The sequence below is a fragment of the Dermacentor andersoni genome, chromosome 1, assembly GCF_023375885.2.
Source record: "Dermacentor andersoni chromosome 1, qqDerAnde1_hic_scaffold, whole genome shotgun sequence".
NCBI classification, from domain to species: Eukaryota; Metazoa; Arthropoda; class Arachnida; order Ixodida; family Ixodidae; genus Dermacentor; species Dermacentor andersoni.
Window position 1 is genome coordinate 92,935,918 of NC_092814.1, and position 113,670 is coordinate 93,049,587.

The following is a 113,670-nucleotide window of genomic DNA, read 5'->3' on the forward strand; positions in this document are numbered from 1 at the left end:
TTCTATTCGATTTAAATTTTTCTTGCATGGAAAAAAAAACTCCTTGGCTTACTGCATTGCGACAACTGCACCCAGTGGCCGTGCATAGTATCTTGTGAAGATGCAGCGTGTGTATTGTGTTCTGTGTTTGCAGTTTGCCCCAAGGTCAGTCATGTTGCAGTTACAAATTCCCTTGTGTGAAGGCACCTTATACAACTGCCTAGGAGGGTGTCCGTGCAGTGCTTTGTTTCAGCGTCGGCAGCCAAACTATGATGAGCGCACCATGTTATCCCTCATACCTCGTCAGAAACGTGCTCTCGGAAGATCGCACCACAGTATGTCCTCACCCCTCTTGGGCTGATGGGCTGGAGTTTTGAATGCACTGTGGCAGAACTAGTTAGCGGGCAACAAAGTTGGCTAGCTTGTACAGAAAAGACGCCACCCTGTAGAGCAACACGTACAGGTCTTGCTTGTTTTGTGTGTTGTTTTGTGTTCTGTACATAGTTCATGCACTTGAAAAGTGTTTGATATGCCCATACGATGTTGTGCGTCGTCGCCGCCATTATTGTTGCATGGTGAATTGTCATGTGGGTCATGGACCTGACAGGCTGGAGTTTTAGAACATATTGTGCTGTGATTTGGGGGTGAGCGACAAAATTGGCTGGGTAGTACACAAGTCGCTGAACAGCTGGCCTCGCTTTCTTTGTGTGTTCAAGCTTCATTATTTTATTTTGGTGTTCAGTTACCAGAAAGGCACATCTGTTTATTGAAAGTAGCCTGTGGATCATTTCTTCGAGAGTTGCAAAAAGCTGAAGCAAAAATGCAGAATTGCAGTAAACTCTCTGAAACTGCAGATGGTGTTTTTAAAATATTTATTTTTAGTTAGAAAATTGCCATGCTCAAGAAATTATAGGACATAAAGGGATTTCTGATGGTGAAGTGGCCCACGTAATTAAACAAAAGTACATGCAGCGGTTCAAACCGTTTCAGAACCTTCCACCTTCTACATGTTAGAGAACAGATTTTTGATTGACTGATGTGATAAAAACAAGTCAGATACAGCATGAAGTTAGGGGACTGTACATAAAAAGTGGTGTTTAGACATACAATGTCAGATTATGTATGTGTTGCTGTAAACAAAGTAATAATGACAATTATGGAAAAAGAACGATATGTAGCAGCAATATAGTTTCATTTGTTGCCATTATTCATTTGTTTGCCATAGTAGGATACAACTTATAAAAACAGCAGTTGGCAACCAAGGTACACAGACCATGCGGGGTTGTGTTACTCAGCTAAACAATCACAGAAGCAAACGAAGTCGTCGTCATGTGACATTTTCAAAATGGCGTCATACTTGACACCTCCGGAGCGTCTGCTGTTCTTAACAAGTCTTTTCATTGGTGGAGGCGCTAAGGTGTGCAACAGGCATGGACAAAGTGTATGGAGTCTGAGCATGTCATTCTTCAAAAGACCATGGTACAGTTCATTTCACTGCCGAGTCCGTTTTACTCATGGAACTTCAATGCCAACTGAAGTGAAACTTGACAGGAAAAAGTTGCAGCGAAGCAAGCATTTTATTTCAGTTCATTAAAGAATTAGGCTTTCACCATTCCACTATAATAGACGAGTAAAACGTATAAAATTACGTGCTTTTTTTGTGTGTGGTTACCGCCTTATTTAGGAAACAGGGAAAGTTTGAAGTACGAACTATTTGCAGCTTTGCAGAGGAACAGTGGCTGGCGGTTATGAGGGCGTGGGTGGGGCTTCGTGGTACTAACACATAGGTGTTCTGTGCTAATGCTAGCAAAGCGCTTTGCTTCCTTGGCAAAGGAAGGCTTCTTAAAATGCCTCCCATGAATGAACTTCTCCAGAATTCTCACCGTAGCGCAGTTCAGACGAGCAGATATTCCGTGGCACCTTGCATTCACCAGCAGGGCTTTGCGTTTTGTACTACCCAAAACTGATTAACGCAGCATAGAGGGCTCTGTTGGCCTACGTTTCCGCAGCGCCGCCTGGACTGCACTTTACGTCCAATACGCCTTACACTCTTAGGCAAAAGGTACACCCTTTGGGGTGTATATTTGCCACACTCTAAAAATAGTTGCACCCTTTGGGGTGTATATTTGTCCCACAACAATAATCGTCATCTGTCTTGCCCGCGTTTCCTTTCTTTAACGCTGCGAGCCCGGTACTTCCCAGTCACGAACGGCACGCGCGTTATCAGTGTGACGCAGCATTCTCGACAGGAAAGTAGCGAGCGCCGAGTTTTCAAGAAAGGAAACGCAAGCAAGGCAGATGACGATTATTGTTGTGGGACAAATATACACCCCAAAGGGTGCAAATTGTTTTTAGAGTGCACACAACAATAATCGTCATCTGCCTTCCATGCATTTCCTTTTCTGAAAACGCCGTGCCGCTACTTTCCTGTCGGGAATGCTATGTCATGCTGATAACGCGCATGCCGTTCGTTACTGGAAAGTACCGGGCTCGCAGCGTTAAAGAAAGGAAACGCATCAAGGCAGATGATGATTATCGTTGTGTGGCAGATATACACCCCAAAGGGTGCAAACATTTTTTAGAGTGTACCATGCCCTATACCTAGGGGCACATGTGAACGCTTCTAACGCTACCTGCGTTGACATGTGCGCGTTGAATCAAGTTTGGCGCACTCAAGGCTTGTTTAAGCAAAAATAATGTCACAACGGCAGCGACTCTGTAAGCTCATAGATCTCTGCATTAAGTTTGGCGAACACCATGATATAGTGGCTTGTTTGAGTGGCCCTAATATCATACACTCTTAAACAAACGTACACCTCTTTGGGTGTATATTTGCCACACAACGATAGTCGTCATCTGTCTTGCTTGCGTTTCCTTCCTTGAAAACGCTGCGCTCGCTACTTTCCTGTCGAGAATGCTTTGTCATGCTGATAACGGGCATGCGGTTCGTGACTTGGAAGTACCGGGCTCGCAGCATTATAGAAAGGAAATGCGGACAAGACAGGCAAATACACACTCCAAAGGGTGCAAACTTTTCTTAGAGTGTACACTCTAACAACAGCTGCACCCTTTGGAGTGTATATTTGCCACACAACGATAATCGTCATCTGTCTTGCACGCATTTCCTTTCTTGAAAACGCCGCGCCCGCTACTTTCCTGTCGGGAATGATATGTCATGCTGATAATGCGCATGCCGTTCGTTACTGGCAAGTACACTCTCAAAGTTGCACTTTTTGGGGTGTATCTCTGCAACACAACGATAATCGTCATCTGCCTTGCTTGCGTTTCCTTTTTTGAAAACGCCGCGCCCGCTACTTTCCTGTCGGGAATGCTATGTCATGCTGATAACGCGCATGCCTTTCGTTACTGGAAAGTACCGGGCTCGCCGCGTTAAAGAAAGGAAATGCGAACAAGACAGATGACGATTATCGTTGTGTGGCAGCTAGATGTACACAACAAAGGGTGCAAACTTTTTTTACACTCTTAGGCAAAGTTACACCCTTTGGAGTGTATCTCTGCCACACAACGATAATCGTCATCTGCCTTGCTTGCGTTTCCTTTCTTGAAAACGCCGCGCCCGCTACTTTCCTGTTGGGAATGCTATGTCATGCTGATAACGCGCATGCCGTTCGATCGTTACTGTAAAGTACCGGCACAGGTACCGGGCTCGCCGCGTTAAAGAACGGAAATGCGGACAAGACAGATGACGATTATCGTTGTGCACTCTAAAAACAGTTGCACCCTTTGGGGTGTATATTTGTCCCACAACAATAATCGTCATCTGTCTTGCCCGCGTTTCCTTTCTTTAACGCTGCGAGCCCGGTACTTCCCAGTCACGAACGGCATGCGCGTTATCAGTGTGACGCAGCATTCTCGACAGGAAAGTAGCCAGCGCCGAGTTTTCAAGAAAGGAAACGCAAGCAAGGCAGATGACGATTATCGTTGTGGGACAAATATACACCCCAAAGGGTGCAAACTGTTTTTAGAGTGTGTGGCAAAAGGGTGTAATCTTGATTAAGAGTGCAGAGTGTTGGTTATATGAACTCTATGCCTAATACACGCAGCAAAAATAACGTCTTCAGATCGGGGTGCTGCACTCTAAGAACAGATTACACCCTTTGGCGTGCCCCTTCTGCCACACAACAATAATCGTCATCTGCCTTGATGCGTTTCCTTTCTTTATCGCTGCGAGCCCGGAACTTTCCGGTAACGAACGGCACGCGCGTTATCAGAAGGGGCACTCCAAAGGGTGTAAACTGTTCTATGCTGATAACGCGCGTGCCGTTCTTTACTGGAAAGTTCCGGGCTCGCAGCGATAAAGAAAGGAAACGCATCAAGGGAGATGACGATTATCGTTGTGTGGCAGAAGGGGCACGCCAAAGGGTGTAAACTGTTCTTAGAGTGTAGCAGTGCGATAACAGTGCACTGAAATCAGAGCTGTTTGACCATGAAAGATGTTTTTCAAGTGCCCGCGAAAAATAATATTTACTAATTTATCATCTGTAACAATTGAACAATGTTGGTTTATGCAATGCAACATGTTTATAAATCTTCACAATGTTTACATTTGTCTTTTATGAACATGTGACGACGCAAACAAAGCAGTCGCATCCACGGTGGTTCAAATCGCTAACACAGTAGATTGGCAACACTGTTGCCGTTTTGTTTTTGTTTATGTTGCTAAGGCCTGATGCAGCGGCGCGCGAGGAGCTGCGGTTTCCGTGCTCCGAGTGTGGAGAGCCTTCTATGTGGAGCAGACTAAAACAGCACGGTAACCTGTACGTTAGGTTACTCGTGAAATAATTTTCCAAGATGTAGTGCTTCAGCTGTGTGAATTTTGTGTCTGGTTAATCTAGTCGAACTTGAGTGGGAGGATCCACGAGCGTTCGCGAGAACTTTTGGTGATGCCAGTGACCAAGCCGGACGCAAAGACTAATCAAAATTCAAGGACCGTTGGCCCACCAAGTCGTCAAAAGCTTTTGGAAGAGACATCTGTTCTTTTTAAACGTATCGCCGGAGCGTTGTTTGAGCCCTGCTTACTGGTTTGTTCACAAAAGTGCCATTGGCAGTGATGGCCTCGTCTGTGCATCAAAACGGCAGCGTACCTGTTGCCTTGTCGTGCTTGCCCGAGATTGAACAAATCATTCGGAAGTTGGAACATGGCACGCCACTTATCAAGTTCTACCAGAAGGGTCGGCCTGAAAAGAGGACTTTCTCGATCAAGCTGGAAACCCGGCAGGTCATTTGGTGGCGGCCAGTCACCGGGCGCACAGTGGAAGAAGGAGCGGGTTAGCAATACATATATATAGATATATATACATATTTCATTTCAGCATTTGCCCATCATCCGGTCACTTTTCCCCTCCCCACTCCCCTTTCATCAGAACTAAGGGGTGCCGTTTTGGTTGCGCTACACAGTTTCTAAATGATTGACACCGGAGTCTAGCGAGACTACGCAGAGGGCCGTTTTAACATTGTTTCGGAAGTCGTTGTTTTTGGGGCTAGTCGGTGTGACTCCTAACGTCGTTTGTCTTTGATTTTTTTGCCTGTTAAAAAAAAAGAAAAAATATATTGTTGCAAGAGTCTTGTCACTAAGCTATGCAACTGCAAAATGCATGTATATTTTCTTCTTTTTTCTATCGCTAATTGATGAGTGTGTTAAACAGCGCGTTTTTGCAACCGAATCACATAGGAATGATATTGCCCAACTTAATACAGTTCGAACAATTACCAAATGCTAACTCGATTTCTTAAATAATTCATTTTCAAATGCTATGCTGGGTGTATTTATCTTATGATGGGTTTTTTATTTAAATGAAAATGATTCCATTTGCCAAAGCAACGAAAGAACAGCTGAGTGCGACATGACTGTTCCGTTCACATGGCTGATAATGTACTTGCCAATTACAGAATTGTTTCGGGTCCCTATGCATATAAAGCTTTAAATGCTAAAGAATGAGCCATTTGCAGAAATATACTGTGCATGAGCATGAAAGGTATTTTCCACCCAAAGTTGCTTAAGGCGGCTGATTTTGCCTCACAGATACAGGATCGACATGTGTCTTCGTGTTACTGGTTTAGGATGAACTGTGAACGTCTTAGCGAATTTTATTGTAAATCACGTCATCAATACTCACCCGAAGATAACACCTTTGTCTGGAACACGTAGCTTTTATTTTATAAGAACCCTAGTATTTACATAAGCAAAGCAAAAGCACTTGACCTGTGCAAGCACTCAAACTTAATTTGCCGAGAAGCTGTTGAATTTAGGCCTCGTTTTCCAACCAAATTTTGTAGTACTGCCGCTGCACGTAAAAGGACGCGCACCATTCTGCAAGTCGTCCATTTACAGCACAAAGCACACAAATATGAAGCATCACAAAAAAGAAAGCATATGTTGAGACACTGTAATCTGTATCAAATTGTGAAGCAGTTGAGAGAAGAAAGTCTTTATGCCTGCAAATGTTACATTGCAGAAGTAAACTTTGCTATTGATGTCACTGGGAAAAGGCGGTGGTAATTTCATTTGCTATAAAACATGCATAAACTCTGACTAGTTGGCATCATAAATGCATATTCATTTTGTTAAGCTGGAGGCAGTAAGTAAAACAAAAATGCTGACTGAGGCAGAGTTAAAGAGTAAAGTTTGCAGGACATTATACACAAGATCCATTGTATAACAGTTCTCGGATAGACTGTTCAAAACTTATAACATTCCAATTTCCCGTGAACTCCATAAGAGGCGCGTAGATAAATGCCTAACAGAAAAAAAATGTGCACTGGCCGTGTACATAAGACATGTGAGAAATAACTATTACAAACAACCCAACTTAAATGCCATCATTACAGATTGAGTTGAGACCTTCATTGCAGTATAGACCCAGCTACATGAATGTTCTTGAAAGTAAAAATGTTTTGCGTGTAGTCACAATATTTGAGAAAATACAAAAATATCTTTGTTCACTTAACACATGCTTAGCACATGCAGCACTATAGTTGCAAACAGCTGTTCTCTGCAATGAGTGAGAAGAATTAGAACAACCCGGGGACTCAACTTGTAGTAACAACCGTATGAAGCCAAAGGCAATGAAACTAAATGTGATGCAAATGAGGTTTAAGAAAATTTTTTAGGGCTGTAGAGAAAGTTCTCCATTCCGCTTTAAATTTCATTTTTCGTTATTAAGAATACAAATTGAAAACTCATAATTAATTCTTCATTAATAAAAAAGAACCTTATTTCCCCCATGCTTTCCTTGAATTCATTGTTTGTTGGCTTCATATGATTGTTTGCTGGCTTAGGCTTCAGTATGTTCCCTCTGGTGCAATTCATAGTTTGTTGCTTATAGCTTTCTGCTTTAAACACTATCAAATTTTGCTTAAGAGAAAGTTTGTGAAGGCCACTTTTTTGTCTTAAATGAGCAATGGAAGACATTAAAACAAAAGCAATGGGCACGCTATCGTGTGAATGATACCACAGAAGACAACTTTGCTTGATTGCCCCTAGGTAATATTTGCACAAGAAGTCTTGTCCACTGTGACAGTGTCCGTGTCATAGTGTATGCTTTTGAAGAACATGCTGTTGTAATAGCCACATGAAGCCAAGCGAAGCAGACGCAAACAGTTTTTTTATTGTAATTACAGATAGTTATGAATGAGATTTAAATTTGCTGGCTCGGCCCCTACTGGCAGCGAGTTGTCCACTTTCATTTCTTTTTTCTTTTTCTGAAGAATGTGAAGCTAATCACAAATCTAGCCTGCATTTACATTTATTTATAAATTCAATAAAGAAAAAGGCAACTAATTTCCTTTATGCTGTCCTTGGCTACAGTGTCTGTTTGCTTCATATAGTTGTTATTGTCTGGTTCTTCAGTTCCCCTGATCCTTCGAGCTTAGTGCTGTACTTTTGGAGCATATGCTTTTGGTTGACCCTATCATGATTTGGTAGTGGGTTAAGGCTTCTTTGCTTCAACTTTCCTTTTCATTAATTCCCATGACAATGTAGGTTCTTTGAAATAATAAGATTAAGAACAAGATGTTCATAATTTCAAAGAGTGGCTACTTGATTAAATCAGGGAGTTAAATTGCAAAATATTTAATTTGTTGTTTGAAAATTTTATGTGCATGCTTTTACTAATTAAGAATGAATAGCACACAAATTTGTACATTTAAATTGTTCACTAACTGAACACTAAATGTTTAAAATTTTTATTTTCTGAAAATAAAAATCGTGATGGGTCCATCTGGATTTCAGTTGACCTGCGAGAAGTCAAGGAAATTCGTCTGGGACGAAACTCAAAGATATTTGACCGGTGGCCAGAAGATGCTAGAAGATGGGACCCTGCCCAGTGCTTTGTTATATTTTATGGCAGTGCCTTTCGCCTCAAGACATTGTCTTGTGTCGGTAAGCAATGTGTAGCTAGATGCCTTATGGGCACACAGTACTCGTAGCTTGTTAACATTGCATGTAATCTTGCAGAGCATGCTACTGTTAGAGCAGGATGTTGATCGTTATAGCATTTTTGCCAGCTATCTGTTCATCTAATATGCAGCCATACCCATGGCTTTGCTGGTTACTGCTTATGTTTTGATACTTTCCTATACTTAGTGCCATTTGAAACCCAAGCTAGTTTTTCTACATTTGTTGTCTCCTTCCAGCTTATTGTCCTGCTTTAACCCTTTTGGCGCTGGGTGTTTTTCTGCAGTACAACAAACTTGACTTTTCTCTAAATGACACATTGCCAAGCTTTAAATTTAAATGTTATTTATTGGCAATAGGTTGCCGAGTGTTTTGCAAAGTTTTGAATCTCAAAATGTAAACAAAAATAAGATATACACTAATAAATTATTTTAATTAGGATAATTTGTGTTATTTGGGCAACATAGCCTCTTTATCACTGTCATTATCTCGTGAAGACACCTTTTATTCAGCATCAAAGTCCTCTGAATCAGAGTTCATAAGAAGTTTTGAATTTCTGCAATGTTCAAAAAACATGCAGGCTTTTTGTGTTGGTCCGCCATTTTGGAAAACGAGAGAGGCATGAGCAACACCGACAGTCAATACACAAATAATACTCAGAAGGCTTGATTAAGTCGGGGAGCTTTGCTGCACCATCTGTCAAAGAAAAACAACACCTTAACATTTTAGTTTAACTTCTGAGTAAATGGCACAGCCAGTGTACGGATGTTTCCCGTCCATGAATTGTACATGTCCGGGGGTGTCTGAGCGGCCCAACGAGTATACTCAGGCATGGCATTTATATGAGTTAACATATGCGTTGTTTGCATATTCAGAAACATAATATTAATTATTCCTTTCTCTTGATAGGTTGGTTAGAACTGGTAATAATGGAGAGGTGCAACTTGGGCTAGTTGGTACGACATTTGGTCATAGTGGCCATGTTTAACGTATCAAAAGGTAGACAACATGCTTGTGTCAAATCGCTATAGGACTTAAACAGGAAAAATTCAGAGGACTTGTGCAAGCTTGCAGGATAATAACTCAATTTTCAGTCAAGCAATGTTAAAGACGAACAGGCCCTGGAACCTGGTACAGTCCTTTTAGCCTTAGAGGGGTTTCCCAGCAAAGCGGCATTTCCGGTTTCTGTGAAACTTTCTCACAGCCCTCATGCATTCTCCTCACCATGTCTGTGTGCCATGCTGAGCCACAGCTGTTGCACAGGTGGCATTTAACACACAGCTGCCTACAATTAGTGCTCTGAAATTAACACTTGGAAACCTATTGTAGCATAGAGTGTGTCTTATGTAAGTGTGCAAAGTTTGAAGCATAAGTGCAGAATTCCTTGCTTACAGAAGAAATTCTGCAATTTATTGCACTACTTGAAGGAGTATCTTAAAAGCCCTGATGCCAGTTTGGAAACCTTCTATGGTGCCCGCATTGCATTTACAACTTTGAGAGTTTTCCCAGCATGTTCCTCTCAACACATGCATTGTTCCTATGAAGTTTCATCTTGTTATAACTTGTAGTTAGTAAACAGCAAATGTTTAAGTCCCCTGACAAGCATCTAGAAGGACCCTAGACAGCACAAGAGCAGTTCGGGCTTGTTGGTACAGTTGGCATCAAAAGTTTACAGACCATGGGATTGTGGTTGAGCATTTTATATTCTTGAAGGGTCCGAGAAAAGCTGAATATTTCCACAGCCTGGTATTCATATTTCCAGTCTGTACTAGCATATTCAAACAACATGACGCTATATGGTTTTACTGGCTATGGTCACATACTGCTGGGAAATCTAGCATTTTCTGAGATACCATGGTTCATAAACATTTGGCGCCAACTGTACGTGACAAAATAAATATCAGCAGTTCTAAGCAGGTGAGGACGAGAAAGGGGACACAGAAAAACACAAACTCTTGACAAATGTTTGTTTGAAAAACTGCACACAGGGAGTGTATGTATGTCTGTATATTTGTGTGTGCGTGCATGCATAATTTACCACCGTGCATGCATTTCAGACAAGTCATGATGCCACCCTAGGATCTCAATGTAGACTTTTTATGCGGCTACTTCCTCCTTGTTATCAAGGAAAAATGAACTTGAATTGAAATTAAAGTTAGTGTGAAACACAAATTCTTGTCTGACCTACACACTGTCTGGTGAAATTATGCATAAAGATATAGTAGTGAGCGAAAAAGATATAATTTGCATTTTGGGTCCCCTGAACTCAACTGCTCAAAAAGTTGGCACTGCGTTATGCCAGACTGCCACCCTAGGACAATAGCTTCTTGAACACTCACTGGCATGTTGTGTTATTTGCACTGTATAGCCCACTCATCGTGCGCACAACTTGTGTATTTCAAGAATGTATCACAAGGAAATCGTGTACATAAGCCAGTATGTGAATATATGTGTGTGCTTCTGAGATAAATTTTAATAACTGGTTAGCATAGTGAAAGGCTTGGCATGCTATTGAAGGTGTTGCAACACTCAGAGAAGGAGAGAAAAGAAGAAAAAATCACACACACATCCATTCACACACAAGCTCAAAAATGTAGGCAATAGTGAGAAGCACGATATGAAAGAAGTGGCAAGTGGAGCTTTATGGTACCGTCATAAACTAACTGTAATCCCGGTCTGTCTCTTTGGCTGCAGCAGTGCACACTTTTTTTGACATCGAAAAAACCACAGCAACTAATAGCTTTGAAATGCAGGTAATTATTTTAAACAAAAATATATTTTGTTCGTTACTGTACTCTGAGCAGTTTCTCAAATGAAGTTTTGTTGAAAGCTTATGCTCATGTCACGTACATTCCCTTCCTTGTTCTCATCTGTTTAGTGCCACTAACAATTAGTTTCCAATTAACACAAGTATCATAATTTTCTATAGTGCTCCCAAATTGCCTGCAACTTTGACTTTTCTCCTGTATGTTCCTTACAAGGCATACTTTAGTTCTACCAAGTTTCCTCTTGATGCGTGCCGTAATTCTGAAGCTATGTGCTCCTGAGAGCTCCAAAGCACAATTACCAAAACTAATTTCCCACAGTGTGTCTAGTCAGCCCACACACTTTCAACTTTGCTAATCCGTCACCCTTGACATGGCCAGCACCCCCTTGGAATTTAATTGAGCTAGCTCGAATGGTTCTTTCAGGGAATTTTTGTCAACATTAGGAGTGGACATAAGTGGATCCACTGAACCTAGTTGAAATAAGAGCTTCCCAGTATAATCTGGTAGTCTTGGTCCATAGGTCATTACAGAAATATCATATAATCAGCATCTGTATTGTACATGTCTATGACAATATATAAAATTATGTTCTCTTCTATTTTTGCATCAGATCAGAGATTTTGTTAATTCTTTGTTGGGTAGATAAGGTGCTCGCAGTTTCCTCATCATTGTTTTAATCATGAGACAACCTGTCTTTTTATAACACAGCTACATCAGCCAAGGATTGTGAACAGTGGATCAATGGGATTAGGCACTTGGTCTCTGATACCTTGTCTGCATCCTATCCACTTCAAGTTGAGCGATGGCTACGTAAGGAATTTTACGGCATGCAGAACCCACGAAATGTGTAAGTTTGCTATCATAATATGAATATGTCGTCTATCTTTGTAGATAGTGGCATAAATGTATGCAAACTTGCAAGGAAGAACTCTGTGCATGTTAAACCAGGTTATATCTCTTTATTCCTGTATTTCCTGCGTTGTTTCTCCATCAGGATGTATATTGTCAAGTCTGACACTTACCATGTTTAAGATACAGTATAGTTCAGACATCACTGATAGTCTGGTTTGCCCTGTCTAGCCCTAGTAAAGAAATATTGTACCTTGTTGCACTTTGCATATTTGTTGTTTTTATGCATACCAGGTAGGCATACTGTTGATGCAACGCCTTTGCTTTCAGGTGAAAACATAATATCCATGGATTTCCACCCCTTAGCAATATGTACCAGAAATGCACTGAGCCTATTCTTCCAACCTCAAAAAAAAAAAAAAAAATGGAAACAAGAACAAGAAACCTTTATTATTGATTAATTTTGTGTGAAGCTGCTTAGATGACACTTTGAAAAATGGCAAGCAGTTTTCATCTTTTGATTGTTCAAAGCAGCTACTATTTCTTTCATAATTCCATGGCTGTGCCATTTTTTTATCTTTCTCTCTCCTGCTATTTTTAAGATTTTCTTATTGCAGATATGTATTTTATTTCTATTTTGGTGCTCTGTGTTGATGCTGTGCCTAGTTATAGCATTCCTAAGGAAACATTTGAATCATTTTATGGTTGATGGCAAGCCAGCCAGGAAGCATTGTACTTTGGCTAAAAAAAGAGAAATATGTTCTTGTGAAGCATTAGTTACATCATTTGTCTTGTGAACTTTTCAGGATAACCCTGAAAGATCTTAAAGCCTTCTTCCCGAAAGTAAATTGTAAGCTATCCACAAACAAATTGAAAGAGTACTTTCAAGTAAGTATTTTTCTGGCTTTTTTGGCAATAGTTGTAAGGGTTCAGAGCTGGCTATTCAGCTTTATGTGTAGCTTGTCTTGTTGATCTATTTTTCCCAAGACTCTTCTGTATTTCATGCATGCCCACATTTGAAGATCGTTCTGCACTAAAATATAGCAAACAAACACTAATATTTTGCACTTAATAAATTTCAGGAGGTCGATACCAACAGGGCTGGTGAAATTGGCTTCGAAGGTTTTGCATCCCTGTATCATAATTTGATGCATGATGAGAAGGTAAGCTGGCCAAACATATTCTATGTTTCTGTTAGCTTGTAGAGCAAAATTTATGTCTAATGAAAGCCCACTTAGATGTCTTGAAAGCAAAAAGAAAATGGAGGCATACATCCTGGGTATGTAGTAACACAAAAAAGATTGACGTACGAGATGATGACACAAGGGCCTTTTAGGTAGTAATTAAAATTTTAGGATTCAGAGTCACATGTGCACCATGGATGAGCGATATGCAAACATATCATTCTCACCCTTAACATGTTTTATGAAGAGAAGTGCTGTTGTCTAAATTCTGCCTATAGAGATGGCATCTTTGTGAGTTTGTGTTTAAGGGGGGATGTGGGGTTCAAAGGTCAACTCTTGAACTGACATTTCAATTTTAACAAAATTTGGCAGGAGGCTTTGTCTTGTCGTGAGAACATGTAGTAAATTTGATTACCCTAACACAAATGGAAAAAAAAGTTTTGCATGTCCCATTGAGCAAATAAGTGTGTTGCCTTAGGAAACCTAGCAGTTAAAAAATTATAATGTTAGCTGCCCCTATTCTGTGATCACAGGATAGGGGCAGCTGCTTGCAATTGTATGCCTTCTGTAGAAGGTGCATCACTTGAACATTAAGCTTGTTTTTTTTGTGTTACTGTGATCCTGAAATCGATACTTTTTTCTTGGTAAGAACAATTTGGAAGTTCAAGATGTCCATAGTCTTGTTCCTCACAAATTTTATGCCTAGAAACAATCTTACAGTTTTTGCTTTTGCAGTTTTGAAACTATCGTTTTCCTAAAAGTGCAAATTGGCCCAAAAGTCCAAACTGAGAAGAATCAATTTAACTCTCAAAGCATACCAGAATACATGCAACTGCCCATTGTAAAAAGTCTCATTTTATTTTTATTCTATTGCGCAGATAATAATCAAATTTGGTGAGGAGTGTCTTTACATGCTTAGAAATCCAAAATAAACAAAATTTAAAAATGCATGCTTCTGGTGAAAATCGTGATCTTAGCCTCGTGTCTGGGGGCATATTTGTTAGTTGAACTTAAAGGCGGGCGAATGCTAAATATTCTTGAAACTGAATGAAAATACATGAAAACTGTTTTAGGTGTGTATGTCATTTGTGCATATATTAACATATTTTTGTGCTATTGATTTAAAACTTTAGTAAGCCTTTTGCAGTGGGATGCTATGTCTGTCAAGCCATTTATGAGATTTAGTTAACTTCTAATGTTTTATTGGTCAAGTCAAGGAACTAAGTGTCCACTGAATTATTAAATTTCCATTTATTCTTTTGTCTGACTTTTTTAATGTACCTTTTGAGAACCTGCGACTTACATTTACAGTGTCTTGTTTTTCCTGAAAGGAGCACAGCACAGGATTCATGTGGTGTAAGATGCTTTCACCTTTCAGAGCTTTAATATGTGGTTGATTGTGGTGACCTTTCTGCTACATACATACAGTTGACTCTTGTTACAACGGACCCTGATAATCCGACAAAAAATGTCAGTTTTACCCGAAGCCTGTAATATCCAAAACGCCTCACTTCCAAAACTTTGGTGGCGATGTGTAACAAAGTTATTGCCAAGAGTGGGTGACGAACGTCTAAAGTAACAAACAAACAAAAAAGTAGCAGTTTCCCCCGAGGGGCGAAGCATAGATTGCGATAGAAAATTAGTAGACAGCTATGCGAAGTAAGGATAGTAGTTTTATCGGCCATATAAATTTGTAAACGTTCGCTTACTAACTAAATTAACAAGCATGGTGTCACGCACGTACAGAGAAGCAAGAACACATCTCGCTCGATGACCATGAAAAGTTGCTGTCATAACGTAGGAGTGAAGAAGCGCGGTAGCAGCAGCGAGCAAATTGACCTTCGTGCTGTCTCTCGCTTCAGTGCAAATTAAACGTCTAAAGCACTGCGCATACGAAGCTACCGGCACTGGGCGCACATTGTCCACATCGCAGATCGCTTTCAAGATATGGCGCCCGCGCGGCCGTGCACCAGCCGCCGGAGTAAAACCGCCCCCTCTCTCTCACCTCCCCTCCCCCGTGCCTCACTCGTGAAAGAAGACAGTGCGCTGCCACCCCACCTTCCTCCCTCGCACGCGCAATATTGAGCCATGATTGTCAGCTGACCCTCCCAAGTCAGTTGTCAGCCCATGTAGACATGGCAAAAGTTCATTTTATACACCCGGTTTTGACAAAAATTGCCACTAATTTCGTCTGCTGTAGCTGATAGTTCATTGTAGCGCGGTCTGTTAAAAACTAACTTCGTTGCATTAATAAGATAGGTAGAGCAAACTAAGGTTGAAATATGGTCCGTTATATCCAAAAGTCTGTTGTACGCGGGTCCGTTCTAACAAGCGCAGACTGTAATAGGGAAGACATGCAGGAACTTTGACAAATTTAAACTCACCTTCATTCACAAACCAGTGAAATTGGAGAGAGAGCTCTGTTTTGGCCTTTGCACTCCTTGAAGTGCGAAACTGCACCATTTATAGGCAACCAACAGTAAGAGCACTGCAAGTGCAGAGATGTGGTACTTTGGGAATGTGATTGCAGAGCTTGTTTGGGGCTTCTGGGCAGAACCCAATAAAATGACATGCATTCTGGCAAATTTTCATTGAAATTAGGCTAGATAATTGGCCACACCTATTTCAGCAACAGGCCTGGCAAATATTGTGCCATTTGACACGTCAAAAAGTAAAAATCCGTTGATGGCTGGCACTCTACTGTTGCAAGATATACTGTGTAAACCTCAGCTTCCATTTCCCAGCATGTTTAAGTAGTATCATATACTCCCAGACTGCCTCTAAAGAACTCAGCAGTCCAGCAGAACTGTGTAAATGGATATATTATGAAATGGTTGTCGTTAAGGACCGACTTTCTTTGTGATGCTAAAATTTGAAAAGTACTTCTTGGCAGGAATGAGTGGAAAATGTGTCCTAGATTCTTGTAGAATGGTTTGATAGTCAGTAATTGCATTAGTACCTCTTTCTGTGCCCCCTTTGTTGGGATGTTAACCTCTAAGTACTTTTGTAGTATTAATGCCAGATAGTGATAACATTGTTGAAGCATTCTTCTATGTTCCTGGCACTTTCTTCATTTTTCAGCTGTTCACGGATTTCTTCAAACCATATGCTGATGAAAACGGGAAAGTCACCGTAAAGGCTTTCCAAAAGTTTCTCATTCAGGACCAGAAGGTAAATAAACTAGCCATGTTAAGTTTCTTGTACATCAATTGGCTACTTGTTGACAAGCAGCACTTCACACTGTGTAATGTTGTAGAACATGATCCTTGTGTCCACTGAAAAACAGCACACAGAGATTAAGGTTCTTAAAAACTGTACACATTTGGAGTTATTGTTAAAGAGCCCTTGATGGGGGGGCAGCTGATTAAAGCTTGTTTTTTAAAGGTATTTCTGAGTTACTCTCAGCCATTACTTGAAGATGTCTCTACCAACCGTGGCCATCTAGCTGACCATTGTAAAAGAGTTGGTTGCATGGTACTGTTTGACAAGAATATGCTTTTGCTTAGTTCCATCATCAGCACAAAAAGAGAAATTTTTGAAATTTATTGCAAGCGGGAAAGGAATTGCTATACTTCCTAGTGCAGTTGTGCAGAAATGAGCTTGTGAGTCCATAGGACCTCAATGTTTTCAACCCCCTCTCTCACTTATCACCTTTTATTTTGCTCTTTAATTTTTCCTTTTTTGACCCATATAATTTAAATTTTTTGTACATGTGTGTGCATCTATGTGTGCGTGCATGCATGTGTGTGAGTGCACGTGCATATGACAGAGAGAACTTGGAGGTGGTAGTTTGTACTTAGCCCATCATGTACTGTCTTCTTCTGTACTATGCAGAGCAGCATATTTGTTTTCAGCAGCCAACAAGGCCAAACATATGCTCTGTGTAAATATTGACAAGTTTTACAATAAAGCCAGAGCATTTTTATTTTTTTGACAAATCACCATTTTTGTAATACTTGTACAGATAAAATTCCTTATAAATAATTTGTGCTCTTAGTATGATTGTTGTGTTAACTATGCAAGCTTTGTAAAAGAAAAAAAAATGGAGCAGTACAGCATCTTAATAAATGTGCTGTAAATGGCTTTTGCTTGAAGATACGACATGTTTCATGAGGTTGAAAGCCGGCTGAATGTTTGAGAAGCTCTTGTGTCAGTTACAGAAGTCTTAATCATTTATTGAATGATACCAGGGGTTTCTAAATTAGGGTGTCAGGGTTAGAGTTTCTAGTTTCTGTGAATGTTCTGATTGATGTGAATCCTTTCTGCTCCCTTTTTAATTCAATGTGCTTCTTGATTTTTAGCAATATAATATTGTGTTGCTATTTCAGTTTTGCAAAGCCTTTACATATAGCATGTAGACTTGGGCAGCATTTGGGACTAAGGCCAACGTGCAAGCGCTATGCAACATGTATTTTTATGGTATAATTGCCAGATCAGCACATAGCTGACAGCTGCATGGCTTGCATTTCGTTTGTGCTCGTGAGGACATACAGGAATACACAATCGTGAATAGGTGTGAGCTTATGTGAGCTGACATTGACAACTGAATTTGACGCTGCAGTGACTAAATCTAGCAGTCTTTGGATAGACACCCATGACCGACAAACATGGAAAAAAAATAGAGAGAGGGAGCTTTGCATGGGGAAAGAGTAACAACTGTTCGAAATTTTGTTAGCATTTCCAACTGGGCATCTTTCCAAATAATTAAATAAAAAGAAGCAGAAAGCACACACCACACCATTTTGTTATACTGAGGTTTCTGAAACTTAAAATGACTGAAATTTGAATAACATTTTAAGCATGTTTTAAGCATTCTGGGCAACAGAAATGTTATGGTAGCTTGTAAAAATATTTGCGCCTTTAAAGCACAGAAACCTCAGTATAGCAAGATGATGTACTGTGTGCTTTCATGATGTGCTGTGTGCTCTCTGTTTCTTTTTATTTAATTACTTGGAAAGATCCCTAGCAGAATTTTAAGGTCAGGGGTTGTAGTGTAGATACATCGCTTTTAGAGACAGTTGGTTAATTGTGCGACCTTATTTTCATTATGACACCTCGCTAGATTTATGCAGTGTGCATGTCAGTGCACTTGGGAACTATGTGATGTGAAAATATACTGCAGATGGGAGCTGTTCCATTCCTTATATCAACAAAAGTGATCAATTGAGAATATGACCCATGACCAAGGGGCTGGGTGGCAGTGATAAACTGCCAATAAATGGTATGATAAGGTACTATGTCAAAGCATGACCGTGTGCTTTAGCCTTATTTTTAGAGCCAGTGTGTGTGAAAGCTTTAATCTTCCTGTGCATTGCAGTGCATTTGCTAAAGGTGCTTTTTGCATGATTTCTTTCCCTCAGGACACAGTGTTCGAGGATGAAAGGGTAGCAAGCAAGTTTATGCGCGACTATCTGCAGGACCCTCTGCGGGATGCCCAGGAGCCATATTTCACTGTGCCCGAGGTTTGTCAAGTGCTTTACGCAAAAGCTCAAGAAATATTCATGAGCTGCAGATAATACGCTTAGAATGAGCAGTTTTCACATTTATATCTTTATTAAAATTAATCAGGATTAATTCCTTGGCAACTGCCAAACTGGAAACTGCCTTTTCATTTCTGTGAAAAATGGCCATGATAGTGCTTTTATAGTTGTTAAAAGAGGAAAGAAAAGGTTTCATGTGGACTTTGAAATTACTTCCTTTGGAAATTGCACTGGAGCCACACGCAGCTCACAGCGCCACAGGCACAAGTCTTAAAAATGAATGATGCGAGTTTATTTTTATTGTTCCAGTTCCTAGATTATTTATTTTCCAAGCAGAATGAGTTGTGGGACAGCCAGCACAACCAAGTCAATCAAGATATGACACGACCACTAACCCACTATTGGGTAGCATCTTCACATAACACGTAAGATTCATGTTTCTTTTGTGCATTTGCTTTTCTTCTCAGGCACAAGTTGATTGCTGTGAATTAATTGTACCTGCTGAAACTTTTTTCCCAGGTACCTTACGGGAGACCAAGTGAAGAGTGAGTCCTCTGTTGAAGCTTATGCAAGGTGCCTTGCAATGAGTTGCCGCTGCATTGAGTGTGAGTAGTAGCACTATTCATGCTGTTCTAGTATGTTAAAAAAGTTCTTGTACATCTGCATTATGTTCTTTTTTTAAGTCTATTCTGCTCTCAGCTCTTATTCTGAGTGAGATTCATATCAGACATTGCAAAATTGCATGGTGCTAAGAATGGCAGAAAGTTTGGTTCGCTGTCTCCCAGAAAAAATCTGTGTTGGTTGTTGTGGCAGAGCGGATAAACGTATTTATTCAATTCGATTCAGTTCAGTATAAATTAGTGCTAGCAGTTGAATATGTAATAAAATAATGCACCGGCGATTACGATACTTCCTGATGAGAAATTTGAGCACAGCTCTATACGTGTTTCGCGATACAGTCTATGCTCATTACAATGGACCCGTGTACAACAGAATTTTGGATATAATGGACCCTATTTCAGGCTTAGTTTGTTCTACCTATTTTATTAACAAAGTTCACTTTTAACGGACCACACTACAATGGACTATCGGCTACAGCAGATGAAGTTAGTGGCAATTTTTGTCAAAATCGGGTGTATAAAACGGAATTTTGTCGTGTCAACACAGGCTGGCAGCTGACTTGCGAGGGTCAGCCAACTATTGCGGCTTAATATCTTGTGCGCGAAGGAGGGAGGAAAGTGGGGCGGAAGCGTGCCGTCTTTCGCGCGCGAGGCACAGTGGGGAGACGAGGGAAAGAGGGGGGGTGGTTCTACTCCGGTGCCTGCTGTTGATGGCGCGGCCGCGTGGGCACCTTATCTTGAAAGCGATCTGTGATGTAGACAAAGTACGCGCCTGCGCGGGCGCCGCATCTTGAAAGCGATCTGCGGTGTGGACAAAGTGCACTCAGTGCCAGTAGCTTCGTATGTGCTGTGCTTTCGATGTTTAGTTCCCTGCGTGCCGCAGAAAGAACTTTAATTTCAAACCAAATGACATTTGCCCTTCTCGCGGGCGCCGCACTCCCAGGCGGAGAGTCGACATACATCGTGCAAGCGCGCCTACGTACATGGCAGTGCTGTGACGTCGCTCAGTGACACGTGACTTTGAGAATTATTTAAGGCAACAGCAGGTATTTGTTTGATTTGTTGCTTCATTAGATGAACTAAAGTTTAGATAAATAATAAAACCTGTCTGCGTGTCTTTGTTTTACTTCGTACCGTAGCAAGAGAGATGTACTTCTGTTTCATCTGCTTGTTCCCGTGTCGTGCAGTCGCGCGTTCAGAGAGAGAAACTATGTCATTTTATACCGTGTTCCAGCGTGCAATCATGCTCTGTGATCCGCTTGCGCCTGCATCAGTGTTCGTGTAGCACTGACTTATACTGCTAGTCAGGTGTTCTTGTGCGCAGCGCACAAAATCATGCACTGTGCGAAACGAGACAAACGCAACGGCTTACCTGCGAGACCATCAGCGGTAGCACACCACGCAGAAAAAAAAAAGTGAGAGAAACAAAAAGGCAGGGCCCGTGACGTAGGCATCATGCGATCCTCCAACTCCGTTATGGGAGAACGCAGGGAAGGAATTTCGCTTGTGGAGGCTAAATGGGGGCAAGTGGAGAGACTGTCTGTGTTGGCGGTGACGCTCAGCTCCTGAAATCACGGGTTTGCGGCACTGAAATATTGCTACCTTGGCTATTAATGAAATGAATCAATCTGAAAAATTCTTGCAGTAGAATGCTCCCTAGAGGGCATGTAACAACTTCCAGCGTATAACCAAAATTTGCTATGTGGCCCGGTGAGGGGCCCTTTAAGGTGCAAACCAGAGTAGAGAATTGCAAAATCTGAAGAAGTACAAAACCAAACAAACAAGCATTTTGTTCTTGTGTGCCACATAAAAAATATAAAAGCACGGAAAGCTTTGGAAAGAGCAAGCAATACTAACATTAACCCTTTACCTCCTGTAGATAAGTTAAGCTCGTCCACAGATTTTGCACACCTGCTACTGTGGACGAGTTTAGCTTGTCCATTGTAAAGAATGCTAATTTATCTTATCAGAGGCAATCTGAGCATTCCCACGCCTCTAGTCCTGTTTTTTTGGTCACAGATAGCATTGCAAAAACTTGAAATATCAGCAGAAGCATTTTTAAAGTTTGGCAACAAGAGAAATGGCAGCGTCATTATTGAGTACCACATGTAGTAACTGAAACTTTCCGTAAAGAAAGTGCCGAAATCGAGAAATCAATGAGGTTCCCTCTGGGCTTTGGAGAAGTTAGCCCAGAGGCCAAAAGTAACAGAGATATTATGAGCTTCTCAATTCAAGCTCTGAATCCTCCGATACAATGACATCTTGCAAGGTATACAACAGATGCATATTGATGTAAACAATTCACCACCTTCGCATCCTTGTGGCAACCTTCAACATTATCTTGTACCAATAAAGGCAGGCATAGGAATCACTTAAACGTTAATTTCTGCCTAGACATTGTTCAAGCTTGGGTTTCTGGAAATCTTCGACATGAGAGGCGTGCCAAAAGGGGAAGACAGTCTCACGATCTCACTACATGCTTTGTCACCTGTAACATTCCAAGATACCTCTCTGTGACACCTAAATGCCAGAAACCTGCAAGGCACTGTGTTGTGTGCTCCAAAAGGTCAAAGACGAGAGCAAGAGGAACCTAACTCGAACTTGGTTTGAAGACTGCAGAGTGGCACTCTGTGCAATTACTCCGTTTTGGGGTGTACCACACTAAGTGACACTTTCCTGCATCACTAATTGTAATCTCGAGTGGCAGTTGGGTGCATTACAACACTCGGAGGACATGGAAATTGTGTTTTTGATGTTAATTTTTTTTTCTATTTCCTTGCCGCTCGAAAAACAACTTCAAACAGTGCCGTGAAGCCACCAACTTTCTTCCTCACCTAAGTAAATTTTATGTGTGTTCTCCAAATAAACGCATTGTTCTGAATGTATTTCTGGCATTTATTTGGTGTACCGATTCTATCAAGCATGTTTAAAAATCGTTATTTTGTGAACGTTTTGCTCTAAAATAATTTGTAATGTTAAGGGCTAAAGAGCAACCAAAACTATCAATTACATTCGAGTGGTTTTTGAAAACAAATCCTTCTTGTGCAAGTCAGCTTGTAATTTTAAATTATGTTACTTAGATCTAAATGTTCTAGTTTTATAGCAAGATCTGAAGAAAAAAAATATTGTCTATATAATTTTGACCTTTTAATGAAAGCATATGTAGGTTTTAAGTTCTAACACAATGTGTTTTGTATAGTGGATTGCTGGGATGGACCAGACGGCATGCCTTATGTGTATCATGGCCACACCTTGACAACAAAAATCAGGTTCATTGATGTCATCAAGACAATCAAAGACCATGCATTTGTTGCATCTGAGTAAGTGTGACTTGTTTCCTTTCTAAGTGAACAGTGCACTGCTAGTATTGCTGCACCTGAATGTGCTCATGCAGCTGAAATTGCATGAGCACATTAACATAGCAGGCACACGTGCTCACATATGCACACACACACAGGGTCTTTTAGAAAACTTGTTCTAAGCCTTTAAAAAATCATGATTATGCTGCACAAATGCAACCAACTCTGCACAAATGCAACCAACTCACTATATTTTTTATTATGAGCTTAAGTGATTAATTAAAAAAAATTTATTAACCGATTGCGTAGAAACCTAGGTTGGCTCATATAGCATGCAGTAGAACCCCGTTGACGCATTTCTGAGGCGACCATGAAAAAATAATGCATGATCTGGGAATCCGTAACATCCGATCACACTTGCAGCACTAGAAATTAAACAGAATACTACTCCTACTCAAAACTTAATTTGAAGTTCAATAAAAGCAAATAAAGTATTTAAAACCCTCTAAGTAAATCTCGTCACTGCCTGGCGATTAGATCATTAACAACTTTTGTGAGCTGCAGTAGCCGTGAATAACACCAAGTGAAGCTTGACTTCCATCTGACGCTTCGATCGAATCATAGACATTAACAGCTCCTGTTTGAGCACTCACAGCCCTTTTTTGGTTTTTGTACACCTGTGTATCGAAGCAATCGCGCAAGGTATGTCACAGGCCCCGAAATCATCTGCGAATGTGGGTGTGAGGTGACCGCTTGTGCTTTTATACACCTCATCTTTGCTTTCAACACAGCGATGGCGATCCTACTGCACTGCACGGCAGGTGCTGTGAAGTCACTGTTTTCAGTGGCGACATACAGCGGTCAGTGTATATGCCAATGGCGGATGATGCCATATCAGTGGTGTGCTGTCCCAGTTTCTGGACGTAAGAACCGGGAAGGGAAAATTTAACAAACAAGAAGGTGTGACTGTGAAGAAGGTCTGACGAATACACATGACCCTATGGGAACTAAACTGCACTGGTGTATTGAAGAGCTGGGAAAACATTACAAACAGGGAATATCAATGATGTTCTACGGTGGTTCAGATTTTGGAACACCAATAGTTCACTGCAGCACAAGGAAAAGAAGTACACACCCATAGCACTATGTGTGTGTGTGTCTCCTTCTGTTCCTCATGCTTCATCGAAATGCTGGTGTTCCAGAATCTGAAATAATCAACATCTAATCTATTCATCTAAACAAAAACCTTCAATGGGAAAGTTGTAGAAATATTGAGAAATATCGAAGTGATTTCTTTCTGCAAAGATAGCTGCTGTGGTTTTAATTTTTCTGGGGCTCCAAAGAAAGTGTGCTTGATATAAAAATATACCCTATGACTAGGCACTTGCGTGTCCTACATTTGTACCATCTCATGGCTATGGAATTAATTATTTGTGTTGCGCACCGGTCAAACTTATGATTAGGATCCAAGCAAAAATTATAATTGAGGGTAGATGGCCATGACCATTGTTTCACATGTATTGCCACCAACTGCCATAACCCTTTGCCCTTTATGCAGTCTGTTAACATAAAAGACACTGACATGGCTTCAAAAGTTATGTGCCATTTATCGCAATATCTCCAATGGCTTCATTTGCTCTGTCACTTCAGCAGGTGAGATATATTGACAAAAGCGAAGACCATTCTCTTCATCCAACTTCATTGTTTATGGCCTGTTCATACATTCTGTCTACTTGCAGCATTTTTCACTTGTTTAAAGCATGTTTGAGGGCATTGATGTTGCCGCATGCAAACACCTCAGATTTTGCGGGCTTTCTATTGAGCCTGAAAAAAATAAAACCACAAGAAAATTATATGGATATTTCTCAGCACATTCTCCAACTTCTCCATTGAAAAATTTGCATTTAAATCAAATAATTAAAAGTTTGTGCTTTAGTTTTTGTTAATAAATGATATAAGCTAAGTATAAGAAATACTGTGAGTTGCTTTAGGCGGCAGTGAACAATACTAAATTGGTTGCATTCACATAGCAAACAACTGGTTTATTTAAAGTTTGGCGCAAGTTAACTGAAACACCCTGTATATGCATGTGCATGTGTGGGCATGCATGCATTGTGTGTTTGTGTGAGAGAGAATAGTGGTGCTCTAAGGTGTGACTTTCTGGTAATTCAGGGAGATACAATGGCCACCTGATATTATTTTATATAAACAACTTTAAAAGATTTTACATTTGCTGCTACTTTGTTTTTGTTTAAACTTTGCAATAAAATCAAATATTTTAGTCCATATCATTCAATCAAACACTCGGCACCATTGTTTGCCTGGTTAGTCCAGACTTTAAGTTGCCACGAGGCTGCAAAACCAATTCACATCTCTGAAGTAGCAAACTTCCTGGACAGCAAGGAGTTCATATGATGGCAGTTTTTTTCCCCCCCTCTTGACAAACCAGGCAACCAAAGTGGTCAGGTATTTTATTGGAACAGTGCAGACCAGAAAATGTGATCTTATTGCAAAATTTGAGCGAAGCAGTGGTAAATGCAAAATATTTTCAAGTCATCAGAATAAATGTGCAAATCACTGTACGAAGCACAATAAATATATCGTTCCAGCTGATATTATTTGCATGCGTAACAGGTATGGTCAATGTGGTCCTGCTTCTCTTTCTTGCTCTTCTTGCACTAAAAAATGTTCATGTATAAAACACATAAATGGGGCTCTTTTAGTAATCTCTCTGTGTGTTTCATGAATGTTGTTGATTGTACAAAAGCAGTGCTCAAAAGGCATGTTGCTTCTTTCATGTGTGTGTGTAAATCGAGCTTCGTGCAATGGTTGTAGTGAAAGTAGTTGAGAATATTGATACTGGACATGAGTGCAAGTTCAAATTACGGTGGTTTGTTAGATGCATATCTATGCATACGTACATTTGTGTTTGTTGTATTGTAGCAGGGTGTTATCACAGTGGCTTATAAAATGCAGTCTAATTATCAGAAATTCAAAAAGCAATTATCTGTCCAGTGTATATACCCAGTATTCTTGCAACATGTATCATTTCTTGTCTTTAGGTACCCAGTAATTTTGTCTATTGAGAACCACTGCACCTTACCACAACAAAGAAAAATGGCCAACTTGTTTCAGGAGGTGTTTGGAGGTAAGCAGAATGTTATTATTATAAATCTCTCAGCTGCCATCTCTCTCTCTCTCTCTCTCTCTCTGTCTTAGTCTTTGCTTACTTTCTCCTTAACAAGAAGCTTTGCCAGTGCTGGCAAAACTACACTTTTTAACTCTGTTTAAGTGCTTACAAAATTTATTGAGATATATATGTAGTTGGAATTCTATGAAATAAAATTACAAATGGTGGTCCAGTAACTAGTTTACTACACTGCCCGGAAAAAATGAAACGGCGTGGTGCACTTGTGCATGGCTATCACTGGTAGGTTCAGACTGGAGATAACTTGTGTTTTAATTATTAGTGTATGTAGCTGCCTTTTTTTGTAACATTTACATTTGAGCTCGGTTCCGAGCCATAAGTGTACCTCTACAACAGCAAAACACATTGACAAAAAGTGTTGCACCTTTGCGTGTACGTGTTTGTGTGTGTGTACAGTGCTCACGGAATGAAACGCGTCAATTTAGGGCTAAGTAATGCGCATACTTTCGTTTCAACCGGCTGCAGTTCATGTCACATTGACGTAATTCTGGCACGTACACTTACATCGGAGTCCTCGTCAACTTTGGTGACCAAATTCCTAGCGACATGACATGGTGCTCTCGCGTACTTTGCACACATGTAGGGTTCTACTAAATGCTCCGTGTCCCATTTCATTCCGTGAGCACTGTACATGTGTAAGCATGTGTGCATGCATTCTATCTTTTTTCAGTCTTGTGACCTAGCAACACACTTTATTTTGTCAGTTATCATTCCACTCTTATGTTATCTAAAATTTTCTTCTAAACTTCAGAGATGCTGCTGACTCAGCCAGTAGAACGAGATGGTGTAAAAATGCCATCTCCTGAGCAGCTCAAGTGGAAAATTATCATCAAGGTAAGAATTTTTACGTTGCAAAGATAGTTGCAAAACAGGTTTAATTGTTAGCTTGCCAGTTTCATAGACATTTAAATTTCACTTTTAACTTCTTATTTTTTATTTAGCACAAAAAACTTCCTGAAGGAACAGAAGACAGAGTCATTGTTAACAGAGTTGATGAAGGTACGTAGCAGTTCATGGTACCCTCTGTTGTCTTTGCTCAGTCTCATGTATGATAAGTGTATGTGCTTATATTTCATTCGTACACTTTAAAACAATTTGAACAGGTGGCCAAGAAACCGATGTCAGCAATGCTGTGAAAAATGGCATCCTTTATCTTGAGGATCCAGTTGATAAGGTAAGTGGGTGGCAATCACAAGATGGCTTACCTTTAAGTACACTGTACACTTTATTGACAGACTTTTTCTAACTACTGAGTTGGTGTCAGATCACGAAAGACGAGCAGGTTTCTGTTGAGCAAGTGAGCTTTTCTAAACTCCAGGAGGCTGTGGGCATTTGCAAGGACAAGGTTACAGAGTTTTAAAACAGAAGAAGGAAAGTGTACTCTCTTGCACAGTTTTGTTAATATTTAAAGCAGGCAGAATATGACAATACACGATGTTGGTGTGGTTCTTCTTTATTCTGAAGAGAGAGCACTGGTTGTGAACCTGACTTGGAAATAACTCTGGCCACAACTCATGTATTTCAAGTCATAGTGAGTGTGATAGTACATATATAAGTACAAGGCACACATGTACTCTTCGGAATTTATAATAGCGAAACCATAAAAAATTGACACATTTGTATTCCAAATACATTATTGTAGTGCAATGAAGCAGTTAAGCCAAAATACAGTTGATGCTTATAATAAGGAATATATACACATGAAAATGGCAGTAAGTGCTAACAAAGTGCTTTAAGCTGATGAGACCTGTAGTGAGTTTGTGTGCATATTTGCATAGTGTATGGAAGGTCATATACAATATGGTTTATAGCTCATTCGTTACCGAGGAAGTGCATCTGGCAGCACTAACTTTCAGTGGTACTATAGAGGAGATATAATTAGCATTGGCATAGCGAGAAATGTCGTTCGGGGGGGGGGCTCACATTGCAGCTCGACCTCCTCCTTATAGAGTTTATAGAGTGATCCAATATATGAAGAATAACTGAATTGCCATTGCCAAAGATGCTGCAAACGAATTCTTGAACGCTACGCACTGTCAAGACAAGTAAAATATGTATTTTTTTCATAAAAGAATACACTCGTATGTCCCAAAAGTTGTGTCCGAAATAACTGATATCAATGCTTCCATGTTTTTGTCCATTTAATAAGTCACTAAAATATCACACGACCTTGAGAACTATATCAGTTCGAAAACAGCAAAGCAGTGCATGCCGCTGATATGAAAAATGTAAAGGCCATGAAATGAACAAATTGAGGACAAATGTTTTAATTAAACTTTGTCAGTCAAGAACCTTGTTTACATTTTTGTACATATGCAACGGCCAGTGAAAATTTTCAATAACGCTGTTATTTGTTCCAATGTGTTGCTCAGCAGCAGCTGTCACTGGTCGTGTATTGGGAGTAATTGTACCGAAATTATAGTCGCAGCAGAGAGCACATATAAAAAGCAAGAGTTCTGCAACATATACAAGAGCGAGTCAAATGAAAGTGAACCAATGCGAATATATGACAAACGGGGCATTTTATTTAATAGTAGTCTCCATGAGCATTTAGACATTTGTCCCACTGACTAACGAGTCGCGCAATTCCTGTCTCATAGAACTCCAAGGGTTGCTGCTTCAAAAAGTCTGTAACTGACTCTTTCACTTCACCGTCCGACACAAATCTGGTTCCCTTGAGCTGTTTCTTCAATTGCCCTAAAATGAAGAAGTCGCAAGGCGACAGGTCTGGGCTGTATGGCGGATGTTGCAGCGATTTCCACTTGAACTTTGCCAGTTTTGTATTAACCACATCAGCGACGTGCGCACAGGCATTGTCATGGAGCAACATGACCCAATTCATCAATTTTCCACGTCGTTTGTTCTTGATTGCGACACGCAGCCGATCCGGCGTTTCACAATGTTGGAAACGATTGATAGTCTCTCCAGGTTTAGCAAATTCTATCAGTAATGGCCCCTGACGACCGAAAAAAAATTCAACAACACCTTTCCAGCGTAAATGATGGCCTTTGCTTTCTTTGGGAGTGGTCAATTCGAATGTTTCCACTGTAGGCTTTGCTATCGTGTTTCAGGCTCGTAGTAGTGGCACCATGATTCGTTCTCGGTCACAATTGCAGACAAGAAGTCATCACCCTCATTGTGATACCGGATCAGATGAGCCAAGGCAGCGCCGAACTTATCCGTTTTCTGGCGGTGGCTCAAAATCTTGGGCATCTGTTGCGCACACAAGAGCCGATAACCGAGATGTTAATGAATAATGGTGTGAACCGAACCGTGTCTGATGTGCACACGCTCTGTCAGTTCATCGATGCTTATCCTCCATTCTTGTCTAATCAGCTCATCAACCTTTGCAATTGCGTTAGGGGTGATAGCACGGTGGCTTTGACGCGGTCTTGGATCATCTTTACAACTTTCACGTCCTTGATTGAACCGTTTCCGCCAACGCTTCACAGTGGCCAATGAAATGCAATGTTCAACGTACACGGCAGCCACACGGTGACTAATTTCTTTCTAGGAAACGCCTTCAGCTGTCAAAAACCTCATGACACCACGCTGTTCAACTTTTGGAGCGTTCATTATGTGACGCAACCATGTTCAACCCAGTGTATGAGCGCATTAAAGGACATTTATCCTCACACCTGCATGTCACTTTTGTAAATGAGAGATGCCTGTGTGCTACGCGTATGCCTTGCAGATAATGAACCGAACCATTATTGCGCGGGGTTGGTTGGCTCACTTTCATTTGACTCGCCCACGCACATTAGAATTGCGAAGATACAATGGAATATACAAATGCGGAGATACAGCTTGATATAGGGCAAAAAAAAAAAATGTCTCTCGAAACAAAGTTCACTGCACGTATACACAAAACCTCACAATAAGATATTTAAAAATATAACGTATAAGTCTCCAATAAGTCTACATATCTAAGAAAAGTCATGGTATATAATCCGTCAAACAAGGCAAATAAACATGTTGCGCAATCACAGATTCACAGACCACAGAATCCTAAGGCCCACCCCACTCCCTCCACTCCCCCTGACGCATCGCGCGTGAAAGAAGGCAGCATGCTTCCTCCCCACTTTTCTCCCTTGCACACACAAGACTGAGCCACCGTCGTCGAGGGCGACGACGACGGCAGGAATGCGCCTGGATAGTCCGCATTATTGCTATCGCCATAATATAATAAGAGTATCCAGCAACTGAAATGTTAAGCGGCTCATCACTTCGCACAAGAAAAAAAAGTTACAAAATCGAACTTTCACAATGCGACAATTCGCTGCTCTGCAACAATCTTTTTTTTTTCTTCTGTGCGGTGGGGGCACCGAAATGAAAAAAAAAATGAAGGAAAGCATGTTGGCCACAATTGAATGCCTACTTTGGGCACCTAATGTGGCTACCGAAGGAATATCGAAGAAAAAGTGAGACGCTTGGTCCACAGAGAAACATACGCATAGTGCTTGGTTTCCTACACCAGCGAGACAAGACTTACCAAAAAGGTTGCGCTCAAGCGAACGCGTTGCAATCTGTCGAGCCCCAACAGTAATGGCGGCGAGCGACAATTGTTTCCTTTTCTCGTATGCTAGCCAGAAGGCGTCCAAAACTCTGCCAGGCGAAAATCCACTCGCCCAGAGAAAAACGGGGCAACACGAGAAAAACACATGCTCTCTGGCTGGCTCTGGCAGCCTGCGGGTAGCGAGAACACAAAAATTTAAGAGGCTCAATGTGTCCTCGCGAATAAAAGTCAAAGTATAAAAATAAATAAGAACATAGTTACCTTTGTTGGCTTTAGTGTCTTGACATGGATGCTTTGGCGTAGGTGAAAAAACTGTTGATATTTTTTTCTGTGACATGACAGCACAAATGAACCACCACAACGCTTAGTCTCATCGGACCTCACTGCGTGCTTTGTCAACTTGTCTGATAGTGTGTTGATTTGGCTTGTCTCGTATGTTTCGATGTACGACTTTAGAAACGTCAATGCACCTTTGGCGCCAAATGTTTATAACAATATTAAACCCACAATGTTCTGGAATTGGAAATCTAAAGCATGACTTTAGAAATGTCAATGCAACTTTCGCATCAAAAGTTTATGAGAACTTTATACCCATAACGTTACGGAATAGAAATCTATGCACTCCGTAGATTCTGCGGCCTCGGCGAGATGCCACGACGAGCCCGCTCGCCATCAAAACGCCCTTGAAACTTTGTGCTCAGATGGGGCTCCTTGGTGTTATGTGACTCCAGGTGCACATGGGCGTTGCCGCAAAATCCAGTCCGAGTTCGCAATCACACGACCTTTGTGTGACATCTCAGCACGACCATGTGCTGAGATGTCTTTTTGAGCATAAAAGAGACATTCTGGACAAAATTCAGAATGATTTCCAGCGCCGGGGGTTGTTTTGGTCAATGGTGCACGGACAGCATGAAAACATTTCGGGGGGGCGGGGGGGGGGGGGCTGAAGCCCCATAAGCAGCCTCCCTTCCCCCCCGGCTACACCCCTGATAATTACGGATTGTATTTTTCAGTATCTATTCCTTAAAACTTCGGCAGCCATTTATTGGCACTCGTATTGCTCATTAAGTTCTGCGCTTATCGGCAGAAATTTTTTTTTACAGTACTGCATTTTCGACCCTTTGAATAACTGTTCACACTTACTTATATTGGGAAGAAAACATTAAAATGGGAAAGCTTTTTTGTTGATAAAGGCTATGAGGCCAAGTAATTAAGAAAATTAAACGTGGAATGGCCACACAGGTCTGTACATGCCGTGTATCATCACATGCGCTTGGGTTGGGCAAGTGGTACGTCTATTTTAAGAACTCCTTCACACTAACCCACGAAAAAAGATGGGGCCCCCACAAATTCCTGGAATCTTACACTCTATCCGCAATGGTCAGATTGCTTGTGCCTCTTGAAATTGGCTTTCTGGCCATATCCTCACCCTGTTTTGGTTCACAAGTTGGCATGCAATTATGACGGCTCCTGCTTGGAAGGCATCACTTCTTACCCTATTACCACATCCCCTTTGCTTTTCCACAGCCAGACGCATAAGCTGATGAGGATATGCAAGAAGAGTGGGATGGAATGGACTTGTATACGCACAAAGCTTTCTTATTCAATCACCATTGCCATGACTAGGTTGGCAAGGCCCCCAGTATCCAGGCGAGGCTTGGGCAAAATTCGAGCGACCCTGGAGAAAGAAAAAAACCTGGTATTCCAGGCACCCCACTCTCACCCCCACATACCGCCAAGCAAAAGCACCCAACCCACTTGGGAAGGTCCGGTCGCATTGTTTGGAGCCACTGTGATAAGCCATGATAAATTCCTAAATTCAGCACTTTTCAGTTTAAACTGAATTCCTAAAATTGGGATCTGCAGGTAGCTTTCGGCATTTATTGGTAAAAACAGAAAACTACAATTCTTTAATTGCAGTGGAATCTTTAATTCCACTGCGGGAATTTAAGGTGCAGTACTCGTACATATTGTTTACTAAATAATGCTGTGTGCATGATATTAAACCTCATTTGGTGATAGGTAAGCGAAGTCAGCAATATGGTAAATAGCCTTCTTTTGTATTGTAGAAATCTTTTTTAGATAGTATATGTATGGTAATGGTTACCCAAACTACACTGCAGTAATTCATATGAGGTACAGACAATGACTTATATATTTGAAGTTTAATATGTGTCAGTAGGAATGATCCACAGTGTGACAGTACTCCAGAGGCAGCCAACACTGATTAAAGTGCAGAAAAGGCAATTGACATTTGTGCATTGAGGAATTTTAGTTATGTAGTCCGTTTGTGAAGATTGACGGTTTTATCTTACCCCATTAACCTTCATCTGCATTGGAGCTGTTCCTACAGCTTCAACTTATGTGTGTACAGCAGATTTTATTCTTTAGTTATTGTTTTTTGTCATATGTGAATGCAATTTCTTGCTTTGGCTTTGGCGTTTCAGGAGTGGCGGGCACATTTCTTCATGTTGACACAAAACCGAATGTACTATGCTGAAGAACAGCAAATGCAGGATGACGAGGAGGAAGGAGATGGTACAGAGCTGCAACAGCAGCGAGAGGTAGGTTTTGAGGCACACATTGGTTGCACTGCACTATGAAATGTGGTACAGAGTGCTCTTGACATCTCATATTGCAGAACAGGGAAGACCATTGATGAAATTGCTGCTGAGCAGCTTCTTTCTTTTAAATGAGCCCTGCAGCACTTTTTAACATTTTAAATAAGCTTGCTTAGTCACCAGAGAATGCTGTCACAATCTCTGAACTTAATAGTGTTCCTGTAATCATGTCAAAAAGTTCACAGGTCTTTTTGATCTGCTCTTGGTCATCACGTGGCAATATGTGCCTGCCAAGTTCCTGTTTAGTGTAATTAACCTTTTGACCTGCTCTTGCTCATTACGTGGCAATGTGTGCCTGCTAAGTTCCGGTTTAATGTAATATTTTCTGCTACTCTAATTACTCCATTGGTACTACATCTGTTTCTATTGTCAGTGTTTGATGGCAGCTAGGGCTCTTTGGGCAGTATTAGAATTGGGTAAGTGTGGGAGGTTGTAATTGAATTATAATCTTTGGAAATCAACAAACTCCTTGTATGCTTGTGGGTACAAGGAATTTAAGGCACTTTCATCTATTAATATTGTTTGGTAAGTCTCTTAGTTCTGCTTTGTGTATGTTGTAGAATGATTGTAGATAGAATAGATGTCTCATTAACTAAGCAGCTCTGGTCGCTAGAATTTAACTGATAATGTGTTCAACTACATGACGAACTAAAAAAGACGGAAATATTCAGTAGTTGTATCTGATTTCATTGTAAAGACTTTGTCACTCATGTGTCGAGTGTAGACGAGGTGAACTTTGAAGCATGTTTATGCTGGCTACTGCAGGCCATCGGTTCATGCCAGCTTTCTCCTGGGCATGCACTGTGAAATAGAAAGGATGCTACTGCCTGTACCTCTCACTTTTCCCGGTTGAAAATTTCACCTGGTTCAACAGATTGTAAGATTGCAGAACAAAGGAGTGTCTTGTCAATACATTTGGCTTATTGCCTACTGCAGCTGTTGTGTCTACAACATAATAAGGAGCACTAACAGTAGTGGCACTCCCATAGGGTGGCACATGCTCAGGAGCAAGCTGTCCTGAACAAAAAGGCTGTGGTAAATAACTTAAACACACATTGCAATTCACTGCCCCCCCTGCTGGGTGATGGGTGGTGGTGGCTGCATTTGCAGTCATAAAAAGTTGCTGACATAATTTGCAATTGCATGCTGCTTCATGGTTTTGCATGACACCTTTTCTATCTTGGGTTAGGGTGTGCCCAATGAAGAGCTGCACTTTGGGGAGAAGTGGTTCCATGGTAAGCTGGCAGGAGGCCGGCTCAAAGCCCAAGAGTTGTTGCAGCAGCATGCTCACCTGGGGGATGGGACCTTCCTGGTGCGGGAGAGTGACACCTTTGTCGGCGACTATTCACTCTCTTTCTGGTCAGTCACACCGCCACTTCCTCATGACAAGGACTAAGTTTGTCTGGGTGCCTTAACAGCAGCATATAAACACTGCAGAGTTCTACATATTTTCACTTTTGTGAGAAACTCTAACTACATTGTTAACATTCATTTTGTGTCATGCATCATAAGTAATTAAATATCTCACATTGGGGCACGCGTCGCGGTAGCTTAGCGGCTATGGTGTCGCATTGCTAAGCAAGAGGTCTCTGGATCAAATCCAGGCCACCGCAGCCGCATTTCAATAAAGGCAAAATGCAAAAATGTCCGTGTCTCGTGCATTGGGGGCTCACTAAAGATCCCCTGGTGGTCAAAATTAATGCGGAGTGCCCCACCATAGCGTGCCTCATAATCAAATCGTGGTTTTGGCGCATATTAGTTTATAAACTGTATAGTGGAATGTAGTTCCTCAACTTTTGTGCACTTACTTTTAGTCAACAGATGCATGTATATTGGTAACTGCTAAAGTCAGCTTCTGTGCAGTGCAGTATCTAATTTACTTTTAATTTTTTGCAGGCGCCAGGGCAAGGTGAACCACTGCAGAATAAAGTCCAAACAAGAACGAGGCCAAACCAAGTACTACTTGATTGACACAGTGGCATTTGACACCCTGTACAGCCTCATCAGCCACTACCAAACGCACCCACTGCGTAGCCAGGAGTTCTACATGTACCTAAATGAGCCTGTACCCCAGCCCAACAAGCATGAGGGAAAGGAGTGTGTAGCCTCGCCCATGTCTTCTTTCCATTATGATGATCTATGTTATTTGTTTAGCTGAGGGCATAAGCTTAAAAAAAAAAATGACAGAGTTGAAGCAAAGGTTCTTAATTTATGCAGTGCACAGTAGTAAAGTACACTTTATAGTATCTGTGCATGGTGTACACACTGGTGGCACTGACTTTTTCTGGTTTTGTAATCAATTGTTATTGGTACATTTTTGTATTCAAGAGCACATGCATAAATTCTATTGAACTTGGTGAATTCCATTGAGTTGAGAGTGTGCCATTAATGCTTAACGTGTCACCTACATCTATTGGAACATACAAAGAGGGTCGGTTCGGTGTCCTTTATTTTTTTTTATCCATTGCAGGTTATTATTTACCAGTTAAAACCAAGTGTCTGCTGTTTCCCGTGCACTTTCCTTTAACATGTAGCTTTTCTGTTTGCAGATGGTACCATGCGAACATGACACGTACTCATGCAGAAGAACTGCTGAAACGAGTGAAGTATGATGGTACATTTCTTGTGCGGCCAAGTGAAAAAGAAGACAACTGCTTTGCTATATCCTTTAGGTACAGTTTAAAACTTCCTGCTAAATGATGTGGAGAGGGGGTTTTGGCCTTACTAATAGTATTATGTTCCTGATAAAATTAGTCATAGCCATCTGGACAGATCTATGCTGGAGTGGAAAGCATTCTAATTAGCTGGAACAGCTACATGTACTTTGCTGTATGCTGCAATAGTACAATTTTAAAATTTGATAACATTTATTGTGTTTGTATTTCAGCTACCTCACACTCACTTTTTGCCAGAAATCTTTGCGTCTCATTGTTAATGACGCAAAAAAATCTTTCCACAAATATGACTTCAGATGGAGATATGTTGACTGCTGACTTTAGTGTCAGGGCTGGTAGTTGGTAGCCTCAGCGAGCACACGTATCAGAGGCAGTATTAAGCCTGACTGAAATATAATTTGCACTGTTCATATGGTGTTCTGTTATGTGATAATAGGGCTTGTCATATTAGAAGATGAAAAATGTGCTGTCACAACCTATTGAAATATGGACAGCAGAGCATGTGGCCTTTTGTTCGTTGCACTGCGACCCACTGAATAAGCAATGAGTGCTACTAGATTTGTGACTAACACTGACGTTACCTAGACCATAACCCTGTGACTTTACCTAGACCATAACTCTGTGAATCGGCATCTTTTACTGTGTTGTCACTGTGCTGTGTCCTAGCCACACAGTTCATGCCACTGCTATCTCAGCTGATGTGTCCATCAATTGTGCACACACACAGTGCTTCTTGGTGCAGTTACTTTTGTGGTGTATCAGTTCCGTTGTGTGTGAACGCACCTGCAGCATTTTTTTCTCTCGTTATTTGTAGTTTTGCTGCCACATCAGCATTGATAGCCTACGAGTTTGTCAGTGTTTTGGGGAAACCTTGATTAGAGTGCACACTTACACATTACTGAAGCCAAATTCTGAAGGTATTTTAGTTCATATCTTTTGCAGCATGTCCTAGAAGTTCATGAAAGGAAATTAAATTTTTCTTGACAAAGGCCATGTGCCTGTTGTGGCAGTTGGCCTGCTTAGAACAATTTTACAGTACTGCAAGTGTATTATTAAGGTGTCACTTTTTTTTAATGGATGCTAGCATGTTAGCAGGGCCAGAATTGTGAGAGAGAGGTTCAGGTTCAAAGTGCACACTTCAGAACTGCAATCCCAACAGCACCGATAGGTGCCACTTATGGATGTATCAAAGACATGCATAGGCCGATATAGTAGAGCTGAAAATTTGACACCTGTACACGAGTAGTTCACAGTGAGAATGTTACTTAAAAAGGGGACAGTCAAAGGACAGGAAAGTTTACTTATCAGTAGGCTGCATTATGTGTGCTCAAAGCTGTGCGCTGTGGTTCTCACATTTCAGTGAGTCATGACAGGTCACATCGTGGGCTTATCTTGTTATCATATGAGGCAGATAATTTAGTCGGTGTAGTAGTTGAAAACGGGGCACTGTTACCTGTGATAATATAGATGAAGACGTGGAATGAAATGTGTGTTTATAATATGCAGTGTAAAAAAAAGAAAGTTTGCTTACATATATATTCTGGTATATGGTAGGAGGTCACAAATAGATCTGTATGTAGGCAGGCTGAATCAAAACATAGACAGTGGCAACAGTGAGTGAGCTTATGTGCTAAACCAGCAACAAATTTCAAGGAGTCAGCTGTGAATGTAAATGAAGGAATCCCACACAAATTTCTTAATTGTGTGTGATCTGCCATGCTTATAGTTTTGTGTGGTGTTCAAGACGAGTGAACAGTGATGCTTGGCAACAAGCCTCCTGACATTTATATGCTGCATCCCTGACAATGATGCGATTGCATCCACATACGATGTGTGTATATGTCCCACGTGTATCTCCTGAAATTTGGCTGTCTACAGAACTGTAGGGAAACTGTGTAGCTTATATGGATTGCATCCACATATGTGGTGTCGAAACTTCTGAATGCTGCCGCCGTTTGAGCCTCTCTTGGCTATTAAAGCATTAACACTGCAGACTTCTTTGTGTATAAAAACTTCTCTTAGAAGACTGTCACTCTTTTACTGTAACCCCTGTAAGTGTCGTGCCTGAGTATATTCATCTGGCCACCAATGCACATCCCTGGCCATGCCAGAGTTCATTTGTAAACATGAAATATCCATTGACTGGTGGGCCATCTACTCAGAAGTGAGTAAAACATTTTATGGTAGGGTTTGTTTTCGTGCGACAGATTGTGCGACAAAGCTTATTAAATTGTGTTGCTCGTATCTTGTTTATGACATTGCAGACTGATGCAAAAATTCTGCATGTTTCTTGAATGATGCAGAAATTAAGAACATTTTATTAGCTCTGATTTGGAGGACTTAGTTTATTAGAGATACCTTCAAGGGACACTGACAGCGATGAAAAGGCGATGGTGCCCAAGGAACACTAATCATTATTGATTAGCATGACTTAATTTTTGTTAGAATTTTCAGATTTAAACATTTGTAAGATGTTTGGCAACATATCGCCAATGAATTTGAATTTAGAGCCTGCCAGTGTGTTACTTAGTCGAAAATTGAATTTGTTGCACTTTGGAAAAACATGTGGTAACCAAAGGGGTAACAGCAATACTATCAATGAACATGAACAGTGATAAAAAAGTGACTTGTCTGAACATGCACTTTGGCGTACTTTGTTTCTTTACTTATGCCAAAACAGAACAGGAAAGTTACTTTATGTTAAAATGTAATGACTTCTCTCATTTACTGTAAATGTATCGGTGTATTATTCTTTTAATCCTCAACACAGTCTGGTACCACCAGCAAATGGAAATAGTGCTAGTTCAAGTGAAGCTGAGGTATCATTCCAAAGAAATTGTGCTGAAAAGCAAATGCAAATATATGTGCAGGAACAGGAAATACAGACTTGCTGGCTAGTTGATGCAACATGATTATTACAAAGGTGTTGCATGACATGGACAGCACACTGATGAAACTGAAGTGACAAACATATTGTGATAATTTCCATGTGAAAATTTGCAGTAGGTCCACCACCATTGCATTAGTGAACAGGCACAGTCATGCATGACTAGAGCACAAGAAACTTGCCATCTTCCTTTAGGATCACAAGAAAAAAGCAAGGCTAAAACTGCCATTATTAATACACTAGCAAGTGATATAACATGCCATACTGCACATGAAGTACAGCTGCAAAAGGACAGAAATAGCAAAAGGGATACAGAACTAAATGTAAACATCCACATAAGTGAAAGCAAAATGCTGTCACCAAGCAGAAATCAATCTGTCATGTCTCTCTTATTGCTGTACTACCAGCGTCTGCATCAGATTTTTTTTTTTTTACAGCTTGCCTCACCATGCCCTTGCATTATACATATAATCGTACATTTTACAGCACTGTGTACTTCCAAATGCACTGGCCATTTGTTTCTTGTACTCCCATGCTCCCAGAGTGCTACGTTTTCAGCTTCATTCTTTTTTTTTTTTTTCTGAGCAGCATTTGATTAGAATGGCCTTCAACACCATGTTGCATCTATCAATTGTCTGCCAACATTTTTTTTTTTATTATTTATTTATTTAATACATACTGCAGACACGAAGTCCATGTAGAGTGGATAAAATACAATACTAGGTCACAAGAAGTAAAACAATTATGTCAATACAACAAAATGCTGCAACAATACAGCAATAATGCTGATACAAAAGGTAAACAATCGTGATACAAGTTTCATAAAGGCAAGTCATGTTTTCTGTGAGATAACGTATGAATCAGTTTTTGAAAATGTATCCTTGTCAATTGTGTAGTGCCCTCAGCACAGGGTTCTTTTTTTTTTTTTTAATTTTTTTTTAGGGAATAAGCTGGACTGAACTATTGAAAAATGACAGTTTCTGGCCTGGCAAATGGCACTACATCAGGGGTCAACTTATATCAATTTCCATCCTGTGTATATTGACCTTCCTTCCCTTTGTCGGTTTACTTTATCATCAATAGAACTTGCTCTTGGCCTAGTTGGTTCTTGTAGACTGACATAGTTGCCGCAAAACTCACACACAAAAAGGCAAAAGTGTTGTAGCATGTGTGTTTCTTTTGCCTTTTGTGTGCGTGCTTTTTGTGGCAATTATGTCACTACTATGTCATCACTGAAACAATTTTATTACTTACTGGGTTAACAGCTAGAAGCCTTTCAACGTATTTGCAAGTGCATTTTACATGTATAAGTAGTACATGTATGTGTTTTCTGATATGTCCAACCCTCTCACTTCCTTCTTGTAAGAGCCATGCAGGGAACAAATTTCAAAGGTTGGTCTTATTGTTTTCACAACCACTGGTTTGTTCTTTTTTCAGGGCAGAGAATAAGTTGAAGCATTGTCGTATCAAGCAAGAAGGCCGCCTTTTTGTCATCGGTACAGCCCAGTTTGAAAGCCTTGTTGAGCTTGTGAATTACTATGAGAAACACCCACTGTATCGTAAAGTCAAGCTCAAGTACCCTGTGAATGAAGATATTATTCGGAGAATTGGAACGGTATGGCTCAGTTCTGTTCTGCTGAAAGACATTGTGAAAGCTCCTGCAGTCCATGTCCAGCTAGTTAACAATATTTAAAACTGCTGTAATCACAGTGGTCACCCTCAGCAGCAAAGTATATAGGTTTCTTAACTGGGGATTCACTTGACTGGTTGTACCTTGTCATACTTAAAGGCCTACTTCAACAAAATTTTGGGCCATGTAGAAAGCTTAGTTTCAGGTAGTGTAGATATAGAGCACCCTCTGTGCAAGATGTTAGGTTTGAAATACAAGTGGATGCATCACAAAAAGCTTGCAAAAAAATAGTTTTTGATACCAAAAATGACAAAAAAATTCTGCTATTACTGCACACTAGAAATGATGCATTACCCAAAACATTAAGAACTAGCGCGGTACCTGCGCATGGCTTCCAAGATAAGAAAACACCCATGGCACACAGAAAATCTCTGGGGCCGTGGTCTGGGATTTGTGTCATATCCACTAACCACCAGGCACCTACATCGTCTGTTTGGGTGCTACAGTAAAACTCTTGCTTGGGCTAGTTGGTTCATGCTTGAAGTAGGTAAAGGCAAGGCGCATAAGACCAGGACTTAGGCGCCCGTCTTGTCGTTTGTGTTCTTCTTCCTAAGTCCTGGTCTTATGCGCCTTGCCTTTACCTACTTGGGTGCTACCTTAATGGCTGTTAAGACAATTACATGATTACCATCCCTGCAGCTGTGCCAAGATTGCTTCAGTAGTATATACTACTCATTTAAAATGAATTTAGTAAAAAATGAAATATTGTTGCAGTTGGCCTTTGAACAAGACTTAAAACTAACATTGCAGTGAATGCACAGTTAGTAATACATGTTCTTGCGTACCTCACTTTCACTCCATGTCGCAGTCGAACGTCGTTATAACAATATGACATCCGACACAACAATTCCTTCACTGTATTCTATACTCATTATAAGCATATATTCGTTGCCCCTGATATTGGAGAAAACATTTTTCATTTGCTTCATTATATCTGATAATTCGGTATCTCTGTATTTGTTATATCAAGGTTCTACTGTACTTGACAATTTAAGAGTTGAAACCAGGTATAACTTAAAAGCTGTAAGGATATTGAATTTGTTGCTATTTTTTGACATGATTGCTGTGGTAATGTGGTTAGCCATTCTCTCTTCATAAAAATAACAGAATCATTGAAGTACTATGGCATAATACATCAAAGTAATACAACAATGATTCATCCTCATTGAACCATGAGTGGCACAAATAATAGTTGAACAGCATAGCATTTTTTTTATAGCTTCATGCTTGGTGTCTGGCAGTATTGTCTAGATTATGTGGCCCTTTCAAATCAGCTGTACTTGCTTGATTATAGTTCTCTTAAAGCATGCCTTTCCTTTCTTTGCACCTTCTCTCTTAAGGCATTGTCTTATCCAATTAGTTCATGTCCCCTTAAAAGCTGTCCAAAAGATCTGTTGCTGAGGCAGATGCAATGAAAGGGGGGGGGGGGGAGACATTAGTCCAAAAGTTCATCAAAGAAACCAAAACATAGAAAAGATGCCTGTTTATAGCCAGTATTTTAATGAAGCGCTCACAGAGTAGCAGAAACATGAATGCTACACACAGGACTTCTTCCTTTAAGTTCTCCTCTCCTCCTTTGAGAAAGTGTGAAATAAATTGGGATGTAGGAAAACATTTTGTGCGCTGTTAATTTAACTGGCTATGTGCTGTGTTAAGCAAATGACCTTGTAGAAAGCCAGAAACTAAAGCTTGGTTGCCTTGTTTATTGCATGTGTCTAGTCTTTGGCCCTGCTACTGTCTGCACAGTGAATGTTCATGCTTGCTTGTCCACTGATTACCTGCCTGTTACCCAGCCTTATATTAATTAAACAGTGCTGTCTACACTTGTGTATTACCTTTTTTGCAGCTGTCTGTATGTATACTTTTGCAGGTTAACTTTATACTTTATGCGCCTTTGTTTATAATTATTAATAATTCTTGAACGTTCTTTTTTTTTCTCTTCGTGTATGAGAAGACTGAATGGTGACATGCAGTTTTGTCTTGTTCCAGGACACTGATGATAATCCGCTAGAGGTCGGAGGACCCGCAGGTACCTACATGGATCCAGACAGCTTTTCAGGAGCCTTTCGTGCGACAGTGAAGGCCCTGTATGACTACAGGGCACAGCGGGAAGATGAACTCTCATTTTGCAAGCATGCCATCATCACCAATGTAGTGCGTCTAGAAGGAGGATGGTGGCGCGGCAATTATGGCGGAAAGCGGCAGCACTGGTTTCCTGCAAACTTTGTGGAGGTGCTTGAAACACAGGATGCATCTGACGATGGGGTGAGCTTGGGTGACCTGATGCACCCAGTATAGATTTTGTGTGATTAAAATTAAGGAAGCACTACAAATGCAGCTGTCATAAATTTTTTACCATGCAGGCTGACTTACAAACGTACATACATGTGCAGTGGTTGGACATTGGTGATTGAATAGGCTCATAAGCATTTTGCTACAATTTGACTTGCCTGCTCCAGGCTGCTCCCACTCAAGTGCTATTTGAGCCAACTGCACAAAAATGCGATATTTTTGCATTTTCATGGTAATGCAATGTTTTCATAGGATTATGCGAATACTCAACTATACAAATCGATTTGTAAACATTTGAATAATCCAGTTAGCAACTCGATTATCTACTACTTCATTTTTCACATAGACGGTGAAATACACAGCCGTGGTCGATGCATTTCACGCAGCCTTTCCAGTGTGCTCAGTTTGTATCAGGGCAAAAAAAATTAAATTCTGGGGTTTTACGTGGCGAAACCACAATCTGATTATGAGGCACGCCTGTCTTGGTACAAGGTTCATCCAGGTCAACTCCAGTCGAAACAATTCCTGTACACGATGCCTACAAAGGGAACAGCAACAAAAGCAGAACCTATGTGTGAAGCGTGTGCGAAGATATACGACTGCTTAGCCACTGGAAAGCTCACAGATCTTATTCATTACACATGATCACACACTTTTTTTCACACACATGTTCACTCACACAAAGTTATTCAGTAAAGTAATGTTTACAACTTTATACGGCCGATAGAACTACTATCCTTACTTCACATAGCTGTCTACTTACTAATTTGCTATTGTAATCTATGCTTTGCCTTTTGGACGAAACTTCAGCTTTTCTTTGTTTGTTTGTTTTTTACTTTGGATGTTCGTTACTCACTCTTTGCAATAATGTTCGTTACACATCGCGACCAAAGTTTCGGAAGTGACGCGTTTCGGATATTATGGACTTCGGATAAAACGGACATCTTTTGTCGGATTATCAGGGTCTGTTGTAACGAGAGTCGACTGCATTATTGAGAATGCTCTCGTGATCACGAAATCATCCAATAGCATTGGTGGGCGAGCTGCTTTCAACGGTGCTGCATGATGATATTGTGGAAGCGAGAGCAAGCAATTTTTCGCCGTGTTTGACAGGAGATTGTAAATTCCCTGCTGCATGCAGTGCAGTAATATTTGGCTCACGTGTTCACAGCAGCCTCTGTGAATGATCGGCATAGTTTTCTTACTACGTCCAAAAATTGTTTCAGGGCCCCTTTAAGCACACAAATTAATTCTACATTCACTTGCAGTAGTTGCCAGCTGGTCGCCTGAAGACCCAAACGGCGCTTAAACAGTTGTCAAAAACCCATAAGTGTGATCTCGGAACCGATTGCCAATTAGCCACTCGTATGAACATATTAGCAGCAACTGTTCTGCGACCGCAGCTTGCAGCCCGTATCACATCGGCCAATGGCCAATTTTTGTCATGGCACACTGCCTCGGTTGTTAGGCCTAATCAGTATGCTCTGAAAGTCTATCCAGGTATCGGCAACTAAAGTTAGTTTTATGCCAAATCGACTAGTATCTATTTCCAGAGGCCCCACGGCACACAGAAAGCCGACAAACTGTCTTGGAACGAAAGCGAGTGTGCGGGATGGTATGAACGTTGTTCTTGAATGCCATCGCCATTATTGTGACACACCATACGGAGGCATCTCCTTCTTGACATCATCCATAGACCCATGTAGTCTCTCGTCAAGCTTCCAGCATTGTTGCTGCATGTAATGTGCATTTTCTGTAGTGTGGTAAAGCATACCAAAGCAGATCTGTCATTTGGAATGCATATAAGACATTTGCCGTCACTTTTTGTCTTATGCCTGAGGGCGCAAATTGTTCTAACATATTTATGCAGACGAGTTACTACAAATGATTGAGGACCTTAACAGAGAGAGTGTAAGAGTGGGATTGAAGATTAATATGCAGAAACAAAGATAATGATGAATAACCGGGCAGAGGAACAAGAGTTCAGGATCACCAGTCAGCCTCTAGAGTCTGTGAAGGAGTACGTTTACCTAGGTCAATTAATCACAGGGAACATTGATCATGAAAAGGAAGTTCATAGAAGAATAAAAATGGGTTGGATCGCATACGGCAGACATTGTCAGCTCCTGACTGGAAGCTTACCATTATCATTGAAAAGGAAGGTGTACAATCAGTACATTTGACCAGTGCTGACATATGGGGCAGAGACTTGGAGACTGACAAAGAAGCTTGAGAACAAGTTAAAGACCGCGCAAAGAGCGACGGAACGAAGATTACTAGGCATAACATTAAGAGACAGAAAGAGCGGTTTGGATCAAAGAGCAAACAGGTATAGTCAGTATTCTAATTGACATCAAGAGAAAAAAAAATGGAGCTGGGCAGGTCATGTAATGCGTCGATTAGATAACCATTGGACCATTAGGGTTACAGAATGGGTACCAAGAGAAGGGAAACGCAGTCAAGGACGGCAGAATAAGACTAGGTTGGGCAATGAAATTAGGAAATTCACGGGCGCTAGTTGGAATCGGTTGGCTCAGGACAGGGTTAATTGGAGATCGCAGGGAGAGGCCTTCGTCCTGCAGTGGACACAAAACAGACTGCTGCTGCTGCTGATGATGATGATGATGATAATTTGTAATTTTATGTCCGTCTTACAACCAGGCGCATATCTTTGTTCTCATTAACCTACAAAGGTTTATTTCATTGTTTACAAAATTAGGTTCCTTGCCTATTGAAATCATTTGCAACATACCGTGCGTGGTATAATGTCTACAGGAAGACAAGCTTCATTGGTTGCTGCTGGCTTTGTGTCTTGCATAACTGTCGAGCAGCGCTTACTGATTGCACAGTTATAGCAAGCTGAACCAAATGGCTACAGATTACTGCTCTACTACTGCAAGAGTTCCAAAGTGATCAATTTTTTTGCTCCTTAACTGCTCCACAACTACATTTCCTTCCGCTCCAAAATTGCTCCAAATACTAAACTTGCTGGACATCACTATAAGTGTATTCTGAATGTTTTGATCATTTCATGCCTGTCTACAATGTCCTTTCTTTTCTTTTCTTTTTTTGTTCACTTTCTAGTCTGGAGATGCAATGCCCTTAGGTACATTGCAGAAAGGAAGCATTGACATTGCTGGGTGTACAGTAGGTAAGTACCTTGCGTTGGGGACTGCTGTGGTTGTGGAGTTGTGTCAACACTTTTGTTCCTTTGAGATGTTGGCTACCATTATTTCCATGTTCAGAACCCGCCGTGGTTGCTCAGTGGCTATGGTGTTGGGCTGCTGAGCACGAGGTCGCGGGATCGAATCCCGGCCACGGCGGCCGCATTTCGATGGGGGCGAAATGCGAAAACACCTGTGTATTTAGATTTAGGTGCACGTTAAAGAACCCGGTGGTCGAAATTTCCGGAGTCCTCCACTACGGCGTGCCTCATAATCAGAAAGTGGTTTTGGCACGTAAAACCCCATAATTTTTATTTTTTTTCCATGTCCAGTAAATTGGTGTATAAGTTGCAGCCGTGTATAGATGTGTCTTTTTAATATACAATGGCAGAGTGAAAGGCTGTGCACAACAGAAGACATCTTAAATGTTGATTTAGAGGCTTTGTGCCGCTTTGCGGCCGTACTTGTTCCAGTACACCGAAGTGCACACTGGACAATCTGTGGACCGGATAAACAATGGTGCAGGTGGTTATTGAAAGTACACTTTAAGCAATGTGAAATTGCATCAATCTTCATGAGCTCTCATTGTTTTCATAAAGTGCTTTAGGAGCTGGTGACCAAAAGACACGAGTCAAACAGCCTGAAATTCAAGGGGAAAAAACTTAGTTATACAGTGGAAAATATAATAAGTTTAAGCAGTTGATTAACGGTATAGAAAGAAAGAAAAAAGCATAACATACCGGCATGTAAATAAATGCTGTGAAGTGCAATTGGCAGATGCCTATGCTGAAGCCACAGTAACTCAAAAACTCCTCAAAGGAACACTAAAGGCAATTAATAAGTGAAGCTAAAATGATACGTTAGTGCTCAACGACATCTAAGGCATCAATATTATCGTGAGCAGAGCATTTGTAATCAACAAATTGAGGTAAATGCAGGGCATGATTTAAAGACTCCCCCGGGACATTCAAGTACCAGCCCGATGATGAATGCACTCCTCATTATAATTCTGTCACTATAGTACTCAACCAAGCATAATAAAAAGAATCGTATTGCATTATAAGATGAAAGAAAATGCTAATGGTCAAGTTTTATTTGATTTTTAGAAAAAGGAGCTCTTTGATGTCACACTTAACAAAAATGCAGGCGGTTTCATTCTCTGCACTCTGTGCCACCTGCACTTTCGCATTTCAGTAGTTTCATTATTGCATAGTGCTGCGCTGGTTTCGTTGGCTCGCAAAACTCGCACAAACCGCAAGTAGAAGAGAATGCCACATCTATGTGATGTCATGTGATTCCCGAATGGTCCACGCCACTTGACCAAGAGCAGCAGCACCGGTGAATCCGATGCTGCCTTGACTCGATTTCTTCAAGGCCACGCATTTGTGTTTTGCGCAAAAAGCTGTAAGACCGTCTGTTGGGCGTCGTTTTACTCGTCAACAGAAGTACTAAAGGGCAGTGATGGCCTAGGCAATGTCACCACTCCCTGCTTGGGGTATGCAGACCCTTTGGATGCAATTTTCTCATAAACTAAGTCTTTTCTTGGTACGAAACAAGCGCTGTGAGGTTTCTGGAATGGTATTTTAACAATTCATGTCGACTTGGTATTTGCCTTTAGTGCCTCTCGAAGGGGAGATGCTGCTCGAAAAGCTTTTCTTGAGTATTTGTACTAGAGATTTGAAAATACACCCAATTATACAGCTTTTCAAGCAGATTATAAATATTTAATTTGTTTTTCTCTTGCTGCTATAATTCTTGACTTACATTCTACACGATGACAAAATATAGTGATTTTGTTGACAGCTTTTGTCTATTAAGTTTTCACAAAAATCTTCTCACAAATTTTTGTCACAACATCATGAAAATAACCTTGTATTCTTATAATTGTCTTATGCTAACAAAATCTGGCATACATACTTTTGAAGATAATTTGAATTCTGATATCTACTTGAAATTGCAGTATCTCCCACCAGTAGTTGCAAAAGTATGAGGTTATAATTCAGGGAATTGTGAAAAAAAGCAGTCAGTTGAAATGTCCAAATTTTTTTGCATAGTTCCAGTAATTGTACTTTGTCTGGCTAGATATTGGCACTCTGCGATCTACAAAGAGCTAAATAAGCTACAGCACGATGCTTTTTGTGAAATTTTAGTAGATAAAAAGTGGTTGCAATGATTACTATATTTTGCCATTGTGTATCACATAACTCAAAAACTATGACAGCCACACAAGACATAATGACATATTTAAAATGTGCGTGAAAACCTCTGTAATTGGCTGAATTTTCAAACCTTTAGTACTAATAATAAAATTATCACAGTTTCGCCATAAGGGCAAAACATTGAATGTGATAGCAACATGCTAGGATATTACGCAAAGTGTAAGGCTTGTAGCTGTAGTGACAATATCAATTGAAGTAAGGTGACTAAATAACAGCGAGCTGTTCTGCTAGGGGTGCTCTGTTTGAATCCTGCCATGTCACAATTTCATTTCTGTTTATTTATTAAAGTCAATGTCTTTCTTAGCGACTTTACCACCACTTTTTCGTATCAGGTAAGTTTCAAACCTCTTGCCTAGGCTGATCCCAAAGGTAGTGCACAGCCGCACCATTAAAATTACGTCATACTCAGGTTTGAGCTCTGTTATTGTTTTGCACTTTTAAAATCTAAGTCTGAGAAGATGTAAGATAAAAGGCATGTGCTGCCGGTGTTCTGTTTCATAACATTTGTCTCTGGGCTGCCATTCTTAAAATTCTGTGTTTTGTTTCATCACATTTGTTTGTGGGCTGCCATTCTTAAAATTCTGAGGAATCATTTTGTCAAGAATGTAGGACTTGGTATGAGCAACCTTAGTGACAAAAAAAAAAAAAAGTTATGGGGTTTCACAGTAAAAGCTCATTAATTCGAATTCCGCGGGAATGCTATGAAAATTCGAATTATACAAAATTCGAACTAATGAAAGTCAGAGAAAAAAATCGCTCGGTTAACGCGCGCACACGCTGCGTCACGTTGGCGTGAACGTCTATACTTCGAAGCACTGGCGCAGCCAAGGTAACCGGACGCGGCCAGCACGGTCCGACGCGCCCGATGTCGAGATGGCTCTTGCTCCATCCGCGCGTTCGTCGCGCTGACTGGGGCGGAGAAAAAAAAAATGTCGCAGACTCGCGCGAAAATCGAAGCATCGATTGCAATAGAAAATTAGTAGATAGCTATACGAAGTAAAGATAATAGTTTTATCGGCCGTATAAACTTGTAAGCATTCGCTTACTAAATAAATTAACAAGCACTGTGTCACGCGCGCACAGGTAAGCATGAACGCATCTCGCTCGATGACCGCGGAAACTCGCTGAAAAACGCTGGAGTAAGGACACGCAGCACTAGCAGCGAGCGACTTGGCGTTCGTACAGCTCTCGCTTCAACGCGAACAAAACGTAAAAAGCACATCGCATATGAAGCTACCAGCACTACGTGCACTCTGCAAACATCGCAGATCGCTTTGAAGATGAGGCCCACGCGGGCGCGCACATTGGCCACGTCGCAGATCGCTTTCAAGATGCGGCGCCCGCATGGCCGCGCCGTAAGCAGCAGCCGCCGAAGATCGTCCTCCCGTCCCTCCCTCGCCTCACCCTCATGCCTCGCGTGCGACAAGAGAGGGCGCGCTCTGCCCCACCTTCCCCTCTCGCACACGCGAGATTGAGCCGCATTCGCTGGCTCACCCTCACTTGCTTGTACACAAAGAACACGGCGCGCGGCGACGGTGTTATCGTCCTTGCCGCTGATCGTAAAAGCAAAGCTGCGCGGCGACGCCAGCGTGCTCCCCATCCACGATGATGCGGAGTTCGAATTATCGGTGGTGGTGCGGATTTCAGTGTGAATAAGCGGGATGTGTTACATATTGCTTTCAATACATTGTTGGACGGACCGCGGTGACTAATTCGAATTATCCGAAATTTCGAATTAACGAGTAGTGAATTAACGAGCTTTTACTGTACATGCCAAAACCACGACCTGATTATGAGGCACGCTGTAGTGGGGGACTCCGCAATCAGTTGGACCACCCGAGGTCCTTTAACGTGCACCTAAATTTCAGTACACAGGTGTTTTCGCATCTCGCCTCCATCAAAATGCGGCCTCTGTGGCCGGGATTTGATCCCGCAACCTCGTGCTTAGCAGCCCAACATCATAGCCACTAAGCGACCACTGCAGTTAACGTTAGTAATAGAATGGTGTGGCCATATAACCTTTATATACCATGTGTCACATAGCATACATATACCTAAATATAAACGGAACCTCACAGCAACACTAATGACGGCAAAAATTCGCTTGGAGTGTCTATATAATTGCTATCGCAATAATATATACGGAACCTCACAGCGACAACAACAGCAAAAATTTCCTTGGAGTGTCCATTGTTGTAATAAATAAAAGTTTTTCTGAGAAGCATCTCCCCTTAACTGCTGCTGTCACATGCGTGAAGGACCGCATCATATACCTTATATACTCGAATAAGGACCGCACCACCTACTTGGCAGCCTCCCCCCCCCCAAAAGAAAAAAAAGTTGAAATACAAGAATTCAAAGACTGAAGAGAGCATCGCAGCTTGTGTGCATGCTCTTGGATTGCATGTGTGTGCCGTGCACGGTCTTCGGACAGTGTTGTGAAAAGCTTTGGTGCCGAAGTCATATGTAATGCCATGAAGGGCACTGAGGACGACTGTATCCATTAGTGTGCTATTGAACTGAATCTGAGCAGCGGTGACTGCGACAGTAGTGAGGACTATACGGGGTGCACAAAGTATTTTAGGACACGACTTCGAATCGCCATAAAACATTAACATTCTTGTTCCATCTATCTAGGCACTTAACATCGTCCACACCAATCGCTCGGTCACCTATCTAGCACATTTATTCCAGGGTATCGGCGTTCAGTCTGACATTGGAGATGAAACAGTACATTCCACTAGTCGCCTTGCATGCCGACCACAGCGACTTGGAGATCACCACCTTCTTAAATGTCGCAAATTGGTTTTTTTTTTTTTTTTTTTTTTTTGGGTGAGACAAGAGTTCGTGGCCAATTCTCATCTGTGACAAAGACATTTAAGCTCTGTCAGGGGTTAGATGTCATTCAGACGGTTAAATTTCTCTAGCGGTTGGAGGTCACGATGACTGAGAACCCTGAAAAGCCCATTATGGCCACTGCCGATCAGCTTCACATGGTAGAATAAAAAATCAAGCTTCCTTTCCTCGATTTTATTAGGTGCCACTCCTAAGTTATGGATTTGCATGCACACACAGTTCCTTTGCCACCCAAGAACATCTGGTTGCAAACTTCAGTGACCACGTCACCCTCAATATGGCGTCCTAGCTCCAAATATCTAAGCCTGCACGCCGCTATGTATGATGGGTATCACTGAGAGAAAGACTAACAAACAGCCACACAACGATAAAAACTTGCTAAAGCCTGCTGTTGTGAAAGCACTGCCCAACATCAACATGCACTATGTGATCTGAGTGTATAGGCACTATCGAACTCGAATCCAATCAATAATTTCATTATAGTCTTATAAAAAAAGCAGCAAAAGGAACGCTAAAAAAAATACTTGAAATGAGTTTACGGAATCTTGTCTGAAATGTTGATGCTATTACTGAAGTCATCATTATGTCCTCAAATACCTCATGCACCCGGCACCAGATGCGTGATGTGCTCGCCTGAACAAATATATATGCATTATGAAAACAGCAGCCCTCGCTTCTTTTTTTTTTTTTTTTTTTTTTTTTTTTTTTTTTTTTTTTGCACAATGAAATCAAGATTATTACACACGGTTAGAAAAATCTGACCACAGTGGCCTACCCCGTGTAAGAGCCGCACCTGGGGAAGATTGCAAAAAAAAGTACAGCTCTTATGTGAGTATATACAGTATATTCTTAAGGCACTGTGTCATCTATATACTGTATGCAAGCTAATAATTCTTAGCCCTTTTATGTGTTCTTCTTTGTACACTCATGTAGACAATTTATGATTTGTAATATGTATAGTCTAGGCATCAAATTTGTAACTTTTATGAAAAATAGAAGAGAAAACAAAAACAATTTACAAATTGGTAGCTTGGTACCACATACCAAAGGCTGTAACTTTTTGACATTCTTATCCAGGGCAAGATCCTCTACTGATCTTTGTGTCAAGATGGCCCTAGAAAATAAAATCGACAAATGCAACTCGTTGCTGGCAATTTAAAATAGGTAATGGAATGTGCATGTGAGTCAGACTTCATAAACGTTATTGTGCAAAATTTGTACGGGTAAGGCTTGGCTTACCTCCACTTGGCAGCACGACGACAGCTCCCCAATGCGGTGCAGAGAAGGCTCCAGAGTCAGATTGTCAACAAAAATGTGCTTTAATGAAAAATACACCACAGCATGCAGTCATGGCTTATATGCAAAGGCTCTCACAAGACTCATTGAATATGTGTGACCACTGTGCTAGGCTGACAGGGTAACAGTTTACTGGGCTCAGACTGGGCCCCCCAAAGCCCACTGTCTTGAAAACTTAGTGTTAAAACTTAAAACATGTTGCCTGCATAGGGCTCACTTTTACTGCCATAGCATTTTCCTCTCATCTCGTTAAATTTAGTGTCCCAAAATTAATGTCAGAATTTCTCATTTTAGTGAAATCGCTAACAGAAGGTCATTTACAGTGAATGAGAAACATAGTGACTAGGGAGGGTAAATTTTTGTCTTCTAGTTTAATACCTGCTGCTACTACAGCATTTTGATATGGTATCTGTAAGTATTCATAGGAAACAAAGACATCACTCTCGTACCTCATGTGAAACATAAATGAACCATATTCTTGTAGTTGGAAATAGTACATTAATGTTTTCATCTTGATATGCTTTGTAGTTTATGAAGTGTGGCATGCCCTGCTTATTTTTGTCATTCTTGTTGACTGTTGGGCTTGGCTTTCATGTGGTGCACTGAATTCATGCACTGCAAAATTATCTTGCCTTGAAATGGACAAACAGCTTAGCTTCTCTTAACCCTTTGAGGGTCGACTTTTTTTTTGCCATATGCGACCACCCAGGGTCGATTTTTTTTTTTTATTGCAGATTCCAATTTTTCTTAGGGACTTATTTCGAAAAAAATTTACCGTAATTTTTCTAGGGTGACCGTAAAGTGAGAAAAAAATATTTTGCGTTGGTATATATGTACTCTTCATTCATGAATAACAACAATAAAAAAGGAAATAAGCTTATCAGAATTAAAAATGTTATGCATTTTTATGCACATAGTTCAAGGCTTTGAAGATCCGCACACGAGAATATTTCGCAAGTCTCAAATGTTTCTGCTCTTACACCAATACGTACGTCCATAGCGTAATTGAACTGCGTAGGTGCGCGCACTCAAGAAAACTGTTTGGTTGTGTGCCCATCAAAAAAAGCAACACATGTGACAAACTTCCGTTAATCTTCATCTTATCACCAACCAGCTAGGGCAATTAGTTTTCGCGAGTCTTAAAAAAAAAAAAAGAAAAGAAAAGGAAACGCATGCACGGCGACATCCTTCCTATGCGCACCCCTGTGAGCACTAAACGAGCGAGAAACAAGCGGTCGCCCTTTGAGCAATTAGTAACGAGATAGCCATCATTTTTGCAAGTGCAAAAAGCCGAAACCACCCGTGAAACAAAATCCAAACGGCCGCCCGCACGCGCGCGCTCGCCAATGCGCGGACGGTAGTATATTGACGGGCGGTGGCAAACTAGCGTTAAAACAAACCATGCAACAAAAACCTAGAGAGGAAGGCGTGCGAAAAAAATTCCCTGTATCCCCACATAGTGGCAGCACATGACGAAAAAGAAAAAGTTAGGAAATTGGCACGCTTTTTAAACGTACAGGCGGCACCATAAATATACGGCATCGACCATTTTCGGACTTGTTCGCGGCGCCATATATTTACGTCATTGACCGTAAAAGGCTTAATGGGTGTTTGTTTCACTTTTCAGATATTCTACAGAGTTGGCCAGGCAGGGGACGAGAATGGGTGTTCCGCATTGTGTCACCGACCCAACTAATGCCCATTGAGATAGCTGCTCCTTCCAGGGAAGAGATGCAAGATTGGGTGCTCAAGATTCGAGAGACTGCTCAGTCTGCCAACGACATGGTCAGCGCCATCAAGCATACAATCCCCCATTCCTTTCATGCACTAAGCACTGCATGGCTTTAGTGTATCATTTTGTGTTATTATTATTATTATTATTATTATTGCAATAATTCATGGAATTATTACATGCACAGATGTGCTAGCTTCTCTTTCACTACAGGTTCCGCAAAAGATTACCAGGGAACATAGACCCTTCCACATTCCTGCCTCTTTCAGCAGGTGCATGCCTCTCCACAGAATGCAAAGCCTATATAACTCTCATTTCCTCCATCTTGGTGTCTTTCAAAACGTGTTGTCTTCTTTCTGTTCCAAGCTTTGCACTTCAGCTTTCTTTTTAGTTACACTCCACTCCTGTCTTCTCATGGTTTCTCTATCCTTCCATATGTGTGTAATATATAATGCGTGTAATTTTGTTATTGCTTGATTGCTGCTCTTTATGCACCTATTTATCCTGAGCTTTTTTTTTTTGTTTTTTATTCAATTTTTTATCCTGTAACTTCTGGTGTAATTGCTTTACCATTTTATCTTTATCTTTTATTTTATTTTGTTCTCTATGTGCCCAGTATTTAGACCTTTGGTTGTTCCTGGGCACACAAAATAATGTTTGATCAATTATATTTAAGTGGAGAAAAATTGTAAAGTGTGCCTCTTTAGGGCTGGCTACTCAAGGTGGAGATAGCTGACCTAAGCACTTGGCCGAATTGTGTAATGCATATAGAAAAATATATATATCTTGCTCATGTTTATTCATTTTTGTACAGATCCAGCAAAGAAGGGAAATGGAGCGAAGCTTGAGGCTTGCTAAGGAATTATCCAATCTCATAATCTACTGCAGATCTGTGCAGTTCTGTCCTGAAAGTAAGTAAGATAGGTGTGTCATTTACAATGCTATGTTAAAATTAACAATCTTAGTAGTTTGGTTGATTCATCATTCCACTTTTTCTCCTCTATTAGGGATTGGGAACTTCACAGAAATGTCATCATTTCCAGAAACGAAAGTTGAGAAATGGATGAGTCCTCAGCACTGCTCTTTCTTCCTCAAATATCCTTTCTATTGAACAGTTGTGCTGTGCTGTGTGCCTGTAATAAAAGGAAGCTTTAGCTCGGGCGCAACTCCGACGCAGCCTATTCAAATATATGTAAAATGCAGAAACACTTTTCTGAGATAACCCCTGGACCGATTTTAATTAAATTTGTTTCATTTGAGAGAGAAAGGTAAATTCTAGTGACTGTTGGAAGAATAATTTCTATTTAGGGCCTGAATTTTGTTAAAGGAATTTTCAAAAAACTTGAAAGTTCGAAAAAATAGAAGCACGAAGCTTACAAATTAATAGCTCTGCGTCAAGAACATATATAGCAGTTCTGTAAACGGCAACCATTAGATAATTCAAAGCAGACAAATTCAATATGTCAATTTATATCTTATGTGAATTCGTTACATTGTTTAGAAGGGTTCTGCAAAAGCTGTATTTCCATATTACTAAATTTCTTTAGATTCATGTATAAAATATCAATTTTCTCCGCTTTAGATGTACTATTAGATGCAATTCACATAATTGTGATATCATCATTTTTCATTGCCGAGTTACAGAGTTGTAAACTTAGTAGCTTTGTTTTCTGAAAATTTGCGATTTTTGTCAATTTTGATTAAAAATTGATTACCTAAATCAAAAATTTTAAACCAACAGTCATTAGTTTTGAAGTGTTTCTTTTAAATGCAACAAACCTCGTCGAATTTGGTGCAGTGGTTGCCAAGAAAAACGAATTCTCCTTTTACATGTGTTTAGATAAAAGCACCTGAGCTAACACTTCCTCTTAAGTTACCCTGTTTTTCTTGATATATTGAACATTTCTGCAATCTGAAACTTTGCAGCAGCAGACCATATTTATTTATTTATTTATTTATTTATTTATTTATTTATTTATTTATTTATTTATTTGTACATACTGCAGCCTCATAGGAGAACTATTGCAGGAGTGGGTTAATACAGTGGTGAAAAAAAAAAAAATTGAAATCAATAATGACTCTTACAGCATTTGCAACTGTATTTGTATGGCAGTCAAAGAACTGGAAAATCATTTTCTTCTGTTCTTAGAAGCAGTGAAACAGTGAAATGCGTACACATAAAGCATAAACTAAACTTAATTTAAGCAGTTACACATGCTGGTTTTCATAGAGAGCACTTTCTAATTCGCTTATCGGGAGTGAACAAAGGCAGCCAGGTAAGGAATTCCATACATTTATAGTGCGGGCAAAGAAGCTCTACTTAAAAGTATTTGTACACACATAGAAAAGGTGAAGATTAAGCTCGTGGAAGCTACTCATGCAAGAAGGCTTGGTGAAAGATATACAAGCTCTGTTTGAAGTATGATAGGACATGTTAATTACGTTGTGCAAAAATTTTAATGATTCCACATCACGACGTACTGAAAGTAATGTTAGTTTCAGCATAGGGAGGCCAGATGAGGGTGAAAAATAGCAGTCATACCGGTGAAAAATGAAGCGGACAGCTTTTTCTGAACTGCTTCTAGTTTGATTATGTTATTTTAGTTATGGGGTGACCCACTGTGGCAGCATAATTGATAACGAGGCGAACAAGAGTTTTATACATTAAGAGTTTAGTTGCCTTCGGAGCCTCTGCATAGTATGACGTAGGTATTCAAGTTGTTTTAGGGCCTTTGAACATGTTTAGTCAATGTGTGTAGTGCGTGAGAGATTGTGAGTAAATGTTACGCCAAGGTATTTATATTGTCGAACTCTGGTAAAAAATGATCCAGTCATGGAATATGTTGCAATTACAGGTGCCGCTCTTTTCGTGTAGGACAAAACAACCATTCTTTACAAATTAATGTTCATTTTCCATTTTTCACACCAAGCACTGAAAGAGACAAAGGAATCGTTCAATCGCTTATAACTAGTCGCAGAGTCAATCACGTCGTATAAGACGCAATCATCAGCATAAAGATGAATGCTGGAAGAAACATTTTTTTGGAGGTCATTGACATAAATTAAAAACAGTAAAGGACCCAGGACTGATCCTTGAGGAACCTCAGAGCCTACTTCAAGGATGGATGACCTTGCAGAACTAAAGTCGACGTATTGGGACCGGTTAGAAAGGAAACTGGCAATCCAATCGAACAGACGGGAATATTTTAGTTCTGCATTTAATTTTTACAAAAGGTGAGAATGAAGTAATGAATACAAAGTTTTAGGGGGAAAATCAATGGAGATTGCGTCAATCTGTGTACCGAGATATAATTAATAAGAAATGTCATGGGTGAAGTCAGTTAACTGTGTGATAGTACTAAAACCACATCTAAAGCCATGCTGAACATTAGTTAGAATGTTGTTAGACTAAAAAAAATTTATTATGTGTTTATAAATAAAATGTTCCACCATTTTGCACGTGTGGGAAGCTAAAGATATTAGTCTGTAATCCGTTACGTCAGTCTTTATAACCTGTTTTATACAAGGGTATTTCTCTTGCAAGTTTCCACGATGAAGGAACGATTCCTGTTTCTAGAGACTTGCTGAATAGAATTTCAAGGTAGCGTGATGTCTATTGTGAATAGCGAAGTTAAAAACGAGTTCGGAATACTATCAGAGCCACTGGACTTTTTTGTGTCTGAATTTAAAATCAAATTAAGTATGCCATTGACACTAACTGTAATGTCAGAAATAGAAAAATCTGAATCATTATCAAAGGCAGGGTAGACATGAGAATCGGTTGCGTACACAGAACGGAACCATTCATTGAATGCATTGGAGATGAGCTTAGCATCATTTACACTTTCATCAGTGATAGTAAATGAAGATGAAGAATTAGTAGCAGGCATGTCAGAACGCCAGAACTTCGGAGGATTATTAGCAATCCTGGAAGCTCGACATGAAAGAAAAATCTTTGGCCATATTCATTTTCAAGTTTAGTTCCTCTTTGGCAGATGTGAATCTAGCAGTGGCATCATAGTCATTACAGTGTTTTGAATGTCTCGGTCTTCTAACATGGCGTGATAATTGCAAAATTTCTCTAGCCATTCAAGGGATGGCACGATTTTTTTTCTTACTTTTTAATGGAACAAAGCGTTGAATACACAGCTCTGTAATGTTTTCAAATTGGCGAACTAGTGTATTCACGTCACAATCTTTAGTGAGTATGCAAAGTGATTTGAAACCTTCTGATAAAACTTCAAGAATAGATGTGTCGTCAGAGTGAATAAAGTAGAAAAATGTTTGAATTTCGGCATGCGGTTTACAGATTGTGCAGTTTAGCGATATAAACACTGCCTTGTGATCTGAAATTCCGTCAGTAATTTCATGCTCGGACAGCTTGTCAACAAAGTTTGAACTAATAAACTCCAGGTCAAAAAGTGCCTTCTGTCTTGTTGCGCCATCAACTACTTGTGTAAGCCCAAAAGATAAAGAAAAGTTAATTAGATCGCTACCTAAAGAACTGCAATATGTTCAACTTCCTTAAAAGTAATTCTAAATGCACTCCTTCAAATCAAGGAAATCAACACTTCAAATGTTTGACCTCTTCTAGAGCATGCAGCTTCCATATGCAATCCACACACTGATAAGTTTGTCAACAAGCCCTAATCCATTCATAGCTGATCTGTACATTTTGTTACTAAATCATACCAGAAAGCATCGGTGTCACTGCCATAAGAATGCATTGTCATGGGAACTCCTTAAAAGCTACCACACATTTTTTCGATTGTTACTGTTAAACTAAATAGCATATGAAAAGACAGATATAAATCAACAAATTAGGCATGTAAGGCCCTCTGGGCTGTACTTTTCGGCGATAAGGTAGCCTCGCCACCTGCGGGGTTATCTGACTAAGCTATGTCGAATGCTCGGTTGCAATAGTCAGAAGTTCAATCCTCCTTTTTTTTTTTTTTAATCTGTTGATGGTGTGCCTGGCTTTGACCTCCTCCAGTGCACTACATCTGCAGGCTTGGAGTGACGCCTGTAACCGGCAAAGGATGCCGAGAGCGAGTGGGGCTATACTAATCCAGGTACAACCAAATTAGGAAAGCCCACTAAGCTTCAACAAAGACACTCCCTCACCAGAAGAGGAATTGGCCTCCCTGGCCAATTCAGCCACTAACTCCCAAATGACTCATTCGATCAACCAATGGCCCTCAGTCCCCAGCGGCTGCGGAGCACCTGACCGAGGCGGCGGTCACACCTGTAACGCAGCAGAGGGTGCTAAGAATCTCTGGACCCGGACAGGCCACCAATGGAAATTGACCCTGTCAGCCTTTAATACCCGAGCTCTGTCGAGTTGGGCTAGCTTAGCAGGACTCTTTGAGGAACTATCAGACATTGTTTGAGATATCATTGGCCTAAGTGAGGTTAGAAGAACTGGTGAGGCTTATACAGTGCTGACTAACGGCCATGTCCTCTGCTATAGAGGTCTCCCAGATAAGAAGCAATATGGGGTAGGATGGCAACATTGACAAATTCTACAGCGTTAATGAGAGGGTAGCAGTAGTCGTAATCAAACTTAATAAGAGGTATAAATTAAAGATAGTATAAGCCTATGCTCCAACATCCAGTCACGATAATGATAAAGTAGATCAGTTTTATGAAGATGTTGAATTAGCGATGAAGAAAGTGCAAACTTAGTTTACTGTAGTAACGGGCGACTTCAATGCAAAAGGGGGGAAAAACAGGCTAGTGAACAAGCAATTGGCAACTACGACATCGATTCTAGGAATGCTAGAGCAGAGATGCTGGTAGAATTCGCTGAAAGGAATAAGCTGAGAATAATGAACACCTTTTTCAGGCAGCGTAGCAACAGAAAGTGGACCTGGAAAAGCCCTAATAGTGAAACAAGAAGTGAAATTGATTTTGTACTTTCTGCCGATCCCAGCATAGTGCAGGATGTAGAAGTGATAGGTAGGGTAAAGTGCAGTGATCATAAGTTAGTGAGAGCTAGGATCCACCTCAATTTGAAAGAGAGAAAGAGTAAAATTGGTCAAGAAGAAACAGGTCAACCTAGAGGCAGTAAAAGTAAAAGCAGACAAATTCAGGCTGGTACTTGCAAACAAATATGCAGCCTTAGAACAGAGAGATAATGATGATGACATAGAGGTAATGAATGAAACTAACTAGGCTGGCTTCTGAGGCAGCAATTGAAGTGGGAGGCATGGCATCAAGGCAACCAGTAGGCAAGCTCTCCCAAGTAACAAAGGACCTAATAAAGAAACGACAAAGAATGAAAGTGTCCAACTCAAGAGATAAGATAGAATTCGCGGAACTGTCAAAACTGATCAAGGCGAAGATAAATGATATTCGAAACTATAACGTGAGAAAGACAAGAAGCTATAAAAAAGGGACGCAGCCTGAAATCAGTGAGAAGGAAACTTGGCATAGGACAAACCAAGATGTATGTGCTAAAAGATAAGCAGGGTAATATCATCAGCAATCTTGAAGATATAGTAAAAGCAGTGGAAGAATTCTATACTGACCCAGAGGAGTCAGGATACATCAATTAGAAACAGTAATGAACAGGATACAGAAACTCCTCCTATAACTAGCGATGTGGTCGAAAGGGCCTTGCAAGACATGAAACGAGGAAGAGCAGCAGGAGAAGATGGAATAACAGTCGATTTAATCAAAAATGGAGGAGACATAATGCTTGGAAAACTGGCGGCTCTTTATACGAAGTGTCTGTCGACTGCAAGGGTCCCAGAAAACTGGAAGACTGCAAACATTACACTAATCCACAAAAAGGGAGACGTTAGAGTTGAAAAATTATAGGCCCATTAGCTTACTCCCAGTATTATATAAAATATTCACCAAGATAATTTGCAATAGAATAAGGGCAACACTGGACTTCTGTCAACCAAGGGAACAGGCAGGTTCCAGGAAGGGATACTCTACAGTGGATCACATCCATGTCATCAATCAGGCAAGCGAGAAATCCGCAGAGTACAATCAGCCTCTCTATATGGCTTTCATATATTACGAAAAGGCATTTGATTCAGCAGAGGTGCCAGCAGTCATTGAGGCATTGCGTAATCAAGGAGTACAGACTGCTTACGTAAATACCTTGGAAAATATCTACAGAGATTCCGCAGCCACCCTAATTCTACGCAAGAAAAGTAGGAAGATACCTATAAGGAAAGGAGTCAGACAAGGAGACACAATTTCTCCAATGCTGTTCACTGCATGCTTGGAAGAAATAGTCAAGCTATTAAAATGGGAAGGTTTGGGAGTAGGGATCGACGGCGAATACCTCGGCAACCTTTGGTTTGCCGATGACATTGTTCTATTCAGCAACACTGCAGATGAGTTACAACAAATGATCGAGGACCTTGACAGAGAGAGTGTAAGAGTGGGATTGAAGATTAATATGCAGAAGACAAAGATAATGATGAATAAATGGGGAAGGGAACAAGAGTGCAGGATCGCCAGTCAGCCTGTAGAGTCTGTGAAGGAGTACGTTTACCTAGGTCAATTAATCACAGGGAGCATTGATCATGAAAAGGAAATTCATAGAAGAATAAAAATGGGTTGGATCGCATACGGCAGACATTGTCAGCTCCTGACTGGAAGCTTACCATTATCATTGAAATGGAAGGTGTACGATCAGTACATTTGACCAGTGCTGACATATGGGGCAGAGACTTGGAGACTGACAAAGAAGCTTGAGAACAAGTTAAAGACCGCGCAAAGAGCGATGGAACGAAGATTGCTAGGCATAACATTAAGAGACAGAAAGAGCGGTTTGGATCAAAGAGCAAACAGGTATAGTCAGTATTCTAATTGACATTAAGAGAAAAAAATGGCGCTGGACAGGTCATGTAATGCACAGGTTAGGTAACCATTAGGGTTACAGAATGGGTACCAGAGAAGGGAAGCGCAGTAGAGGACGGCAGAAGACTAGGTGGTGTGATGAAATTAGGAAATTTGTGGGTGCTAGTTGGAATCGGTTGGCGCAAGACAGGGGTAATTGGAGATCGCAGGAAGAGGCCTTTGTCCTGCAGTGGACATAACATAGGCTGATGATGATGATGAATGCATATGACTTACCACCCCTTGTGTCATAACAAAGCAGTCATAGTTGGAAGTTATGTGAATTCCAGTTTTTCACATCTGTTATTAAATTTCTTCCCTCACTGTATAACCAAATGGAATACACTGCCTGAAGCCGTCATTTTGATATCTGATATGTTTTTCGCAGCATTTAGAGATCGCACATAGCACTCGGGAAAATGAAATTGCTAGCAGAACGATCCTTGCGATGACCTTTTTTGTTTTGTCTTTCTGGCTGTCAGCAGTGTTAATACTGTGTTAATATTGTGATGTGTTAAATTTTTTTTGTTGTATCATGCACTGTATTGTTGTTCGTGTGCTGTTTACATGTTTTACGTGGAAGAATCATGTACTCCCTAACCTAATGCTCAATGCACGAATGTAGTTCCATCATTGAATAATAAATACGGTTGACTTCCTTTAATTCGATCCCGATGGGACCAATGAAGCGGTTCAAGTTAAACAAAAGACAGAAAAAAACACCCAAACACGCAGTTAATCACTTGGCAGTATTTGCCTTTATAGTTAGCTTCTCCACAACACAGACGTGTTATGCGGGGAAACGTGCCAAGCAGAAAATGTTGTCACTGTTTTGAGACATAGCATTTGTTCTTCAACGCACTCGCCCCATCTCCAGTTGCAGTATGAGCTCTGAGATGTCTATTAAGTTTACTGGCTGGCCTTCAGAGTTTTAGATAGACCCGTGCTCTTTTGTTGGTCCTAAGTGTCCCCTTGACTTTCTAAATGTTTCGTCTTACCGCCTTCCTTTCTGCCCCAAAGACAGATGGTTTTTCTCCCAGTCTCGGTGCACGGCACGTGCGTGCATAATTAAGGAACGCATACTATGCCCTGTTAACGGTTTCATGTACGAGACATGAATGGTGGGCGAAACGAGGGCTCAAAGTGTCATAGAAACGTCGGAAACAGCTCTGAATGGCTGCCAGCATGCTTATATAGCGTCTCGGTGCCCGTACTGGGACCGGAGACGGCGTGTGCATGCGTGTATAATAGGTGAGGCGTAAACTCGTAAAGGCTCACGGGACGTGTCATCTGCTCGGCCCTTTCGGTTCAACAGATGATGGTTCCAGTGCACGATTCTCCATTCACGGGGCCGGTCATGCTTGCTCTCTGTGCACTTTCATAGCAAAGTATCACCCATGCTGCTAATTTCCAGGGCCTGTGGTGGTCGCATCGATGACTGACCACAGAATCTGAGCACAGGCAGTCACTTAAGATAACTTTCTTAGCCGATTGATTTAACATTTAAATTAGCCATGGGTGCTGTCGCAGTTTTGTGTTTATCTTGAATGATGAGTCGCACTTGTTCTCACGCCGCTTATGTTCGGGTCAAGGACGTCCGTGATTTTGTAACATTTTAATTGTGAATTATCAAATTTGTGCTAGAGCCAATTGTATACACTTACGTGCCCACCTGTCGTAGCCACTCATAAATAGCATTGTACAAGTGCACACAGCGGCTAAGAACCTTGTCTTTCCCTAAGAAAAATACCTTCCACTCGCTTGGCTTTTCGAACTTTTATATTGCTGCTAAAGTAGATGCTTGGGCAAGTTGGTACAACTTGGAATTTTATGTCATCTTACAGCTAACCTTTAAACGTTTTGCATCATTTACATATGAATCATACATGTGTTGCCTTGTAAAATAACTTGCTGTCCACGTTACTGATAATATTTCCTGGAACATGGGTAATAAGAAGACGTTAACCACACGGTAGGCATGGTTTAACCTTGTTTTAACATAGTATCTCTTTCTCCAACTTAACCAAAACATTTGTTATAAATGTCTCTAAGGTGTTCAAAGCTGCAGTATACCACTGGTGTTTGGGACACTTTGTGATATTGATATTTGTGTGAGATATGGAGTGTGAGGCATACTAGAAGTGTTCGTCGACTGCACTTGGCTTTCCCGCACGCTTGAGTCTGTCTTAATGTGCTTTCAACGTCTCTATAAGGAAAACACTACAGCTTTGTGATCATTAGCCTAGTGTTTCTCGCCTCATGTGCCTTTCACATAGCATACGAGAAAAATTATGGTCTACATCTTTTCAATCCTCCCAGTACACCTAGGTCATCTTGCACGGAACACCAAATTAAGGTCGCTATACCATATAAGGTGCTCGCCTAAATGGTGTTCCAAGACACTTGTGCCAAGAAAAGGCTTGGATTGGAACCGCTTATCAGCCTATAGTGCCTCCACTACTAAACCATGCATGTTTGAATCAGCCTAGTGAAATTCAGATGAACTAAGTTAAAAAAATTGATGTCGTTGGCACGAACGGAATTCACTTAACAAGAAATTCCAACTCCTTATTCAGTATAAGCACAAAATTGTGACGGCACGCATAGCTAATTCACATGTTCGACCGATTCAGTTAAAAAAAAAATTATTTGAAATGATTGCCTATGCTCAAATTTCGTGGTCAGTCATCGATGTGACCATCAAAGGCTATAGAAGCTATCAGCATGGGCGACGCCTTGTCATGAAGGTGCAGGAAGAGCAAGCGCGACCGGCATCACAAATGGAGAATTGTGTGCCGGAACCATCAGCTGTTAAAACGGAAGTGCCGAGCAGATGACATGTCCCATGAGCCTTTACAAGTTTATGCCTCACCTGTTAAGGAATGCATACTATGTCCCGTGACAGTAACCCCTTTCCATTCTTGGTATGCTTCCCCACATAATGTGGCTGTATAGCGGCGAAGCTAATAAAGTTCGAATTATTCGGTGAACGCCAATTTTGAGATCGAAATAACGGGTGTTTGGGCCCATAGAAATGTATGGGTGCCTGCCGGGACCTTCGGTCGGGTTCAAATTAACCAAAAATCTAATTAATGGTAGTCTGCTATAAATAAATAAGCAATGAAACTAGCTTTGACGTACATTACTAATTGCCCTTAATGATGATCCACATACCACCGACTGCAGTTTAGCCGTGTATATCCAAAGGGCAGCCGCATTGACTCCTCAAACTACGATCCCGTGCACTTGTGGAACTGTGGCTGTCAAATGGTGGCTCTCAATTACCAGACGCCAGGTGAGTTGCGTTTATAAAAGCCTCAATATTCTGGGCTGATATAATGTAAGGATTCATTTTAATTCTATTCCTTTCTTATCATCCACTGTTCATGGCCAGTCAATCCCGGTGATAGGTTGGGCAGTGTGCCACTCAGACCACCGACAAAATGCAAAAAGGAATAGCATTGGAATAGACTCATTGCATTATCCCAGCCCTGCCCTGCATAGAATGGCTTTATTATGCACACTGCTGTAGTGAATTGCTCTCTGGGCCTACTTCTGTCACCTTTGCCCTTCGCCTGTCATATTTTGTTGACGTCTGTTGACCTTCACATTACTATTATCTATTATTTATTTTATTTATTTGCTGGCAAAAGTAGCCACTTTGCATCATTGTGTAACAGGTACTTCATCATTTAGGTAAACTTTAGAATAGATTTAGCATAAACGGTGAGAAGGCCCTGAGCAGTGGGGTTCTTTTGTAGGAGAGAGTCATGGTAAACTGGTCCGGTTCGGACAGATCCCCCCCCCCCCCCCCGCCTTTCTTTTATTAAGCACTTTCCAAGGTATTGCTGACTATTGCCTTCATTTGGCTTTTCTGCCAATCTCATTGGTTTTCCCATTTTTGTTAACATTATGAGTGACAGGGTGCTAACATTTTTGTAGTGGCATGGCTAATTAAAACTGTGTATCCTCTGTAATCAGTGCTTTGCATGCATTTACTTAGTCATATGTATAGGAAAGCAGTCGTTCAAGTCTGGAATTGTGCCTTTCAGACCGACCAATGCAACTTAACCAAGGCCGGTTCTTGCAGAATGGGCGGTGAGTAACCCTCAATTATGCAGTGATATTCCGAAATAGTGTGCACCTTTATTTAAATGCTTATTTCAAGTCCATTGCATTTTTGTAAACCAACAGATGTACCAATTTTCCATTCATTTCATGAACTTAGAGCTATCTTTCCATTTAGGGTGCCTGTTCACACTCGGACAAGTGAACATCAAGCACACAGTGTGCAGTAGATATTTTTTCTTGTTATTTATTCATGAATGTACATATTATATATTAAACCAACTCATTCTAGTTCTTATCTTGAGTCACAAAGAAGTGCTGTACTGCTTGATGCCATAGAGTCTGATGTTGTTCTGTGTCAAAGTATTGAGAAAAAAGACTAGCCTTTCAGTGTTTATAAGCAGTTAAGAGACTATCTTAAACACTCCAAGTGTGTATAGCATGAACAGATGAAGACATAGTAATGGACGAGATGGGACAGAGTGCTGTCCTGTCTCATTCCTTACTGTCTCTTCGTCTGATCACTTCGTACGTGCTTCGAATGTTGCATCAACTAGTCCAAAGAAACATGTTATCTTAAACAGTATCATTTGAAAGTTCAAGAAAGGGACTTCTCAGGAAAACCTGCCGTGTTGGCATAGTGGCTATGGCGTTGCACTGCTAAACACGAGGGCACGGGTTCAAACCCTGGCCGCGACGGCCACATTTCGATGGGGGTGAAATGCAAAAGCGCCTGTGAGCCGTGCATGTGGTGCAAGTGTGGTAGTCATTGGGTGCAACCCCAGGTGGTCAAAATTAATCCGGAGTCCACCACTACAGCATGCCTCATAATCACATTGTGGTTTTAGGACATGAAACCCCAGAATTTTAATTACTTAACTTCTGAGAAAAATAATTTCTAAAGTTATATATCCATTACGTTTAGTAGACAAAAAAAAAAGGGATGGAATAGGGAGGAAGTGAAAGCAACAAACGACTGATCTACTGAAAGTACTAATTCTTTGCCAACACATACTACTATATGGTCTCTCACGTCATGCTTTTAAAGTAAAATCGTTTTGTACTGTAAAAGTTGAGTAAATTGAAGGACAAATTTATGGTGCTTTATAGGCACAGTGTAAAATTGGGCCTGCCGCAGTGGTTCAATGGCTTCGATGCTCTGCTGCTACGGGCAAGGTTGTGGGTTCAATTCCTGGCCGCTGTGGCCACATTAAAATGGCGGCAGGATGTAAAAATTATTGCGCACCACACCATGGGTGCACTTTAAAGGGCTTTAGGTGGCCAGAATAATCCAATGCCCTCCTCTACTGCAGCTCTAATGGCCTCTGCATTGTTTTGTGATGTTAAGCCTCATGAATCAGTGAATGTAACATTGAACAAGGAGAGGAAAATAAGATTCTTCTGAAGCTTTAAGGTTGGAAGTTAATGTTCACGTTTTGTGCTCTGTAATAAACGTCCCCACTTAATAAAAACACTCTTAGAGCTAACTGAAACCAGAGTAACTGTAACTGAAACTAAATGTAGCTGAAAGAGCCATTACTGGGGATATGTTAGCCATCTATAAAAAGAAGGGTATCTTTGCAAAGAGAGAGAGAGACAAAGAGAGGCCTGATCTTTTTCTGTTACAAAACCTGAACATTTTACCAGTGTTCATTCATCCGTTCTTCCTTTTTTCCTTCAAAGGTGTGGATATGTACTTCGACCTGATTTCATGCATGATGATGGTTTTGACCCGTATGACAGGACTACGCTGAAGTCTGTTCACCCAGTCACGCTGTCAATCAGGGTAACTTTGTTTCCTAGCACCTATTTTGTCGAGGTTGTTCACTGCATATCTGCAGGCACTGCGTATGTCCTCCATGTTCAACCAGAATCTTTCAGATATTACAGATTTTCTTTAGCAGTTAACGAAACCATATTTGCTAAGTGAAAAACAAAGCCTGACTCTTAGTGATCAACTGTGAAATGTCATGAAACCATCACAGCAGCAGCTGCAGTGTCTGCAAGACACCCTAAAGTAACGTTCACGTGACACTGAAATAAGAGCACACTGAATTTTTCTTTTAGGATGTCTGAAACTAGAACACTAAAAAAATTGAAGAAGCACTTCAGTATGAACAAAGCATGAAAGTAGCAAAGGGGAAAGAGCACCTACAGATACCTTAATTTTACTGTAGCCAAATTTAGTCATGGTTAAAAGCTTTGTTCAAGTTACATTAAATTGCCACAGTTTGAGTTCATGTGAGAAAAGTACAGAGTTCTGTGTAGGTGTCATTCTTTTTTAATGCATATGAACAATGTATTCTGCAAGCACTCACCTGTTAGGCCTAAACTTGGAAGTCCTAAAAGAAAATTGAGGGCAGGGCAGTAAGCACTCATAAGGGACACTGGTAGGTGTACCTTCAAATGATAGATTAAAATGTGAACAAAATTTGGTAATGGCCTAGCTGAAATTAAGGATGGGATGGACTTGGAAAATATAGTACATGATGTGCACAATGTGTAAAACTAGTGGGTTGTTTGAGCCACAGAATGGACACCATGAAAGGTAACATTTGTATACTAGAAAGTAAAGTGATGATGCAAAATTAATCTATAGTAGATGCATACTGTCAATAACTAGATAATAACAGGAAGGGTGAAATGGTTAAAAAAAATATTGTGTACAAAGTCAATAATGGCATTTCGTAACAGAAGAAATGCAGTATTGAGGTCCGCATGAAGAGAAATATTTCAGGCAAACTTCTGAAATGACACAATGGTCAATGCTGTAACATACTGAAGAGAACAAAGGCTGAGTTGGGGGAGACAATATAAAACAGTCACTGAATTATCTGCTGCAAGGCATGCAAGTCATTCACGAGCATCAAAAGAGAAACTACTTCATATGCATCACTGGTAATACTGTAGTAAGATATGGTATAAAAAACACTAAGGAACTCACAGCAAAAGAATAACATTATGTTCATGATTGCAAGGCAAGCATATCGCTCCCAACAAATGATGCGCAGAGTTGGGTTGTTCCATTTTCTTATTGCCTAAGGAAAAAAAGTGTATTTGAACTCATCTATATGAAATGGGTAAGAAAAGTAAGTGTGGGAGTGTTTTTTGCACATGAACCTTGATATGAATTTCATGATACAGTATAACAAGAAGTTTCTGTCTTTAATTGCTTATGTAGTGACTGGTACGTGACTTTTAGATGTGCTAGCTTCGCCTAATTGTTGAGAATAAGTATTTAAGCCTTCTTCAGTAATTCTATAGGGGAGTGTCTTAGCTTTGTGGTGAGTGTTGTAATTGCAGAATATGCGTAATTGGAGGACTTTGTTCTTTGTCTTGCAGTGGATCTAGTAAGGCTGATGATCATGTGCTCTTTATTCAGCTCTACCTGTCAGTCATGGATTTCAAGTTTACATAGAGAATCAGAATCTATTGTTAGAAGTTGGGTCACGTTACAAGTGTTAAGTATGCAGAAGGACGTCCCATAGTCAGACTGCCGAAACCTCCTGTACAAGAACAGTTCTGATAGTTAACATCTTAAAGCAACAGTAGCATATAATAAGGCAGTATACAAGCAACAGGAAACGAACGTTAAGAGAGTAAAATACAGAATTGATTACAAATAATAACAAGGTTTAACATATCTCATGTTAGCAAGAAAAGTTGTATGAGAAGAAAATACTAGTAGTTTATTTGCAAGAACAATTTTATTTACATGAAGAGTATATAACATATGCCAGATGTAATGGCTAGGCAAAAATGGCATCATGTCATGTTGGTACAAGTTGATTACGAAGATGAGCTCAGTCCAAGATAGGGACAGTGATGGTAGGAGAAACACAAATATGGTATGTTTTTCGAACTAATATTGTAAAAACAATCTAATATGTATACCATGTATAATATATAAGAGCACAGCATGTCTGTTGTTCAATTCAATTCAGTTCAATTTATTTCTGCACTTCATACATCAGAAATGCGGGGAACAGGGACAAAAACCTTTGTCAATTGACAAGCTTGACGGGATCCCTGCACCCTTCCAAATACTTGCTAATAATTGGTAGTTATATTTGATACATTTAGTGCGGTACTAGTCAGTGGAGTCTGTTTAATGAAACAATAAGTTTATGTGTGCTATAATTTATTTTTCTGTGTTGAATGTGCTCCAGGTCATTGCAGCACGTCACCTCATGAAATCAGGACGAGGCATTGTCAGCCCATTTGTGGAAGTGGAGATTGTTGGAGCAGATTATGACAGCTGTAAATACAAAACTGGAACAATGCGTAAGATATGGAATGCTTCATTATTTTTAGAGTGACATCATGAAACGTCTACTCATAGAAGTTCACTAAGGGACAGTTTGTGAGATTGGTGATTTGGCCTTGTATTGCCTGACTTTTACCAGAATTTTTTTTTACCCTAAAGCCAAGCAGAAAGTACAAAAATACAGTCAAATCCTCTCACATAATAGTTTGCATTTCATATGTTTCATTAAGAAGTTGTTTAAGAGCATATTTTGATGAACAGTGTGTATAGAAACTGTACTGGAAGATAATGTTGTATATGCCTTATGTTGATTTTCTTTTACCTGTCACAACATACTGCAGTGTCATCCTGCTTCTGCCTCAGTTGCACAGAAAATGCCATCCATGTTAACCTTGACACTTGTTGCAAATTCACGAGAGTACCATGACCCCTGTTCCCGCCCCGTTCTCTCTCTTATCTCATTTTATTCTTATTTGAAGGATTTGCCACAGGGCATGCTGAGGAAAAAAACACCTACACTGTACTGTGTTTTACAGTAGTTTGACCTTCAAAACTGTTATTAAAATTGTGCTCATGACTGTGCTAGAGGCTCTTTGCTACTGAGCAGATGACACGCTGACACAAATGGACATATAATACAAGGATGTGTTATGTTTTCATGGTGAATGCTTCTAATTGCTCCCTCTTCACTGCCACATTATTGTGAGAAATGTGATGTTCTGAAAACAGTGTCTCATGCATGAATGATGATTGGCTGGAATTCATTGAATTTGATCGATGTGTCTTCTGTTTTATAAAACTGTGTGTTCAGTTATTATGTTCAAAGTACAGTACTTTGTTTTTATTGGTATAGTGGGTCCTAGGTTGCTTTGCTTTTCTGGCACTGCTAAATAAACTGTTCCTTCTCTCTTTGTTCTTTTAAATTTTTTTTTCAGCGGATAACGGTTTAAATCCTGTATGGAATGAGGTGTTCATGTTTGACATCTGCAATGCCAGCGTAGCACTTCTACGCTTTGTAGTGCAAGACGAGGACATGTTTGGTGACCCCAATTTTCTTGGTCAGGTCACTTACCCTGTATGCTGCCTAAGAACAGGTAAGTGGGTGTACTAAAGTCCCATATTTCAATCAAAGTATTGTGTGCTGTTTTATTTCTTGAGCTTTGTTATCAGCTAGTCACTGTCGCAGCGGCATTCAATGGTTGTCTTTATACAGCATAAATTTGCATAATTAGGTCTGTGTTCAGCTTTGTATCACAGTATACATAGTATCTAGCCAGAATTCTCAACATTTGTTGAGCTCGAGTGGCTAGGCATGCACAGCGCATGCTGCAATAATAAAACCCAAAAATTGTTTATGCATGCTGTTTTACACTGTGTGTTGTGCAGCTTAATTTGTTTTGGTGAGAAGTTTTTTCTGCTGTTTAAAGGTTTCTTCAAGCAGGTTATCCACTCTGTGTGTTTCACCACGAAATGCACGGAGTGGATAGGCCAAATTGTCCTAATTATCTGTGTTAAATAATTTGCTTCTGGGCACTGTATGGAACACATCCCATAAGTAGCCATGCACCTTGTTAAACATACAGCAGTAAATAGTAACACAGACCACATGAAAACTGCGGTGTTAAATTCCTTCACTGCCAGTGACTACACTGGCATTTAGCTTCTTAACTTACCCCCACCTATATGGCGCAGTAGGCCCTGGCCTGGCCTCCTTTGCATTGAGCTAGGGTAAGAGTAATAGGGAAGTCAGTGTGCGTGGAGGTATGAGTTTGAAATGTGAAGAGCAGAGCTAAGTAGCATTGTAATATGTGAGCATGCAGTGGGCTGCAAGCCATTCAAGTTTACTGGCACGCATTTCACCATGTTGCATAATAAAAAAGAAATGACAATAGGTAAATTAAGTACATTATACTGACAATAGTACAAACTCTGATAACTAAAATTTGAGTTAATTTAGGCAAATTTCAAGGTTTCAGTGTGTCTGCTGTATTTTCGATGTACCTTAAAGCAACTTAATTTTTAAAAAATTGATATAAGAGAACTTTCATGAGGTACAAATTGTCTAAACATGCCCACTTTTAATACTCAGGCTGCTGTGTATCTTTATAGGCACAAGTATGAAGTGACGTCACTGTTACAGTTGCTGCAAAAGCAACCCGATTGTGCATGTATTTGTTTGTGTACCTATTCTGGTTGTACATCCATTTGAACATGACCATGCGTGCATATCTGTATATCTGTCTATAATTCTGCTATATGTAGTTATTTAATCTGTTTTGCATAATTCAGACAAAAATCTGGCATGGAAGTTTGAATTGACATGAATGAACTGTAATGTGCTGACTTAAGCAGTGTCTAATTGACTGACAGGATTGAACGTACTTACTGGTTTAATAGTTTCCTGTGCTTATGCATACCTCTGTTTCATTAAATTTTTTTGCTGTAGCTTTTTTTTTCCAGCTACTCATCTACAGTGAACTTTTGGTTATCAGAATGTCACTCTTTTGAGCGTGCATTGCTATCGTATATGAGTTCTGTGCTTTTTACACTTGTCATATCTCTCTCCCTTCTGATGCACTACTTCCAGAAACAAAATTCAGCCTCACCAAGCCAGTGGATTTATTGTTATTGATGCTGTAAACAAGTTAGGACTACTTAGTGTATATATAAAAGCGCATTAAGGAAGCAGGGCGCAGTCTACGGTGTGCTACATTTTATTGACGATATGTAACGTAGAACTAATTTCCCAAAAGTTCTCAACATTGGCTGGCCATCTGTTCTTGAAATTAATAGGTTTACAAAGTTCATGGTAGAGCACTGCATGAGCTGAAAAATTCGGCCCGGGCTCGCTAGAGAAACTTAGTCAATACATGCCTTAAAACTGTCATGGCTGCTGCAGTGTGTTTTAAGACATTACAGTAAAACTACATGCAGTGACAATATAACACTGCAAACAGATTTTTCTCAAAAAACGTGTACAGCTAGCCTGGAAAGGCTGACAGAAGCAAAACCTGGGTTAAATATTTCTGGCAATGTATTTTATTGTACACAAGTGTATACACTTTATGTTGTAAACTTCAAGAACTATACACACTAGTGAAATACGTGTCAGTTTTGTCAGAAGGCAAAGCATTTGACAGTGATAACGAAGTTTAGCGTTGCGCACTAGCTCTTCGCCCACTACTTTAACAATAAGCGACATAGCACCTGTAGAAGCCAGAATGCTGCCCTTGCTACGGCGGAGCTGATTAGGTGGAGCATGAGGGTCATTCTTTTTGTTACACTGTGTGGAACACAATGGCCATATCCTGTGTGAGGGTGACTGCTTCGATGCTGTTGCATCTAAACGCAGCTCCCCATTCACGGGCTATGCATGTGCATCGATACCGTGACAGCACACTTGCGGTGGTGCGAGCAACTCTTCGGTATTCTAATTGCTGTCCCAATAAAATGGATCTTGTAAATAGTTCTTAAAATCTTAAAAATGACATAGTTAGAATAAAATAATTGTATCGAGAGTAATGAAACAGTGCAATCACAAAAATCGGTAGCAGCCAGAGCGTATCGAGAGTGTTGTGTAGTATAATTTTTCCTTTTGCAAGAACAAAGTGTGTTATTTAGCAACAAAGCAACAAAAATAATTAGAAAACGTTTTACACAAGAAAATCAAACAAAAAAATAATTAGAACTCTTCTTTATTTTGTTTATTAAAGTTATTAACAGCCAGTTTTCCCAACATGTCGCATTAGCTTTACACAGAATACCTTGGATCGAGGCAGAGTGCACACGTGTTCGGAGGCCCAACCTATAGGCTCACCTGGCCCAGGCCCAAATTGTTCAGGCCCGAGCCTAGCCTGGGCCTGCCAAAAATTGCTTTACCCAGCCCAGGTGCTGGGCCCATGCAGTGCTCTAGTTTATGGCTTCCAAAATTTTTTTGAAGATTGTTATTGTGAAGTGCAAATATAACTTGGATATAGCAAATGGGGGTCATGACAAAAAAAAAAAAAATTCTGATAGCTTTTAATTGCACTACAAATTCATAATTCCGTGAGTTGTTCCATGCAGTTGTTTGTATATAAAATTGTACTTTTCTGTCACTCACTTACTGTATTGATGTGGTGATAAAAAAATGGTAATGAACATTTCGAACAATGAAAAATAAAGTTTGAAATAGCTAGTCAGCTCTGCTGTCTGAATCATCTGTTTCTACAGGTTACCGCAGCATTCCATTAAAGAATGAGTACAGTGAAGAGCTTGAGCTGGCATCTTTACTGGTGCATCTGGAGACTCATGCAACAAAGGTGAATACTGTTGTTTCCTCTCACCTGTAGTGTTGCTGGAAATCTGTGCTTTAGGATTTTCGTTCTCTAATTATCATGAGAACTCGGGATGTACAACCTTCCTCTTAAGCTGTGTCACATCACTCGATACACGTTTTCATACTTAGCAACACCACAGCATCTACGGAAGTAGTTCAGTCATATTATCACTCTGTGTGTTCCTTGGAGAACTGCTTTTTGATCTGCAGCACATCCTAACAACTGACTTCTTCATTTACTACAGCTATAACATCTGGAGCTAACATTATAAAATCATATGATATCTGTAACCTTTTTACTTCCAATATGTGATGGACTATGTTTTCGTTACAAATTCAGGCGACACTCCATGGAAGTTCAGGGATGAATAGATTCAGATCTGTGACATCTTCTATGTAATGATAAATTGCAGCTATAGTACATGTAATCAATGTTATGCCAAATTACACTGAGTATTCCTATTTCTTGCTTTCATATGCGATGCCCTATATTTTGGTCACAAATGAAGACAGTGAACAAGAAACATTCAAGCCTCCACAACATTGCCTGCTAAGTGTGAAATAGAGAATGCAATAGCTGGTGACAACTCAAGGGCGTGAGGGACTCTCCCTGCTGTTCTGAATATCTCTGCACTGAAACACTCCACTTCAGAAAGGAGCCTTTTGAGCTTGTACTGCAATTATATTTGCAATACCACAGTTTGCTAAGTTAACGAAACAAAATTTACTACAAAAAAGTTTTCTTGAATTGGCACAACTCAGAATGAGTTGCTAATTCAAGAAATCTTTATAGAATAACAACTGCCCAATCTACCACCCTTAAAAATTTACAACCCTCAGACAGAAAAATGTTGGTTTTGGTAGAAAAATACAGTTATTAGCATAAAGTTTTTGTAGTGGGGGCAAGTCAGGCATTCAGCAAATAACTTTGAACATAAATTAAGAAGCTGTGAAAGGTATGGGTCAGTGGTAGGGCAAAGTAGAATTAACACGTCAACGGCAGCAAACCCATGTAGAAAAAGAGTATAGTAAGCTAAGGCAAGTGTGGAAAAGTTTCAGAAGTGCTTTGAAATACTTTGAGTACCTTTGATATACTTTTTCAGTGTGTTTAGTTTCACATTAAGCTTTCCACTGACAAAGCAACTTGTACAAACAGGAGGAAGATGAGGCGTATGTGTGCATTCAGCGCCTGAGAGATGAAAGCCGTGAGCTGGGTCGAGCTTTAGAGGAAAGTGAACGCCGAGGAGATGTGCAGCAAGCACAAGCGCTACGCCAACAGCTTTCCACCACCCAGGAACAGCTGCGCACAAAGCGTGAGGAACGGAGGTAAGAGGGCTGCGTAACTTCATGGCTGAGTTTGCATGTTCATGACTGTTGCGTATCCTTTACTCTGGTCTTTAGTTTTCGCATTGTTATGAAATATTGAAAGTGCAGCTAATTGAACAACTTAAGAGGTACTCATTAACTTAAAGTGCTCTTTTTTGCTGAATTTAAAAAAGAATTGTGTGCACTTAAGTTTATGTTTAACATTTGGGATCAGTCCTCATCACAATCAATTTCTGCAGAGTTGGTGCCCTGACCTATGCCCCTTAATGAAGGGCAGTCAACCTGGGCCACGAGTGTCACTGGTGACAAAGAACTTGCCACCTACGAAGCCAGTTGTTGCAATCAGTCCATTCCATTTTACTAACATTTTGCTATCAGGTGAGCTGCAAGAGCAGCTCATCAGCACTCTGGGCAAATGAGCAAAAGGGCATAAATGTGCTTCTCTTATATTTCCACAAAATTGAGAAGACAAATTTTTGGAAATATGTCTTTACTAAAATTTCGGCTGCTGGATCAGCCTTCGGAGGGGTGTTATGGTTGACCACCTGTGGCTGGATAATCTGGAACTGTGAGGGCGAGCTCGTGAGCCTTATTAAAATTTTATGAAGTGAGTCCTTGAACAATGATCCCCTCCAGTTTTATTACATAAAGTCATGCCCTATAGTTATTAATTGCTGATAAGTAAATTTCAGTTTGTAACTTTTTTCTTGATGCTCGACCTCACATTTAAGAGGAACTGCACCTCCAAATTCCACTGTTCCTAATACTAAAATGCTAGGATTTTTAACCTTGAGGTCATAAAAACGTCTATACACTAGGGGTTGGGGGTTGGCGTAGTTACCGCTGGGTAAGCCAATACTGACACAACAGCCTCCCATGAACCATGAAGGATAGAGTGTGCATATTTATAGTCCTTCTTTAGGGCACGATGGAAACGACTTTATGTACCTTTACTACGTCCTTGTCTTTAGTGCTGTTCTTACAGGAAAATTAATGATGAACTAGCTGATGTTTTTATCTTAATAGACTTTTGACTGTTGACTTCCTCCTCCGAGCCTGGAGAACTGTCATGGGTGAAATGTTTAACAAGTTTGATGCCATTTCCTGTAGTTTTATATTTATTCAGGCTATGATTTTTTTTTTTTATTTTTTTTTTGCCACGCCATCTATGGACTAAAAAATAGAACTAGATATGTGAACATGTTCAGCTTATCTGTGGTAGGGAAAATGCACTTTGGGACTGAATGGGACTAACCCATTATGTGTTATACTAAACTGCTTATTAACTATTTGTAATGGCTCTTGGGAAAGGTGTACTGCTGAAACACTTGTCATGCAGCAGCAGTATAACAACTTGTGCTCAGGTTTTTTCATTGTTAGGTGTACAGCTCAGTAATACAGTGTCAGAATAAAGTGACCTCAATTCGAAAAAATAGGTTCTAAATACATTGGTCTTGTATAAACATATGAAAGCTTGTTTTGATATAGTTGGCCATTTACCGACACATCCCACATAATGCACAGTTAAACGACATGAAGAAGTGTTTTGAAGAATATTATTGCATGGTCACGACAGCATGCTTGCATATATAGGCAAGTCACAGCAATGAAATGTGGAAGCGTAAACGATTTAGAAAAGAAAACCACATCTTGATAGTTATGACAACGGCGTGGTGAGTGATTGCCTCATCAAGTAATGTGGTTAAGCTAACAATCAGCCCTTTATTTATAGGGTATCATTGTCTATTATAGATCAACAAGAAGGCATTGTGGCAGTTTAAGAACATGCTACATGGATTCCATTGAACTAATGATGACAGGTTCATCTTTAGTTAGTATAGCTACAAGACTTGTGAGGTAACATTAATCTGATACTGTGAGCATGTTACATGCAAGAAGAGGCAATGTGATGATAGTGATAGCAATGTGAAAAGCAAAAGGATAACAAAACACATGTTAGTATACAGAGAAGTATACAGAGCATTATATTAAAAGTATACAGAGTAGTATTTCTTTTTCTTTGTATCTAAATCAAATCATATGAACTGAAGTCCAAACTGGAGGTACAGTTCGAAGGAAGCAGCACATGAAGCACAATGATAAGCATAAGAGATGTAATGTCATGTTTGCCACACGCTGCTTTTCTCTGTTGTGCCTAATGAACTGGTTCCTTTAACAGTAGAATACCTGTACAATCATCATACAGGCATGCACGTAAGTTTGGACACCACAGGAGCACATGCAGGTGCACGCTGCCTCATGGCATGGCAGTGTGTGTTCACTTCCCCCCTTAATCGCTAACCTGCTGTCACTTTGAGCCAATGTGCATGCTGCTCATAAGAATTTCTGATGGCCACTACCAGGGGCCCGTGACATGTAAAGACTATCTTTCTTAAATTCTATTAATTCCTTATAATTCAACCTGCTGCGTGGCCAATGATAGCAGGGGCACAGGTTTATGCAAGCCAATCGCAAAGTGCTAAAAGAATGAAAAAATGAAAAGAACTGTTACAACATACACTTCCTATCTGTGCTGATTATGAAACAGCAGCCTCCACTAGTACAGGCGGTGCAAGCAACGGCTTCTAAATTTTGAAAATTAGCACCAAGTTGGCACCTTGGGAATCATAGTTGCCTCACCAGCTTCATCGTTTTCACAGCTGGTGGTGGCCATCACAAGTTCTAACAAGCAGCACACACATCATTGTGACTGAATGAGTAGGCCTGCAAGTGGCGTAACCTATGTAACCTGTATAGAAGGATGTGCATACTGCCACCGCTTTGATATTAGGCACCACATCGTCAGATGGCACAAACGCACAAGTTGCCATGGATTTCCCATGTTCTCCAATCTTATGTGTATGCCTATGCATCAACAGTACATTAGCTTTCATGGTACTATATTAGCTCATTTGTTCACATCAGACAGCAGATGTCTCGGCTAAACCGCATGAGTTGAGACAGCATACTTGCAGATGACACTAACTAGATAGAGCATAGAGCATGGCACATTTTAATAGTTGTTCAAAATAGCCTGGCATTATTTATAATTGCCTGATGTAGCAGAACATTGCTGCTGACTATGTAAAGACTGCATGACTACATTGAGTACAGCCTGAATATCAAGCTAATATACCATGGTGGAAGATTTTGATGGTGAAGTTTGACAAGTGCTGAAGTTTGACAAGTACTGATTGTAAACTGAGCTTGGAACTTTTCCTGGCTTTTCAATACCAATCGTTTGAATTGTATAACTTGTGTAGAAAGGGGAGTGGCAAATGGCCCTTTTAGTAGACATTTTTGTGACCTGCAAGGCAGTATGTTTGTACATTTTCGTGCTATCACCATCCTCCAACTTGTACTGTTTTATGGTCTTGTTTCCCCATTTCTCAGTAGGACATGCAAAATATTGTGTTGCTATGTGCTCAGCCAAACACTAATTTGGCAGCTGTTGTATGGAGCTATCTTATATCAGCATGCAGCTAGGTCTGTCCTTATGTTGCCATGTATTGCTGCACTATGAAGTGAATTTGCAAAGTCCATTGCATGGCAATGCTAACAGTTTGGTGTGACTAAAATATAAAGTGTATGATTTTCTGCACTCTTTGAATTTTCTGCCCTTACAATGAATGTTATGCTTGTCTCCAGAACTGAGTAATGTACAATATTTTTTTTAAATCTTTCATCATTGCTTTTAATCAGAGAGTAGGAATGGGTCATGAATAACATGCTGTAACAATATGCTTGATATGAGACGTGCTTACTAACTGTGACTGATTCCATTAGGTTGCATTCTAAGCACTCTTAGCTTCATTAATTAAATTGCTCTTGCTGCAATGTACTCATTTAATGGACCATGAAATGTTTTGTTTGATGTGCGTTGTAGTGAGCACTGTGTTGTGGCTTCCCCTGCACCTTTATTTGGGTATGCAGTGGGGTTGACCCAGCAAAATTTAATGATACTGTAGTCTATGGAACTTATTTGGGCCTATGTAACCTGTAAGTCTGCTGACTGTGCAAGCCCATGTGAACACACCTTGTCAATTTCTGCACATATTCTTCAAAATCCTCAGCAAAGTTTTGTATTTGATAGTACTTCTGCTTTCTTTTAGTTATGTTGGCAGAGTGGCTGTAGATGGTGCAAGGTTGTGGGCTTCTTGCATGCTCAATTTTCATTAATGCCTTTCTCTCTTTGTTCTCAAGGACCACATTCACTGCACTTAAATGACATCGATGCCAAAGGTTTGTGGCCTGTTGTAATGCTCCAGATCTTTTTTTATCTCTCTCTTGCATTTTGTAATGTCTCTTGCTTCTTGTCTTGAACTAACATGCACATTTAGATGGTAAATTAGCAAAGTCAACTCCGGTAACTCAATATTGCAGCACTTTGCTTCTGGGGCCTGGGCATTACATCTGTAAGATCACAAAGAGCTACAAGTGAAAGTTGCGTGCAGAGTTGCAAATTTTTTTATGTTTTGCTTTCCTGTGATTATTACATGACTGAGCATGTTGAAAATGTGACTGGTTTGGTTATTGATTGCAGCCACTCTCTATCACTGCAGTCGAAGTGCAATTTTTTTTTATCATTAATGACTAGAGCATAAATGTAGAGTCATAGTGCTGTAGAAATAGTCTGAAACCATTTGCATGCTGCACTTAGCATCGGGATTGTGAACAATAAGGGCAGTGAGATGCATGGTGTAGGCAAAATGAACAGAAACCTACGGTAAACAGGCATATAGTATGTTTCATGTTCACAAGTCATTTCACAATGCTTCAATAGCAGATTTTTTGGTACATGTTGCACATCTTTGAGGGAGCTCATGATCATTTTCCTAAAACACTGCGTAGCTGAGTGACATAGTGCACAACACTGTGCTGTGATTTGCTGCTGTACATACGTTTTTTTAATAGGTATTACCACTTTTCACTTCTTTTTTTCCTATTTTCTCTACATTTTTTTTTTTGTAACTTTCCTCTCTGCAGTACGGTTGAGGTGTCCACTGAAAAGTGAGGCTGCTACGATGCCTACCTCCTCTTGTTCTTCAGTTTACAACAGACTACCAATACTTGCATCAGCACATATGAAATTTGTGTCACACACTACCTAGACCTGTATGAGAAGCTGAACAGTCATAAATTTCTTAGCAAAGCACAGGAATTTGTTAGATGGGATAAGAAAATTTGCTTGCTGTCTCCTTCCTTCCTCCTGTTTCACATAAAAGTGGACCTTATGTAACAGCAGTACATAAGATGGTTTAGTATGGTGCCGAGTGACCAGTATCAACTGGTTAATGGTATTTAACTGGCAAAGGTGGAAGGAATTGTAAACTGTTAGCTGGAGCGTTAGTTTATTCTACACCTAATTTTTGGTGAAATAACAGTCGGCAGACAGAGGCACAAAATTTATTTGTGCCATACTACTTGTAGTGAGCCTAGATATTCAGGTTATCAATTAGTTAATCAAGGATGACATCACCAAATTTTAAAGAAACGTTTACTAGCTGGAGATGCCACAAGTGTACACCATTTTTTCCACCAAGGTTTCATGTTTCTTAAATGGCTCAGATATTTTTGCAGGTTTTTTGCAATTCAAATGCCTTTCTGTGTGGTCGCAAAACATACCTGTAGCTGCATGTGAAGAAAAGGGGGTTAACCGAGGGGCCCGATTTTTATTAATCATGTCATAAGAAGCCAACAATGACACCTAGGACAACATAGGGGAAATTACATTTACTTACTAATTGAATTAAAGAAATGATAAATTAATGGAAATGAAAGTCGATGAAAAAAACAACTTGCTGCAGGCGGGGACCGATCCCACGTCCTCGCATTACTCGTGCAATGCTTTACCAATTGAGCTACCACGGTGCTGTTTTCCCATTCACTTTCTTGGGTATTTATGTTTTACTACTAGAAGTAACCCTGGGAGTGTTAACCACCGTCACCACTCACAAACCTTGGCGACGGATGTGGAACATCCTTTCTGCCGCAGGCGTCACGAGTACGTGATCTTTTTGGGCGAAGGCAGCTGGTCAATAAACCTACATGTGCTACCTGAAGGCATCAATGTTGCCGGATGCAAGACCCTCGTTATGTAATAAATGAGAAGAAAAGGGGGTTAACCAAGGGGCCTGATTTTTATTAATCATATCGTAAGAAGCCAACAAACAATGACACCAAGGACAACATATGGGAAATTACATATACTTACTGATTGAATTAAAGAAATGATAAATTAATGGAAATGAAAGTCGATGAAAAAACAACTGCATGTTGTATATTATATAATATGCGACGAATTTTGCACATAAAATCATAAGCATGTTTTTGTTTTTTTTAAGTTGAGTTTTGTTTGGGCATATCTGTATCTGGGTTAAGCAAGAGCTTGTATAATTTCTTATACAAGATATATATATATATAGTAGATGAAATCATAGGGAAATATGCAGTGAGGTGTTAATTCTGGTGTGTGTAATAAATAAAGAAGAAAGAAAAATTTTACTTTAGTTTCAGGTCCCTCCTCTCCCTGTATGTAACTATCATTACTTTTCATGAATACACAAAATATGTTTCAGATGTCATCATTTATTTTTTTTTCCTTAAGGACCCCTAGTAGCATTACACAAATGTGTGGGAGGGGCGGGGGAGGGGGGTGCAGTCATCTGTAGTAAACAATGGTTGAAGAAATAGGGCCAGAAAAAAAAACATAACATGAATATACATGAGCTGGTAATTGAACTACATGTGCCTTTGAGAGAGCATGAGCATAAAATTTCTTTGTGGAAATGCATTATTAGACGTAAAAATGTGCATTCTGAAAGCAAAAATAAAATTAAATATATGAAATTAGAAATATGCATTTCAGCATTCATGTAACTCTCAGATCACATGGAGCAACTGATCTATTTTCTTCTAGAATAAAAACTCACTAGTGCTCTAAGAGTGCAGATCTTCCTTCTCTCTTGAAGTGAATTAGTGGTGGATGGAAGAGAAATGAGCTGTTTTAGATCATATATGCCCTAAGCAGCGATCTTGCAGAGGTTCTTTTAACACCTCACATTTGCTTGTTTACTTTTTCCACTTACAAATAATGGTGTCATTGCTTTTGTTTGTTTTCAGCATCTCGGAACAGATTTTGCTGATCATGTTACTTTGAATAAATCAAGGCATAGTTAATCGTCAAGTCTATTATTTTCTTCTGAGCTTTTTCGAATGAAAATAATCATAATGGTAATGTTTTCTAAAAGCGTTATTTACTCTCATCACACTACACTCTTGGAAGCACATTCAGAAAGCCCAAAAATTTTCTTTGCTCAAGTACAGGAAACACTGCCCCACTGTATGGCTTCAATGATTTGTAGGTAGAGCTTGTATTTTCTTTTTCTGCCTTACATGACCACTTGCTTATTTGAAGACATCGTCTTTTTTAGAATTCTGAACCGTTTCCCTGGAAGATGCTGTTTCAAATTGAAAAGCAACTGCCACTAAATTATTTGTTATCCAGGGCACCATTGTTAAGTAATTTGTTGGTGTAGCACAAAGACTGATCTGGCAAAATTTAGCCTGACAGCGCATGAACCGTTTGGTCCGTGTTGTTAAAGCAGAGTTCCTTGCATTCATCGACAACTATCAATGCCATGCATCCAACTTTCAATGCTGCTGAAAAAGATGCACGAGCTTTGCACTGTGCTTGACAAGAGACTTTTTTGTGCGTGTTCAAACGTAAGAAGCACACTTATGTCTGCAGATCCTTTGTACAAGATCATTCTTTAGCAAAACAAAAGTAAGGGCAAGTGAGGTCCTATGCTTCAGACATGCATTTGCATAACCCTATTGCTTATCACCTGCAAAATTTAGGGGCCAATTTTATCAAGGAAGGCTCGTGTTTAAGAGTCCTGTTTATAACATACGAAATCAGTCTATGGAGACAAACCCGCCGTGGTTACTTAGTTGCTTTGGCATTGCGCTGATAAGCACGAAGTAGCAATATCAAATCCAAACCGCTGATCTCATGATCAGGTCATGATTTTGGCATGCAAAACCCGAGAACTAATTTTTTTTTTTTCTATGAAGGCAGCTCACAAAGCAGATTTTTTTCTTGTGCCAATTTTTTATTAACTGAATAACCATACAGGTTTGGTTAAGGCGACTGACAGATGATATTCAAGGCCTTCTCTCGCCTCCTTGTTTTTTCATTTTTGTGATACAATGTAAAAGTTATTTAAAGTATCTAGACCTGCAGCAGTTAATTTGAATAATATCTGAAAATTTTTATAGTAGACTATTTTATCTGCAAGCACTTTCATCTAATTCTGTATAGACACTGGCAGTAATGACAGATGATAGCAATGACTGTAGCACTGCAGAATAACTCCACTTGAATGATGATCAGCATTGGTTAAGCAAGAGCGCAAGGTGGAGAAGTAAACATAGAAACTGATGTTTGGTTCTCAATAAAAACTTTGTTAATGAGTAGCCAAGCCATGTCCCACTCTCAAACACGTAAATTCCTTTTTGTTTCTTGGAGTGAATTGCACTCATATTCAACATTTTTGCTGGGGTCCTCTTGTATTATGTGTAGAAAGAAAAAAGTATTTTTGCCTAAACTTGACTTTCATATTTCATTGTACATTTACATGTGAGCTCGCAGATGGAGTTATTTTCGAACCTTTGAAAGGAACTCGGTTTTGATACAGTATCCGTACGGTTCTACGACACAGCTAGTTTTCTGTAAAATTTGTGGAGAATGGCATGTTACTCTCTCTCTCTCTCTCTCTCTCTCTCTCTCTCTCTCTCTCTCTCTCTCTCTCTCTCTCTCTCTCTCTCTCTCTCTCTCTTTTTCTACCATACATTCTGATGCTAAGACCTAGCAAAAATCTCCATTGCTTCACTCTGCTGAAATTATAATGCTGTCGGCAAGAGTTTAGGGAGTGGAGATGAGCAGTAACAGTGCTGTCATGTCTTGCCCTTGCAGATTGCAGTTGGAAAGATCTCAGCCAACGTAATCTACCAAGCAGACACCTGCAGCGCATTTAAGGAATTGAGACCTCTGCCATCCAGAGCTTGCTGATAATATTCTGTATATTTACTTTGTTAAGCTTGACTCTTGATGTGATATTTTACACATCAATGCCTTCGAGAAGTTAACTGTGTAGGGGTCAATTATGTGTGCTACTCTTGCCAGCCATTCAGCACAGATATTTTGGAGCATTTCATTTTTGAGAGCTATATGTGTATATATATATAATATACAAACACTATTTTCGAAGTTGAAATGCATGAACAAAGTGTTAGATTACTTGACGAGAGGTCACCTCACAAATATTCAACTTTTGCCTTTTTTTTTTTTAAGTCATGACTGTTTTTATTGGTACCAAATATTCTTCAGACTGTTGCATTTTATACAAGATTTCTGTAACTGGGAAGCTACCGGTGAGTGTGCCATGCTTCCTTGTTGCATATTTTGTATGGGTGGATGTACCTACACCCGTTGCACATGCAGAAAGGTATGCGCAGATTGGTTTCTGAGGAGTTTTAAAAGTACCGACTGGTGCTTGTCCAGCAGTAGAAAAAGTTGCACATATTCTTTTGTCTGCTGTTTCACCTAGCAGCAGTCATCCTATTGTGACAGCTATGCTATATGTGAAGTGCAGAACATGTGAGCCTTTAGTACCTGTATTGCATGTGCAGATAGTAACTTGCATAGCTTTGCAGTATATGGCTGATTTAGGGCAATCTAGTTTTTTTGTGTATGGTGAGCTCCTTGAGTGAGATCGTGCTAGGAAACAGTCATCCTTTCAATGTCAGTCATGTGAACTGTGACATCTACTGACCAAAAAGATTTGGAACCTGACAACATTAATCCTTCCATGGTTTGGGAACAAATGGAGCATTTTCTTACCACTGAATTACAAGTGCTGTCTGTAACTCTACTCACGTGGGTAGTCTTTCAGCATTTGTCTGTGGCCACTTCAAGGAGGGCAATTTCCTAGGGAAATGCTTGGGCATGTGGCTTGAGGCTTCCATGTAAACATACTTCTGGTACTTGTATGTACTTTTTGCAATGACAGTTCTTGGTGCTTTTTCTTAACTGTAGAAGTTTGGGAAACATTTGTGTTTTCTTGACATATTATGTGTGTGAGCATATTTCTATGGATAGTATGAATAGCACTTTTCATTTCTCTACATTTTGAAATGCTATGTAGAATATATTTGTGTCGTTAATTAATGTCCCGGAATTCAGTATTCAGGACCAAGTACCTACATAGCATTCTGAATATTATCCTCCCACTTTCTTCATCTTAAAGTATTACTGACATCATAACATAAGCTACTTGTAATTTCTTTGCATTAAATGAAGGTTGAAATCCTTTAAAAAGCCTAGGAAAAAATAGCGACAGACACGATAAATTCTCACATAAATGCAATTAGCACGAAAGCAATATAGCGATACACCGTGTTGTCACCACAGGCGTACAAAGTGGTAATCTTGCTGCCAACCACAATGCCAAATGATATCACGACACAGTATATTTTGTAATCATAGCACCCCAGTTGAAACTCCATAGTACCCCTAGTATTCTGCCTGCAACTTCATTACAATGGCTCTCTGCCGAAGTGCCATGCTCAACGCGGAGGTGCATATTGTAGATGGGGCACCATCGCTTTAATATACTTAAGGCCACATACCCTTTCTGTCACCTTGGCACATTCATTCTGGGGGTTAGCCAAGAATGGACACATACCAATATCACACAGGCAGTACCCCAAGTTGTCCATTCAGGCACTCACCCAATGGCCCATGGTGCCTGCTCGGCAAGACAGCACATACTTAGTGGCCCAAGCTGGTATTTAACTTGGGTGTCCGGGTGAAAGAGGTTAGATACATACCGCAAAGTGGGTAAAGTTCCTAAAGATTGGCAATTGCTTTAATACTGGAGTCAGAGCAGCCTAAATAATTTACTGTTGTATCTATGAACCAGTTTTGCCTATGGCCTATTTTTGCTTACTTTTGTGTGATACACATCAGCAAATTTCTCTCTGTCATGACTGTCATGATAATGTTTATGAAACCAAGTCCGGAAACCTTCATACTTGCTTAATTGTCATCCTTTTATGTGGATGAAGTATGTCATAGAGCTTCTACAATGTCTAAAATGTGTGTCAGTACTCCTTTAAGGGCAGAAGTGGGGTGGGGGGCAGAGAAAGCAACAAAGGTAAAGGGCATTGTGTACCGACATTGACGAGCATTGAAGAAAAAAAATGATTGAAAAGTATATTTAATAAGGCTCACCATTTTTGAAAAATGCACAATATTTAGCACTGTGCTGCTATGACTCTGTTGGTCAGTGTTGATTGTCCTTAATGTTGCACAGTGCTGTAGTTCACAATCATGTTGCTATGTTTGGTCTAGCACGTATGTTGCAATATAAAATATTTATCATGTAGGAATGTCAGATAAGCACTAATTGAAGTTCTTTAGTGGCTGCACTATTTTCTTTTTTCACATTCTTGTACATTTTCTCTTCTCATGAATCTAGTTTCCATTACTAATTGAAAGCTTTAGTTAGTTGCCCTTCCTTGCCAATTCCTGATGCCCTTCAGTGTTCAGCAGTTGGCAGCAGTTGTAGCAAAGAAGATACATTAGATGTATGAACCAAGCTTTTTTTATTATTATTAAACAGTGCAGGCTTGAAATTTAAACAAGTGGGTTTATTCTTTGTATTGGTCCAAGTTTCTAGAACTATACTTGAACCCCATTCTAGTTCATACTAAAATTGTCCCCATATCCCCTTAATACTTACAATTTTTTTTATTTTTTTTAGCACGTGCTGAAACTTGAGGCTGACCGCTTATTAGGGTATTGTGTTGATGACGTCTTGATCTTCATGTTTGTTGGGTAGTCCTGGGCTACCTTGTCTAGAGGTCACACAAACCATAAAAACAGTTGAGGAAATGAGCCAATATGGTCACATTCATGTCTTGTGCTACCGGTGTATGTGAATGCTTTTGTTATGTGCATTGCTAATTAACACTGGATCAGCACACATCCAAGAAGGTTTATGTAATGTTTATGCCTCATGAAATTTGGAAACCTGTGAAAAAAATATACTTGGTTATTGTATAAATATTTATGGTAAGTGTACTTTGTGAGATGATATACTGGCATTAAATCTTGTGACAGCAGGGGCATTCGCCATGCTCATTCAAACAGCTGGTTTGATTGAAGAAATGTCTGTGTGATGTGCAATCTAATTTCACTAGTGGAATACCTAATCTTCTTGTTTGTACAGTATTGCATTTTGTCAGACAAGATTGTGTGACATTTGTGTGGAGCAGCTAACCGTCTCACACTGTTACTTTCATTAACTGGCTGTTGAAGCTTTGTGCCATTACTACTTTCCTATTGTTGCTTCCTTTGTCTTTTACAGATGTTTGTTGTGTAGATGATTTGTTGCAAGAGCACAGAAGGCTATAAACCATTGGGCAAATTTAACAGTTTTGAAGAATAAATATCAGCTATGGCATGCATATAGTTTTCTAGGGTTGCGTGAATGTTTATATCTTGCACATAATAAAACACTGCTGAGTATGGCGGTAATGCTTTGAGTGGCACTTATATAAGTATCAGGGGTAAAGAAAAAAAATTTCAACACTGGATTTTCTTTTACACAATATTTATGCATGTGGAACAATGCATGTAACATGAAAAAACAGAATGGCTCCAGCCATGCTTTATTTTGATAATGGTGAGGTAAATCACAGGATGATTGTGCAAGTTTGACTGAGGCATGGTCTAGATAATGCCATGAACCCTTCCATAGTGTTGTGTAATAAATACGAAGAGTATTTTCTAATTTCCTGCATAAATGATTGGGCACCATTTCACAAATGATGCAGTTCATTGTGGCTAAAGTGGTCCCAACAAGACAGAGGTTCACAGGAAGATGGAGACTAACCTCCGTATTCAGAAATGCAACTTAAGTTGAAGCTCATGCTTGACTTGATCTAAGTGACGCCTATCGGGAACGTGCCGAAGGAAACGCAGTGAGCGTCTTTGGGCACGTTAATGCCAGGCGTCATTTAAATCAAGTCAAGCATGAGCTTGAAGTTAAGTTACATTTATGAATACGGCGGTAAGTTATCAGCATTGGTCGAACAAAGGCATCTCACACTATAGCCAACATTTTGACGAAGGGACAACTCCCAATGTTGGCTCTACCCTGTCAAGTCCCTTGCATACCTGCCAACCTGTGAACTTCAAAATTTGTAAAAAATATCACAGACATGCTTAACAAATGGGGGGGTGGGGGGGGGGGGGGGGCAGCATGCATTTTTTTAATCATTTAACCTGAGAACATGTTTTGTGGGACACATACTCGCTGTATTAACAATGTCTTCCCCCTAGATGCACAACACACAAGCAGCAGCAAACTTTGAACAGCAGAGTGTGACAAGCAACACATTGTTTTTACATCGCAGTGACTTTTTTTGGTGACCCTACTGTGGCCAATTTCACCTGCTTTGGGAACTTGTCAGAATAAACTTGCTGAAAGCAAGTACCCCTCTAATGTCCTTTCACCAACTTCCAAGAGTATGGTTGAAGACCAACTAGCAAAAGTCTTTTGCAAATGTAGTCCGTTTTTTGTAAACCTGACGCAACATTAGTAAAATTGAACAAGCCCAAATTTGTAAGCTTGATAAAAAATTCGGAAGAGTAAGCAGGCATGCCCTTGTTTGACCACTGTTGTCCCTAGCCCAGTTTAAGAACATGAAGTTTTTTAGAACATCTAGTTTCTGTGGTATTGGAGCACACTATTGTTGGCAGATTCAACACCACTAGCAGGCTTTTTGATCATTCTGCATTCTGTTGCAGCAGGCTACACAGTCTTGAAACACACATTACGTATGCTAAATATGCCTGTTTAAATACAGGCCTATAGAATACATGCCTATTACATTGTTGCAATTCACGCAACCCTAACTGTCTCTGATGCTTGTGTCGCTACTTCTGTTTCATTGCATTTAAATTTTCAATACTTGCCCATCTTGTGACCCATTAATACCACTTAATTTTTAATTTATGTCATCCTAGATATTTATTTGCACTTGTTACTACATAGCAAACCATTTATAGTATGTGTTGTAGTGAAATAAAATGATCAGTACTGTGTCAAGTCCTTGTCTTCTTTCAACTTGGCATGTGATTTGCAGACAAGATATGGTTGGGTCTTGTTTGTGAAACTATTTGCAACTCGAAGGTAATGTTCTAATGCAGCAACAAATTGAGGAATTGCTACGGCCAGTTATTGTGGTGGCTCAGTGGTTATGGCTGTCGACTGTTGAGCAATGAGGTTGCAGGTTCAATTCCTGGCCGCAACGGCCACATCCCAATGGGGACAAAATGCAAGAGGGTTTGTGTACTTAGATTTAGGCACACATTAAATAAACCAAAGTGGTTAAAATTTACCCGGAGTCCTCCACTCTGAAGTCCCTCATTACCCATTGCGTAGTTTCGAGTGTGCAGTTTTGGGACTTTAAACCCCACAGTTATTTGCTGTACAAGGTGACCAGTAAAGCAAATGACAAGGAGGTCAAAGGGGAAAAAATCCTGGTTGTTGGGAATATGCAAAGAATGGAAAGATGATATGAATATCTTTGAAATGGTGTGGTGGCAGGTCTTCTAGGACTTGCCCGAAAGTAGAGGGAATAAAATAGGCATAGGAGATGCAACTTGAATGCCACAGCACAGCTTGCGTACTCCATGACATGCACATGCAGTTCACACAGAAAGGTAAAAAAGAAGTGCACTTTAGCCTCTAGCACAGTAAAAATGGTAAAAGAACAAAAGAATGTTGAAGGAAAAAAATATGAAAGCATGCTGCAACAAACAGCAGTCTCGTAAGCTAAGAACAATATAAAATTTGTATAAAATGTAGGCACATGCAACTGAATTCCTCGGACTACAAAGGATTCAACAGAACATTTATGTTATAGGGCCCCTCACCAAGCCCCATCGGAAATTTTGGTTCTACGCCTATAGTTGTAAAGCACCATTAGGAGTGTTCTACTGTAAGAATTTTTCAAATTGGTTCATTATTAGAGGAGATAGGAGAAATTGAAATGTCACGTCGCTATGCTGCCAGGAGGCGAGCTTCACTTTCAACACAGACACCATCTCCCTTTGCCTTCACTAGCGACTGCAAGCAACATTCTTCCCCTACCTTCTCCCATACCAGACCCAAGGGACTGCATCATGTCCACAACACAAGCCCTAGCTCCTTTATAATGTTTTTTTTATTTTGCTTCTCTTTTTGCTGCATGGTGCACTTCCAGAGGCAGTTTTGTATGTTCTGCAGTACATGATTTACTGAAGTTGCATGCCATAATCGGTGATGCTGCAGGCAGTACATTTGACATAGAAATGCTTGTGATGTGACAATTCTCTGACAGGAAGTGAGGCTCCCTGGAGAGAAAGGGTTCACAGCCTTTTGTTTGAAATTTCAGCTTTTTTGTGCCATGCAGCGGTTTTAATATTTTACAAACACAATTGCCAGTGTGTGATCTATGCCTTGCACTTGTCCCTTTGCAATGGCCAAACCTGGTGAAGGGCCCTTTAAATGAAGTAGAGCTTGGTATGCTTGGCCCCAAGATGCACAAGCACCCAGAAAGATGTTTTCTAGAAGATTACTCGGGCATCCTTGATTCAGATGTGAATAACGCAGCTTCGAATTCAGGGAGCGTATTGGAAGCTCAATTTTCTCTAAACATGTATGTAGCATTCAACAAATGCTCGTAGGCTAGTTGGGCTACTACTACGCAGATGAACAGCATGATTTAGTAAAAATGGACACAACTAATTGTTCTGGTACTTGCACATTTTGCTTTACACATATTGCTTCCAATTCTTAACACAATTTTCCTTTGTACAGTACCCACTGCGTAGCTGTATGATCTTAAACTATTGATGCCAATAATTTAGTTCACAATTTTTCACCATGCAGTAACAAATGTGCAACAAAACATACAATAACACTGGTGAAGGTATCACAGAGCAAAGGTAAATGTTTAAACTATAACAATTAGCTCAAACAAAATTTGGCAAAATATGACTCGTAACAATGTGTGTCCTCTGCTATCCTGCATGGTCTTAGCATGCCTGAAGACAGCAAAAACGAAATACAGCAGTTATGTCATTTAGTTGCAGATAAGTATTAGTTCTGATGTGCATTTTGGTCATATTTCATATTGTACTGTTAGTAGAACATGGTTTCACTAGTCTCACATCAAATTCCAAGTACTCAATATACTACTGTACATGTTTCTGTCACTATCCATGCCCATGGCATGCAGACTGTCACTCTCCAGCACACCAAATCGTATCGACACCCAGCTGCTGTCAAAATAGAAGAGCACTGCTGCCGTTGTTCAGATCGGCTGGCCTGTGCGAATGCCTATGATACTTAAGTGCCTTTTCCTTTTTCTCCCGTAGTACAACACCATACCCAATTTGCTTTCCCCAACTCCCAAGAGGGTAAAGAAGCCACACTCACTTCAGGGGCCATAGTTTGTAACAATCCGTCTTATGTTAAATTCTTCTAGCGCCCTTCCCCATCATTGGCTCAGATGTCACCCTTATCACCAGGATCAGCCACTCGGCACGACAAATAAGAATAAAAAAAGAAGATGAAATAGGTCATTGCAAAATACACCCAAATACAGAATCGGAGCTTGTTCTGTGTGTTTCTACTCTGTGTGTTGCCATCCATTTGCATTGCCATTATAGAACATCAACTCATCCAGTCTTACATTCTGCCATCATTCAAACACTCGAATTTATGCACACATCCTTGCCTTTTTTTGTCAACAGGCAACCAGAACCACTCAGATTAATTATTAATATCAGTAATAGATAACAATAGATTTAATTTTTATTAGCAATGACACATCCACATAATCTGTGGCTAATAGTGTCTCAGACCACACAGCAGTGCGCCTGTCCTTTCCACTTGGTGATCCAAGGTCACACAAGAAAAAAAACAAATGAATGAACTAGATTTTTCTAGAGCTGATGACTGGCTGTTCGTCAGACTTTTGCGATAGCATGGCAGGCAGTGTCAGATCTCTCTGGAATGCTCTGAGACAGACTACTTATTACAGTATTGAAAAGTTTAATTGCTCCCAACAGTGAGTTCGCACCAACAAAACAATTCATTGATGACAAGAAAAAATTATTTATACAAGCAAGCCAAAAAGCAGAAGAAACCTCTAGCATAATCTCTGATCTAAAAGACAAGCTTGCTCCAAAATTTTCCTATCCCAAAATCAGATACTTCACTGAATTGTTGCCCTACTTTTTCGTAAACAGCCTTGAAAAATTCTGGTGGTATTTACCGCGTCAGATATGCATTCATATATATCTTGTTGATGATGTGTCAAAAATTGCTGACCAGCTAAACATTCCTTCTGTTCTGTATTTACTACTTCACAGCATGAATTAACGCATGAAATCGCCCTTTCATTTATGTCCCCCGATTTTATAAGGAACGAGGATGTATTTTCTTTGCTGCTTAACCTTAAAAAGTAAATCCTCTGCAGGTCTAGACAATATATCAAGCACATTCTCATGCAGGTATGCTGAGCCTGTAGCACGTGTCAAGTATTTCATTTTTCCTTCGATAGCTCTGTTATTCCCAATTACTAGTGTAGGGCACTTGTAGCATCAGTGACTAAAAAAGGTGACCGTCTAAACATTGCAAATTGCAGGCCTAGATACTTAACATGCATATCATGCAAGCTTTTAGAACACATAGTCCTGCATTACATCAGCCCATTTCCAGGAGAAAGTAGAATTCTGTCGCTGATCCAACACAGCAACAATAGAAAAAAATTGTGGACGACACAATGTCACGATGATTCTAGAGTTTACTTCGTCTCTTGATAAGGAAGGTCAATTGGAAGTATTTACTTAGATTTTAATAAGGCCTTTGACCTTGTTACCTAGATGCTGCACTGGCTTCATCTTGAAAATCATAAGCGGCTGGACCAGATGGCATCACATACGCTGCTTTCTCTAGAGGAAGATGCACACACTGTTCTCTCCCTCTTCAATGTATCGTGGAGCTCAGGCACTGTGCCGGAGAAATGGAAAACCAGTCGTATTGTAGCGCTTCTGAAGCCTGGCAAGACACCTCATGCGATATCTTCCAACAGACCTATTGCCCTGGCAAGCTGTGTGTGCAAGATCATAGAGACAATGGTGCTGATGAGTCTAGAGTGGCTTCTCAAAAAGTACAACCTTTACCCAGACATGATGATGGGTTTTTGCAAAGGAAGATCTTCCATTGACAGCATGATTGACTTGGTGTCAACCATCAAACAGGATAAGAAGCATCGACACTTGTCAGGAGCACTATTTTTGGACGTCAAAGGCGCATATGACAAGGTGTTGCATGATGCCATTCTTGACGCACTTGAGGAGCTAGGAATTGGAGGTAGGACGTTTCAATGGTTAATAAACTACCTTACAGGCCAGACCATATTTATGACGACAACAGATGGGGAGACCAGTCGTCATCAAATCAGCCGTGGCGCTCCTCAAGGAGGCGTACTCAGCCCTACGCTGTTCAATATAACCCTTATTGGACTCACCCATATAGTGCCAGAGACTGCAACCATCAGCCTATACGCTGACGATATCTGCACATGGGCTTCTGGTGTTTTGCGGCCTCAACTTTGTGCAAGACTGCAACATGCAGTGTCGGTCACCTCGAAGTATTTGCAGCAGCGAGGTCTACAATTGGCATCTGCGACGTGTGCAGCCCTTGCTTTTACCCGCAAGGCGATGCACCGCTACCAGATTACGATTAACGGTGCAACCATACCTTACGTAACGCACCACATATTTAGAAGAGTGATGATTGACCGAACCTTGTCCTGGTCGAAGCAAGTGTCAATACTTAAGTCCAAATTAAGCAGCTTCATACACATGCTTATATATATAGCAGGCATGAAGTGGGGCCCGTCAGAGAGATGATTGCTCCAGCTATATGAATCACTTTTCGTAGGCTACTTAGGATACAGTTTACCGATTACTACGAACATTCGCCCCTCCTGCCTACGTACACTGGAGGGCTTACAAGCTCAGGCATTGAGAACATGTCTTGGTCTGTCATGCTGCACTTCGACAAAGGGCGTGATTGCGGAAGCACGCGTACCTCCTACAGACTTTATCTCTCATGCTAACCTTTAAGGGTATATCTTTGACTATTGACCCGCCATGAGCGTCACCGTCTATCGACTATTCGCATTCTACGTCCAGACAGCACTTTCTCGGAATCTCTTTCACGTCACGAGAGCATCCTTCCCTCAGGCTTTACTACGGCAAAAGCAGCAGCCATACCAGCATGGACTTTGTCAAGACTTGTGGTGAATCTATCAATTCCAGGAGTCAGGAAAAAATCGCGTGTACCTTCATGTGGACTTAAACAACTTACTTTAACCCGTATATCTGAAGAATATGTAGCTTCAATACATGTATTTACTGACGGGTCGGTGTCAACAACCACTTCAACCGCGGCATTCGTAATACTGAATATGAAGGTCAGAAAGCGCTTCCATCTCGATCACCAAACTACCTCAACGGCCGCAGAGATTGTTGCCATTCGGGAGGCAATTTGTTATATATTGATGGAGCCGCATCAGACTTGGACTATATTTTGCGATTCCAAGCCAGCACTTCAGGTGATCGATTCTGCCCTTAGACGAGGACCTGACTATGTCCTTGCTCAGGAGGTGATCGAATCGCACGATGTCGCCCTAAGAGCTGGTCATTGCATAAGGTTTCAGTGGATTCCGGGACACTGTGGCTTACGTGGAAATGAGCTCGCCGACGCGGAGGCAATGAAGGCCCACATTAATGCCACGCCAGTGCCCATCCCATTTTCACGACCAAACATTAATGCCCTGGTGTACAGACTATTGCGCAATAATTCTGCAGTATGTTGGGCCTCGCCACGTCATTGTCATCACCGCCTTCACAAACTCGACCCAGAGATGAAAATATGAAAAAATGTAATGCAAGCGTGCTGCACAGATTACAACTAGGTGTGGCCTTCACCCAGCGCTACCTAGATCTCATCAGCCAGGCGGACAGTCCGAATTGTGAGGAACGCGGTATTCCCGAGACGACAGAACACCTCTTGTGCATCTGCCGGCGATTTGATATACAGAGAAAATTGCTAACAGACATCTTGTCAAAATGTGTCGTTGGACCATTAACTGAAAAGATTCTACTGGGACCTTTGCCTGATCCTCGTCATCAGCCTTATAGTCTGAAGGCTCTCAACAAATTTTTGTATGAGAGCAGACTGGACAAGAGACTTTGAAGAGTCATTTTTTTTTTTTTAACATTCATATCCTGAACAACCAGCAGTGCCTTCAAATTAAAATGTATGCAGTTTTCAAGTGGTGTGAAGATTGGTCTATGAAACCAAATAGTGAGGCATCTGTCTTCGTGCATATTACAAATAAGAAATCTCCTCTGAAGCGTATGTATTTCCTTAACAAGTGCCCTTTCACTGAAGTTGATGAGTACAAACATTTAGGTGATACAATTACAAACTGCTTAAAATGGTTGAGCCACTTTAATAAAACCTGCTCATGTGACCCTAAAAAGCTTGGTATTTTACGACACATACATCACACTATTTGCCTATAATACTTTCATAAGACAAAGAGAATACACAAATATCCTTTGGGATACTTACCTCCAAAAAGATGTTAAAAACTAGAAATTGTACAATGAAAAGTGGTTTGTTTCATCTTGCTAATTTACCAGAGCAATGCCTCACCATTAACATTATAGCCACTAATATTCATATCTTATAACACCAAGAGCAATTGCTAGGCTAAAGTTTATCCACTTGCTTTCAGCACATAGCATCGCACGCGTAATGCGAAGAAGTGGGATCGTTCCCCACCTGCAGCAAGTTGTTTCTTCATCCACTTTCATTGCCATTATAATTTAATTCAATTAGTAAGTACAAGTAATTTCCCCTATGTTTTCCTTGGTGTCTTTGTTTGTTGGCTTCTCATGATATGATCCACTTAAATTTAGTATTAGTCCTGGAACTTATAACAAAAGTTGTTGCAGATAATTTATAATACCCCATGCAATTACATATATTTTGACCAAACAGAAAAACATTTGAATTGAAGACAACCCGCAAAAAATATCTCAACCTGAAAAAAAAGGAAAACTTAGAATGTTGCTGTAAAAAATGGAGCGTATTTCTTGCAGTTCCAGCAAGTACAAGGTTCTTTAAAATTTATGACATTATTCTTGATTGACTCATTGGTAGCCCTAATGTCTAAGCCAGAACCTTCAAGACACCTTTTTTTATAAGAATTTTTGTTTTGCATAGTCTTTGGGAGACTGACGAAAGCCAGAAGAATGCTTTCTTTCGCTTCCTCCAGGAGTTCTTTCTTGCTGCTGTTGTCATTAGTTCTTGGAACATGGCAGGCCCCATGCTATGTTTATTGTAACAGTGCTAGCATTTTCATTTTATGATATTTTCATGACAATAATAATGTTAAGAAACAGCATAGCTTGTAGAAACATATTTTACCGTCAGATTGGTTCCGTCACGAGGAAACAAATATTTGATCTCCTACAATATACAACCCATAATTCCATGCTGTATCACATATGATACTGCAATTATTGCTTGCCTCACAGATGAAAAAACTTTAATGTCTTAAACATTACAATAGGCTGATCAACAATAAAAACATACCCCAATATTTTTTGTACTGATTTCAGACACAAAAATCGTCAAAAGAACATGTTTAGGAACCTTTTGTGCATTGTGTGACAAGCTGCCACGATATTTTCAAGAATAACTCAAAAATTTTATTCAGCATTGCAGTAACTTTGCATTTCATTTCTCGATGTGGCATGGATTATAAGTAAATTTGTGATTTTTTTCTTTAAACTTTTTTTTCATTAAGTTTGCAGGAGTTGCTCCACGAGTATTATATATCACACACCATGCGGCAAGGCGTTAAGGCTTACACATGCTCACACCCTTAACTCTAGTTTGCACGCACTAATCTTTTCATGCACTTTTTTTTTCATACTGTTGATTGCATCGCCGCCTGAACCATATTGTGATTAGTCTTTGAAAATCATTCGTATTTCTGTCCATGACTGTATATAAAAGACCCGTGATGGCTGTCAATCACTGCATCTGAATGTGCCCGACCAGTTTTGCTTTCATGCATTGTAGTTTTTTTTACATACCTACTTTACTATGGCATGCTGAACCAGAAGTTGACTATGTCCACTTTTTGCATGTTTGAATTTATGGCCCCCTGCTTGATCCTCAGAATGCAGAACGTTTCAAACCTCAACTGCTAGAGTAGCCAATTCATAACACACAACAAATTGTACCTTGATGTAGCTTCTCAAGCAATAAATCATTACCAGGAATTTTAAGTCCGCCACATCTAGAAGTGGTAGATTTTTTTTTTTTTTTCTGCAGTGGCATCACTTCTAACGAGCATGCTAGCAGAGAAAATGAAAAGTAGACAAGAACGCTACACTTCATTACTGAAATTATGACATGCTAACGTCTTTAGGTGTGTGAAGAAAAAATAATTTAAGAAAGAAAGTAATGAACACCAGCTCACGAGCAAAATTTTCCAAATGCATTTAATGGATCCAGTCACAGAAACAGCCAAACGAGGTTAGAAGCATTTATACAGTTTACTCTTGCTAGTCTAGTCCTCGAGCACATCAACACTATCATAGCCAACTAGGACATTGTAAAAAACCGTCCTGTGAAAACGCTCTTCAAACACTACAAACCTCTGCCACCCATTCTTCACCCTCAAAGTGCCAAGAAACTGCGCGAGTGTGGATTTTTTGTTAACATACACAGGCTCTAGTGCTCCAGGCTTAAAGCTCAGTTTTCTTCGCAACCCAGGTAATGCTGCCTGAAACACTAAATTAAACATTTGCTGTGATTTGTTGTAGTAGATACGTACTGGCGTGGACCTTAACAAGTAAAATGATGCGAGCACGTACGCGGCGAGCACGGAGGCGCCGATCACCTTCTGGCCATTTGGAATTTCATTCGAAAGACGATCTACAGTGTTTGGGACCTGTTGCCACAGACGAAAGTAATAACTGCCAGCATAGCAGACGACGGCGACCATCACGCCTGTTCCAGTGATCCTAGCCAAATGCATGTAATTGTGCAGCCCGCTTGTATACACAAGCTGGTCTTGGGTTGGATTTAAGCCGTCGTAACGAGCATATTGCTCGCGAGTTTTCTTCAGGAAAGGTTTGGTGTTTTCTCGCCAAGTGCTTTCCCCACGCTCTTGGCCGTGAAACACCTTCTGCAGCAAAATAAGAAGTACATTAATCACCAGGCAATTTGCTACACCATTCGAAACGCCGTTATAGAGATAGCAAGCAGCGTCGGCCAGTACAAAAATGTTGCAGGAAAACGCAGCCAACAGTTCTTACTTACAGAGCACCTTGGCTTCAGCAGTGCGAATCTTTTGCCTACGCTCAGCAAGCACCCTCTGAAAGCAGCAAGTTCGCATTTGTGAGACAGTTGCAACCATTGCTGTGTTAAGTTACATCTTATCGTGCCAGTTATAAATCGATATAGAACAAATTCATCCTTTTCGCACCTTAACATGTTCGACTTCTTTTCCTTGGTAAAACACGTTAATGCGAATCCATTTCGCCTATTAGCATTTTCACTTCAATCGTCAAACAGTCAACGCAACAACGCGAGCCGGTCATCGGCGCACACTGAGCTGCTTGATTGCTAAGCAAAATATGACGAAAAGCATGACCGCACTACACTGTAACCGTACAGTGTACCATAGAATAAAGAACCAACTGTACTAGAAAGCTTTAGTACACTGCAGTAACCGCTTTAACCAATGGCTTTAACCGTACTCAGCACGTGCGCGCCGCAGAACGCGCAGAACCATAGGCAGAACTTTTGCAGTTGATGACGATGGTGGTAGTGATTAAGGTCATGAGTGGTTTAGGTAATAATCTTGATTTAAAATATTGCATTTTGATTCTTAGGGGAAGGAAAATTGCTTATTTTACAGGAATTAGTAGAAATTCATTTACTAAAACACCTGCAATTTGGGGGTGGCCCAGCATAAAATTTGGCCCATCCCCAAATTGAACTAGGCCCACCCCTAAATTTCACGTTCGGAAACCCTCAAATTTCAGTTGGCCCATCCCCAATTTCAAGTTGGCCTACCCCTACTATAAGCTTCCTCGTGCATATTCTATTGGAATTCTTTTTTATTGGTTGAAATTGTTCCTAATCGCTTATAAAGCTATCAATCATCTGTACATTTACACAACTATAACGACTAAATGTCTTAACTTCGCAAATTGTGCATTTTTTGCACATTAGGCTTGTCACATGACTGAGCTGGGGTACTCACCAAAGAATGTTTACGCATAAAAAGATAATCACTAAAACACTTTCATGCACACACAAAAATAAATGTATCATATATTACTGCAACTAACTTGCCTCGTCGCAAGTAAAATATTTATGTAATATAAACAAATATTTTTGTGCAATTTTTGATCGTTTAACCGAAAACGCACTCGAGTGGCAGTGCGTATGGGGCTCTTGCATTGCCCAGAGGGCGCTGCGAAAAAGGTGCTAAAAAGCGCCCTCCGTCCAAAAATGGGTCGTACCAAGCTCTGTCGTCTGCTTCGGAAAGCACGTTTACAATATGGACCCGTCACTTTCGGTTGTGTTTTATCACGGCCTGCAGCGAATATCGGGCGCTGAAGATTTTTTTCAGGGGTGGCACGCTGCGTAAAGGCAAGAAATTATGCAGTGCCGAATACGTGTACGCCGTTTAAGAATTAAGCGGCGAAGTTTTAGCGCGGTGTCAATCGCAAGTGAAGCGAGTCGCGTACGAAGTAGAACTTCACGTAAGGTTTGCACGCTGCCCGATTCAGGCGCACAAACGCGAGGAAATGCTTGCTATAAATGAATCCACAGCAGCAATAAGCAGACATCATGTGTACGGAACTGCTCGAGCACACGACGGTACGCGCCGCGATGTACGAACTGCTCGAGCGCACGATCGTACGCGCCGCGACGGCAGCGGTCTTTCGACATGCCGCGAAACGGCAGGCCTTCCGCAATCTTTGTTGACTGCATGCCGCCAGACAAGTAGTTATACCTGCACTGTGGTAGCAACCATCTGTCCCTTTAGCTTTGATAAATAACTGATGCAATGCATATGAACTCGCACGTATACGTGCGAATCGCGCTGCAGCGCGAGCTCGTGCGCTGCTCGCTTGATGTAACTTTTAATGACAGCGCTCGAACATCGATCTGCTGTAATCAATACTACATTGCTGCGCTGCCTCAACATGCTGGCTTGAGGTCAAGTATGAGCACATTTAACTTTCTAACCTGTACTGCTCGTAGTGGGGTAGTGAATTGTCACCGAATCAGCCCGGCCATTTGTGGTCATTTGCACACACCTGGTCACTTCACCACTTCGCATCGGTCGAATTGTTAATTGTCGCTGTGGCCGGGTCTACAATCGTGAATTACCAGCCATGCCTGCTGCTATGTCGGTCTGCTGTCGGGACTGTAGGTGCAAAAGACCGAAATTTAGAACGCAGATAATCAAGCAAGTTTCAAGGCAGGCGAAACAGTCAGCATGGCGCGAAGTTTCGCTTACTCAGCGCGACGAACTGCAGCTATGCAGCGCGCCCGTAAACTCCACTTCGCGAGGCCTTGAAGGAAAACGGTAGAATCTGATGTTGGGATTCAGGCCTTCTTGTTCATGGCAGCCCACAACGCAGAAGTAATGACGGTGACGCCTTTTCGTGGCTGGGCTAGGTCTCTCCGGACCGATTCCTTCTGCTCCCAGCATTACATCCCACTGCACACGGAGAGTCCGTTTTCGTTAAACTATAGGCTGCGGCGAGCTCGCAGCGTGGTCGGCATGGTCTGTGAGAAGTGACGAGCCTTTTCGCACTCGCAACAGGGCAGAAAAAAGTGCGAATCGACGCAAAACTGGGCCTAGAAACGTGCTTCGCCACAGCCAGGGCTCAATACGACCCAAGCTGGTACGACCCAGTTGTCGTTTCCCGCGCCGCCACTAGGCGCCGCTACTATACCTCAAACTCCAGCGCAAGACTCCTATATTGCCCCCGGAAACATGGCCGCGGGTGGCTTCACTCGCTTCACTCCACATGCTTCCCTCGCTCCCGTATAGGTGGCCGCATCCTCCTTGCCTTTTTCTATGCCTCCTTGCATGCATGCATTCATTCCTCCATGTTATAGTGCCTAGAATATACTGATTCTAGGCACTATATCCATGTCGCCTTGGCTCGCGTCATGGAGGAAAGAAACTCAGGGGCCGAATCTTATAACGGTTCGGTTGGGGAACCGTTCCTTTGGCCTCACCTGATTGGTCAAAATTTCGATTACGTCACAGGTCGTCAGAGGCAGCGGGGCGGTATCGCAATTTTTGAATACGTCACGCATCTGTCAATCATCTTCAAAGCGAACCGGTCGTAGGAACCTGCGAAGGGGTAGTCCGCTTTGGGTTCCGTTGCTGTGGCTCGGCTTTGGCTTGTGACCCTGGCCGCGCGCGCCGGTCGCGCGACCCTGGAGACACGCGGGCGTTGCGCGCGCGTGCGTTGGTTGCTTCGGAGGCTATTACTTGCCTTCGTCGTCTGCTTGGCGTTCCTCTTTCGGTGTCGACCACGGCTGGAAGCGCGATACGCGTTCGAAGAAGTGACGGATAATGAGCTGCACCGCCCTTGCTGGCATTCTAAGTAAACCTTTTGCAGGCTACGCTATCAAATGGAGGGGACTCAGGTGCAAGCGTACGAGTGGCCATTCCACGCAGAGGAAGGAATATTGCGCGCTGCGGTTCATCGCCACCGGCCTGCAGCTCCCAGAGGTTGGTCGAACGTGAAGCATTCATCGGAATGACCTAGATCTCTGCTGCTGACACTGTCCACAAAGTTGCTCTCGAAATTACTGTGTTGGCCGGTTGAAGGGCTGGGTCAGCTTTCCCGTGACCTCAGCTTCAAAGCCAATGCCAAGGAGATATTTGCATGGTGAGATCGAATTCTCAGTGCTATCGCCAGCGTGAATAGCTCGCAGATCGCCGTTCAGCAGTCAGAAGGGTTCAACCTAGGCTGGTTCAGCACTTCCTTCGTTCGGCTGATAAAACTATACAGTCAGGACGGGAAGATATTGTGGAGATCTCTTATTTGGCTGCCTTTTTTTTCTCTGGTTCGGGAGTGCCGCACTTTGTTACTCAATTTTACGGCACAGCGCGCACCTTTAGCACCACACTCTTCGATTTGACTTCGCACAGGCAATGCAGGGCCCGTGTATCGTAATGTTCGATTTCAAGTTCCATTGCTTTTATCACGCGACGCGCCGTGGGGCTTATCGCAGGGACAGCGGCAGCGCGGCGGCGAGCGAGTCATGTCCGAGCCGATGACGAAGTGCGAAAAAAGATGGAAAATTGATATAGTCGGCTAGTAAAGGTGTCCCTAAGAACCAGTTCACGGTTTTGTCGCGCTCGCTACTTGAGAAGTGCCGGCAGTGCGTTCCTGTTGCGTGCATCGTGCGAGCTCCTGGTAGCAGACGACATAGCGCTGCGCTCTGCCAACTCATTTACGCTTGCGATACCGCCTGTCGGCTGAGAATAAAAAAGAATGACATTAATAAATTACTTCTGCATTGCGTAAACGCCCGGCACCACACGTTTATACTTCAGAACTTGGCGTATAATATATAATTTATATTTTACATTTATTTAGCAAGCAGAAACATTCTGCAATTCCTCGATTAGCTCATCATATAATGACGTACACTTCAGAGGTGGCACCCTCTCATCGCGTCCTCCCCTTCTTCCACCGCCGGCTTGGGAGTGGCACATCTAGTGACGTAAGCGGCGAAGCGAACGGTTCGTATTCCGAACCGTTATAAGATTCGGCCCCAGGAGAGCTCCTGACGTCACCACTGTATTCTATGACGTCACTCTTTGTGAAACTAAAGTGAGGCCGGATGTAGGCGTTGCTCATGCCGTTGCTCCGCTTATCAGGCCAGCTCTCCTCACTTGTTTACCTTTCTCGCGAAACCACGCCGCGCTGCGCGCAACCGGACTGAAGGGTCCGCCCGCGCGCGCGCGCGCGCACGCTACGTCACGTCGGCGAAAACGACCCCTCTATAGACCGTTTTTTCGTAGGCGCCGCCATATTGTGAACGCAGTGGCGCCGCCTATGAGCAGCGCCATACTGGCTTGGGTGAAAGCGGTCTTTTGCATGGCAGGTATACGCTCGGCGGTAGGTTCTGGCGTTTGTTTTCGCGGTCGTGCGGCCTGTTTAGTATGACGTGCGTCTTCTACGTGGTAAACGGTTCTGTGAGACGTGCTGAAGTGGTTTAAGGCGTCATGGCCGGAATTTCTGCTGGCGTTGAGGTGGACGGAACACGCAGCGCGATGTGTGCGCGCATATTTGAGCCTACAATCAGCCTCGGAGATCAATTGTGTATTTCTGAGTGTTCCAATCACTAATGTGACCTTATTGCAGTATTATCCTCTATTTCTAAGCTGCGGTTTAAGAGCCATGAAACATACGGGACGATCGTAACAGCGTGGGTACTGTTCTGCTACGATAGGAGCTGTGCTGTTTGACAAGCCTTCAAACTGTTCACTGCAGGTTACAGTGCATGACTACTTGGTTGGATGGATGAGGTTTCCACCCATGAATAAAATAGTCTTGGCTAGTAATAGCAGCATACCTTACAGTCTGAATTAAGCTTGTCCAGCAAAGCGACCGTTTACGAACTGCACGAGCGTCCTAAGCAGTAGTAGGTGCTGGATTACAGATATATTTGTTCTGTATAGCGCATGGTCCAAGCATACGGCATCAGCGGTTATATATTTATGAACGTTGTGCGGCGTTAGCCCGTTTTCTCTTGCTTTTTAGAGAAAGAGGATGATAACCGAATTTTTTTTTCGGTTGTGTTCGTCGAGTTCTATACGACGCACTCACAAGTATTACGGAAATATTGCGCCCAAAAATAGCCATCGCATTCTTTTTATGCGAACCCTCTCATATATTATGGTTGTATACAGGCCAAAAAGGCAATGCCGAAGCACACAGCTTATATGTGTATCGTGCTGGCTCACCAACCGCAGTGGTCGCTGTGTTGAGCAGCGCCATGGGCCTCATGCAGGAAGGCTAGCGTAGACATATGGTAATTTGAAGCCTACTAGACTTGAAATGCGCGAATATTTGATAGTGCCTACCGCTTAGATGTTTCGTGGTTGCCTTAGGTTGGCCGTGCACGAGCATGCGCTCTTATGCTTTATGTTTTACTCCCTACGACAAGCGATTCGATAGTGAGCAGATTTACCATTTCATGCTGCTAATACAGACACCGGTTTTCTCTGTTGAAATAAAACCGATGTAAGCAAAATAGTTCACAACACATACACACACTGCGACTGATAATGTGCGTACACCGCGGCTGATAAAAGGCGTCACATTTTTGCGCCCCAAGAGATATTTCCACCTACTGTAGTTACCGATGCACCGAAAGGCTTCCCTGACGACCTTATATGAACGCACATGGCGCAAATTTCGCAAAGTACGATCTAAAATATTCCGAAATCGTTCCGCAGCACGCGACAGCAATACTTTCAAGCCGCGCCGCGCCGGATCGCCCAAGCCAGAGAGGAGGAAAGGCTCTCCGCGCGCCCTTTCCTCCTCGCCCGACCGGCGCAGCCAACGTAACCGGCGGCTTCCGACGCGCCCTGACAGGCCCGGCGCCGATATGGCTCCCGAGCCATTCGCGCGTCGGAGTCGGCGGAACTCTCGCACCACAATGCATTGCGCACGAAGAAAAAGGCGCCAGCACAACTCCGCAGACTGCTTTTGCGCACGGCGCGCGACTTGGTGAACGTTCTGCGCATGCTCCGAAGATAGCAGCCGACGGCGCGCGCGTCACCGAGAGCGGCGCTGCTGCGCCGGCGTTGCGCCGCATGAGAAGCAAAATTCTATTAGCGGGTGGTACCCCTCTCCCACTTCTCGTTCGCACCGCCTTGACTGCCTCTTGCACTGCGCGTGTTTGGGCACGTTTCGCGCCGCGCGCGGTGTGTGCGCGTGGAGATTTCCTTCGAAGGGCGGTACACAGTCTGCTTCACATTTAGGGGAAAACTCGGAGCGCATTGCATCGCGATGCGGCGAGCGCTTGAGTCAGGCGGCGGCAGCAGCTCGCGCAGGTGCTCGAGGGGCGAAATCTTGAACGGCGTCGTCTGCTACGGCGGCGCGCGCTGGCCGCATTGTCGGGAAACGTTCTACGGTCAGTTGCAGGGCGCCGATCTCATCGTTACGGCGTGAAATGAGCCGGTATTCTTTAATAAGCGTTGTGCGACGCCAACTGATACGTCTCGAAGGTAAGTTCATCGCTGCAGGGCAGTCATAGACGACGTACTGATTCCATACATTCTTGACGGCCCGTTTCTGGAAGGCGACTATATATTCTAACGCGATAGGTCGCCGATCCACACTGCTCGTGTTGTGCAACAACTGCTAGAAGAACGCGCAGCCACTCTCTTGGAGTGGCCGCCTCAATCCCCGGGCGCCAACATCATTTAAAACGTTTGGGGCTCGTTGAAAGTATCGCTGGCGCACCACCCCCTCTATCAGTCACCCGAGGATAGGCTTCGATCCACCATCGTCAGCGACTGAGACGTGCTGCGAATGAACTCATCCCTGATCAAGTCATTCTGCTCTTCACTGCCTTCCAGGATGAGCGCTGTCATCGCTGCCGCTGGGGACATGACGAGATACTAACTGAAGTTCCGAGCGTGACGTGTCCAATTCCCCGCCGGCGGGCAGAGTCTGTCTGGTGTAGCGAATGATTGTCGAGAAAAATTTCCAGCTCATTGTCTGAACCTAAAACATTCATTTAATCGTATCCGTTTGTTTCATCGTGTTCGACTCCCATAGTTATCATTGTTGAGTGCTTTGTTTTCCTTTCGAGTCAAACAAAGACTGAACACGTTGCGCGCACATCTTGGTGCGTCTTGTCGCTGCTTATTACGGTAGCACACACAGTGAAGAAATATACGTGCACTGCCCCTGACAGTAGCACGCTTCCCGACAATGCGGGCAGCGCGCGCCGCCGTAGCAGACGACGCAGATCACGACTCCGCCCCTCGAGCGTCTGCGCCTGCTCGAGCTGCTGCCACCGCACGACTCCATTGCTTGCCGCATCGCGATGCAATACGTTCCGAGTTTTTCCCTAAGTGTGAAACAGACTGTACATGCTTCTATTTGCCTTTAAGAAGTTCGGTACGCTTGACGATTATTTTTATGGCTGCAATGCGGCGAAAGGGCAGCGTCTGCTTAACCATGTAAGTGACGCTGAGCAGGTGATTGGAAACGACATCGTATGTACCGCCGGAAAAATCGTCAGCACATACGATGCGGTACATACGAGCTAAAGTCATTTTTGCAGTTTCTCACAATATGTTTTCTACAAATCCGTGTTGTCTCTGATGGCGACAACAGACTTCCATCGACACTGTGCGGAAATAAACAAAATATATCGCTGCATATATCACATGTACGACATGCGCACACAACTTTAACTAGTGCGTCCCCTACAATATGGAATAGAAGCAGCAATGTAGACAGCTTGGCGATTTTTTAACAGTGCTCAAGAGACGGAAGTTGAAAGTATTAGTAATCATTCCTGCTTCAGCAATGCCGGCGCGACCAAGAGCGGGCGTGTATCGTCCAGTAACTCGATCGATCGGTGCAGTGGTGAAGCGCGAATGAACTCCGGTCATGTTCAATGCATCGTGCACATATTCAATTTCTCGGCACGCGTGAACTTTGGCCACTGCTAGCGCATACAACAGAAGTGGTTTCCATTCTTGGGCAGCGCACACATAAACGAAACACGAGAAAGACAGGACAAGCGCTCGTCGAACAACTTAAAGTTTTTATATGAATAAAAGGATTATGTACCGAGTAATTATTAAATTCATGTGGGTTAGATATAAAAACCGTCATAAGAGTGATCAATGAACGAACTCGCTTCGTTTGCCAGTTGTTTACTTCGCTCGGCGCACCGCAGTAATCCATCTGTGTCGTCTGCTTTTTTCGTACCATTTTCTTGTGAATCGGCAGAATTTCACTGGTGGCATCAACCCTTTCGTGTTTACATTGCTGTCGTGACAGTTAACAACACCATAATAATTTCCGGTCATCCGAAGAGGCGCCGTCGCAAACAAGAGACGTTTTGCGCGCAGCGCGAACTGAACGCGGGCGCGACCGCTAAGCGAAGCGGCGGCGGAAACCTACACCCGTTGGAGATGAAATCGTTCCGCCAGGGGAGAAACGAGCGCTGGCGTCTAGGATGAAACTTGGCGTGCGGTCGTCCATAGAGGCGACGGCATCTCGGCTGGCGCAGCGCAACCGACGCAGCGTGACTGACCGCGAACGACGCTCGGCCGTGCCCCGATAACGTCGGACTATAAACATGCCTTGAGCGGAAGCGCGCGCTCCGCAGCAATACTAAACAAAAGCGTGTAATCGCGATGTCTCAATGCACCGTTGCCGAAGTCATGTTGAAAGAAGTTCATAATGAACTTCGCAAATTGGGCCCTGAGGTCGAATCGGCTGCTTTTACCGGCTTTTATGAAAATAAACATGCTTTATCAGGTCATCCAAATGAGCTGTTGTCATCAACCGCGGGTCCCCTGCCCAGTTCTTGCACAATTTTAAAAAGGTCACCTTTATCGCAGCCTTCTACTTACTTTTCTCTGCTTGGACTTCCTGAGGCTCTCAGACGGTCTTGCGAGCTAGATGTCTGGCGATACGAAAAAAATGTACGCATTCTCACTGCACTGCAAGAACGCACTGGAGACACGTACGACACACCGACCCATTTGCGATCCATTTGGAGTTTATGAGCACAAACACATTCTCGCTGAGGAATCGTCGTGCTTTATTGAACAAACTTCGGGTGGCCGCGCATCACTACGACAGCGCGCCGGCGAGGAGACAGAATGTCATTTTTGACTCCATGTTTAGATTCATTGACTGCGGCCTGAGGTGCCTTCTTACCACGGTAAGTGAAGCATCACGGAACCGAAGTTTTGCGATAGCTAGCGCATGGTGCAGAACCGCACGCGCGTAGAACCGGCCTACGTGAGACCATGGAACAGCCGTTTGATGTGTTCGCAGGTGTACGTTCTGTGGAGCCTTGCCGACTCTTGCAGGGCATCCACTAACCTTCACTTCCCTGCGCTTCTCGAGCACACAGATAAGATATGCCTGCGGTAGGGAGGATTCGTTCCTTAAGTCAAAGCAGCCGCTTCTTTCCCATCTTCCAAGATGAAGCGTCGGCTGGCAGGCGCACGGTGCCGAGGTCAGCAAAATGCATATATTCTGCGTAACGCTCTGTCAGCACGTGTATTGAGGTACACCTTTGCAGGTGTGTATGAACCTCGAACGCGCTCTGCTTAAAAGACTTCGTGCTGTCGTGAGTATTGCGAGGAACAAGCAACAGTAAAGCAACATGTGTTTTAATATGCACAAAAGCAAGTTGTTACTGAATACGAACTATATGCATTCATAACGTACGTTCTACGTGCCGCAACATCATATGCGCTGTGAAAAGCAGGAATCACTGACCTGCAAGGCGTTCATTGTACAGATTCTGAAACGCATCGATTTCAGCCTGCGATGGCACGTTAGCATGATTCCGCCAAAGGGGGCAAAATTTCCCGCGGATATTCCTTCGTCCGTTGCAATTGCCATGGCGCGGTACATTGCGTACAGCGTTGCATGCGCGTTCATTTCACTAACTTTAGTTCCTCCTGTCCCACTTGCTGGTCACAGCAACATCCGGGAGAGCACGGACCAGATAACGCAGCGCAACAAAACACGGAGACCAACGCAAACCTGCCCGCACGGCGCCTTTGCCACGGTACGAAACCTACGGCGCAACACGTGTGAACGCACAGAACCATAACAAAGGCGTGGCCGCTACGGCTAAGAAATAAAAAAACAGAAAGAAAGGAGAACCTACTACGTAATTTCCTCCACACTATCCTCCTAGCGCGCGTCGGGGGTATGGCCTCTCCTCAGTTTCCTTCCTCCATGGCTCGCGTACAACTTTCTGTGGCAATGAAGGGAAGCTATATGGGGGCGGACCTTCTGCACGTGTGTTACCAAGTGGCCCGCCAGCGCTTGACAGGCTTTTGGTTGCTCGGAACAGACGCTGAATCGAACGAGACGTTCATTTGAGGTATCGCCAGCATTTTGTGCGCAGGCGCGAGAGAGAAAATTTGGGGACCCTGCCAATAGCGTCAACCTTTCCTTTTCCCCTTAAGAACCACTTCTATCTCACTATACGGAAGGGTGTACACTCTAAAAAGTGGTGCACCCTTTGGGGTGTATATTTGCCACAGAACAATAATCGTCATCTGTCTTGCTTGCGTTTCCTCTCTCGAAAACGCGGCGCTCGTTACTTTCCTGTCGAGAATGCTCTGTCGTGATTATAACGCGCATGCCGTTCCTAACTTGGAAGTACCAGGCTCGCAGCGTTAAAGAAACGAAATGCGGGCAAGACAGATGACGATTATCGTTGTGGAACAAGATAAGCCCCAAAGGGTGTAATATTTTTTAAAAATGTAAGCAAGGCAGATGAAGATTGTTGTGAGACAATTTAAGCCCCAAAGGATGTACACTTTTTTAAGAGTGTATGATCTGAGCAGAAATATATAATACATGTACATATAATAAAATGACATATGCGCAAGTTGTGCTGCGCAGTGTATCGCCGTAGTCATAATTTAGGGGGGTGTCAGAACCCCAATTGACCCTCCCTCTGGTTACGGGCCTGTTTACACCCTTATATGGTATACACATCCGCGCATAACGCCCTTGAGACTGTTAGTTTAACAATGTCTTTCTTTTTCCCCTAAGGGCGTAATTAACACTGACGAAAAACCCCGCGGCCACGCATGTTGTATTTAAGAGTGTACAAAGGGCATATTTCAAGGGGTGTAAGAGGGGCTTTTCTTTGCCAATGCGGTAACAATGATGACGGCGTCATGAGGTTTCTTTCTGCCAATATCTGCCTTAGATGGTGCTGAAATAGCAATTGTAATTATGTTGCTGCCATAGGCGCCGACTACAGGGGGCTCCAGGGCCCGAGTCCCCTCCGGAGTTTTCCGCCCCCCCCCCCCCCCCGGCGATGCCGAAGCCAACCCCCCCCCCCCCCCCACACCTAACGTGTCATTGTCAGAGTTTTGTCACACACATCATTTGAGGTTTCTTTTGACCTGCCTCGACCTTTTCGCTTAAAATTTTATTGGGGCTAATAGCTTACTGCATCATTGTTGGCACGGACGTGCACGGATTTTAATTCATACTTTGCTTTATTTCTGCAAATCCTGACAATAGAAGAACAAGCGCATTAGAAGTACCAGCGGCAGCTACCTCATCCGTATTTTCTCACTTCACCATTGTTTTATATTTCCGTTGTAAACGCCATGCACATATACAATATACTTAAATATATACATAGGACAAAGTTTATTATATTTTTAAAGAGAAGGAGGTAGCCAATTAACAATTATTTCTAAAGGTATGGATATCTTATGCCTAGAGAATGAATATGTTGCTGTATGTTCACCTCGCTTCAAAATGCTTTTCGTGCTTTTTTGACCCTGAAAAAACCTGTAGACTTTAGTTACCCCTTCAGCAGTCTTTTATCAACGGCGTGTGAAATGCACGCGAATGATATGTGTCTCAGTATCGCCTCTCTTTTCAGTAAGCAAAGGTAACGACTCATGAAAAAAAAAACTTCTAATAATTTACAACATTTATTAGGGATGGAAACATCGTCACTTGCATGCAGAGGTCATAAATATATACAGTGTGCACCAAGATTTAAAAAAAAAGCAATGCGTTACTCGAAGAAAACCTACTGCATATTGTTTCCAGTATAGTGGAGTAGTTGCCAGTAATGTTTTCGTTACTGAGATTTAATAAGGTAATTATAATTAATTATCTAACTCGAGACGTACTATCATAATTATCAAAGTGTCAAAGCGGCATTTGTAGGCACAGCCAAGGAACATCTAACTGCGGTATTTTCAGCGATGTACTAATTGCTTACTAGTTTTTTCCGACTGATAAATAAACCCTGCGAAATATGACGAATACCACGTGACTACGCTCCCACCCGCATTATAAAGCATCGCCACCGAGAACGAAATGAAGGAAATAAAGAAAATAAATCGCCACCCAAGCACTCTGTACAGATGGTTAATCAGCGAAGCTGAAACGTGCGGCCTCGGTGTTTATTACTGGGTTAATCCCGACGGTTCATTAAACGACGGCTTGGTAGGCTGCCGGATCCTCGGTACGCAGTTGCTGCTTGCGCTCGGCTGTACGAGCCTGTTCTGGTGCCCGGGCTGCAGCATCGGAACGGCGTAGACGAGCTCGTTCCTGGTTCTGCTCGCGGTTGCTGATCGAAAGCTGCTTGCTCATCTGTAGTACGCATGACGCGTGGCCTGCCCATTCCGGAGCCGGAGAGACTACTGCGCGCCCGCTCGGCTGCGACAGAGAGCAGCGACGTCACTAAGTGCGCAGCCAATGGCACGCCTCTCTTTCGCTTTTTTTTTTCTTTAGTTCATTCGCATGGGCTTGCGCCGGAGGAGTTTTCGGTGTACAGGCGACAGACGGACGGACGGACGAATCGGCTTCGCTGTAAAACATCGTGATCGAGCTAGTGCCTTATCTGCCGCGCCTCGGCCTAAGTAACATGTCGCGTTTGGCGTTAGTTGGAAACAAGCTGTGATAGATGTTGTCTTAGCGTAGATAAAGTCTATAGATGTTCTTTTTTTGTCAAAAGACCGGTCACCACAAAAGCGAATTGACAACGTCAGTGCAAATGTTTAAAGGTGCGTTTTGTTTCATCCCAGTCGCCATGTCTTTCTCTAATGAGCAGAACGTAAAAATGCTCCTTGCCTTGGGAGCTGCAAATGACAAGAGGAAGGCCGCAAATATATATCAGTCATTGAAGTGTGGTGGTAAACCAAACGCGTTGACTGTCATCAAAAATGATGAAAACCTGAGACAAACCGGCAGGTTCAAGAAACAGCGGCGTAGGACTCCATCTTTGAGTCCCTAGCCTACGCACGGATGTTCTAGCATTTATGGCCTCAAACCCTAATGCTAGCGTGCGGGACTTGGCCGCCCTGGTACCAATTTCCAAGTCATCAGTTTAGAGGATTCTAAACGACGGCCATTCACCCGTACCACTTTAACCAGAACCAATGCTTAGAAGATAAGGACCTGCAGAATCGTCTAGATTTCTCGAATTGCGTTCTCACAAAAGCCGATGAGTCATTGGACTTTTTGAGCAACATATGTGCACAGCTGAAGACAATTTTCACAGAAACGCCCAGATAAATTTGCATAATGCACACTATTGGAGTGACTACAATGCACACTGGGTAAAGCGCACTCGGTACCAGTACCAGTGGTCGTTCAATGTGAGGTGCGGAATTTACGCCGGTGCTATAATCAGTCCCTTCTTCTTCGATCACACACTGACTGGACAGCCTTACGTGGACGAAATTCTTGGAGTGGTGGATTACTTTCTCAGCGAAGTCCCGCTCTCACGCCTTCCACTTACGTGGTATCAGTGAGATGGAGCACCAGCACACAATGGCCGCCGAGCACGAAACTGGCTGGCTGCCACTTTTCATGCGCAATAGATTGGAAGGCGCGGGCGTCTAAATTTGCCGGCTAGGTCACCTGACCTCTCTCCAATCGATTTCTTTCTTTGGGGTTATGTGAAAGATCGTGTTTACACGATCAAGACGGACGTCAGATTAGCTCAAGACAAGGATAACAGATGCCCGCCGTAGAATTCGAGCGTCGGTCATCAAGAAAGCCAATGAAGATGTGATAAGGCGGACGCAGTACTGCGTGAGG

The 113,670-nt window shown here is 41.5% G+C and overlaps 2 protein-coding genes and 1 long non-coding RNA gene across 4 annotated transcripts; 1 reads left to right on the plus strand and 2 right to left on the minus strand.

Annotated features, from left to right (window-relative positions):
- The first annotated feature begins 4,673 nt into the window (after positions 1-4,673).
- sl (small wing phospholipase C gamma 1) lies at positions 4,674-88,128 on the plus strand. Of its 2 annotated transcripts, XM_050192184.3 has the most exons (33): positions 4,674-5,267; positions 8,231-8,380; positions 11,872-12,010; positions 12,819-12,900; positions 13,095-13,175; positions 16,278-16,367; positions 18,557-18,658; positions 18,986-19,101; positions 19,196-19,281; positions 22,496-22,616; positions 25,658-25,743; positions 26,555-26,637; positions 26,745-26,802; positions 26,907-26,977; positions 32,767-32,883; positions 34,130-34,299; positions 34,837-35,037; positions 35,490-35,612; positions 39,940-40,117; positions 42,182-42,457; positions 45,569-45,635; positions 53,647-53,804; positions 54,566-54,662; positions 54,759-54,846; positions 64,782-64,906; positions 65,664-65,709; positions 67,363-67,465; positions 69,849-69,963; positions 70,882-71,040; positions 74,159-74,247; positions 75,421-75,590; positions 79,794-79,832; positions 84,568-88,128. In XM_050192184.3, exons 1-32 carry the CDS (start codon positions 5,051-5,053, stop codon positions 79,816-79,818), a joined length of 3,789 nt encoding a protein of 1,262 aa, XP_050048141.1. In that variant the 5' UTR covers positions 4,674-5,050; the 3' UTR covers positions 79,819-79,832; positions 84,568-88,128. The 2 variants fall into 2 exon arrangements, with proteins under 2 accessions (XP_050048141.1, XP_050048140.1); XM_050192183.3 differs by lacking the exon at positions 79,794-79,832.
- LOC129380528 (uncharacterized) lies at positions 51,417-68,712 on the minus strand. Its single transcript, XR_008608647.2, has 4 exons — positions 68,624-68,712; positions 67,998-68,021; positions 51,963-52,040; positions 51,417-51,837 (listed from the first exon to the last, which is right to left on the minus strand). It is a non-coding gene; the product is annotated as an uncharacterized lncRNA (long non-coding RNA).
- Positions 88,129-98,289: 10,161 nt separating the features above from the next.
- LOC126544732 (uncharacterized) lies at positions 98,290-99,618 on the minus strand. Its single transcript, XM_050192191.3, has 3 exons — positions 99,297-99,618; positions 99,131-99,185; positions 98,290-98,996 (listed from the first exon to the last, which is right to left on the minus strand). Exons 1-3 carry the CDS (start codon positions 99,302-99,304, stop codon positions 98,376-98,378), a joined length of 684 nt encoding a protein of 227 aa, XP_050048148.2. The 5' UTR covers positions 99,305-99,618; the 3' UTR covers positions 98,290-98,375.
- Positions 99,619-113,670: the final 14,052 nt, after the last annotated feature.

Bases quoted from the DNA above. Each gene is read 5' to 3' on its own strand.
- sl (XM_050192183.3), top strand. From the start codon at position 5,051: ATGGCCTCGTCTGTGCATCAAAACGGCAGCGTACCTGTTGCCTTGTCG. The intron at 22,617-25,657 runs GTAAGTGTGACT...TCTTGTCTTTAG, and splicing joins CATGCATTTGTTGCATCTGA to GTACCCAGTAATTTTGTCTA. The intron at 67,466-69,848 runs GTAACTTTGTTT...AATGTGCTCCAG, and splicing joins CAGTCACGCTGTCAATCAGG to GTCATTGCAGCACGTCACCT.
- LOC126544732 (XM_050192191.3), bottom strand. The intron at 98,997-99,130 runs GTAAGTAAGAAC...ATTTTGCTGCAG, and splicing joins TGCTGAAGCCAAGGTGCTCT to AAGGTGTTTCACGGCCAAGA.